Source organism: Clupea harengus, chromosome 12 (genome assembly GCF_900700415.2).
Source record: "Clupea harengus chromosome 12, Ch_v2.0.2, whole genome shotgun sequence".
NCBI classification, from domain to species: Eukaryota; Metazoa; Chordata; class Actinopteri; order Clupeiformes; family Clupeidae; genus Clupea; species Clupea harengus.
In genome coordinates, this window is record NC_045163.1 from 1,476,728 (window position 1) to 1,620,906 (window position 144,179).

Sequence of the window (144,179 nt, forward strand, 5' to 3'; positions counted from 1 at the left end):
GGAGATGAACATGTGCCTGGGGGGATGAATCAGATAAATTGTTCTGACAAGAGCTACAAAATGGACATGCTCATGTGATTCTCAAACCAACAGTGAAGTGAACAAAGGCATTTGAGGATTGAACTGACACGTAATTAAGCGTAGGCCTACACACTCCTGCCTTACACTTACACACACATTTCTGTGTGTGTGTGTGTGCGCGCGCTTACAGGTCAGTGTTACCAATCCTCATCATTTAGCTGAGTGCATAGGAGTGAGTAAGCTTGTGGACGAATACCGATTGGCGTGGCATCCATTAAAGGAAAATTCGACGTTAATTCCATCTCAAAATAATACACACAGCTGTTACGCCCCTCTACACCCCTACTGGCTTTGCAGTGGCAGTGCAATAGCCTATAGGTGGTGAATGGGCATAATTAGCCTGATTGTCCACACCTGGGGAGGTGTGGATAAAAGCCATGCGGTTTGTCTTCAGAAGGAGGCCTTGCATTCACCCCATGCTTTGGAGGCTGGTGAACACCATGCGTTTGGTGCTGGTGCTTGGCACTCACTATTGTACCCTGTGTTTTGTGTTATATAGGAATAAATAGTATTTTTGTACAACTCTGTGGTCTGGCTCTTCATTTGTTGCGTCGTAACAACAGCACACAACAACCCTGTGTTTAAAGACAAGCATAATGCTAGAAGAAACTCTAAAATTGTTACTGTTACAAGAGCGCTCTCGTTCGGACAGAATTAGACCTGCATGTCACGTGGCGTCAGTAGATAATCACATGATGACCAGAATGAGAGAAAAACAGGAAGTATTTTCACAAGCTTTGTTGATAAAGGAAAGTTAGCGAATTTCCTCTTAATTCTACATAAACTCAAGGTAAGAAAGAAAAGCGTGGCTAGTTCCGAATGTACATACATGCTGAAAATGTCAATGACCGTTAATACAGCATTTTCTTTACGTCGCAAAATATACAAGCCTGCCTTGGTTGGATAGATTCTCATGTCAGCTAGGTAGAGCAATGAATGACTGACTAGTAGCCTACTTTGCTAGGCCCACTTTGCTGACTTCGATTAAGTTGAACTAAGCAACGGGTTCCTTGATTTGCTGATCTTCAGAAATGTTATGAATGTTTATCTAATGGTATAAATACATGTGTCAGTGACCGATGAGCTTTTGTCTGGACCCTTTTGCTTTCTGCACAGAGGCCAAAATGGCATCGGCCGTGGAGAGAACAGATGACCTGGTCAAGGAGTACCTAATATACCGGGGGTTTACTAGCACACTTAAATATTTCGATTCTGAAATAAAAACCGACAGAGAAAAAGGATTCCGTGTAGGTATAATTTTAAATGGTACACACACTTACAGATACATAAGTACATAATGTTCCTCAATGGATGTTGTGTCTCTGTGATACACATAACCGACTCTGGTAGTACACATGCTATTCCCACCCACCTAGGTCGACAAGATCATCGAACAGCTGCAGCTCTTCATCCAGAACTACGACCTGACAGGACTGAAGGATTACTGGGGCTACCTTGATCGACGTCTCTTTTGTCGTCTAGAAGATGTCTATAGGCCCACTGTCAGCAAACTCAGAACCAGCCTCTTCCGATATTACCTTGTCTACACTGTTCAGGTTATGGTCTATACATGCCACCATCATAAAAAAAGGAATTTAAAAGTTTCAAAAGTGTTTTTCTCTTGCATGATGTATTTGCCCCATTACTGTTGTAATTCGTCAGAGGCATCACTTTGGTTTTGGTTGCCATGAACAAACATAAACGATCATATGTTTGTATAGATTTTGTCATTGACATTAACTAAAGCACAGAATGAGAAAAATGTCTAGCAGTGTTTTCACACGTGTTCTCTTGTTGCCTCCAGATGAAGAACCTTGAGAAAACTCAGGAGTTCTTCCAGAAGCAAGCTGTGGAGCTTCAGGGCCAGGCAGAATGGCGCGAGTGGTTCATCTTGCCCTTCATCCCCTCCCCTGAACAGAATCCAGTCTTCGCACCTTACTTTTCCCGCCAGTGGGCTGACACATTTCTCGTCTCACTTCACAACTTCCTCAGTGTGCTCTTCCAGTGCATGCATATCCTTGGGAATCAGTTGTCAAGGAGTTTCATGCAAACACACAAACTTTGAATATATGTTCTATGTTTTTGTGTTTCTGAGATTCGAGTAGTACTACATGTAGTGTAGCACATGGTGTGCAGCCATCTCTTCTGATGCTTGTTCGTTACACACATGAGGTAAACCCTACGGTGGCGTGATTAAGGGTTTCCTATTTTTGCCATGGCTCTGTAGAAATTGGAAGATTAGATTATTGAGTATTTTTCCATAAGGCATATTATGAAAATATCAATGTTAATGTCAATTAACTATTCAGACAGATAGCTGTTTATGGGAGTAGCCAAGTGTCAACTGCTTTAAAATAAATATATCTGTGATAGTGGGCATACCAAATGGGTCTGAAATATGAGGAGGAGTGAATGAGTGAATAATGCTCTTCCTTAACAGTACTACCCCTTCCAGTGCTTCTAAACTTTGATGCAGAGATGCAAAGGACAACCAGTTTCCAAGAAGAGTACGAACAACTCCGACAAACTGTGAGACACATACCAGATATTTAAGGCACATTCTAAAATATTCACATCACAATTTCTGTCTCACAGTCTTCACCTATGGGTCAAAGACTTTCCTTGTTGGAAATTTGTAGCAAATTCCTATCGTTTCAGATTAATTATATAAGTGTACCTGCTTGAGGAATGTCTTGTTTATAATATTTTTCATCCGACTCCCAGTTATTTATACTACAAGGAGAATCTCGTCAGAAGAAGGATGAAGAGACGGTTCATCACAGGCTTCCGCCTTACGTTCAACACATGGATCGACTCGGAGACACTGAGCTGTGAGGACTGACTTTGGAATGGGATTAGTATTGGAGCAGGGGTGCTTTTAATATTGTAATATATGGAGAAGTTAGGATTCTTGGTTGCTGTTACATTCAGAAGCGGAACAGAGGTAACATATTTATCATACAGTCAAGATTTTGTTGGCAGTGTTTTGTTGGCAGTACAAGGCCATGAAGGACTAATAAACAATTCACCTGAATTGTTGAGTCCATTGATTACTTCCATGTCTGATGTGTGAGAGTGCTTATTTTTGAAGATGTTAGGAGCAGTTTCAGGATTTGTAAGCCATGCTTAATGAGCAGCTATGGGAGCATTACAGTGATGTTTCTTTCTGAAGTGTCCTAAGCATAACGAGTGGGCCTCCTGGATAAGTGAAGGTGTTGAATCAGCAATTATTAGCGCACAACTTCACTAAAAGCTTTGCAGGAGCTATTCAAAGTTTCACCCGAATCTACACACTGAAGCAGTCCATATCTGGTGAGAGGAAAGGCTTACGTTAGAGTGTGGTATATTATCTTTGAGAACATTCGCAAACACATATTCACAAGAGAGAAAGATTTCCACTCATGAGGGCCACTATACCGAAACTCTTCCTCTCCCAGAACGGAGTGTGTTTTCAGTCTACTCTCTTCAATGGCCCAGTGTCTTGGGGGGAGGGTGGGGGGAATTTAATTTACTAGGAGTGATCTCAGATGAGGGAGTAGTTTGTGTGTGTGTGTGTGTGTCGAGAGAGATAGAAATAATCTGAGTTGGTGTGTGTTCTGTCTACACACAGAGACCTGGTGTCCAGCCAGCGTCCAGTCAACCTTTCCACCCCCCCGCGCAATTTCTTCTCAACATTCCTCCCCCAAGGAAAACGGGCACCTGCCAAGGCGCCTCAAGCAGCTGGGTCCTCGCCAACACAGTCCTCCATGGGGAGAAAGGACACAGTAGCCAATCATGTGAGCCCATATGTTTTCCCGGATACATAAAAGCTCCTGTTGTCGGAGACAGCAGCTTGAGGCACTGAACTTAAGTGTTCCCTGAGGATAACTGAAGTCTGGAAGACTTTTTGTTTTTGTTTGGAAAGAGCCACTTGGCAGACCTTGCATCACGTGTTCGAGTGACCAGAATTAGGTGTCATTAAAAATGTCCCAATTTCTACTTCATTAACCTAATTAACAGGAAAAAAAACCTCAGAAAGGCTTCATGCATGTTTAATATCTGATGTGGTGTTGTGTCTGTTGGCTTGTCTCCTCGTCCCCAGGTGGTGAAATCTAAAGACTCCGCTCCAGCACGGGAGCCTAAGATGGTGCCTGTGACGGGGATGACGCCCGAGTCCTCAGCAGGCACATCCAGACAAAAGAGGCAGCAGGATCACGAGAAACAAAGGAAAGAGCTCTTCTACAAGCCCATCCAGCAGGTCCATATGGCGCCGTGGCAGCATGCATTACCAGCCTACCTAACAATACTGACAATTTCACATTTTTCACACTATTTTCATGTCTGCTTTAACATGAAGTGATTCCCCAGGTCAAGTTGTCATTCTTTCATAAAGCCCCCATTAATGTTTTAATTTGATGGCGGGAATACTAATTAAGCCTTTTGGACAGCAGTGGTATAGTTTGAACTGGTACCATTGTTCTCTGTGGGAGACATGACACTAGAGATATGACTCATGTCTCTAATAGTTTTTTGTTGCGGCCTGCCTGTCACCTCAGACATGGCTCCGAATTCAATATTTTGACCTTGTTCTCCACGAGTGGGTTAATACGCGTCTCAGAACTTGGGTGTGTGTGTGGATATATTTCCTCAGAATGTGGAAAGAAAGGGAGAGAGCTCTGACTCAGAGCCCAATACAGAGGTGATGAGTAATCCCACAGATTCGCCCACAAATCAGGCGCAAGCGAGCGCTGACATCGGCGCATGCATGGAGCAGCCATTCATTAAGCTCAGTCAGGACGAGTACGGCGAGCATCACTCCTCAATCATGCACTGCAGGTGGGTTGCACTCCCACACTGCCATTCCTTTGGCAGGATCTAACATCTCATTTATTTGATCTAACAAATAACAAAGAATAAAAATGTATGATTGATTTGTTCCTCTGTCCGTGTGCAGGGTGGACAGCTCGGGGAGAAGAGTGGCGAGTTTGGACGTGGACGGCGTCATTAAAGTCTGGTCCTTCAATCCCATAATGCAGACCAAAGCCACCATCATGTCCAAGTCGCCCCTTCTGTCATTGGAATGGGCTACCAAGCCAGACAGACTGGTATTTATCTTTAAGAGCTTCAGTCTGTTCTACACTGAACTGGCATCTTGCTGTGTTCATCTTAACTACACAACCGTACGGTGTTGCCAATTCTGAGTTTTCTCTCCACCATTAGTTGCTGTTGGGAAGTGGCGTGGGTACGGTACGCCTGTATGACACAGACGCTAAGAAGAACCTGTATGAGATGGCCATCGATGAAGCTCACCCGCGGTAAGAGCAGCACTCAAGAGGAAAGAAGAATAGTTATTCATCAGTTACTCACTATTTTATTGGTCTCTTGTGTCTGACCCGTGTGTGTGTGTGTGTGTGTGTGTGTGTGTGTGTGTGTGTGTGTGTGTGTGTGTGTGTGTGTGTGTGTGTGTGTGTGTGTGTGTGTGTGTGTGTGTGTGTGTGTGTGTGTGTGTGTGTGTTTTCATGTAGGATCTTATCACTTGCCTATAGCCCGAGTGGCACGTCGTTTGTGTGTTCAGCAGCAGCTCATGCCGCTCGCACCAGCAGTGGGTCCGAGGCGGTTTCCCATAACGCACTCCCTGCCTCTGGGAAGCTCCTCCTCTGGGACACCAAGACCATTAAACAGCAGGTAGATGAGTGGTGGTGTCTCTGTGGTCCTGCCTGTGGACACCAAGACCATTAAACAGCAGATAGATGAGGGGTGGTGTCTCTGTGGTTCTGCCTGTGGACACCAAGACCATTAAACAGCAGGTATATGAGTGGTGGTGTCTCTGTGGTTCTGCCTGTGGACACCAAGACCATTAAACAGCAGGTAGATGAGGGATGGTGTCTCTGTGGTCCTGCCTGTGGACACCCATCACTAGTGCTCTCTGGAAGGCTATCTTCTTGTGCTCACTCAGGCCAGGGAAAACACTCTGAAGTGTAGGGCCTAAACACCAGTGAGGAAAGGTACTCTTACTGGGGATTTGACAGGCTATGAGATCAGGCAGGGTATGATGTATTCATTTTAGCATACTGATAATATATTTGTAATAATTGCATAATCCCTGATTTTCTTGTCTTTAATAACAGAATTTTCTTTCTCCATATTCTCAGCTTCAGTTTTCTCTGGAACCTGGACCAGTAGCCATTAACTGCACAGCCTTCAACCACAACGGAAACCTGCTGGTCACAGGAGCTGCTGATGGAGTCATTCGGCTTTTTGGTGAGATGATTACCTCAGCCTTCCCAAGCATGGACTCTTCCTCATTGCCTGTGTTGGTCCCTCTGACTGTCTCTTCCTCTTCCTCTTGTCGTTCCACAGACATGCAGCGGTATGAGAGTGCCATGAGTTGGAAGGCCCATGACGGAGAGGTGTACAGTGTGGAGTTCAGCTACGATGAAAACACGGTGTTTAGCATCGGCGAAGATGGCAAGGTGGAGACTCATTGATAGTCCTTTCACTTTGCTAGCCCGTGTGATGTTGTTGGAGAAACAAATTATCAGAGTATTAGCCCACTGGCTTTTCCTGATGTAGTGATTGTTGTTTGATCTTGTGGTGTCTTGTTTTGTTTGCGTGTGTTTCTTTGTATATGTGTGTGACCATGGCAACTCCAGTTTATCCAGTGGAACATCCACCGCAGTGGAGTGAAGCAATCCGAGTACTCCCTATCTCAGGACGCCACGGGGCCTTTCGTAATGTCGGGGTACAGCGGGTACAAGCAGGTGCAGGTGCCCCGCGGCCGGCTCTTCGCCTTCGACTCAGAGGGGCAGCATGTGCTCACCTGTTCCAGCACTGGAGGTCTCATTTACAGGGTAAGTCCCTGCCTCACCATCATTCATGTGTGGGACGTTTTGTTCTCGCTGTTGGATCCTCACTCCTACAAGTGCTGCTTTATTCAACCTTTTCAAGCAGCCCCATTTCTAGTTCTGTTCTTTCCACTTCATGGTGTGTGTGTGTGTGTGTGTGTGTGTGTGTGTGTGTGTGTGTGTGTGTGTGTGTGTGTGTGTGTGTGTGTGTGTGATGACAGCAGTACATACACTGCATCACTGCCTGTATCCATCTCTCATCACAGTTACCCAGTTAAAGTGTACAAATATGTACATTTTATTTTCCTTTCGTGCTGTATATGTCAGACTCTGTCTATCTATCTGGGTGTGTACGTGATTCTGATTCTTTTCCTCCTGTAGTTAAATAAGGGGGAGACTGGTCTGGAGAGTGTCCTGGCCCTGGGAGGGCACAAGGCCCCTGTGGTGACGGTGGACTGGTGCTCTGCGGTGGACTGTGGCACCTGCCTCACCGCCTCCATGGATGGAAAGATTAAGCTGAGCACACTTCTGGCCCAAAAGTCCTGATTGGTTGACTTGTGGCTGATTCCAATCCCTGACTCTGGTGATGTAGTGCTGTGCATCAGCCGCAGTTGATCACATTCACTGTTGTCTTATCACCTAACTCTCTTAGAGCAGTTTTATCAGCACTGGCTACACTGCTCTCACCAGTGCTATCAGCAATGGTTGTATTTAACACCAGGAGGTATTAAATTAGGACTAAATGGACCCATCTGAGTTATTTAATTTTGTGTTAGTCTTTTCTCTCGGACATAGATGTGTAACTGCATATAGCACAACTGATTACATGTGCAGTGTGTAGGTTTTGTTGTTAAAAAACAAAATGCCTCCAGGCTTACTATGATCCAATCCTGAAGGCATGGGGACAGGGCACTGGGTCTATACATACCTCTGAAAGGACTGTCATTTTTGCCGACAGCTTCTCTAGTAGTTGTCTTCTGAGCCACTCTGCTGAGTTTTTCCATACAAGATCTGTGTGGTATCGAAACACTAGCAGCACAAACTTGGACACGGTCAGCTTATGCTCTCTGACATATTGCATTAATTAGGTTCCATTCCTATTCTTTGCATGGAGTCAAATTACAGATGCGATATGGGAAATCCTCCAAAATAGCAAAGTGTCCTCTAGTGTCCTCTGTTTAAGGGTACTTTTAGTTCCTGAGAACTTCAGAGTTATCACTGACGCACACACACCGTGAAGTCTTAGCTGAGACGGAGGACGCCTGAGATGGACCGGCATCTTGACTGCAGTTGAGTAATGACTGAGTCACTGTTTCACCACCTTTCTCTCTCTCTCTCTCTCACTTCTCTTTCATCCCTCTTTTTCTCACTCACTGCACTGCCTGTGGTTCTTCTCACCCCCTCTCCCTAATTAGCGTCAGGCTAGAGCTCAAGTTCAATGCAAAGTTTAATTTGATTCCTCAGTGGAAAGAGCTGAGTCTGATCATACTGCAGAACAAGTTACGGTAAAATAAAAGTATAGTATAATATAGTATAAAATATTTTATCCAGATGCACATAATGGCATCCTTTAATTAGTGAAGCTGTATTCCATGGAATTGATCTTGCACTGAGATACATTTCACTGTGTTTCAACTGTGTAGCAACTTGGAATAGAAGAAATGATCAGCAAGGACATAAAACACTTCCAGAACTCATTTTTGCAGGACCTAAAATAACACATTTACTCAGCCTGCCAAACACTGTACACTGTAGTATGTCAAAATTCCTTCAGGATTTATTACCAAAGAATACAGACATTCTGTTGATGTTGTCTTCAAAATTTTGGTGTATCTGTATTTCTATACATTTTGAAAACTGGCTTTTCATATCAGTAAATAACACAGCAGGGGAATGGTCCTAATGTGGATTCAGCCAACAGTGCAACATAAAGGTGATTATAGTGCATCAGATGTAGCGTGTGCTTATAGGCCATCAGGTGTAGCGTGTGCTTATAGGCCATCAGGTGTAGCGTGGGCTTATAGGCTTCCTGGATGCCACTTCCTTGTGGCCCTGTCACGTAACATGGTGGTTTCTCCCTGCCTGCGGTTCTCTCTCCTTCTTCTCCTTGATGTCATCAACCAGGTTTTTCAGTCGTCCCAGGTGATGCAGTGCCCTGTGGCATAAACCAAACCCCAATCACAAAACAGACACTGCAGTGCCCTGTGGCATAAACCAAACCCCAATCACAAAACAGACACTGCAGAGCCCTGTGACATTAACCAAACCCCAATCACAAAACAGACACCGCCAGTTCTCATCGCAAGATCCTTGAAAGGCTGCATTTAAAAAAAAAAAAAAACATTAAAAAAGTAGTTGTGTTCAGATTTAGAAAAACTGAAAGCGTACCTTTGTAGAGACTCGCCACCAGGCACAGACTCGTAATCCTCCACCAGGTTAGGAACCTTGGATTAGCATAAAAAGGCATTAAAGGCTAGTTCATAAACATCCCTATTAAAGGACTGAAAGAAACATGGTTAAAGCCCTGACCTCTCCTGTTAGGGCTTGGTGCTCCTGTGAAAGTGGGGTCCTCTTATCAGCACCCAACGCATCCTCTGCAACAGGGTCGTTTTCCTGGGCAACCTTATGCTCCACTGCTTGTAGGCTGAACAGCATCTGTTTCAGGGCCTCCACCGGACCAGGATGTTTCCTGCTGCTGTATCCTGATGAGTTTGAGCCAAAGGTCTGGGAAGCACAGGCAATGAGTGGACAGATAAGACAATCACCCTGCAGGGTCTTTATGAATAAAAAGAATGAATAAGACTTTAAAAAGGGAGCCACTACTCATGCAAAACTCAAACCTCTTCTCTGATGTTAATCTGGCCCTCCTCAGACTTCTGAGGAGTGCCACTGACCCCTACTGGCACAGGAGATTTACTGCAGGGTAAACAGAAAAATCCACCTCACATTATTCTGAAATAGGGGTAGCTTTTTCACTTTTCTCTGTCTGTTCAAAGAACCAAAGGATAATACAATATTTGTATTTGCATATATGTACTACATATATTTCACCCTTCAAACTCTCTTTATTCAGCTGTCAAAGATTGCACGTAGAAAGAAGTTCTTCACTAACAATGTCACAGGCGGATTATCCCAAGAGCGATCTGCCCCCAAGTCTTCTTCTGTGCCTCCTGGACTGCTTTGCTTGTCTGATTGGTTGTTGATCCCCAATGAGGGGGAGTTCAGAGCCTGCTCTGCCCTCTGGATCAAAGACTCGATCTTATCATCTACAAACAGAAGGAGAACCATCTAGTTACCATCAAAGACACTACCGCAACAGTGCTCCAGGTAGAACCATTTCACAGCCCATTAGTGTACTTGTTGTGAAATCTGTTTTGGAGTGGTACAGAAAAAATAAAACCAGCTTAAATTGAAGGCTGTAAACTATAGCATATAAGATGGTACTCTTCGCCTTTTCCTGTGTAAATACTTATTCAATCAATCAAAACATCACAAAACAAAAACACAAAGATGTTTTTTGAGAGACTTTACCAATCCTAAAAAAAATTTTTTAACTGCTACTGGGAGAGTTCATGTGACAGATTGATCCATGGATCTAGCCATCTGTTCTTATGGTAGTTGTGTGTATCCCTGTACAACAAACAAATCTGTGTGGGAATGATTACATAGCATGAATTAATAGCATTTCAAATGGCTAGTCCAACCCAAACACATCCTGTGGTAGCTATTGCTCCTAGAAGCTACCAGGCACTGAGATTGCTCACAACATTCCATGACTGACCTTGCTTAAGCAAATAACTTTTGAACTTTCTGACCTCTAAAAGGGTGGCTGTTGTCAGCCTCTCTCTGGTTCTCCTCTTCCAAAGCTAGCTGCTCCACAAACTGCATCCTGAGCTCCCTCAAAGATAAGTGATCGGCCTGCGTCTGCACGAGGGATGTTGTCTGGTTTCTGTGCACTGCCCCAGAACTGCACATCATCCTCTGATGACCGGGCAAGTCTTTATGTGTCCTCTTGTTGCTTCTTTCTTGATATGACTCGTCCAGTTCGCCCAGCCAGGATGGGACGGATGCACGACTGGGGTGTGTGATGTCGCTGGGCTCCACTGGAGGGTCACACTCCTGAAGCCATGCTGGATACTTCAGCTCAGGAACGCTGGTGATCCCAGAGAAATCCATCTCCGACCTCTGACTGGTCATCCAACGCGGATAATGGTGGGTCATAGCGGCGTCCTCTGGAACCTCCCTGCCAGTGGAAACTGAAGTTTCTAGTTGTCCTGGCCACATGTTTCCTGGCGGAGTGGCCTCTAGCCGCCCAGTTCGTTTTTTTGCCTCGATCCTGTGTGAGCTTTCCTCTGATTGCTTTGTAGCAGTCTTTGTAGCAGTCTTTGTAGTGCTGCTCAGCTTGGGTCTGAGTGAGGACCAGTGACGGTAGCTTTGTGTAACAGGGTGGCCTCTAAGCTTGGGTTGTGGATGGGACTTTTGGCCTACCGTGGTTCTGGGCTGGGCTCTCAGCTGAGGTTGAGAACAGGAGCTGTGCCCTGGTAGCTGCATACCAGACTGGGAGAGGAAAGCAGAGGTGCGGGTGACCGGCAGGGAGCCGTCACAGGGCAGCACTAGCAGGTCATCTGTGCTAAGGCTCAGGCACTCTGGATCTCGATGCTGAGCCCCAACCGGCAAACGGAGGAAATTCAACTCCCTGTCAGTCAGGCTATCCTTCAGCACTGGAACAGACACACATAAAGGATATAACCAATACCACCAGTTTACATCACAAGTAGTCAATATTACTAAGAAAATGATTGCAGGACATCACTGCCTTTGTTAAAATATGTAACTGCAGCTGACACGAGTTTGCTGACATATCAAACTTACCATCTTTGTTCCTCAATCCAGAACGGGGTAGACGAGAGGTGACTGGGGTCTTTGGAAGCTTCAGATGTCTTCTAGGTTGCCCTGAGGTCAACTGGGTCCACTTGAAGTCAGCAATGTATGCATCCAGAGCCTCTGAAGCAGACTCATATTTTGTATCTTTGTACCAAATGGATTGTGAGGATTCCGGATGTAAAGTGCTCACGAGGTGTCCAGAACTAGCCAATAACGATGTAACAGTGGACTCGGGGGACAGGAGACCGCCAGCAGTAGTCATTCTGTCCTTTATACACTTAAGGTTACGGTTTCCTGAAGAAGAAAAAAAACCGTACACGTTAGTACACGCCAGCTTGTTCACCGCACATTTTTGACAGTAGTCAATGTAAATTTAAGAGGAACAGTGAGTGTTCTTAAGCACACAACTTTCTGCCCCTGAAAGTCTATAGGCTACCAAGGGAAACTTGTTTGTACACTGACGTAGGCTATTTCTACCGCAGCTGTCCTGGTTCTGGACACCTTATTAAATCGCATTTTAGGCTAGACTATTTGTTTGGTGGGAAGTTAAACCTATGACCCACTAATTCAGTGAATCATATGAAATCGACTGTGTGTTTCCTTTATGTTCTGCAAAAATAATAAACACATAGCCTATGCTACCATACGCGCAAGCCAGCCGTTTTCATCATGCGCCAAGCGCAAATAGAAGCTGAACTGTAGACATAGTTTTGTATCTTTACCATTATCCTAATTTAATTCTCAACAAAATAATTGTAGAAATTGACATTGAATTATAGCTAGACATTGTGTTAATGTTAATGTAGACATACAACTGATTGATGTATTCTTAGAAATAGGCTAACAGTTTGTATTTGATTTCACATTCGAAGTGACCGCGTTCTATAGACCTCCGAGACAACATTAACCGTCAAATTCGCCGTGCTCCATTTCATTCCTGCAAACGTATTGACCACCTTATCCAGATCAATGTTTGCAGCTCACTCTCTTGACAAAAAACACGCAAGTTGTGAGACGTTCGTCGCCCATGGCGGCACGCAAGTAGGCCTAAATTAAGTTTTTAGTTTGACTAAAGGAACATTATTTATGTGCGCAACTCACAGGAATTGTGATATATATATACATTTAGCAAAAGGTAGCCAGATTAATGTCATTGGTTAGAAGAAAGCCTAAAACCTGGCTAGTGGAGAGCTCATCCATCTCCAGATTGCTGCACATATTGCGAAAAGAGAACGTTGGGGAACTTGAGCTTTATTGGCATGTTTACAGGTCCAAGAGCTTAGTGCAGTGGTTCTCTCGTTCTCTCCCTCTGTAGGCAGCCAAAATGGGTTGTGTGTTTAAGGACTATAAATTAATATATTTGATGAAAAACACCAGAAACTTTGTTTAAACGTGTTTTTGTGTTTGTTGAACTTTTAAAGTGATCATACAGAATCAATTTCAACAGAATACATTTTTGCTAGCCGTGAGCTTTGGTCGCCACCAACTGAAGCCCCGCTAGTGCTTAATGTTACGTGACTTTATGCTGCACAGTTCCGATAGCTAGCTAGCGTTGCTGTCTCTGACATTGTTTACATTAGATACGTAAATCTCAGCTGATAACTCTGTTAGCTAGCTCGCTAGCAAATTCAAAAGTAACGAGAATACACAAAATGAGTCGATAATTACTTGCATACACTCTGACTCTTATAACAAGTTTACTTCGGACACACTGCAACTGTAAAAGATATACGTTTGAACTCACCATGTGGAATTACTTTGTTACTTAAAACCTAGCATAGCTTGTCTAGCAGGAAACAGTCAACAGGTTGGTTTTGATAACCATGTAAAATCTTTGGAGTAAAAGTTCAGTCATTCAGCTAGATTTCAAGCTTCAGTTAACATTATGAATCTCTGTCTCAAACCTTTACCAATTTTCTGATCAGATTTGGGCAGCTGATTCCTACAAAGGCGGACATTTCACGAAAGCATACTGTGCTGTTAGGCTGAAAACTAACTTGCAAACCTGCCAGCCACTATCACAGTAGCTACTGCTGCTACTACCCGCCCCCTAAATAGAAAAGCCCGCTTCACTCTCTACTGTAGAGTCGGCGAATAACCAGAAGTGACGTTGCGCGATCACGTTGCAGGCAACTCGGTGAAAACAAACAGCTGTCAAAATCAGTGTTTGATATGTCCTTGTAGCTAGCAGTTCTGAGCAAAATTGTAAAATGAAAAAAACTTTTCAAAAACGAGTTTCACAGTAGGTTGCCAGCTTGTTTTCACAAGCCACTGCCGGATATAACGTCACATCGACCAGACGCCATTCAGTGGTATTTTATTTTAAAGGTGTGCACGCAACCTTATCAGAAATGGTTCGTTGCTAGCATAAGGCCACAATAAGGATAATAATAAGGCCTACAATAAGGACGTCCTTCTTAAAGTAACACTGTGCAACAATTTCACACTTTTTGAGGTACGGTTTTATAGGCAGATAGTTTTGGTACCATCCTCAAATTCATTTTGATAGCATATGTCATGTTGTCATATGTCATGATAGGTCATGTGAAGGACAGATAAACACCTGTTTCTTTCCCATTAGACATCCAGGATATGCACTATGTAATTTTAACATGACATTGCCAGCTATACTGCCAAAAGACACCAGTTAGTGTGTTGGCAAGCTTCTATCAGTGTCAACTGGGCTGTTGGTGGTGCTTGCACGGTTTTGCATGCCTTTTAGGTAAGCTTGCTAGTTTTGGAACAGAACTTCTTGTTGCTGCTTTAAGGAGACCTATATTATTTATTCGCTTCAAGTGGTTAGATGCAATTATTTTTCGTTTTCAGGACATAGAATAAGAAACAAATGCCTAGGACCAGAAAGGGAAGAGGTGAGAGAAGGCACACCTAGACAATTTCTAAATAATTTGGCAGATCGATATCAGTCAATTTCAGTCGACAGGCATTAGGCTAAAAAGCCCTTTTGAAATTCCTTTTTAAACACAAATCTTTAAGGGCAAAGAAAACACCGGATCGGTCACAATACATCTAAATATGTGTATGTTAATGAAATTACAGGTTGTTGTGTGTTTTTTTTTTTTACAATAGTTCTTGACTTGACTGTACCTCGACTCGGCTCCTTTAACAGTGGGCGGTGCTTCATCATTCTTGACAGTGCGGGGAAAAGTAGCGCCAAAATTCTAAAACCTTCCTATGAACAGTGTATCGAGTCGGACTATACGTGCGGGTTGCCTTTCACGGTCTTTTGATATATTTCAAATATTTTCAAATACACTCAAAAAATAATTATGTCGCGAACACCGAAAAGAGCATGTCCCAGCCCCGATGATGGCAAGAAAAGAATTAAGCAGATTTCCATTGAGGGCAATATTGGTGAGTATGGAGGCAACAGCTAATGTTCGTTGTATTGTTTGATAACATAGTGGATCCGACTATGGATAAGTGAACGCATATCATCTCATTTTAATTGGATAAAAGGACCTGACACTTTGTACACCTAGGTAGCTTGTGTTATGTTGGACACAGGTGCGAATCACGCAGCTGTTTTGGAAGTAGCCTGCGTGTTAATTAAGGCGCCAAATGTGCCACAAAATATAGTTTTCCTTAAGTTTGTTACATCAATTTTGATCATAGACGCACATACACTGATTATATTATTTCCGTTTTAAACAAGCAAGCTTTAATCAAGTTTAAACATTTTTTAAACAAGCAATGAAACTTGAACAAGCAATGAAAATCATTGCTATAGACAGATCAATACTCTGTACATTATGTTGTGTCTCTGATACTGGTAACCCACAACAATGCCTACGTTCGGTTTATTTAAGCCGCCGGGAAGTCGACCTTCGTGCGCCTTTTGGAGAAGCGAAACAGGGACTGGGAAGTCGTGCCAGAGCCGATCGCAAGGTGGTGCAACGTACAAACCAACCAAAACGAGTTTGAGGTAAGCTAGGTAAATCTTGTATTGGTCTAATTTTCCTGGTTAGAGGACAATATTGAACAATCTGCAAGAGGCGTTATCATCTTTTAAATGTCAAATACAGTCAAAGAAATTGGCAGTTTGTTTGTTGGGGCCGTGTTAAATAGCAGCTGCCTGCTCGTACGTTACTAGATATCCCTGCGGATTATGCTTCATGGTACTGTAGTCAACAGCTGAATGCTTAGAGGAGAGTCACACCAGCCTAGCCTAACGTACCCCACCCAAACTACACTGCTATAAATTGCTTCACTCAAAGACAAATAGAAATTAACTTGACTGCCAAACTGACAAAGTGGCTCAGACCAAACCATACACTATTCCAGCCAATCAACCAAGTTGCTTCAGGAGCGTAGAAGGGAGGGGTGTCATGGAGCTCAAATCTCAACAACCTTTTGCTAGGATCAAGGGCTGCGCCTTTAATCTTAAATCCTGTCCAATATACCCTTATTAACATAACATAAACATTGTTACCATAAATTCATCCCAGATCAGAGATAAGAATAGACAGTCAAGAAATGTCAAAGTGTGTTGAGTGCAACAACTGCTCCAGATGCTGACACAGGGTCAGCTACTATTTATACATACCGTGTTGTAGAAGCAACAGTGTCTGTTTAATACTTTCATTCGTTATTGAGGGAAAGGGACTTTGTTTGAATATACTCTCTACTTCTATGAGTTGTAGCTATAATCATATGACTATCAAGATGTACCCTACATGCATTGTCACACATTATGACACCAAAACCAATAATAGTATCTGAAAATAACCTCTGCCTCTCCGGGTTTGATAATGGCGCATAGAGCATGGCTTCTTGCACTGAACTTTGATGTTTTTTTTTTCAGTTGGTTTATTGTTATTTATGTTCATAACTGGTATCTCTTAAGTAATGAAATAATCTCTTATCAGGTGTATTAAAATAATCTCTCAATAGGACTATTCAGATCTTACTGACTCCATCATGAGTCACCAACTCCTCATGTAGTCTGCTCACCAGAGGGCATCGTACCCTCACAAGCCCAAGGTGCTTTACTGTGTGAGAAGTAAGGACACGATCACTGTTACTCGTCTACTGTCAGGCTGCATTGCATTCATTGCTGGTCTATTCGCATACTGAGGGAGAGTTTGTCACTGTTACAAGACAAAAGTGTGAAAGTAAAGATGTATTTGACTGATCTGCAGTTCTACTCAGAACCACTCACCCCAGTGTTTAAAACCTGGCTTCCTGTTCTCTCAGGAGCTGACCACGTCTCAGAAGAGCGGAGGAAATGTTCTCCAAATGATGTATGAGAAGCCGGAGCGTTGGGCCTACACCTTCCAGAGCTATGCCTGCATGAGCCGCATCAGGGCCCAGATCAAATCCACCAACGGGAAGCTGCGAGAGGCGGAAAACCCAGTGCAGTTCTTTGAGCGTTCTGTTTACAGTGACCGGTAAGAGCCATCATGCTTCTTGTTTTGAAGTCATGTTCTTTTCTTTCTTTCATTTGCCTGTGCAGCAAGAGAGCAAGAACATGTACTTGCCTTTTGCTTTGTTTGATTTGATGTTCCCTGCTTTAATGACTAATCCTTTTCTTGTTCGTCTGTTCTCAGGTACATCTTTGCCGCTAACCTGTATGAAAGTGAGTGTGTAAATGAGACGGAGTGGGCCATATACCAGGACTGGCATAGCTGGCTGCACCATCAGTTTGGCAAACAAATTAAACTGGATGGCATCATCTACCTGCGTGCCAAGCCTGAGGTCTGAAACTGGCATTTACTCACAGTCAGCAAAGGCATACTGCAGTTTCATCTGTTAGACCAAACTAGATATTTACCTATATATATATATATTACATTGTGTTAACCTATGAGAAACGCTCAGTTACAAGACTAGTGTGTATTTTTATTTTTTTCAAATAAAATTATACAAAGCTTCTTTTTTTCATTGAATTGCTGAACATTACAACCTATACAAACGTGTGCGAACAGAAAATGACTGTTTTGTCTTGTTTCCCTTCTGTCAGCGGTGTATGGAGCGTCTGCGTGTACGGGGGCGAGAGGAGGAGCAGGGTATTCCACTGGAGTACATGGAGAAGCTACACTTCAAACATGAGAGCTGGCTCCAGCAGCGGAACCTCAGGTGAGACCTGCTTCATGATCACACAGTGAGAACCATACACGGGCCTACTGAGAATGCTTACTGGCATTTTCTGCTTTGCTAAACAAATGATATAAATAAAGAAACATAATGTTTGAACTAGATGTACTGCTTTTTCAGTAAGCATATATTAGCATACTTCATCGAGGCCATTCATTACCTTACTAAACAGTGTGCGACAAACATCTGCACTATTTGCATAAAGATACATAAAATCACAATACTAATCCATCCAACTTCATCATTGTCTCTTAGTATGGAGTTTGAGTATCTGAGTGAAATTCCTATACTTACTCTGGACGTGAATGAAGATTTTAAAGGAGACATGGAAAAATGCTCCAATATGATTGAAAAGGTTTGACTACTATTTTTTTTGTTGATTCATTAAAAGCAAGTGGTTTCGCCTGTGAGTTTTATCTGTATTTGTATCTGTAACCTAACTGTAGATTCATTAGGTTTGCATTTGCATTAGGTTTGCTTGTACAGTCCAGTTCATGTTGTAATCAGTTTTAGAGTGGGTATAGTACTTGTTGGTAGGTTCCAAACTAATGCTGGCTGCACTAATGAGGCCTGCTATTTATTTTTGTATCTTATGGTGGTGCAATAAAAGGAAGTCAGTGCTCAATGCTTACACAACATTGTCTAATGTAACACATTAGATTGAAATGTTTTGCTTTGTATACATGTGCCTAAATGTTTACACTACTTATGTGTAATGTCTTCTATTCATCATTGTTTTTCCCAGGTTGAAGAATTCCTGAGCACTTTGTGAAGTGTGTGTGTGTGTGTGTGTGTGTGTGTGTGTGTGTGTGTGTGAGAGCTTGTGTTTTTGTGTGTGAAAGTCTCTGGGGATCCTCCTGAGGCTGTAAGAAGATATACCATGACGACTCCAGCCAGTATGGACTTAAAAATATAATGCAATTATTGACTTTCAAAGAAATTCCATACTGCATGGACCAATCTGTTTATCCTTACACACCTTTCTGTTCATTGGCTTTTTGTCATTTATGTGTGCTTTTCACCTTTTTTATTTATGCTTAATTATCACCTTAGTGATGGTGATGGTTTTTATATTTCATATGTATTTGGATGTTTTTAAAATGAACTCACATCTAATAAATGTTTGAGAAATCAAACAAAATCTGAGACCGATGCTTGTGTGGTTTTGTAGCAGATCTCTAATAGGCGTGATTATATCTGAGTGTAGTACAGTTTATGAGAGTTTAGAAGGTGATTACTGAACGTGTAGGTCCTTAAGTAAATTTAAACTTACATCGATATTGGTGCATAAACACTGAGAACTTGTCGGTCAATCGTTCCCAAACTGAAGGTGTTTAGTTTCCCCTTATATGCCTTTCCCTTGACCATCCGAGACACTGATACTGTGTACTGTGATTTCTAACTCGTCTCAGTGAAGGATCTCCAGAATTTTGCAAAGTCTGTGCAGTAACTGTCAAGAGCTGCCTCGGTTCTCAAATGCCTCGTAATGTCTAATATCACAGCTGCGTGTGCTGTGAGCGGTCATTTACCGGCACTGGGAAACGATGCAAACGGTACACCTGCAAGTTACTTTCAGAATTACCCTACGTCATGAATTAAAAAAATCCCCTGGCACAGTTGCGTTCAGCGTGTCCTTGTAGGAATGTTTACCAAGCTAGGAGTTATTTCCAAGCGTGTCGTTCAGGGTAGGCTATTATCAGTAACTGTAGGCTACTTAGTTTGTAATTCGTAAATAGTAATAACTTGTTATTTGTTCGACATTGCGTGACTTTTGTCCAGATCGGCGATCCACAGTTAGCCTACTTGCTCTTTGAGTTACACCTGATATAGTCTTTAGCCTACATCAGTGTCATCTCTGTTTTGTCAAGTTATATTAGTAAACCTCGGCCACCGTTCACACTAGGGTGAAGAAGGTGATATAGAAATAGGTAATCATCACTTTGAGCCATTTCTTCATGTTTAGGCTACCTGTCAGTACCGATGTCGGAGAAATGAACTCTGACGATAGACAGACTAACCTGAAAGGAGCCTTGATCAATTGCAGGATAGCAAAACGTGACGCTCAAGGCGGGGCAAAACCTGTTAAGCTATGTCAATCCATTTTAACAACCACTGCAGCGCAGGATAGCCGCTCTAACTAACTCTCTGACCCCCCGTCTTCACCTCCCACTTGTAGAGTGACGTTGAAAGAGGGATGGTACGTTCTTTAAATATGGAAAAGACAGGCTGAACATAGACAGTTCGTGCGCTCCAAGAGTGGCACAGTACTTTAATAAGAACGCAACGTGGAAGACTTTTTCATAATCGTTGTTAGAGATCTGCCGCGTTATGAGAGCCAGAGAAGTTCATTTTGGTGTAGTTAATAGTGTCTTTGAAATAACTCTGATACCAGATAGATAGCCCCTTATTGTGGCAGACCCTCATTTGCGTGTTAGAGAAATTCCAGCGTATATTTTCAGTAGGCCTAATTAATGTATTGCATTGGTTGGAAGTTAAGAGAATTGCTGCTCCAAACCTTAAACGTGTCGCTGAGCAAACAGATCGGACAACCTTGAAGACTTGCTACTCGAGAGAAAGGAAGAAGACTTTTTAAAACGTGGACAAAATGAGCAGTGACAAGACCAAGTAAGTGACTTGCAGGCTGGTTTCTGTTTGCTGTTGTAATAGTGACACACGTGAAAAGCCTTTCAATCTGTTGAAAACCTCTGGGTAGCTAACTCTAAACATCTCAGTCTAACTGCATTTTATGGTGGCATGAGAGGCACTTTTTAGAGTAAAGTTCTTGCCTTACACTTTTTGTTACTCGTGAATCCTTTCTCTTTCGCTCAACTCTCTTGAGCCGTATTCCATCAGCAGACTTGCTCTCAAGACAAACTTATCTGTCAGCCTTCAAAGTTGTATACAGACATGAAGCCTGTCCATGACAATACAGCTCGATATCGTCAGATATTACAAGATTAGCCTAAATATTTTCTTATAACAGTATTAACTTGCACGGTTAGCGACGTGTTTGTAGTCCCATCAGTATCTTTCAAAGGTTTGTTGTGATTGTTGTCAAAAGTGACTGAATTTGCTGCGGGAATTCTTAAAAGTTGCATTGATTTTTTTTTACAGTAAAAGTCCCTGAATTTGAGCAACTGGGTAGACAACGACACATCTATTTCCGAGAAGCTGTCGTAATCAATTAGATCCCTCGCCTGCATATGTGTTGCAGATTTTCATTTTAGAATCGTCTCATCAAGGGACATTTAATACAACATTTCTCTAATTTCTTTATTCTGTGAACACATTTCGAAAAGAAGCGCCAGCGAAAATAGTGAGCGTCTTGATGTTCTTCAGGTGGCACACGAGGCGCCTAACCAGCGAGGCATAGCATGTGGAGTCTCCATACTAGCTGTCTGAACTGATTTACACATTCATATCTTGCCCGTGAATGGCGTTATGAGTGGAGATCCCGAACTAGCCGAGATTATTTGCGAGTTGGTCTACCTATGGGGACAATTAAAGACGTCTCCAAATGTACCATTTCGCAGAGTGGGTATCTAAACAGAGTGATTTTCCATTGTCAAAATCATTATGCAGTCTGTTTAGGAGGAGTTGTCCATAGAAGTGGAAAGTGTGGCAATCGTACAAGGAAGAGTATGTAGACTGTTGTTACAGTTGTTTGTGAATGGCCGCCTACGTATGAATTCTTCATTCCTGTCTCATTGACAGCTGGAGTGTGAAACTAGTCCGTAGACGTCATGTCTGTTCTGTTTGGACTGTTGGTGACTACATGAGCGACGTGCGACTCTCAGTGGGCCTGACCTCTTCCATACGTTTTCTTTAATGCATTTTCCACCCATTAACTTATTCAATCTGAATGACATGCGTTCTGCTGCCTATGTGTTCTCACCACTGCCCAGTTGAGCCCCCTTCAAACATCGACGTGACCCGTGGCATAGGTCCCTCCCCTTGCGCTGGAGGACTTCAGGACAAAGAGGACTGGTTTAATTAGTGCTACTGAGATCTTGATTAGGTAGGATTAGAGCTGAAGTAGGATGAGGTTGCACACGGCCAGGCATGGTTGGTAACGCTAAGTTCATTCACCTCGAGTTGTTTTTATTTCGATTTTTTCATTGTAATTGTATCATACTCAAATTGATCTTAGCCATCATTGATGACTGTATTAGACGAATGCCTTAAGTAGATTTGGGCTGCATTGCTGTCATAAAGCTTAGCCTGCTCTAAGCTTGTAAAAAAAATCCCAATTAAACGAACTAGGTCTTGTTTGCAACTGACTTAAGAGGGAATGCCGATGACGTGCAACTAGTGTGCTACTGGGAAAGGAAACACTTCAGGGAGCTTGGGTTCATGGAGGTCTAATAGTCACCCTAGCCACGATGTTCATCTAAGATCTCAAACACTGACCCCACCTTGGTCAGTGAATGGCTAATCTTGTGCTCAAGGGTAGAGATGAGACCAGGATGTGACCGTAGCCTGTCAAACTAAAGCATATAAATGTTGATTTGTGTATGTAATGTATGTATTGCTTGTAATTGTTATCAGACATGTCAGATTAAGTCAGTAGAAGTGTAGCCTGAACAAGCATTACTATGCTCACGATACATCTCCTATTTTGGGCAAACCCACCTCACATGGAGACAATTCTACAGACACCTTCGTATTAATGTTGGATTACCCTCAAGTGTGAAACTGATTGCCTTACAGGTGCATGGTGTTGCCATTCTTGCTGATTTTAAGAAAATACTGACAGATTGTGTCAATCAGAGAATTCTAAATTGGTACGTTATTCAGGGCCAATGCAAGCTTACTAGAGGGGGCAGGTATTATTTTTCCCTTGAAAGTGGAGCATTATATGTGATGCGGTTATGATAAAAAAGGAAGGCTGCGAAATGTCCTTTGATAAGAAATTCACTAGGTTGGCAGAGGTTGACAACCCTGCTATTATTTTGAGAGTCCCAGGTAGTATTTTGCATATGTGGTATATGATTTCAAATATTCACCCTTCCACATCCTGCCTAGCTGGAAGTAAGTGATTTTAAAACTACACACATGTTAAATGTTAATAATGTGAATAAAAATGTATGTGAGTAAGTGAATTATCTCTAAATAATGAATTGGTCTGGAGATGGTTGATTAGATCAGATATCAGGCCCAGCATATTTGGCTCACCATTTCCAAGAATCAGTGTCACCTACAGTTTGGTCTGTCATTACTGGAGAGGCGTGCTTGAAATCTTGCACAGGCACTAAACCTTATAGCCATATCCACATCCATAATTATTGACCCCTCCTGTAAATATATCTGGACTTTCACCTGTCTTGTCTCTTTCGGCTTCATCCTGTCAGACCTCTCTCTTAGTATGTGATTGACAATTCTCTGGAGCCTTAGACTGTGAGGAATCCCCCGAATTTGGCCTGTAACATGACCTGGCATGCTGGATGCCAGGGAACTAGCTAGCATGTTGCTAAAAGCTACCATAGGGTGAGGCCTGCAGTTATACTCTAAGTGATATAGTGTCATAACTAGATAATTATATATGATGTTTAAGGCAGAAGTTTGTGGTTGATTGTATCGGTTTATATTCCACAAGGCATGCCACGCACATTGTGTTTAACACACTTGTTCTGGAAAGGACAATAGATAAGAGGTTTCTTACTCATAACACGTTAAAACGATTGGTGAAACATGAACTGTGTGTTCTGGCCGGTGATGTAATGTTGTCACTAAATGGCACACTAAAAGCTATAAGAGTAGTGTGCACTTCTAGACTGATCATGTTTCCTGGTATCTGCGTTCTCATCTCTGGCCATGGGTGTGTCCAATACATTACCATCTTCAGCCGTTCCCAGGGTTTTATTTTCTAATGGGAATTCATTTAAGATTAATTGTAATTCTCAACGCTGTGTCATTTTAAGGTAATTCAAATCTATTTTATTTAAATTAATATTATACATGCATATATAATTACCATGTACTTCAGAGTACAACACATTTATCTAGTCACCAAGAGTTGATTGTATAAGAAAACATCACCAATTTCAACCGGAAGATCAGGTCATCAGAGGTTCCTCCACCGATCCAAATGTAATCATTTCTATAGGATAGTATGGATGAGATCAGTGTATATCCCTTAGATCACAGATACTAATCTTTCTTTGAACCTCTTGTCTTCCATATGACATCAGTGTATATCCCTTAGATCACAGATACTAATCTTTCTTTGAACCTCTTGTCTTCCATATGACATCAGTGTATATCCCTTAGATCACAGATACTAATCTTTCTTTGAACCTCTTTTCTTCCATGATGCGAAGAGGCCCAGGTTCAGAGGAAAATTGACCTTTCACCTCTCACAGGAACTGCAGCTGTTCTCCACTTTCTTTTTTTTAAACGCTGCAGTAAATAGTACCTCCTTCTCTAAATACTACTAAATACTTGCACTAAATCATCATTAGATCCTGATGGCTGTAGCTGAAATATATGCTCTAAGATAATAACAAAATATTTAGATATTCGGCAGCTAAAATATTCCAGTTTAGTCCCTTGGTCCTTGAATCCTTGTCTGCCATCTGTTTTTGCTCAGTACATTGGAGGGATGAAATGGATGGTGTCTAAGATAACAAGACTTCTAGCATTCCTTAAAGCAGTTTAAAAATGCAAATGTCAGTTATGACTTGCTAGGTCAGTTCACTACAGTGGAGAGAGTCGTGTGTGCTACGATTCGAACCTATAGAATCTCTCTCATCTCTTCAGTCATATTCTACTCGATTTCTCCCTCTTCAGTTCACATCAGCTTTGGTCCCACAGCCCCAGATCTCTCTCTCTCTCTCTCTCTCTCTCTCTCTCTCTCTCTCTCTCTCTCTCTGGGGCATTGAAGATAGTGTGCTGCTCGTTCAGGGACTGGGACTGGGACTGGGGTTTATCCTTCCTGTCTTTGTTTACGACATGATTTGTTTCTCTCCTCCCTCCTCCTCACACTTTGCCCAGTAGTACTTACTTTCACTGAGGGAAACCTCAGACGGTGGTTGCAAGCCCAAAACTGTTTCACAATAACAAACCAACCATACTGGCTGATGGCACAGATACATACTACCTTATCAACATCTCTGAAAGTAGTATGCTGACTTTTATATTTGTCTTGGAAGACTACCAACATTATTTTCTGTGTATGTGATATTCATACGTACTCTGTATATAACAGGGTCTTTTATTGTGAGCTGGAAAGGTTGCCAGATTTTGTAAAGAATTTTCTATATGACTGTATCAAAGACAACTTTAAGTAAAGGTTTGGCAGAGGCAGGCTCTGATCAATGCAATGCCAAATCCAGCCCTGCTGTTGATGGCTCCAAGTATGCAAGAGCATCTTTCATTGACAGGCTTCTCCCGATATTTTCAGCAATTGCTTATGCCCTGTAAAAGCAGGCATGGAAGGGGAGAGGAAAAAAAGAAAAAATTCAGAAGAGCAGATAAAAAGTGCAGCTTCAGTCATATGCACAGGAGAGCAGTAACTACTGATAATCACTACTGAGCTAACCTTGAAAGGCTAATTAAAAAGGAAAGATATCCAGCCTAGCCTCTTCCTTTCCCTAAGCAGTTCACCTCCTTTTCCTGCCTTTGCGGTCTCACAGTCTGATGCATCCTCTTTCTCCTGTTCTGTCCTCATCCTCCTGACAGTTAGGATTAAATCACAAAACAATGCTGACAAGATGTAAGGTTATGCATATAACCACTGTTCCCTGAAGGAGAGGAATGAGATGAGAACACAGAGTATGGGATGTCACGCCCTCACCTGGTGACGTAGGGAGGCCACACCTACTTACATAAGCCAGGTCACCACCGTTTACTCACCGCTCAGCCCAGCATTCTTCACCAAGCACCAGCTGCTGTGCGGGGCAAACTAGTTTTCTACCTCGTTTCTTCTCCTTATAAGCATAACCTTACGTTCCCTTTCAGTCGATTCACTCGGTACAACACAGACCGTATGGAACCTGCAATCACGCCCGACCCAGGTGAGGCTGAATAGAATATTAGCACCCAACCAGTCCAGTAGAGAAGATGGAGGATGGGGCCACCACATCCAAGCAGTAGAGCAGTGGCTCTCAAACTTTTTCTGTCATTCCCCACTTTGAACAAGGGGGCCTTTTCAAGCCCCACCGGTCCCTCATCGCTCCAATAAAATGGTAGGCCAGGCTTAAAAATGTCAAATTTATTGAAATAACGATAAGCTCTAAATCTTAATCAATAACAAATAACATCAGTTCAAAAATAGAGAAAATCAATAACAACTAATCAGTTCAGAAATAGAGAAAATAAAAGTGCAATGGTGTCAATACTTGCCTCAAATGAGCTGAGTTCCAAAAATAAAGAAAAAGGAGCTACTATGCAATCGTGTTATCAACGGTAGGCCAAGCTTAAAATCTCCCTTGTATGTCTCTTTGGATAAAAGCGTCTGCTAAATGACGAAATGTAATGTAAAATTGTCAAATTTATTGAAATTTTCAATTTCTTTTAGGTTGATTTTTTGGTGGATCAGCTGTCTTTTTCGCCACTGGTACTGAATCGCCAACCTTTGCATTTCGTGTCACAAATGTATCCATAACGTCAATATTAGCCTATCGCCCACTACACTTTCATGCTCATGCATTCAGGTTTGAGGTCACATTTTCTGTAATGTATAATGTATAATGGAGCAACACGTAGGCTACAGGGTGGGTGTGGTAGAGCGAGAGAGGGAGAGAGCGACCGAGCGAGAGAGAGAGAGAGAGTACAGTGATGCACACGGATAGATCAGATGTAGCGACCAGAGCAAAGTTATGTTGCTGTAATGTTGAACTCTGTGCAACCAGTGTGGAGAATAAATCTTCGGGCCAAATCAAGTTGCCATTCTTTTGCTCATCAACCGCAGACTGAAGGGAAAGGGAGATAACCCCGGAGTTTAGAATCTAGAACACTTCGGCCCTGGAGCAGTAAACAAAAGGCTCCCCTGTAATCTCCGACTACGACTAGCAGGAAAAGTTAACAGACTAATTAATACAATCCAATACTTAATAGGCTAATTAATACAATACACTTTGTTTGAGTGTGGTTGTTTTGTGCGATGGGGGTGTATGATCGTTATGAATCTCCCGTTCATCGTGTCTATTTGCGCCCCACCTGTTCCTGCTCCACCTCCACACCCTGCTCCTGCTCCTGCTCCTGCTCCTGCTCCTGCTCCTGCTCCTGCTCCTGCTCCTGCTCCTGCTCCTGCTCCTGCTCCACCTCCACACCCTGCTCCTGCTCCTGCTCCCGCTCCTGCTCCTGCTCCTGCTCCTGCTCCTGCTCCTGCTCCTGCTCCACACCCTGCTCCTGCTCCTGCTCCTGCTCCTGCTCCTGCTCCTGCTCCTGCTCCTGCTCCTGCTCCTGCTCCTGCTCCACCTCCACACCCTGCTCCTGCTCCTGCTCCTGCTCCACCTCCACACCCTGCTCCTGCTCCTGCTCCACCACACCCTGCTCCTGCTCCACCTCCACCTCCACACCCTGCTCCTGCTCCTGCTCCTGCTCCTGCTCCTGCTCCTGCTCCTGCTCCTGCTCCTGCTCCTGCTCCACCTCCACACCCTGCTCCTGCTCCTGCTCCACCTCCACACCCTGCTCCTGCTCCACCTCCACACCCTGCTCCTGCTCCTGCTCCTGCTCCTGCTCCTGCTCCTGCTCCTGCTCCTGCTCCTGCTCCTGCTCCTGCTCCACCTCCACACCCTGCTCCTGCTCCTGCTCCACCACACCCTGCTCCTGCTCCTGCTCCTGCTCCTGCTCCACCTCCACACCCTGCTCCTGCTCCACCTCCACACCCTGCTCCTAATCCTGCTCCTGCTCCACCTGGCCCTCAGAGTCAGTCAGTGTCACTCTGTCATACCACCAGGGATTTCGCTCCAAGGATTCAACTATTCCTTTCTATTGAAGGAAACACCAAGTTTAATAGTTGCTACTGTGCCATGTACTGTGTAACTTTTCAAAGTTTTAGACGTGAAAAGCTTCTCACCACACCAGTAAATGTCACACCCATTGTTCCAATGAAGCACATCAGCTTATAAAGCTGTTGTCATTACCTTGTCAAGTTTACCATGTTTAAAACATGCAATGAGGTCACAAAGCTTTTCTTTGCAGCTGTGGAGGTCCCTGTTTGAGTACAGAACATGTCAATCAAATAAATGGCCATATCCGTTCACTAAACAGTTGAAGGCCTCAGCTGGAAAGTTCAATTCAATTCAATTCAATTAAATTAAATTCAACTGTATTTCGCCATGTATACAGATACTAGGAATTTGTTTTGGTATTCTCCATGTAGGCTATAGTATACAAACTATCTCCTGCACGAGATCTCCACGGCCGCTACACAAGCGCCATCGGATATTTGCCATGTCTTGAAATTGAGCAGTTCAAGGAAATGCATCCATGTTAGCAAAGCGCTCAGTGATTTTGGTTGATGAGGTTGTTCAAGACAGCCATGTGCACACCCCTGTAGTGCTGTTTGGGCTCTTGAGCAGCTAAACCTAAGCATTGTCTTTTCCTTGGATTATGTGCTGGATCACTGGTCATGCTGACAGCCTTTTCATAGTGATGTCTTCTCCGTGGCAAAGGACAAGAGAGAGTTGATCTGCTTTTCTGCATCTCTCCGTTGCCAACAACATCTGTTTCTGCCATGTGCAACTGTGCTGACAACTATCGATGAGAAGTTCCAATGAGTGGGGGCATTTCTAGGAATCACATTCCTCCAAAAACATAATTCTCTTAGTTGACTTGCTGAAAAATGCTGAAAATCCAGAAAAAGTGTCAAAGAAGGTTCTTGCTTTTTGGATGCACTTTGCTCCTTGACTCAGCTCTTGACTGAGCCAGTGTTCATAATAGTGAACAAACTGTGCTTCAGAGGTGGGACCTGTTTAACTGTTTAACTGCAGAGGGGAGACGATCCGCAGATCTGTGATATCAAATTACATTTAAGGGAATGGACAAACAATATCTTTGGTAGTGAATGAGTGAAGTTCATCTTGTCACCTAGGGTGAGGGTGGCACTGTTTCACAGATTGTAATTGTAGAAAGTAGTAGTAGAAATAGTTGTCAGGAAACCGACCTCATGTCTGTGGCAGGATAACGATCACATTTCTATGTTCGTCATTTTTCCGCACGGTTTCACCTGAGAATAGAGCCTCCTCTGGCTGCCACAACCTCTCAATAACTAGAAAGGCGGTGCATCAAGCACAGTTTACATGAGTGGAATTCCATACATTTAATCTGTCATGCTGCATTGGAATGACCTTTATACTTTTCATTGTATTTTAACAGAAGGGTATGTTGAACGATTGACTCGTTCGAGGTGCCTTTTTATACATGTATCATAAAGTAGTCTCCATCTATATCTTACTCAAGGTGAAAATGATGAACTTGCCAGTAGTAGGCTAATAATATTGCAAACATTCCTTTACATTTTGACTTACAATTCCATATTGAACGTAAGACCTTTGGGGAAAATGCATAAAGCCAGTGTTCCCTTGGGCATCCTGAGAAGTCGTACGCATTTGGTCTGTCCCACTGGGAGTGTGTTGCATCCTCAAGCCCCTCCTGAGGGTTGTGTCCTTTTAAGTGGTAGGCCAGTTGTTTACACGAAGGGAAATGACCTCATGATTGGCATGTCTCCAGGGGTTGGACGTGTGTCTTTGGTCAATGTTTGTGGTGAGCTGCACACGTTTTAGATCCATTATGTGCACTGGAGAACAGGAAGAAAGGAATATGTATGGCCCATTATGTACCCATTCACACACTCACACACACAACCCATGCACAGAGGGGGTAAGAGGACAAGAGACAGATATTCTCTCTGTCCTTCCTGAAACAGGTGTGTGAACAGGAAGAGGTAGTATGAAAAGCAGCCAGCACGGTGTTTAATTACCTACCAGCACTTTGCAAGCACATTCCTGCTCTCCTTTCATTTGAGTTCTATGTAGACATTAATAAAAAATACTCAAGTTCTTGATACTGCACCATTACTGTTTGCTGTCGGCATTGTGATTCCTTCTTTCTTTACTCTCTTTCTTTTTGGTCTGTCTGTCTATTTCTACCTGGCCACTACGTGCTGGTGGTAAGCTCCACTCCTTAAGAAGTTGTGATAATCCCAGCAGGACAGATCATTGTAATAGTCCACGTGACGCACAGCCTGTACATGAGGCTGCGCTGATTGGCCTGTGCTGTGTCAGGGTACAGGCCTCTCATTGGACAGATGGATAAGGAGCTGTGTGGACTCAGGATGCCCTCATCTCCAGGAAGCGCTCATGAAGGCCTAATAGCCCTAGTAGTTAGAAAGTCTGCATAATGGGATACAGTTTAACACAACAAACGGAGAGCACTTTCTCTGATGTACTTTTGATCTTGTTATTGCCTCAGTTATAGCATTCTGCTTCATGCCCTTCATTGGAGTTTGAATGGACAGCCACTTCTTTATTTATTTATTTATTTATTTATTTATTATTATTATTATTATTATTATTATTTTTTTTTTTATATACTCAATTTAGATTCTTGTAATTTACCGGGGCCAAGACACTCTGCCATTTTGTGTTCGAAGAGATTGTTGTGTGTTTGCAGTTCCTGATGAGTTTGACTCTTTTCTGTCTGGCAGGGTGGAGGATGAGGCGGTGGTGGACAGAGGAGCTTCCTATGTGAAACATGTTTGTGATGAAGAGGAGGTGGAAGGTAGGGGTGACACACCAATCACATTCTTTTCTCTCTCTAAAGTTTATTCCTCCTCTTTTACACCCCCCCCCCCCCCCCCCTATGAAGTCACCACTTTACAAATTCCTAGGATTTGTGCAAAATTGGCCTCTATCTTACATCATTGTCCAGGCCCTATTTTTTCTTGCCAGATGTGCTTAGTTTCCGTAGGCCAGCTGACTTGTTACGTAGGGATTGTTACAGACTCACACTGAAGATGTTTAATCTACTGTTCCAGTGTGACACACACACACACACACACACACACACTTGCACACTCACACAGACATAGACAGTCTCTATAGATAAATAATCCCACTACATGTCAAGTTTTCTTACATATTCAAAACACACTGCACATAGTGTGTGTATGACCTTGTGTGAATCTCTCATTGCCAGGACTCTCACCCCTCTGTCAGATTCCTGGCAGTTTTAGGATTGAACATGTGTACTGTGTATTTGGAAGCCTATCTGCAGTTTTAGGATTAAACATGGCCTGTGTATTTGTAAGCTTATCTGCAGATACACAAATGCCCCATTCCCAGAAACCTGCCAGCCATCTTACTCACATTACCTGTAGTATGCACTAAGAGAAGGTGCCAGTAAGGAGTCACTCCTCTTAACTAAAACAGTTATATGAAGGTTGCTCAGGTTTTCATTTACTTTACTCGCTCTTCAGCTTAGTGCTACACCTTCATTGCCATTGTGAAGGCCAAACCCATATTTTAGCTCAGTGTTGAGGATATCAGATATCAGATATCAGTCATAACTTCTGGCACACACACACACACACACACACAATCATGCACGCAGAAACCTTTGGGAATTTTTACATGACCGTGGTCACCTTTTGTTCTTGCCCTTTTTCTCAGCAACTACTTCCTGGAGACATTCAGCAGTTTCCTGAATGGTCTGTTTTACAGGAAGTAGTTGATTTTTATTTACATGTTTGCAGACAAAAAACCAGTTGCATAACTCTAATGGCGCCCAGCTCCCATCTCAAACCCATCACCATAGTAAATCTAGTGTTGAGCAGGGGAATAATATGCTTCTCCAAGCTCATAAATAAATGGGCGTGTTTCTGTGTGTTTATTGCCTGACTGACCTACATCATCCTGACGGAGCATGGCATTGTTTGTCTTGAGTGCACGTGTCATTTCCTCCTGAGCCAGTTATCCTTTCTGCAGTTGGTGGATTATTAGAGCGGCAGGATTAATGTCATTTCCTTTATGCAGCAGTGTAATCTTACCTTACTCTGTGTGTGTGTGTGTGTGTGTGTCTATGTGTGTGTGTGTGTGTGATGTCAATAGGTCACCACACTGTGTATATTGGTGTTCATGTGCCCAAGAGTTACCGCCGGCGACGACGTCACAGGAGACGGTCCAGTCACAAGGAGAAGCGCGACAGAGTGACGGAAAGCGTGAGTGACAAATCAGATGCAGAGAACACGGACGAGACGGCTCCCATCCTCAAACCTCTCAGTAAGTCCTCAACATATTGTCACCTTTGGAGAATAGCTGTGACAAGAACTGAACTGAACTCCTTGTTAAGATGTTGAGCAGAGTTCTTAATGCATAGAACCAGAAGAACATATCATTTTAACGGATCCTGACCCAGCCATCTGTTAGCTCTAAGACTGAAAAAACATGAAAAATACTTATGGCCAATAAAACAATTCTCCATACACTGAATTTAAAACCTTTTATTCTGCTCTCTAGAAGTCTTAAATCTCACTTGTGACAGGCACATGCACACGTTTTTTGTAAGTACTCGATTTGCCTGCTCTGTCTGACTAAGAATCAGAGTTGCTCGATTCCCCCATTTCCCTAGAAGAGTTAGGGATGGCTCTTGTTAACATGAAGAAAGGCAAGTCCTCCGGGTGGGACAGAATTCCACCGCAGCTATATCTTTCTTTTTTTGGGGATGAACTGGGAACACCACTGCTGGATGTGATTAACACAGCTAATGACAAGGGTGCTGCATTTGACGTAAGTGCTAACACAGCCATAATTATATTACTTCGCAAACCAAATAAAGATTTGACTCAATGCGGTAATAATACTTCTGAATGGGGATGTTAAAGTATAAGCTGAAGGGCTTGCAACCCGATTAGAGACACACCTGATGAAATTGATATATAGTGATTAAACCGGCTTCATTAAGACCAGTCTAGCATCTGATAATGTGCATCGCCTGCTGCACATCACCCATGTTGCGGGCAGGATTGACCCTGTCGCTATATGCTGAGAAAGCATTTGATACCTTGGAGTGGCATTATCTCTGGACTGCTTTGGGCAAATTTGGGCTAGGTACGCAAATCATTAGCCTGATCAAAGTCTTAAACACAAATCCCTTGGCAATGATCTGCACAGGTATCTCAAACTTTCCTGGCCTCCCTAATATGAGTAGTTAAGAGCCTCAGGTAATTCTGCGTGTATATCTTTTCTTCTACGCCTTTCACTGCAATACGAAATGTTCAGTTTCTACCGCCATATAGGACCTTGAACACTGGTCCGACTGTCCAAATTCACCCCAAGCCCGTATATGGGTAGTCAACATGAATATACTCCCCTGCGCTCATTCTGACTCTTCTATGATTCCTTCTTGCCCCCCCAGGGGCTACTGTGAAAAATGTCACTCGTAATCTCCAAACTCACAAATCTCCAGTAAGAAAAGACGGAGAGGACTGCTCCTGCGAAATGTTAAGGATTGTACTTTTGTCCTGATCAGTCACAAGTAGGCAACAGAGTTTGTTGGTGTGTCATTTTAACACTGTGACCTTCTCACTTCAGCTCCTCTGTTGTAATGCCCTTGCCTTGCCTTGCCTGGTTTCACTAATGGCTGTGTGGAATTTTCCTCATTTTTACCTTGAGCTGCAACACAGGGTTTGTCAATGGGCATATTGTGTTCTCAGTGTTGAGGTGATTCCATGTTATCACAGTTTCAGTTTGTGTACTTAATTACCTTGATGTTGCTCTAGCTGCTGACGTATAAAGGTTTGTGTGTGTTTGCCAGTGATGTCCCTGGTCATGATTGATTATTTGGGTCAGGGACGGTGAAGTCCTTCTCACCTTTCTTTGGCACTGTGTTGCCAGAGTCTGAGGCCAGTGTGACTTCTAGCGGTTGATTCACAGTGAGGATGTACAAGGGCTGCGGTCTGGGAGAGCTCTGGGATATCATAGCTTGGTTTGCCCAGCTAGCTCTGATTGATGGAGTGTTTTGGCAAGCTCCTCTGCCGGCCTGCACGACCAGACTGACCTCAAGCACTGATGTTCACATGTGACTTCACATAATGCCAATTATTATGTACACGTGAGAATGTATCATCCCGCTCCATACTAACTGACTTGTTGAAACTGGAACAACAAAAACAGTTCTGTGTAGTAGAACAATGCATGTTGATGGATGACTACGAAATATGGGTAATGTGTTAAAGTGGCATTATGTAGGAATTGTACTTCAGGGTTAGGGTTACGATAAGCAGTTTTACCTTAAAAGAACAGCTCCGTAGGCATATTACTGTGTTATGTAAGTTTGCCTGAAGCCGCCCGGTTACTACTGTCTGCCGAACTAGTAAGTAGCTTATTTGCCGTCTTGCTTTGTCTTGGGTTGCACTTGCTTGATGTTTGACTGTGTTAGGAAAGTTGTTGACTCACTAGTTTGTCATAGTGTCAAAGTAAGCAAATTTCAAGAGGTTTCGCTAGGCTAGCATCTCGTTAGCGATTAGCAATTCCTCCATTGTGCTGCTTTAATAGTGTATACATATATAGATAGATAGATGGATACTTTATTAATCCCAAGGGAAATTTAGGTCATCCAGTAGTACTTATACACTTATACACCTCACCGACAAACATACATAAATCACATATACATAGGGAGAACATATTCACACGGAGTGGGGGTGTTTACAGATACAAGAATAGGTCTGACCCTATGGTACAGAATGCAATGATTGTGACAGTGTAGATGTCCAGGAGGAAAGTGTTCTTGTGTGGATAGTGCAAAAAGATAGTGTTCTTGTGTGGATAGTGCAATGGATTACATCACGTAATTAACACTTTTAAGGAGCAGAATTGCATTACAACTCTCAAGTTTAAGCATTAAAATAGGTTCATTTTGTAGTGTCATCCCTGGTCAGCATCCTGCTTGTGGCTGGATGTGTGTCTGTATTTATAGAGTCCCAGCTTAGACTTGGGCCACTAATAGATCCTGGACTCCCACCCATGACTCCAGCAGTCTTAAGGCTGACTTACCTGTTAAGTTAGAAGCCAGCACAGGGGAGACGTTAGCTTTTAGCATGTCTCTCCTTACGCACAGACACTAGGTTAGTGTCTCTGCACTCACAGTCCAACAAAATGTACCATTTTCTATTAAAAGATTTGATTTCACAGAGATTTAATTCATTTTAAAATCAATTACAACATGGGGTATGTTCAAGGTGATAGAAAAATGAATTTCCACACCAAAATATCTCTGAATGGGTGCTGTGTTATTACCGATTCATGATAAAGATGGTAACCACAGGAAGCTGGCAACAACATACTGCTAAATTATGTTGGTATCTGTAATTACTGTCAGACCTTTACAGCAGGCTGAAGAGGCCCATAATAATCATTGTATCTGTCCCATATCTGTCCTGAGGTACAAATGGACTCTCCAGCCTTCTTTAGCAGAAGAAGATTGGTTTAAACTGACAGTTAGCACTGTAAACACATTGGCCTAGGACCAAGCTTTGTTCAGACGTGGCATCAGAGCCCATTATTCCAAAGCCAAGTCTGTTATCCTGTCCTGTCCTCTTGTGTTCCTTTGTTCCTTTCTGATAGGGCTGCTCTAATCCAAGGCAGCTGTCCTTTCTTTACCCTGTAGCATTTTTCCTTGTTTTTACAAAACACGGACACGCACATTTATACAAACAGATAAACATATGCACTGATGCGTTTCTGAACGCCACGGTGACTGAGTCAAAGCCCAGCAGAGATGAGTGAGTGAGAGACTGGTGGCTCCTCATGCTTATTTTGGCTTTGGTCTGTCTGCAGTCACCACTGCAGTGTCTGACTGCTCCTGTCCCCACCGCAGTGTCTCACTGCTCCTGTCCCTGACTCTGGTTCAGCGCTACAGAGCTGTGATGGCCACTGCGGAGTAGAAGTCAGGGTTTCATTCATAAACATATAATCTAAACATAGTACAATAGAAGAACATGATGTAATGTAGTCAGATATTGTGTATGTTCATGTGCTGGTAGGTGGATATTTCATTGTAGGTAGCAAGATGGAGTCATGTCTGAGGGCCACGGCTGGAAAAGAGAGAGAAGTGGATGAAAGCTTGAGGAGCAAAGATGATCTTCATTATGTTAAGTAGTGTTCTTGTCAGTGTAGTTTAGGTGTGAAATGTACGAGAGCATTATTAGCGCCAGACAGTTTGCCCTCTGAAAATGCCATCCCATAATACACATAAACATTTATCTCCTTAGTTTTGGTGTGAAATGTACGACAGCATGGTTAGCGCCAGACAGTTTGCCCTCTTAAAATGCCATCCCATAATACACATAAACATTTATCTCCTTGTTTTGCCCTCTGGCTTTATTCTCTTAATACTGTTTATTTTGTCAGACGGTGTGAAGTCCTCCACTTAAATGTGTGTGTAACAGAAACAGAGATAGAGTTGTTATTGATAACATACCACTCTAAACCTTGGGATGAACCTGACGTGTAGTAGTGGGGAAACACGTCATACACTCAGTATTGCTCTGCCATTGCACAGGGCCTACTCCACTGAAATAACATTGGACTTCATGTAACCAATTTATCAGGGGGGGGGGGGGGTTCTGGAAATCAGACATCTTGATTTTGAGCTGAGTGTTTCCGAAATCAGTTGTCTGGTATGTGGCTCTGGTCCCAGAAACATCTCCAGCTGGAGAATGCATTGCATGACTTCAGTGCTTCTTCTCACGTCGGGCTTTGTCTAATACTTCTTGGATTAAATACATGCAGTCCAACAGCTTTATCGGGACCGATTACAAGACCAGGAATGAAGGGAATGATCAAGTCTTCAAACCGATGTGTATTGTTGAAGGGGCTGGCATTTGATCAGTTCATACTTCTGGCTTATTTATGTTAAGACCCACCTTACTCGTCTGAGTAAAAGATCTGTGGCGTTGAGAACCGTGCACACTCGTGTAGATTAGCACGACCGCCCTACGTCTAATCACTGCTTGTCTGTCTACATCACGTCTGCAAAGGACAATCTGGTGCTCAATCTGGTGTCATCTTCTTCCTCATCAATCACAAAAGTTTGGAAAGGAATTCCATTTTGTTGTGTGGTGATCATTGTGTGGTGATCAGGGTCCAGCTGCTCTGAGATTGACAGGCCACATGCCTGGCATGGAGACAGCCACGGAGCTCATGAGAACCTGACAGGACAGGACAGGCCCTGAGGCATGATTGGCAGCCTCAGCAGTCAGAATGAGGAAGAGACACACACATACACACAATTACCAGAAAGACTGTTCAGACTCTTCCTTTTGGCAATCCCATGGTGTTGCGTAATGAGAGAACTCCATCACCGTGTGAAATGAAGACTAAGTCAGAGAAATGGCCGTGACTTGTGATGTTAAATTGGTTTCTGATTTCTTAAACTCCATTGCTTCCATGGCATGGCATTCTATTGTCTTTTAAAGGTTTCCATAGTTATTTGAAATGATTATGATTGGTTCCTGAGCTTTAATGTGCTGGTGTGTGGAGAGGACTGGTGTTGAGGATTTATTGGTTGTGATTTGGGTCTTCAGTTTCGACAGCAGAGCGGATCCGCTTCATCCTGGGGGAGGAGGACGGTGGCCCCCCACCTCCTCAGCTCTTTACTGAGCTCGATGAGCTGCTCGCTGTGGATGGACAGGAAATGGAGTGGAAGGAGACCGCTAGGTGAGAAACACACACACACACACACACACACACACACACACACACACACCATAACACACAAACAGAACATAATGGTATTTATTTATTTGCTGCCTCCAACACTGGTTGGTCAGACATTTTCTTCTGAACAGGAGTCCATGCCATATGGGAATACACAAAACCCTGTTATGTTAAAAGTCATTTTATTGAAAAGGTTTTGTCATACTGGTGCTGTGTTATCAGAATCAGCCCTCCACTTTCCCACCTGCCACGCCTGCACCCCAGAGAAAGCTCCACAACCCCAGCAGGATACTCCAAACCTCCAGTTGCACAGAAGAAACCCCAGTGTCACTTCAGAGACTGCAATTCTGAATGCTCTCTTTGTTATTCTTGATAAGATGTAACATTACGCCCCTGGTCTCTTGCAGTAAAATGATCACTTCACCAGCTTATTCCAAGTTTTTGAAAGAATACCTTGACACAATCCTAAACAAAGATGTTCTCTGAGATCCCGTCCAGCATGTCATGCACCAGCAAACAGCATATAAAAAATACTAAACTAGGGTTCTTCATCAGTGGCATGGGTCCTATACAGCTAGAAAGAAGTGGTAATGCCAGTCCTTCTTGACTGAAACAGCAAGAAGCTTGAAGCCTCTGCCAGTTAATCAGATATAGAGAGTAAAGGTATGTAATGCTGGTAGATTGGATAACTGTGAGAAAGGAAACTCCTTTCATGTAAAACAATCATCAGATTCTTACTAGCTAAGCTTCTTAGGCTGGCATATTAAGCCGTAAGCAGTAAAACACACACACACACACACAAACACATAGACACAGACACAGACACACACACACACACACACAGCCACACACACACACACACACACACACACACACACACACACACACACACACACACACACACACACACTGAGATACATGCTTCTTGTGCCAGGTGATGGAAAAGCAAGCTAGGCTAGTTAGGTGTCTGTGGAGCCTAATGAATAGTGAGAAAGGGAAATGGCATGTGTCCAGATGGACACTCAATCCACACGTGACATCCAATCCTCCCAGGTCACGGAACACACCATTATTACAGAGAGAGAGAGAGAGAGAGGAGTCTCTCATTCCCTCCCATCTATCCCTCTCCTTTACACTGTCACTCCATTAGTGTCTCTCTCTCTCTCTCTCTCTCTCTCTCTCTCTCTCTCTCTTGTTTGTTTCTCATTCCACATCTTTCTGTCTGTTTTATTATGTAGTTTTCATCATCTCTTCTCAATGCGTCTCTTTGTTTTGATTCTTTCTCCCTGCCCCACCGCCCCCTGGCACGGGTCATTAGTACACGTGTAAACCACAGCCCACATCTCCATGTGACACACACACACTCACACAGCCCACATCTCCATGGCAGACCAGTGTGACACACACACACACACACACAGCCCACATCTCCATGGCAGACCAGTGTGAGGCATATTTGTGGTAAAGAGAAAAGAACTCTGTTTGTCTCCCTCTGTCGCTCACCCATATTTACAAATGAGGAATTATGAAAGGCCTTGTTTCTCTGTTTATGTTTTTCTTTCTTTGGCTTTGACCTTTCTAATGAAACCAGACTGGATGAATGAAGTGAACACATATACACACACACTCACACATATGTACACACACACACACACACACTGAGTTCATACTGTGTGTGTTTGTGTCTCTTGGTGGTTGCTACTGACTTCCCCAGGTGGATCAAGTTTGAGGAGAAGGTTGAGGCAGGCGGTGAGCGCTGGAGCAAGCCTCATGTGGCCACTCTGTCGCTGCACAGTCTGTTTGAGCTCAAGACCTGCATAGAGAAAGGCACCATCATCCTGGATATGGAGGCTGGCTCACTGCAGCAGGTGGTTGGTACGTTGGCCTTGACAACATTTTCCACAAGCCAACCAGTGGTGAAAAATAATAAACAAACCATCCCTATTCGGCACTCATTCCTCACCCACGAATGTCTCTTATTTTGTTCTGTATTGGGAAATAATTCTTTGTCACTCATCCCCCCCGCCCCCCCCCCCACTTCACTTGCAGAGATGATAACCGACAGTCAGATAGAGGGTGGTCTCCTTAAAGCCGAGCTCAAGGAGAAGGTCATGTACACGTTGCTGCGAAAGCACCGGCACCAGACCAAGAAGTCCAACCTGCGGTCGCTAGCGGACATCGGCAAAACTGTGTCCAGTGCAAGTAGGCTGTTTTCCCACCAGGAGAACGGTAATGCAGATGCCAGTTTGGTGCAGTCTTCTTGATCTCCTTAGTCTCCTCCTTCCATGGGTCTGTCTGCCCTTTTGGTTACGTCCCTCTTCACTTCCTGCCTCCGCTGGTTTGGTTCTGTCTCCTTTCAAGTCTGCCAGATGTGCACTTAGTCTGTTTTGGCATCCTTTTTTCACGCTTCAGTTTTGCTGAGATCCACATTTCCAGTCCTCCTCAGTCTTCTGTGCGGCTGCTCTCCCAGTCAGTGTCCCTCCCCCAGAACACTCCACCAGACATGTAGAATAGTGTTTAGTTCATGAACACCACATCCAGACCTGTAGAATAGTCTTTAGTTCATAAACAACACATCCAGACCTGTAAAATAGTGTTTAGTTCATGAAACATTCGTAGACAGTGTTTAGATATGAATGATTCATATGACTAACCACTCACTGGATGGCACACACAATCAGTTTAGCTGTATGTGCTTAGTTGTGCTAAATATTGTTTGCCCAGAACTGAACTTAACCTTTTAAGCCTTTTAACAACCTTTAAATAAATTAATTTATTAACTGCTACCAGAGTTTTTAGTTGTTACAATCTTTTTGTGTGTCCATACAAGTGTTCCGAGAGGTTTATTCTTTGTCACTTGTATGTAACCTTGGCAGCATGTTGCAATGAAGCATTTCAGGACTCTTTTGCATCCCAACTCTATTTTGACAATGGATCTGCATGATTCACGATTAACAATTATGTTCTCTTCTGTAACTTTGAACTGAACATTTCCTTCACTGAAAAGCTAGACTGATTTAATCTGTTCATGAGAAGAACACTTCCTTTCTATAGTCTTGAGCATGCTTTGCAACACTGTCACAAATCTGTTCTTTATCTCTCTCTCTCTCTCTTTCTCTCCCCCCTCCCTTTCTTCTCTTCCACTCTGGATGTTCTGCTCTGCATTCTGGACTGACGTTTGCATGGTGTGCGTGCGTGCGTACGTGCGTGTCTGTGTGTTGGTGCACTTCTCACCAAAGTACGTAGTCCCCTTGAACAACCAGTGCCTTACTTAACCACGTTGGAGCCAGAAGAGCACATGCAGATGCTGAGAAGCAACAGTATGGGGCTGCTCTGTAAGTTGAGCATCTAAGTTCTGTAGGTCTGTGACCAAAGAGAAACATGACAACTCAGCCTGACTACTACTAGAAGTGCAGATTAGACACATGTACACATGTAAAGTAGTTTATTTCACTCCCACACTGATGACTGTAAAACAGTGAATACTGTGGCTGCACCAAACTGTCATTTGGTTTAGTGTTCCTCACACCCCAAGAAACAGACTGGAAGAGGAAAACAATTTTTTTTTTTCTGATACTGATATTAATTGGTATTTTGAATTAGTTATTTCTCCCTGTAACATTATTGGACTAAATGCATTCCTTAGAGATTAGGCGGTTGTTATAAATGAGGGAAGTCAGTTATTCCCTCTGGTGAGATGACCTTCAAGTTCAAGACATAGCGTTCTTGGAAATGATTCAGTCGGTCAACATACTTTGGACCTCTTCATTTAATCTTTTCCACACTGATTCTGCTCCATCACCTGCTTCATTGGGTCTTTCCTTTAAAGCAGTCCTTTAACGACCTCTATTCTGTTCTTCCAAATTCAACTTGTCTCCTTGGATAGCTTCAAATTTATAATCTTTTATTTATAATTTATAATTTGAAATTTATAATGTCCCTTTTTTTCTTCTTCTCTGTTTCTGATGGGGTTTGGGACTTTTCTATTTTCCATATTTGATTGATTTCTGCTGTATTGTCAATGACGACCTTTGACCCTAGGCCTGTGCATTGACAGGTAGCCCAGCCACTGCACACCGTAACCTCACCTCAAGCAGCCTAAACGACCTGTCCGACAAGCCAGAGAAAGAGCAAGTAAGCCTGATATGTGTGTGATGTTCGTAATGTAAGCCTCTCAATGTGACCATGGCTTTGCCCCTGTTGCTGTGTTCTCGTAGGGTTCTTATCTTCATAAATCTGCTTAACCTCTCTGAGGTGGCCATGTGAATCCTCCATGTTGCAAACCTGAAGGGAGGAATATGCTGCGATGCGACAGGGCTGGGCTGGGCTGGCCTGGGCTGGCCTGGGCTGGGCTGGGCTGCAGTGTAGAGTGCTGTGTGCTACTGGGTTAGTGGTTCTGTGGTTGACCAGCTGGCAGGGGGACAGAGAGGGAGGGAGGGAGGGAGAGAAGTGCCTGCTCCCTGTGGACAGTAACTCTATCTGGGTTCAGTGGCAGGGCAGAGGCCTGAGAGAGTGGACTGGACTGGGAGTGATGTGCTCAGGAGTCTCTTTTTATCAGTACTACTTCAACTTAAACTTATGAGTCGACATAGAGAGGACATAGAGAGAATGTGTCGTGTTGTCTTGTTATGATTGCTGCTGTGTCACACCCCTGGTGCTAGCGCCCCTGAGACGGGGGAGGGTCAAATACTGTTCTGCCAAACATTCTCAATTTGTGATGGCAAGCTCTCCTCTAATAAACGCATTGCCCTAGCTCATGAAGATTAATTTGGAAATGCATTAATTCATTGACCTAGTGATTAGGCAAGGCAAGGCAAGGCAATTTTATTTATATAGCGCATTTCATGCACATGTGCAACTCAATGTGCTTTTAATTAATGGTCAATGCAAAACTTCTAGCATTTCATTAGCCTATATCTTGTGACGTAAAGGTTCAAACTTCATGACATTTCACACCTTGCATCACTACCACATTCTTTGGACGCTGAATTTCATGACATTTTGTCAATAAGGGGCAGATTTCAATATCTCAAGAACTGCATAATCCAAAATTTAGAATTTGGTATGCTTATACTTGGCTACATTTGCGCATATCTCCTAAAATTCCATTTGGCTTTCTCAACAAAATGGCCACCAAGTATTGCTCTCAAGTATTGTATTCAAACATATTCTTGCCTTCAACTAATAATGCCACATTTTGTGTACGTATTTTTCCAAACTTTGTAAATGCTAAATAAATGCCAAATTCAGTTATACAATGAAACTCTTGGACATGTACATGTAAATTTCACAAAATGCTCAAATTCAGCAAGAATAAAGTCCCACTTATCCTCATATTCACTAGACAGGTCTTAAAACCGCAGAACGTAACTGACAGGTAGTGCTTCACACCCTGTCAGTGTAGTGACACCACATCCACAAACTATAGTTCCTTAAATATAGATATACAACAAACTTCGTAACTGTCGTTGCCCGAAACATAATCACACGATAACGATGACACAATTTTCTTGGAACGGAAAATATCTTGTTATGTCACTTAATTGTTGCTCATTCTATAACGCACCACAATACAGTACGTTTAGTTATTATACATTGATAGTGGTGCTGCAAAATGGGAAGTTTGAACAGGTTTGCCGAAAGGCAAGTAAACATTCCACTTGCCACAGAGGAGTTGATCAATTAATTTTCAAATATCAGCACTACAGAAAAGATGAGTTGGAACAGTGATGTGGTCCTGGGCTCAGGTTGTTGGGTAGTGTGGGTGGGGAAGTTGTTAAGACGTTGGTGTTGGAAATGACTAATGCAGTGAACTTAAGACAGCTTAGGTTCTAGGAAGTGATACTTGATGGTTGCCACCTTATCTCTAAAGAAAGTGTTAGAGCCTGTGCTGTTGAAAGTGAAAAGATAAGATTCTGATAAGAGATTTCTGAAAATTACCCAGTGATAAAGGTTCGTCTGTGTGGAAATATAGTCATGGTAGAGTGTACTTCGTTGTAGCTTGACCTCTGAATGTCAAGGTAGACCTTGACACTTCAGGCATCTTAGCACTGTGAAGTGTGTGTGTGTGTGTGTGTGTGTGTGTGTGTGTGTGTGTGTGTGTGTGTGTGTGTGTGTGTGTGTGTGTGTGTGTGTGATGTTGAATTGCCTCTGCACTAAATTGAGGTAATTAGCACTAGTATAGTGTCATAAATGTCTGCTATCTGAAGTCACACCTTTGTTTGTCATAAACACTCACTGAAGTCTTGGTAGCTTCTGTCATAGATAGGCATGATGCCTTTTCCTTATATTCAACACAGTAGTGCCTACTCAAGGGCTTCATAGCTGCTGCAGATACAGAACTACAGAAAATACTCTTTCTACTCTCATAGAATGTGAAATGACTCTATTTCTGTCCCTTTCTTTTAAATTGTCTGTCCTGCAGCTGCAGAACAAGTTCATGAAGAAGCTTCCCCGTGATGCAGAGGCGTCTAATGTCCTGGTGGGAGAGGTGGACTTCTTGGATGCTCCGTTCGTAGCGTTTGTGCGTCTGCAGCATGCAGTCATGCTGGGAGGTCTGACCGAAGTTCCTGTTCCTACCCGGTATGCAATGCATCTCTCTCTCTCTCACACACACAGACAGACAGAGATAGACAGACACACACACACACACACAGCTATATATATATACAGAGAGAGGGAGAGAAAGCACCTGATCTCACAAATTCACTTAGTCTGCATTGTTACTCAAATAAACATGGATTACTGTACACTCAATTGTCAACGCAGGATTTTAACAATATAAAGCCATGCCTAACATCTGTGTCACTTACAACAATCACATCTAATATTGCTAAAAAACTGTTTCTTGTGTGTTCAATTTACTGAAAGATGCCTGGCCGTGCAGGAGTAAACCTGTGCCTAATTTTCCCCATAGCTTCCTGTTTATTCTCCTTGGACCAAAGGGCAAAGCCAAATCCTACCATGAGATTGGGAGAGCTATTGCCACTCTTATGTCTGATGAGGTGTGTATGTATGTATGCATGTATGTATGCATGTATGTATGCATGTATGTATGTATGTATGTATGTATGTATGTATGTATGTATGTATGTATGTATGTATGTATGTATGTATGTATGTATGTATGTATGTGCTCTATGTATGCTTGTATGTATGCATGTGCTCTATGTGGGGTGTCTTTCTGTAGGATGTGTGTGCACACATGCAGTCACATCCCCATGCACATGGATATTAAACACACGTCCATGCAAGCAAAAGTAGACTACACCAGACTACCAGCAGCTGGCCTACTGAGCTTGACAAGGGCACAGCGGGTGACGATAAATTCCAAGAAAGCTGGGTGTTGTCTTTGGTGGGGCAAGGTGACCTGTGTGACTTGAGTGCCACCGCGGCGGTGCGGTGGGGCTAACTTTAAGGGATTAACACTTCCACTAAGGGGGTTAAAGGGGACTTGCCTTACACTACTGTTGGTTGTGCAACAAAGATCATCAGGGAGTCATTCAGTTATGAAGCTGATGTGTTCGTAGGCATTGGATTTATTTATAATGCTAAGGTGTATAATATAAAATGTTTTGGTAAATGTCTGGAAGAGTTTGTGCACTTTGGGGCTTCCCTGCCTCCATTACACCACTCTAAATGTTTGCTGAATCTGAATCAGTCAGAGTTGTGGACAAAAACACACTCGCTATTCACTTTACTCCCACACACAGTCTCTCCCACGCTAACACATGGATGCATACCTGTTCACACTAACATCCCGTCCCATTGTGTGTGTGTGTTTGACATGCAGGTACAGTATGGAGACAAACAAGACTTCTGTCTCGTCACACTGGTTTAGGGACATTATGCTGTTGGGTAATTGTGCATTGTTAGGCAATGTTACCTAGAGAAACCAGTTGTATTGATCATAATTGTGGTTTTCAGCATGTCACTTGTCAGTTAGAGAGCATAGAGAGTGGTGTAACAATTAAACCATGTAGTGATTTATATAAAGCTGTCACTTATTGAGCAAGTTGTGGGGATATCCAGATAACGGGATGTTAAGCGTCATTTTTATAAGCTGTGCCTCTCGTTAGCCGTCTGACGCAGACATAAAAGGCCACACTGCTTCACGGTCTTTCCTCTCCGTACAGGTCTTCCACGATGTGGCCTACAAGGCCAAGGACCGGCAGGATCTGCTGGCAGGCATTGAAGAGTTCCTGGATGAGGTCATTGTCCTGCCACCTGGCGAGTGGGATCCTGATATCAGGATAGAGCCGCCCAAATCAGTGCCCTCTGCTGACAAACGGTAACCATGGTGATGCCCAGCCAGCAACCAAGACCTGGTTGATTTTAGTTGACCGTATTGTTTTTATTTCTGTTTGATTCTGTTCATTGTCATCCATTGGTTTGGCTGCAGGAAGAACATCCTGACTGGAGGAGAGGGGCTCCAGATGAACGGAGATACGCCCCACGACGGAGGGGCCGGTGGTGGGGGAGGGCATCACATCGGAGATGAGCTCCTGCGCACAGGAAAGTAAGACCCCCTTCCCCTTCATCTTACACAAGGTTCAAATGACCGTAGTTCAAGCATTCTAATGCCAGGAAATGGACGTCGGTGCACTGCAGAAGAAGAGTGGTTGCAGACTAAAAGGCTAAACCTGTACCCAATCTATGCTCCTTTGGTTACCCTGTGCAGGTTTTGCGGCGGCCTCGTCCTAGATGTCAAGAGAAAGTTGCCATTTTTTGCCAGCGATTTTTATGATGCGCTCCACATCCAATCCTTGTCTACCATCTTGTTCATCTACCTGGGCACAGTGACCAATGCCATCACGTTTGGGGGACTGCTAGGAGATGCTACGGAAAACATGCAGGTGAGTGAGGTGCTCTGTTTCTGATGTCTGTGTTGTGTGTTCAGAAGAGGCCTGTGTTTGTAGGGCATTGAACAGTAGAGATTTAGGTACAGGCCACCTCATTTGTTTGCATACTGCATGCCCAAAGGGCTGTCATGCTTTGCAAATATGTAAAATTGCTGTTGCCCTAGCGATTCACGTGCAAGTGTTTGTTTTTGTCCTGATTTAGATTATAGTCTTGCCAGTGTGAAAGGCCTAAAGAACAGACAATAATATGTCACACAGTTGTACGGGGATGTCAGCTAGAAATGATGAGTTTATTGATTGTGGCATATTTGGCATTACGTTCGTCTCTTTTCCAGGAAATAATGGGGCAACAGGTATTGAGTAGAAGTTGTCACCTACTGTACAATGTCCATGTCTTAAAATGCCATAGTTAGAACATTTTCAACACAAGGTGAAACGATTCAAGGAAGAGCACGTCGCCAGGGTGACATGTGTAAACATCCTGATGGCTTGATTCCTTCTCAGCGCATCTGAGTGGTACTGGTCCCCGTGTGGTAGTGGACCACAGAGACCACATCTGAGTGGTACTGGTCCCCGTGTGGTAGTAGACCACAGAGACCACATCTGAGTGGTACTGGTCCCTGTGTGGTAGTGGACCACAGAGACCACATCTGAGTGGTACTGGTCCCCGTGTGGTAGTGGACCACAGAGACCACATCTGAGTGGTACTGGTCCCCGTGTGGTAGTGGACCACAGACACCACACCTGTCATTAATGCTTAACACTAGTGTACGTACAGAGCACTGAGCTAGGAACATTGGACAGGGTGTGTTTGGGAATAGTAGTGGTATATAGATAGATTTGTTTAACAGCAGTTCCACATACATTCAGTCAATAACTTTGTCTCTCTGTGCTTCTAAGCCCAATTCTGAACAAACAGATGACTGCATGCAAGGGTGCTGTGTTGTACAGAAACCTCTACTAAAAATATGGAATTTGAAGGCTATGTAGATGTAGTATATGTAGTGTTTATGAGGAACAGCAACAGCATGATCAATAATGGAACTCTGACCCCAAGACCCCTAGTGTATATAACCATGATTAGTTGCTGGATATATATGGCTAGTTTATCCTGTGTAGAGATGCTAAGTATACCTGTGTATGCGTTGAGCAGGCCTGATGCAGTATATGGATTATTAAGCTGAACTCTTTAAGTGTGTATGTATAGAGGTATGTATATATATAGCCATGTTCACTGTGGTTGGTTTGAAGGAGGGGATTTGGCTGTGCCATTAATAGCCCAGGAGTCTCAGAGCCAGATTAGCGATTAGCTGGGCGTTACTCAGCCAAACTGTCTTGTTCCTGTGGGCAGGCAGATAAATCCCTCCTGGGGAATCCCTCCACTGATCTCCAACCTTTCCTAGAATCTTCAATTTAAAGAAACCCAGAGAGATCCACAACTCCATGTAATGACAGATATATTCCAGTTCCACTATACACAATAAAACACTGCGTTTGTATACACAAAGGATGCACAGATTGCTGACATTGTTTCCAGGCACTAACTGTTTCTGGTCATTGTGCCATCCATGGTATCTCTCTTCTTTCATCTACTCAAAGTGCAGACAGAGGAGCCCTTCCCCAGAGACTACCTAGAGCAGTAAACACACATGCACACAACACACACACTCATCATTTGAGGGACGCCTTGATTGTGATGGCAACAGCAGGGTTGCTGATGAGGCAGATTCCAGGCGGTGTGAAAAAGGCAGTTGCTGTTGCTGGGCAGGTGAGAGCAGGTGAAGACCCACCCGCAGCCATGCCTCTGCCACTGTGTATTGTAAGCAGACAGTAGCATTCTAACAAGCCCTCTGTTGCTCCTGTCAGGAGGGCAGGATGAATGGCATCGGCAGCCACTGTCTCATGTACTCCACAGCTGGTACTGAGTTCTACGCTGCAGCCACTGTCTCATGTACTCCACAGCTGGTACTGAGTTCTACGCTGCAGCCACTGTCTCATGTACTCCACAGCTGGTACTGAGTTCTACGCTGCAGCGTTGGCACATTCTCAATAGACAGAAGACCACTGACTTTGGTGGAATTCATCTTTAGAGAGATAGTTCATGTGGAAATGAGGACAGACTCATGCTGATATTTTCAGTCTGAGAGGGTGAGAGAGAATGAGAGAGAGAGAGAAAGAGAGAGAGAGAGTGAGAGAGAGAGAGAGAGAGAAAGAGAGAGTGAGAGAGAGAGTGAGAGAGAGAGAGAGAGAGAGAGAGAGAGAGAGTGTGTGTGTGAGAGGGAGAAAGAGAGAGTGTAAGAGTACTCCCAGAAGAATGATTCTGTTGCTCTGTTCTAGAGTGCATGAGGAATTGTATCAGGTGGGATTCTGCAGTAGATGGAATATTTAAGGTGTTAAGATATGGGCCCTGGGCTTTGGTCAGGGACTGTAGCCTGCCTCTGTAGCTCATATCTGTGGGAAATTGCAAGGTCCTCAATTATGTCTAATTTCTCTTGTCTCGTTTATTTACGATCCTGATGGCTGTTATAACAAGACGCTTTGCTTGTCCTACAGGGAGTGTTGGAGAGTTTTGTTGGCACGGCGCTGTCAGGTGCGGTGTTCTGCCTGCTGGCCGGCCAGCCTCTCACCATCCTGAGCAGCACCGGCCCGGTCCTCGTCTTTGAGCGTCTGCTGTTCAACTTTAGCAAGTAGGTGCCAAGACATCATTATCAGTGAAGCTCCCATGTCTCCTTTACAACAGCTCATCATATTTTATCATCAATCATAGCTCACTGCCGATGTGAATAAAATACAAATGTGAACAAATTCACTGTCATTCAGAGCAACCCCACTTGAACCGACACCAACTACGACCAAAACATTACAATTCACCACAATGCATCTATATTGCATGAAGGTAAATGACCCTCTAAGACCTTTCAGGGGTTTGTGTTACACGAAGGGAAAACAGAGTCTCCTTCGGTGTCTCTAAAAACACCACAAACTAGACCGTGGCTTGGGCTGCGGATTTGAAAACCTACCAAGGAATTTTGTTAGAGTTAGTTTTTGTCAACACAACATAATACAAGCAACCTTTCCCAAAATGCCATTGTATCGTTGAGATGTTCTCAAGGACAAGTTGTTCTCGGCAGAGTTGACTGAAGACAGCGTGCCAGGGCTGATTGTCCACTCATTTCCACTTGGTCCCATTGTGTGCTTCCTGTCTGAGACGGCTCAGCATTCTCTTTCTCAGCTTTTCTATCCCTTTGCACCATAGAGGTAGCCTGGCTCCGCCTGCCTACTGATCCCAGTTCAGTGTCCAGGTTACCATAGAGGATGATTTATTCATTATATTATAACTATAACCTGTGATCAGAAAACAAGACAGATTATTTTATAACTATAACCTGTGAGATTATATATTATATTTATGACCAAGCCAGATTATATTCTGATGTGGACCTGATGCCGATTTTAAGTACTGCCTTTTATGGCAGGTTCATATGAAGTTATGACAATTTTTCACTGTTAATTTGTAACCAACTTCTGTTCCTTTTGACATAATTGCTCCTGTTCTACACACCCTGTGTTCCTCTCTCTGTCCCTTCTGCTCCTCTTGTCTCTCTTGTCTTTCTCTTTTTCCTTGTGTAAGGCCAGACTCTTCTAAAGTTACTCCATGTCTGTTATGTTCCATTATGAATAATTGAATCTGATTTCATTTCGATGTCTGAATGAGGCTGAGCCAGAGGCCCCCTTCTTCTCTGGTTTCCATTCTGCCCTCTAAGCCAATGAACAGATGCCTACAGCTTTTTTCACAGGCTTACATCTAAAACAGATCATTCACTAATGTTAAGTCAATCATTCAGGTGCATCGATTCTTGGACTCCATCTTGTAGACATTTAGATTGAAGTGTTATCTGTACTCTTCTATCATAGGAGACGGTCATGGCCCATATAAGTGTTTCTTTAATGGTGGAATTAGTTAAATGAATTCAGTTCACTTTTGGAATATCTGGTATATTCTCTTCATAGTTGCCTGCAAGCATCTGTGTAAGGAACACCATAGGAAGGATGCACAGTTTTTCAGCTGTCAATATGTGTCAAATCACTATCTTTATATTTAAGTCATATTAATGTGAAGAATGATGTTCATTATTTAGGAGACAAGAATAACTTGTTTTTTTTCCACTTCTTCTCCAGAGACAACAGCTTTGACTATCTGGAATTCCGACTGTGGATCGGCCTGTGGTCTGCCTTTCTGACCCTGGTTCTCGTTGCCACGGACGCCAGCTTCCTGGTCCAGTATTTCACCCGCTTCACTGAGGAAGGCTTCTCTGCCCTCATCAGCTTCATCTTCATCTATGACGCCTTCAAGAAGATGCTGAAGCTCGCCCACCACCATCCCATCGACGCTGACTACGACATGGAATTGATCACCAGCTACTCCTGCCACTGTATACCCCCTGATGGTGAGGAGGGAGTATACATGTGTAAATAAATACATATTTATAACACATTTATTTATTATATCTATATATATATAAATGTAATAAATAAATGTGTCACTGGGGCATGATGTGCTTTAATGTTACTCAGCTGGTTCAGCAACAGAAAGATATTGGGAACATGGGTTAAATAGGCCATTTCTGGATATCTGACACCCGCATATTCACTGGAATAGATGCAGTTCCATAAATGAAATAGAATGTGAATGGATGATTCCATTACGACACTGTTGCAGTCCGAGGGGGAGTTATCAAGATGGCAGTGCTTTTGTGACCAGCCTTTCCCATAAATACCGCTTGGAATATCCAGGTCCAGTAAATAGCCCACCTGTAATAATGTGTAGTGTTTATTCAGAGATTGTACTGTTGACGCACTAGGTGATGGTATCGCTATTTGGTGAGTTGCATGTCAGACCCATAGCAACAGATAAGCAATCAGCTTTCACTTCAATGGGCCGTTTGGTTTCCATCTACAGGCACTCTCTGTAGACAGTGATAGTAGACACATTTTACGATGTTTTTATGAAACATTTGGATTGTTTTCCCTGTAATGTTCTTTCCCCACCTTTTGACGTTAAACAAACCAAAGCCCTGGCAGTATACCTTGCATTGATATGATTACTGGTCCATTTCCTATGTTTTGCATCTTTTCCGATAACAATCAGTAAGATTTTTCTTTTTATATTCACAGGGAACAGTACAGGATGGAACAGTACAGGATTACAGCATGAAGTCTTGGACCCATGGTTGGTGAACAGCACTGACCAGGTGTGTGTGTGTGTGTGTGTGTGTGCGTGCGTGCGTGCGTGCGTGCGTGCGTGTGTGTGTGTGTGTGTGTGTCCTGTGCCATCACGCGTTCTGTGATCGGCAACTCATTACTGATGCATCTGCTCTTTGTCAGTCAGTGTTTTTTATTTAAAGAGAGGGGGTAATGTTCTCCTTCCTCTATGGCTGAGTTTGGAGAGAAGGTCACTCACAATAGTCTCATTCATATCTCACCCGCAAATGGGAGGCAGTGAATCGCAGAGGCGGCTGAAATATGATGCTTCCAACCAAGGCTATGACACAGCGGCTCTGAGGGAGGGAGAAATGTGGCTTTTGTTTCATACCCGTCTCTGCGGCGAGCTGTTGGCTTACTCTCCACAAGGAACTTCTCTTTTCTTCTAGCTTTTAATCAGTCATTAATCTCTCACTGTTCAGTCATTAATCAGTAAATCCTTTAATCATTAGGATTGGAAAAACTCACACTTGCAGCATCCCAAGCTCTTTCCCCCTGTAATCACCATCTGTTTACAGGGAGATATATCAATTGTGTTTTAATATTATATGTTCATATAACGTATAGTATATTATTATATATTGCCTGTGCTATGTGCATTACAAATAACATATTTATAATCCCAGATATGCAACAGTTCAGTGTTTGTTGTTTTCGTCGTGTCTTGTGTTTGCTGACGTTGTCCCATCTACCTGCCTCTGCAGCGGCATCTGAATGCCACCTGGGAGTCTCTGACCAAGACGGATTGTAAGCTTTATGGGGGGCAGCTGGTAGGGTCGGCCTGTGGGTTCGTCCCCGACATCACACTCATGTCCTTCATCCTGTTCCTGGGCACCTACGCCACCTCCATGGGTCTGAAGAAGTTCAAAACCAGCAGGTTCTTCCCCACCATGGTAAGACCATCATGATCAGGGCGTGATGAAGTGAGGTCTCCGCTCTATCTGTCTGTACGCTCACTCACGTAGGCACTTACAGTATGTCTGAAGCCATGGACATGTACCCACGCACGGCACGCGCAAGTAGAACACTCTAGAAATGTCAAGAGTTCTCTCCAGGGTCATTTTACTTCCCAGCTTCTACTGCCAACGGTACATCTTGCAATAACCACACACACACACACACGCACACACACACACACACACACACACACACACACACACACACACACACACACACACACACACACACACACACACACACACACAGTGTTCAGTTTCACCCATTCAATGAATCATGGGTGGTCTAACCTGAAGAGTGACAGAGTCATGCTACTGGAACTTCAGCTGCTGAGTTAGCATCTCTCCAGCTGCAGGCTTGTGTGTATAGAGTGAGTTAGCATCTCTCCAGCTGCAGGCTTGTGTATAGAGAGAGTTAGCATTTCTCCAGCTGCAGGCTTGTGTATAGAGAGAGTTAGCATTTCTCCAGCTGCAGGCTTGTGTATAGAGAGAGTTAGCATTTCTCCAGCTGCAGGCTTGTGTATAGAGAGAGTTAGCATTTCTCCAGCTGCAGGCTTGTGTATAGAGAGAGTTAGCATTTCTCCAGCTGCAGGCTTGTGTATAGAGAGAGCTCACAAAGGGTTTTATCTGCTGTGAGAATAACTGCCCATTTATATGGCATAGCGGTTCCACTTAGCTGAGTCCCTGCATAGGAGACAGGTGGCCACTTTCTATGGGGCATATTTATAACCAAGGAAGTGAAGTTGAATATAATAGTTTTAGTTCTGTCAATCCTGTACTGTTTTCTCATTGTTCAAATGTGTGTGGTGCCTTTGTCATGCAGGTGCGTAAACTGATTAGTGACTTCGCCATCATTCTGGCCATTCTCATCTTCTGTGGAGTCGATGCCCTGGTCGGAGTGGACACGCCCAAACTCCTCGTGCCAAGTGAATTTAAGGTGAGGGCGTGGGTTTGAGTCTGGGGCTTAACTGAGAATTATCTGAAGGACAAACATGCTTTTTGGTTTCATCTCCATTTAATAAATACCGTTGGACATTTTGAGATCTGTCAGACCGGCCACATGAGTTTGTGTTCTTCGCTCTTCTATTCTTTCTCATCTTGGTCCACCAGCGTGACTGCTGTAATAATGAGCTCATCACGCATCACCTGAAACCATAACACCCAGCCCTCTCTCATCCTGTCCTCAATTGTTCTCTTGTATCAAGATATACATGTGCTTGTGCTCTTCTCTTAGCCCACGAACCCCAATCGTGGCTGGTTCGTGCCCCCTTTTGGAGGGAACCCCTGGTGGGTATACCTAGCTGCCAGTCTTCCTGCACTGCTTGTCACCATCCTGCTGTTCATGGACCAACAGATCACAGCGGTCATCGTCAACAGGAAGGAGCACAAACTTAAGGTCAGAATGAAGTCTTCCTCACTGCTCTGCCATGATGTTACAGATAATGATGGCGGCTGAACGATAGAATAGCATTTCACCAGCAAATGATTGATATCAATGATTGTTAAATTGTTGTCATGGCTAAGCTCAGTTGTGTGTGTGTGTGTGTGTGTGTGTGTGTGTGTGTGTGTGTGTGTGTGTCCCTACTGTATCTACAGAAAGGTGCAGGCTATCACCTGGACTTGTTCTGGGTGGCTGTTCTTATGATTATTTGCTCCTTCATGGGGTTGCCGTGGTACGTGGCAGCCACGGTCATCTCCATCGCCCATATCGACTCACTCAAGATGGAGACGGAGACCTCTGCCCCAGGAGAGGCACCCAAATTCCTGGGCGTCAGGTCAGTTGTGGTGGTGGTGGTGGGGGGGGATTGAAAGAGCGTGAGACAGGAGCAACCTTACTAGAAAGTGGAGAGCACTCCATAGTACATCTATGAAAAGTTTGAGTATTGACTCTTAGTGTCTTTCTACAGGGAACAGAGAGTGACTGGCGTCGTTGTCTTCATTCTGACTGGACTGTCTGTGTTCATGGCCCCAATCTTAAAGGTATTCACTTCAATACAGAATGTGTGAATCATTTTCTTCAAGAGAAAATTAGTTAATTCTTAAGAAGTAAAAAATAAAAAAGTAAGTATACATAATGTCCACTACCTGCAGTGTGTATGTGGCAAAGGTGGTAATTCCAGTTGCAGAGGAGCCTTAGGGCAGGAGGGCAGGGATAATACCACTTAAAAGCCGCCATTTGCATGCAAATGACCTGTCCGCAAAGATCTACCCCCTCTCTGGCTTGCTGATGGTATTCCGTCCTCCTAGTGCCCAGGTCTAGAACTCCATCTATATTGGATCTGTGTGGTGGACATGCGTAGCTCTCTGCAGTGTTAAGCCTGCGCAGGTCTAGAGTCACGCAGAAGTAGACATGACGACACACACACACACACACTCACACACAAACATTAAGCTTACAAGTCAAAGCATTAAATAGCTGTTGTAAGTGGATTATGTTTCATGTCTTGAGGATAGGTTTAAGACGCGTGAGTGAGTGTGAGCGTGTGTGTTGATGGTAATGAACCATGGCCTACTCAAACAGACTCTTGCCAGGTTGGCCTCTCACATTCTAGCAGATTCTAGAGAAATGTAACGGAGTTCTGTCACATACTGTGATGATATGAGTATGTCTGATTGCTCGACTGTAGTCAGATTGATTATGGCATCAGTCTGTCTCAGTCCGTTTTGGTTCACTTCATCCATTTCTCCTCCTTCACCTTTTATCTCTCATCAGTTCATCCCGATGCCTGTGCTCTATGGTGTTTTTCTCTACATGGGAGTTGCATCGCTTAATGGTGTTCAGGTAGGGACTTTATGGTATTTGGTGTTTGACTTTAAGTACACAAACACACACACACACACACATACAGAGCTCTTGTTCTAATGTATGTTTCGTACATGTCCTCTCTTCTGTGTTTCTAGTTTATGGACCGTCTGCAGCTGCTTCTCATGCCAGCAAAGCACCAACCGGACCTAATCTACCTGCGCCACGTCCCCCTGAGGCGCGTCCACCTGTTCACCTTCATTCAAGTGCTCTGCCTGGCCCTGCTGTGGGTGCTCAAGTCTACCGTGGCGGCCATTGTATTCCCCGTCATGGTAAGGAGAAGGGACACATGAAGGACAGACTGACCCCGACACAGTTGGAGGCTGACCGCTCTTACATGGTCTCCTGGTTTCCCCCACCTCTAGATCTTGGCTCTGGTGGCAGTGAGGAAGGCCATGGACTATCTCATCTCCCAGCATGACCTCAGCTACCTAGATGATGTCATGCCTGAAAAAGACAAGAAGAAGAAGGAGGACGAGAAGAAAAAGAAGAAAAAGAAGGGAAGCATTGACAGCCAGATGAATGATGTAAGTTTGATTTTCGCTGATTCATCAAATGCTTTTAATATCGTTTCAATGTAATGGTCAGTCTGCCACACAGTGCATTTTGATTGTTTTTTTCTATTGTAGTTGTACCTATGTAACAGGCAAGCAGGCAGAGTTGATCTTTGCTATAGGTTTAGAGAGGTCAAAGGTTAAGACTTAGTTGGCACTGCAGACCAGATCATCACAAAGAGCATTTCCTACATCCACAGTCTGACTTCCATCACCATGACACCAACATCCCGAGTATTAAAATCTCCATGGATTTGATGGAGCAGGAGGCCATGTTGGGTGACGAGGCCTCAGACAGTGAGTAACCGCTATCAGGGTTCTCAAATCCCACCGACCCACCTCTCAGCCCCTGCTGCTCCTGAGATGACTGCAGGAGATCCTTCCATGATTCACATATATCTGATAATCCACCTCTGTTTCCCTCCACTCTCTCTTGCTCCTGTTCTGCTGGCTCTGAAACTAACTACCACTCTAACTCCTGCCCAGGTCATCAGCCTACAGAGATGTGCTGCTTTTACCCTCTCTATGCCCAGTTTCACTAACACTCTGTGCCTTCTGATTAGGTTTTTAGGCCTCTTTTGTGAAGCAGTCATTAAACTCGTTAACCTTTTTTATTATTATTATTTAATCCGTTTATTTACATGGTGTCTGTTTCCCACAGGAAATAAATCCGCCTCTCTCCTCTCTCCCTATTGATGGAATGCACTTTTTCCAGCCCAAGCCCACGTTCAGGTAAGTGTTTATTATGAAGTGATGAAAGGGTTAAAGATGTGCTTGGGATCAGGAAGTTCTTGACGGAGAAATGAAGTCCCTGTTCCCCATCAGCTGTGTATTAATCAGATAATGAAGATGTGTAGTGGCAATGTATGGTTGCCAAGACTACTGCGTATGAAAGATTGTGCGTGACACTGAGGGAGTAAACATAATAGTTTGGTTGTGACGCTTCTTGTCTGTCTGCTCCAGTCAGCTTGGAAACCCCTTCAAGAAATCTGTGCCTCAGATTAGGATAGACCTGGAGCCAGAAGAGGAGTGCTATTTCTGGAAAGCTCCATCCTCTGAAACGTCTCTCTGAACCCACAGGCTGTCCTTCCAGACTTATCTTACACAACCCTTCTGAAGCACTCTTTAAAGCAATGCTCTTACATAGTCTTGTTAGTACTGAATGAGTTAGTGGAATGCTCTATAGCACTTGTAATAGAGGGAAGATGTAATCATTTGAAGCTTTATTTCTGAAAGCAGTACTTCACCTTTATACTATGCAGAACAAATGGGAAGGTATCAATGTGTGTAGCTCTTGAAAAATCACTGTAGCAAGGTATTTGTGTAACATTACAAATGCTAATGTACACATAGTACTGTATGACTTTTAGTTTTTGAAAATAATTTTTGATCGCTTGACCAAACCAACTAATCAGAGTTATGTGAAGGAGATCAAATCTGCGTTGAGGTCAGTATTGGTCATAAAGAACCAAAAACTAAGATGTGAATGTGAGGTTAATTCAGCTGACTTTACTCAAACTTTATCATATTTATTTCATTCTTTACTATGCAAACTATTCCTTTTGTGGAGCCAAAATGGTGTGTGAGAAACAGTTCTACTGTTTGTATAAATTGTATTGGAACCTTTCCTGTGTTTTGTAGCACTACCTCTAATAATCTTGACTTTTAGGTGCCAGCCATTCAAAGTCTGAAGACAAACATGTATTTAAGCAACCATGTATGCATCTTCAGTTGATATGATCTGGGTTTTTCTTGATTGTTTTTAAAACATGGGCTCAGTACTGGATGTTTCCTGTTTTTTAAGATTCTCTCTAAGTCACCACGGATGCAATAAACTATTTAAGAGATTATTTGTAGAGAGAAAACTCTGTGACCCTGAGGTATCATATATTGTTGAGACATCAAGACCTGATTTTTTTTTTTTTGTCTACCGACTTTGGAGTTTTTAATGACAATCATTTTATTATTGTCTGTGGGGAATATTTTTAATATACTATTTTTTAAGAAGTGATTTAGATACAGTATTGTCTTTTTTACTTGCATAACTCATTGGTTATTGACTGCAAGGTTGTGAAGCACAGTGGAGGTTGTCGATATGTTATTTGCTGCAAGTATTGATGTGGTGTAGGTTATGGGATGCACTCCCCAGCCAAGGGTGGCGATCACTGATCAGCATACATTAACTACCATGTTGGTCCTCGGGCAGGTTGTTTTAGTCACAATCAGAAAGTCACTCAAATCTACTTGTTCATTGTGATCCACATTTGTACAAGTTGATGTCAACCATACAGGATCCAGCGTGCCTTTTAGGGCACATCCCTAGTCCACTCAACTAAACTAGGCCTGTCATCCAAATGAATATATTTGTTTGGCATTTATGAGGTGTGAATATTCACAAGATTAGAATTGACTTTTGATTCATGTTCCGGAACTTTGCTCAACATTATTCTGCAATATTTTTTTCACTGAAATCTACCCTTCCATTTTTCATCTGTTAGTAGCTGTATTTTTGTGCAATTTATCTCTGTCTGCCTACTGTATTTTTACCTTATCACCACTTCATGACAATGACTGTATTCTAATTAAAATGAATGAATCAAAAAGCCCATTGCTGAGTTCAAGAATCAAGTGCAGTAATTCACAACAGCATTGTGCACAAAACGTAATCAAACCAGATGAACACAATAATCAAGATGTGATGTCTCAATCAGTTTTGTAGCATCTTTGAAGGAATATACATCTCTGATCAAAGGGTTTTTATTGCCATTCATATATTACCTTGAGATGTATGTGAGAAATAAAGTGACTGATGAAATGAAAGATTGGGTTCATATTTTGTGTTACTGAATGACTAGCATAGGCCTTCACACAACTGAATATTTGAATAAGTTGATCTATATTTCTATATCCTTTGACTCGGAAAACCACCAGACAACTGAACAACACAAATGGTCTCTGAAACCATCGATGGCCCAAAATAAAGTCTAAACTACGCTTCATAGAAGTTTGAGAACATGAATTATTCTCTATGATGTAGAAGGGTTTTGTAGAGTGCTATGAAGTGCTGTTGAGACTAGGCCTGTCTACTGTTGGTGTACCTCACACCCAAATGGTTTTCAGAGCTATATAATTATTTAGGATATACATGAGTCTTTAAAGCTGTTGAAGGAAGAGCACAGGGGACTCATCAGTTGGCTTCTAAGCAAGTAGGCGAACTTGTTTGCCCTCATTACGCCACTTTTGTTTTGCTCTTGTGTGTTTTCCTGGGATTAACTGTCCGGTAGGGCACGATAATGAGCAGGTATGTCCAAATTTCCCACTGTAATCTCTCCGGGCTGTTGAGGATGATAAAGCCAATGATGGTTGTCTAATTTTCCACCGCAACACTAAACGGATCACGTCACGCGAAGGGTCTTTTTGACCCATAACAGGCCTAAAATACATCATTAACGAGTACCAGACAAAGCGGTCGATGCCAAGTTGACAAAATGAATCGTTCAATTTTAGTCGTTGCTTTGATCTGTGAGATTTTCCCATGTGCTATGACCTGAAATGAAGAGCATGGATGTCTACTTATAAAGAACAAGAATAATCTTGCTGAAATTGATAGGAACAACAGCAAGTGAGAACGAGGAGGTTGAAGGATAACTGGAAGCCTATGTGTAGTGGATTAGCTTGCTTATATGCGCTGTAGAAATGTAGAAATCCTTGAAGGATTGACATTTAAACTTAAATTTTGTGTACAGTTTCGTTAAGACCATTAACTAGATCTGCATTAACAGTTAGTATTAAAGTATATATTATTACCTGTTTGACGATAGTTGATACTTAACAAAGGAAATAACAGTAGTGTTTTAGGTTAGTTAATATACAATAATTACTGTAATAATGCATAGGATACAATAACTACCTCAGACAAACAAACCACAAACACGTGCAGATTTTGGGGAGAGTGCCTTCTTTGTAACCGCAGTCAATCTCTTCTGTTGTACAGAAAAGAAACATGATTTGTTTTCGCCCCCTACTGGCCATATGGGGTTCTTTTTTCATAATTTGCTCCATTTGATCCATGTGTTTTTACTCTTTACGTAATTTTATATTTAGATATAGATATAAAGATATTTACCGTGATGGGAGGAGATACCCCGTCATCAACCGTTGGCATGTAACATTTTTTTAAAGAGTACAATATATTGATGTATTATTTGATCAAGCTACTATCATCTTTCCTGACAGCTTGAAATGCTGTCTGTTGTTTCATTCATATCCACAGACATCTCCTGCACTCTCCTTAATTAATCTCACAGTAGGTGTCAGGCTTTCCCTGGTGTGAAATGGCATATTTAATATCTCCTCTCAGTGTGCGCTTGCACTACAAAATACTAAGATGATGAGTGATGTAAGCTGACTCGACTGATGGCCTGAAAACAAGTGTTGTTTGGATTGCTGTGGTAACCGAGGACTGTACAATTTCTGGCAGCACTTCGATGAAGCAATGCACTGAAACAAAGACCCAGAAGGGTCAAAGTTAATAGTTCAACAGGGAATTTGAATTGATTTGTTAATTTGAAGGGAATACCCATTTTCAGAAGGGATGTGTGTGGGTGTGAGATAGATATTTCAAGTTGTCATAGGAACAGGCATCTCACTAGTCCAAGATAAATTAACGCTAAATAAATATTATTAATATATAATTTCTTTCATTATAAATGTTCATAATTGACCAATGGCAATGGTAAACAAAGCAAACTACTTTTGCTCTGGACCAGCTCTCAGTTCACCATTTTAGTGAACCTGTTTATACAAATCTTTTGGACATTTTGTCCACTGTAAAGACAGCTCCATCCCCACTCATCAGTGGCGTGTCATGTCTGTTTTCACCAGTTTGATACAGACAGTCTTCTGCTATCTGCATTGTACTGAGCCCAGCTCAATGGCCTCTTGCCACTTCCCAACAATGATGGAGGAGGCTCCCAGTCTGTCCCTAAATAATCACTCAAAAAATCAGCCACAGACTGATCCCTCCTTGGCATACCACAAAGCGCCTTGGCCAGTCCTTTGTGCCAGTAGCCATCAGACTCCACAACCAACACAACCGAACATAGGTTTTATGTAATGTACGCCAGCGGAGTTGTGCTATGTTGTCTATTTATTTAATCTATTTATTTTATTCTTATTCAAATTTGTATTAATTTATTTTTGATGTTATGTATATAGATACTTGATTCCTATTCCTACTACCTTGCTGCTATGACAACTGGATTTCCCTCACGGGATTAATACAAGTTTATCTTATCTTATCTTATCTTATCTTATCCTAAGGGCCTGACAGAAGCAGTCCCAGTCACATGCTGCATCTAGTGAACACAATATTAATTCAGAAGCCTACTAGCATAATGTAGAAGCAATGTATAACCATCAAATGGGTAGATTTTACAAACATAACTTAGATATACCTACACACAGAATTATTTTATGTACTTTCATAATTATGATTTTCTAGCTCTGTTTCTTTACGATTCAGTGTCAGTAACAACACAATGAGCATCAACTGGAAAGCAATTCACCTAAATGTGCTTTATCATACTTCACCCTATGTTTTATAGGGTGCCAGTCTTGGTATTTTCAGGGTTACTTAACTTACTTAACTTCAGGGTTAAGTAAACAAAAGGAAGAGTTCTCATGTTTTAATTATTCTTGTTCGGACTAAACTGTAATTGCAACGAGACACTCCCACTGTTATTCTGAGATAAGGTCCCAGGCGGCTTGTCCTCAGTCCAACCAAACCATAGGTGGACTTGTCGGTGTTCTGCAAGTCAGTGCATAATATATCATTGAGATGGTAACATTAAATTATGAACCTCTGTATGTGTCATATTCCATCTTATTCCACTGTGCTGAGGCCACTCACCACTGTCTGTGACATTGTCCATGAGATCAATGTCAAATGGATATTTGACTAGTTACAATGACAATCACGGTGGCTGTACTGTGCATCCAACTCACACACATAAACACACATATTTGACACTATAATTCACTCCAAATGCATGGTTGAGAGAAAGGGGTTGAGAAGTAAACTGAGCACCATGGTTTGACGTGCGTACACAAGTATCATAATTAAGAAGGGTCCCTTTAAACTCCTCAACATGGTTTGACGTGCACACACAAGTATCATAGTTAAGAAGGGTCCCTTTGGATGCCTTTTCAGATAGATGCCCAGCTTCAGCAAAGGGTCTGTTCAGAAATCATAGTTAATATGTGTAGGTAGGGAATTGGTGATTTTGTTTTGGTTTAAGATTACCACTTTTCAATAATGTGCAGGGTTTAAGAAAGAGCTAGTAATAGGTCTAAGTAAGAATTAGTTTGGGCTTTTCACACAGATTAAGTGTTTTTATTTACATGTTGTCAAAATGCTGACTAGTGGGATGGATCCCATGGACCTATAGTGTATGTCGCTCTGGAAAATGTCAGTTGTGGCATGGTGGCTCAAGCTCAGGTGCTTGCACTGCCGCCTCACAGCAAGAAGGTCCTGGGTTCGATTCCTGCATGGGGCGCTGTTGGTACTGGGGGCAGGTTCTCCCCGGGCCTTTCTGTGTGGAGTTTGCATGTTCTCCCCATGTTCACAAGGGGTTTCCTCCACTAAGAACCCCAACAGAAAAAGATGCAGAAGAACAGAACACTCTCCTGTCCGTCCCTGACCAAGATGGACGGATCACTTGACTTGGTCCCCGGGGGCCATAAAAGCTGCCCGGGGTCCTGGAGGAAGGACAGTCCAGGATGGGAAAAATTCACTGTGACCTCGGCGTGTGTGTGTGTGCGTGTGCGTGTGTGTGTGTGTGTCGTTTGTGTGTGTGTGTGTGTCGTTTGTGCCAATAAAACTGACTTTGACAGTTAAAAAGGCTTGGTCACTAAAATATCATAGGTTTCTCTTCGTACCTGTGTGTGTTCTTCTCATACATGCAATAGGGCAATGATCACTAACTCCTAGTTCAAAAACAGGGCCGGCAATAATGTTGTCAGTTCTATTGGGGAAGGTTAGGGTAGACTGAGAGCAATCTTTCAAATTGGGTCGAGTGTGTTCAGTTATCAGCTGGGATGAATGAGGCCGAGTGGGTTCAGTTATCAGATGGGATTAATGAGGCAGAGTGGGTTCAGTTATCAGATGGGATTAATGAGGCCACCACTACCTAAGATAATCGGATGCGTGTATATATATGCGCATATTTAATTACATAAAAAAGCACATGGATCACATAGCCAATGAAGAAATCTCGATGCAGTTTTCCATTTTCAGTTGAAGATAGAGAATGAGCATGACCATTCACATAATTAGTTTGTCATCAGTTTTATTTAGTGAGAGTGCTGTAACTTCAAAAATCAAGAAGTTATTTTTAAGTTAGATAACTTAGTTAGATAAAGCTGATAGAGCAGCCCTCTATATATGGATCTTTTGTGTCTTGCCTAAGAGTAGAATACAATTTCTCTCTTTCAGTGGCATGCTCGTTTCTCTAAACTAGAAACTGAACAAATACATTGTATTCACAGTAACAGATGAAACAGCTCAGAATACATAGCAGGAAGTGCATTACAAAAATATGAAGACACATCTCACTGTCAGAGAGGCTCCCAAGCCAAGCCCATGGTTTGTCAAACATCTGTGCAAACAGTCCATCACTCCATGGCAGCTTGGGGCTCCTTGAGTTATTTAGGGAAACATTCATCAGAGTCACAGCAAGCACAGTCACAAGAGATCACTAATGAGACTAAAAATAGAATAATTACCTACTACACTTCGGTTTTTATTTCTGGCGAGTATGCATAAATTCAATGGATGATATCTGAGTTTTCAAGTCCATGTACTGATAGCATTTATTTTATGAAATGTGGTACCTACCATCAGAACTCAATAACAGTATAATGGTTTCTTTCTTGGTATAGCAATTAAGGTTTGAACAAAACAAGGGAATATGCCATTCCAGAATTGAAATATCTTATTATGTCACACGTGTTTCTTAAAATAAAAATGTAATTTGAATATCTTACAATTGACATGGAATTAAAATTCTGCAGATGTTGCATTTTGATGGTTCAAATAATGACTCACAACAATAGAGATGTTCCCATGTGAGACGGTGTGAGTTGGCAGCGTGTCTGCATGATCCTATGGACATTGAGGTTATTTCACTCCAATCAGAATGCATTACAAGATCAGGATCCTCGCCAGATACACTAAATGGACAGGTTGAGGGAATGTGATGTCTTATAGTCAAAACCACCTCTGTATTATTATAACAATTATGAATAGATGCGCCTTTATGACCTTGCATTTGACATTGCCTCAGGTGTCATAATATGATGGAAACCTTCTGTGCATGAACATGTGCAGTATGTATGCTGGTTCCTGCTGATTGTTGGCTATTATAGCGGAACTGAGTTATTTACATAGGTGTGTGTATATTTGTATATACATATGTGGAGGATGGGTGTGCCAAAAGGCTCCAGAACTCAACGTCATTTTGAGTTCCCAACTAACTCCAAGGCTGTGTACATGCATTTTAGGGAGGTTTTTAGTCACACACACACAGACACAGAACTCTTTGGACCTCAAACTCCTATATTTAAGGAGCAGTCATTGAGAGTTGCAACTCAAAAGAGATTTTCTCAATTTTTTTCAATTTTATTTGTTATTCTAAAGAGCACTATTTTGTTTTACTTTTTTACTTTTTTCTTTAATACAAGGTTCAGCACTGTGTATACTACATTGCTGTTGTAAGGCAATAAAGTGCCATCTGTTCAACTCAACATCAACTTGCAGCATACAGCACTCATGTGCTGAAATCATAGCCATCTACTGGATGGGGAACTGGACAAATATGAATGGATTTTCCCATAAGGTCACTTGTTATTACAATATTAGGATATGACATTACCAGTAACATTTTCTGCAACTGAATTCCACCCTTCAAATACCACATCAACAAATCTCTAATGGTTTGTTATAAAAGCGCAGAATGATTAAATCTCTTGAGAATGCATGACATTTTTACCTTTGGAAGTTCCATCCAAATGGCACTCTCTGTGGTATTTTTACACTTCGTATTTTACATCCATCAAAACCTTTGTTTTCATGAGCCCACAGATGGAGCTGACCTCCAAACTGATCCCAAACACCGGAAGAAAGCAAAACATGCTGTGCGTTATTGAGTGCTGGCAGAGTTGACTCTATCATGATTGAAGAGCATAGTGGTGTGACTTTAAGAGTGCAGCAGTGCACAGAAACTGTGTGACGTCTGCAATAACAACATAACAACAACAACAACCATTGACAGAAAGCACTCACTGACTAAGGATATTCAAGGAAATGCTATAGGAACAAAACTGAGATTATTTATGTTAAGAAAAGCACAGTTCCACACCAGACTTGAACCCACAGCTCTACTGCACGGTTCTGTACCTGCTGGCCACCATCACCAGCTGGCTGGATGATTATGGAGAGAAAAATGTCTCAAAATCATTTGTAAATGCATGTATCATGATCCGAAAAAATATGCAACAACATACAAATGTGTTTTTCTATCCAAAAATCATAACCACTTACTGTTATACCTGCACTGGGAATGTAACAAATACATCTTACAGGATGTCTTTTACTGCCATTACTAAATTGCCTTTTTTGCACTACCATAACCTCACTTTAAAGAAAAACATATGCTGCTGCTGCTGTACGTGTATCTGTATGTTTTATCTATATGTATCTAAATGTCTTGTCTTATCTGTTGTTGTGCCTGTGCACTTTATATGTTTCACCGTGGGAGAGAGGGAAACGTTTTAATCGATTCCTTGTATGTCTGATATGCAGGAAATTGACAATAAAGCTACTTTGACTTTGACTTTGACTTTGAATGCTTTTATTCAGTTGAAGAATAGAAAAAAATGCATGTGAAAAAAAGACCAGTCCAGGCTGGTGTCCTTTGAGGTAAATAACCTACCTCAAAAAGTTTGACTGCAAGAGAAGTATGCAGCCTCGTTTCACCCTCTGTGAGACGCATGCTGACTCGAGCACTACCACAGCACTGGGTCACACAGAGACTGTTTCTAATAGCTCAGAGACGGTCCGAACGTCCCCAGCACCCTTCACTCCAGTCCCAGTGCAGGGTGGATAGGGCTCTGTGGCACAGCAGATTCAACTCAAGCTTCTCTCTCTGGAGACCTGGGTTCAGTTCCCCGTCTCCTCCATGACAAGAGTATCACAAAACTTAACCCACTGTCAAGGGCTCTGCTTACCACTATTCTAAGATGCCTTTTGGACATGTATTAGTGCCATGCACTATTTCCAGGCGCGTGGATGCCATGCTAGAACCACTTAATCACCAGGGAATCAGAACCCTCTGTTACCTTGACGACTGGATTGTTTTAGCCCCATCCTCACTACTGGCCATGTCTCACCCAGCCTAGGTGCTGAACCATGTTTTACATTTGGGGTTTGCAGTCAACTGGGAGAAGAGTGCCCCTCTCCCATGCTTGACTACAATGTATCTGAGCATTCAGCTGAGCTGTCCTCTCATGACAGCCTGCCTGAACACGCCGCAGAGAGAGGCTATCCGCACACTGATTCGTCGCATACAACAGACTAGGAGGGTGTCAGCTCTGAACATCATATCACTGGGCATGTTGGCAGTGCCAGGGCTTATTGTCACTGCCCTTGTCCCAGATGCAGGGCACCGAGCCTGCTGTTATCTATAACACACACACCTCGTGGGACTACATGTCTGCGTTGGAGCACTGACCGTGGGACTACATGTCTGCGTTGGACCACTGACCGTGGGACTACATGTCTGCGTTGGAGCACTGACCGTGGGACTACATGTCTGCGTTGGAGCACTGAGCGTGGGTCATGCAAGTAAGGTGCACACGCCTCCCTGTGTTCCTTCATGTTTGTGATTCTCATAAGCACCAGTTTTACCACAACGCTGTGTGGTTTCGGGAGATGGTAGTGCTATTGGACCTGCCCCTGTGGCCCGTGCCTCTCCACGACAGAGCCCTGTCTCAGACTGGGGGCACAGTATTCTCACCACGCATGAAAGGACTGCGTCTCAAAGCCTTGCAACTGAACAGAACAGGCTAGAGAATCACAGTCTGTCTGTGGCAGTCACAGACTATTCAGGGTGCTAGAGCTGCGTCCTCCATCAGGTGGTAGATTTTTTTTGTTGCTGGTCAAGGAGCCAGATTAGACCCTGTGTGCGCACGCCTCCCTGTGTTCATTTCATGTCATTCACTTCCCTGCGCTTCGTGGTCTGCTAATGCTTACTGACTGGTCGGGGTTCACATGTCTAGCTGATCGGTGGCTGGCCTGTGCACAAGGGGCAGCTGGGGTTGACTCCTCAGGCTCTGCCCTTTTTGGCACTTTAGAGGGTGGGTACTGGGCGTGTAACTCCAGTCCACTTTAGAGGGTGGGTACTGGGCGTGTAACTCCAGTCCACTTTAGAGGGTGGGTACTGGGCGTGTAACTCCAGTCCACTTTAGAGGGTGGGTACTGGGCGTGTAACTCCAGTCCACTTTAGAGGGTGGGTACTAGGCATGTAACTCCAGTTCTACAAAGGCATGTGAGCCCTCTAACCTTTATATCACCTGGCCCAGCAGGGTTCTGAATAAGTAGCCCTTTTAGACCAACTTTGGTGCCACCTAGCGAACTAGCTCGCACCAGTTTGAACAGTCAGTGAACCATTGTACTCAATTCAATTCAAGTTCAAGTTCAAGTTCAAGTTCAAGTTCAAGTTCAAGTTTATTATCATATAGTCATAAACAGCATTTATCAGTAATGAAATTCTTTGTGCTCAATGTCCGTTCAACTTAGAGAATAAATAAATGAAATACTGGAGAATGGAGAAAAAGGGTAGAAAAAAGAGAAAAAAATTGTAGTGCAAAAGATATTTCAAGGATCCTGATGGCATGTGGGTAAAAACTATCCCTGTATCTGCTGGTACGGGACCTTATGCTCTTGTATCGCTTTCCAGAAGGCAGGAGGGAGAAAAGACTGTGGCAGGGATGACTAGGGTCAGAAATGATCCGCTTGGCCTTTCTCCTGCAGCGCTGGCTGTAAAGGTCCTGAATGGATGGTAATCCAGTCCTTGTAATACGCTGTGCAGATTTGACCACTCTTTGTAGTGTCGTCCTGTCCTGGGCAGTGCTGTTGCCAAACCATGATGTAATGCCACCAGTCAGTATGCTCTCAATGGTGCAGCGGTAAAAATTGGTCAGTATAGTGCAGTCCATGCCAAATTTCTGCAGTCGCCGCAGAAAAAAGAGCCTCTGTTTCGCTGTCCTTGTAACCACACCAATATGGTGTGTCCAGCTCAGATCCTCGCTGATGTTGATACCAAGAAATCTGAAACTTTTGACTCTCCACAGCTGTGCCCCCGATGTGAATGGGTGCATGTTCTCCCTGCAGCCGCCTGTTATTCAATTCAATTCAATTCCATTTTATTTATATAGTGCCAAAACAATAAAATAGTTTCAAGGCACTTTACAGAGCCCAGGGCCTGAACCCCCCTGGAGCAAGCACAAAGGCGACAGGGGCAAGGAAATACTCTGCTTGGTGCTGGCCAGGTAGAGATAGAAAAGGGAGGGGTGGCAGAACGGAATTAAGTTGTAAGTAAGACTTTATTTATATAGCACATTTCGTGAGATGCTGGATCACATTGATTACCAACTTTATTTTGGTTCCAGCTGCAAACCAACTTTTTTTGGTTGAATTGCTCTGATCTGATGTGATGCACGAACCAGAACAGAACCAGTTTCCTGTTGGGGGAAAAGGGGTATGTGGGAGCTAATTGTGGGGTGAGCTGTCCTTATATAGGGCAGGTGCTATCCCGTTGCTGAGTTTGCATATCCTGCCCCCTTCAGAGTGGGGATACCCATACTTAAGGCCACTCCCCCCACAATCAGTTCCCTCATAATCTTCAGCTTTTGAAGAAGCCATTATGGAGATAGAGTGATGAAGCCGGGCGTTCCGGGCGTTCCATGCCCACCACCCCAGTGTTCCTGGCAAGAAGATGTGGCACTTGCCATGGATGGATTCTGGAGGACCTGCACAGGCAATGCTTCATCTGCTTGGGGGCTAGGCACACCCATGAGCCAGAATGTGGGTCGTGTGCTACTCTCCCTCTCCTAGTCAGGAGTGAGAGATGTGGGCCGTGTGCTACTCTCCCTCTCCTAGTCAGGAGTGAGAGGGCGGCCCATTTTGATGAAAAGCCATGCACTGAAGTCAGAGACCCCTGAGTCTGCACCATCTTAGTGGGAAATGCCAGAATTGAGGAACAACTTCCCAGCTGTCCTGAAGCTGTCCAAGGTGAAGCTGCCTGAGTCTACCCTACTGCCAATGAGAGACCCAGGCAAGCCACTGTAATCCCCCCCCCGCTCTGGATGGGGCAGGATATGCCAATTATTCACTGGGCTGCAGTGCAGCAAGGGATTCGGAAGTAGACTGGAGTTACATGACCAGTAAAGCTCAATTTATACTTAGTCTGGCGACACTTGTGAAACCGTCGGCGACAGAAATTACGACTTGGTCGACACTTTTAACCTGTGCCTGGAAGTGTCTGCTACCTACCTTAAATCCTACTGTCGCTGACTCCAACTACAAATCCTTGTTTTGGTTATTAGCGGGAGCTCAACCGCTGTTTTTTAAATGGAAGGGATAGAGGAAAGATTAGCAGAGCCAGTGAGGAAATATCCCCACCTGTTTAATGCCTCCCTGCCCTATTATAAAGATTCCCAAATGATTTTCCCTGATGAATCTGCAACAAAATGTAATGGCAGAAGTATGGATAGCTACCGTTGCCGTCGTCCGCTTACGTCAGTACGTCGAGTGTCACGTGACCGTTGAGCGGAGGCGACTGTTCACTGAAGCATAAATGCAGCTGCATGAGCGACTCTTTTTTGTCAGCGACCATATGCTGAGCGACACTTTCCAATAAGTATAAATCAAGCTTAACTAACATTTATTTCTCTATACTGTCTGCCTTGTTGATTTTTTAAATGACAACAAAAGTCTAAATAACTTATCCATGAGCTATTATTTGTTAAAATGTCATGTTTAGGAAAAAGATCCACCGTTGTAAGAATAGTCAATGTAGCATCCCCTAATGTAGGTTCATATCTTGGCAGTAGGCATGTACAACATCCCTTTGCTCACCTTCTTTATTTGCCTGTGGCTCCACTCATGACATCTTTCCAAATGTTAGTTTAGTTTGTTTCAGCCCGTCACTCATTTTTTTCTCTGTGTGAATGAAGACATCAATACATCAAACAGAAATAGTGTCAGATGACTTGTTTATTTTGGGACAATAGGTTTTGGGTATTGGAGTTGTTGTGAGCTGTGAGAACCCAAGGGTGCATTCGTAAAAGACTTAAGCAGTTCCAGTGGCAGCGCCAGACATTTTTTTCTGCAGGTGCTATGGGGGAGCTCGGCGTTTTAGCGAGGGTGCTATGAAATGAGGGTGATAGCCTATGTGTCACATGGTTCTCTACTACAAAAACTAATCTTGGAATAGCAGATAGAATTAACTAAAACAGTCAAAGAGTCAGAAATGCTTCAAAAAGGTATATATTATTTCAGTTCACAATCATCAATAATGACATAGAACCTTATGTATACTTAGCACACAGACAGACTGCTTGTCCTAGGCTAAAGTGTCCAGGACTGTTTTGACACCACTGACTGGCTGATGTTTCGGGAAGCAGCAGATGGGGACATTAATGAGTATACAGACACTGTTTCCAGTTACATCCAGTATTGCGTTGAGGAAGTCGTCCCGAACAAGGCTGTGCGGTCTTTCCCTAATCAGAAGCCCTGGGTTGATGCCACGGTCCGGACCCACCTTAGAGCCCGGTCTGCTGCCTTTAACTCCGGGGATCCTGATCAGTACAGGAAGACCAGATACGACCTTTTGAGGGCCATCAAAGCTGCAAAGAGGACATACAGAAGCAAGGTGGACTCCAGCTACCATGGCTCTGACCCCAGGCGCATGTGGAGTGGATTAGGAGCCATCACAGACTACAAAGGGAGGGGCTGCAGTGAGACCCAGTCCTCTGTCCTTCTTCCAGACGAGCTGAATGCTTTTTACGCTCGTTTTGAGAGGGACAGTGACCCCCCTGCAGCGGAGCTACCTGAAAGCCCAACCAGTGGTTTGCCTACTATAACTGTAGCGCTGCTTCAAAAAGATCAACCCTCGCAAGGCACCTGGCCCGGATGGCATATCAGGTAGGGCCCTCAGGGGTTGCGCTGACCAGCTAGCGGGCGTCTTCAGCGACATCTTCAACCTCTCCCTCAGCCTGTCTGTACTCCCCACATGCTTCAAACGGACCACCATCGTCCCTGTGCCCAAGAACACCAAGGTCACCTGCTTGAATGACTACCTGTGGAAAGAAGAGTGGAAGAAGGAAAGAAGAAAGGAAAGAAGAGTGGAAGAAGGAAAGAAGAAAGGAAAGAAGAGTGAAAGAAGGAAATAAGAAAGGAAAGAAAAGTGAAATAAGGAAAGAAGAGTGGAAGAAGGAAAGAAGAAAGGAAAGAAGAGCAAAAGAAGGAAAGAAGAGTGGAAGAAGGAAAGAAGAGTGGAAGAAGGAAAGAAGAAAGGAGAGAAGATTGAACAAGAGTGGCTATGGATAAAGACAGTAAAGAGAGAGTGAAGAGGGAAAATACTGAAAGAAGGAGAGAAAATGGAGTGAAGTAGAGAGACGGTGAGAAAAAGTAGTCAGAGGGATAGAGAGAAAGATGGAGAGAGAAAAAAGTAGAGTATGGAAGGTGTCTCTTAATAAGGTTGAATGGAGAGGGACAGAGAGAAGAGGAGCCTTGGAACCTTGGTGCAGGTGTCAGTGAAGCACAGGTGCAAGCCAGTTTAATGATCCTATTATGATGTCATAATAGCCCAATGTAAGTCAATGGGAACATTTTTATTCGTTTTTCTTTAATATCCTAAAAAGTATTAAGTTTAGAAAAGTGAAAAATACATAGCATAAGTGTCCTTTACAAGACCTACGCGCCAAAGTTTGAACGGAGTTTCTAAGTTAAGCGGTTCGAGCTGAATTAAGTGCCGAAGTCGGTACAAAGAAGAAGAAGTATAAGAAACGAAGGAATAACAATACAGGGCATTTCATGCACTGTAATAAGATGAAGAATAAGAAGCCTAGGAATAACAATACAGGGCATTTCATGCACTGTAATAAACTATTATTTTCTTGAGGGTGCTATGGGGGTGCTATAGCTAATCCAGGCGAGCTAGAGCACCCCCTAGCCCCCCCCCCCCTCCCCTGAGCAGTTCGGTTATTCATTGATCAATAATACACCGTAAATTTGAACTACTGTGCTCTCGTTTTGAGGCAGAGCGTCAGATTGTATCAACGCACCTCATTGTTGGTTACCTGCGTGTATCTACATGATTGAAATCCACCTTACGTGAAACTGCGTTAATGCACGGATCTTAAGAGGATCTTTAGTCGCCGTCAGCTCTTCTCTCATTTAACAAAATATCTAAAACCTTCAGAAAAAGACTGAGGACATGATCACGGTGTCCTCTTTAAATACGGGAACGATAGGCTGTCTGAAATAATCCAGAGCCTCAATATTTACACTCCGTTTCCATTGGGCCGTCTAGGGTTTCTATCCAACTTTTTAATGGCCATTCGAATAAGAAATTGTGAGTGGAAACGTTTGAAATTCGCGTGCAATCTTCTAAGTCGAATAAGAAATCGATTTGTTAGAGGAGGGTGCGTTAACTCCCGATTCGCATTCGCAGGGTAAAATGCGACCTAATGGAATGGTCAATGGCTAATGGTTAATGGGAACGGCTTTATTCGAAAAATCTGTTGCACTGTTATTAGGTTTTTCTGTTAAAGTTGCCTTGACAACCTTACATTTTGATCCCACAACTGTTCACAACTACTCTCTTGATGAGGAGTTTCATTTTAATTCGCATAACACACCAGATGGAAACGCGCAAAGATTTTATTTAGCCGATTTGTCATGGATGCGCTTACAATATGCGAATGAGTTGGATGGAAATCCAGCTACTGGGTTCGTGGGTTAGGCTACTGTTTGTCACCAGCTCACCCGTCCCACTGTACGGACGGGGCGGGAACAGTCCGTACTCAATTATATCTGGAGTTAGAGCGCGCGCAGCAATGAGTCTTGATTCGTGAGGGGAAGCCACAAGGCATGCATGTGCTACAGTACTAGAGAGCCTGATACCTGTGTTGAATTAACGCCATATAGACAAGAAATAAAACGGTAAGAAAATGATTCTACAGTTAAACGCACAATTTGCTCTTATTTGTTTTACCTTTAATAATTGTTATGTTGGCAATAATTAGCCTACTGGATTAGCCTTGTCACCTCTTAAACTATAAACGGAATGATTAGTTCAGATGAGAAAATCTCTCTCTCTTTTTCTCTCTCACTCTCTCTTAAGATATACTCAGTATTGTAATTCTATCAAAGCATAGTCTACGTTTGTGCTGTGACATTTATGTTGTGTTTTCACAACGTTTTGTGTGAATGGTCATGCAAGTTGGAAAATGTATGAATATATATATATATATTAATGTTGCCACTTTGTTGAATGTTGTGATGCTTAGCTCTATGCTGCTGTCTCACTGGATGGCCAAACTATTTGAAATATAGTTTTAAAACAAAAATAATGAAGAAAAAATACACATATGTATATTTGAAAAGAAAATGTTTGTGTTTGTATTGAATTGCAATTGTTATTAGTGGAATCTGTCTGCAAGTAACCGGTAGCGATGCATCAATTCTGAAACTGAAAAACATTTGAATTTGGTGGCTGGCGGGAGACATTTCGTCCGTTTATTTTCTTATTCTTCTAACGTCAATAATAGACTAAAACTTGAAGCCCATCTTAACCAACCAACTGCACGTCTGTCATTTGCTTAAAAGTTCGTGAAACCGAAAGTGGAAAAGAGGCGTATGAGGCATGACCTTCTCTTGTCGGTAAAGATTTCGACGGAACACGACTGATATCCAAGCAAATTCGCCTGTTTACGACTAGGCGTAAATTCTCCGACTCTGGGCACAGCCACATTTGTGAAAACAACTACAAACCCTTTTGCCAACACAACTAGTGTCAGATATAGGAATATGAGCTTGGTGAGCTGTTTATTTTGCATACTCGTGCCATAGACTGACTAGAGCGTTGAAACAGCTGGCAACCATGTGGCAGAAGTTTTTTATTTCAAAATGTATTAGCCTATTACGTGTAATTACGAAATAATACATCCACACAATCATTTGCCTAAGGATCAACATACGTATTTTTGAACCTAGTTGGATAATTCACATTCTGAATTCTGAATTATGTAATGCAAGACATTTGTGGAATATAAGTTTGTACTAATATTTCTGAAGTAAACACGACTGTCCATATTGATAAATCTGTTTCATGTCCGGTTCTCAGTTTTATATACTATGATAAGTGATCACTGATCATCTATAGTGCTCTACACATTCTCACATGGTAACCGGTTTACTGGGTATTACAATTGCTTCAAATGACCCCACCTTATTTGTGAAAGCCCACATCAGATGTTATACATATAAACTCACCAGCTCAATACAGATCAATACAGATTCGTGAAAACCTTCACAAATTATTTCTTACAGAGAATGAGTAGCTGACAGCCACTTCCTTCTTTCATTACATTCAAGGGGAGAGAAAATCTAATTTTAATTGACAGACACATCAGTGTGATCAGCCAATCAAATTGATCTATTTCTGTGAGGTGGCTGTGATATATAAGGTCATCTACCACAAAACCCTGAATTATCAGAGTGAAGTCAGAAATAATAACATATTTTTTATGTACTATTAATGAATTGACTGATTCATCATCATCCAACATATTTGTGCACATGACAGCATACAAGATCAATGTAGCTGTCGAAGGCAATTGAGGCAGATCATAAAGGCTTTTTCACTGGAATTGGTAGGTGTGTTCAAGCTGTAGAGGTGCTGTGGTAATGAGGAGTGATGACACACAGTTGTGTCATCCATCTAACAGCCCTTCCCATATTGTGTGTACGATATGTATAAGGTTATTTCATAGTGCATTTTTTGCACATACCATGTTGCCCGGTAATGCCCAGGGGCAAGATATAAAGAACAGTGTCAGATATGTATCCTCAAGCAGATGGGTCCCCTCTTATGTGCCGTGTTTCTGCTTAAGTTTCCTTCCTGATTAACAGGGAGTTTTTCCTTGCCCCTGTTGCCATTGTGCTTGCTCTGTAAAGCGCCTTGAGACAATGTTATTGTTTCGGCCCTATATAAATAAAATTGAATTGAATGCATTTTAGCATTTAGCAACTAATGTCAGACTTCTATTTGGCAATCAGGAAGTATTTTTGGCAATTGACTTCAGACAAACATCTACTACCTTTTCAGAGTATGTATTTAATAGTAGTGATGCTGATAACAAGTCAGTATCAGATTCTAAGTGGGTACCAGCAAACAAAAGCAGGCATTTTTCCTCATTGTTACTTTGTGACAGCTGGGGTAAGCCATTTCACTGGTGCTAGAGAATGCCATTTCACCGGTGCTGGAGAATGCCATTTCACCGGTGCTGGAGAATCCTTGACTTAGACTTTAAAAACAGTTTAGTTACAATATGAACTGGGGGGCCTCATTGGTTGGAATATATTTTGGAGAGGCAGTTTAGAACATGTATTATTTATTTAGTTGTTTGTACCCCAGTGTACTGAGGACACGGAGGAGGCAGAACACATTTACTTGGCAATTTTGCCTCTTTTTGCAGTTTATGCAATATTGAACACATACACACAACTGAGAAATGACTACTTCATAAATCCATGTAATTTGCTCAGAGAAATCTAGTGGCTGTTGCAGTAACTGGGAGCCGTTTTATATGTTTTATTAATTTGAAATGTAATGTGACCACACCAAAGGTCCAGTTACTGGTATTGGCAGATGAACCAAAAATTACAGTTATTAGTCAGCAACTTCATGTCTGCTCACTGTTTGTCCTTTTTATGCTAGTTGAGTGCATTTTCAGTTGGGTTTGCTGTTCACCATTATCAGGTTGAGGAATAAAGAAAAATGTAATACGACAGTGAAGACAATTGAAAATAAATTATGTTTACATTTTTCATAAAAGGTAACATGTAGCAATATTGTTAAACAATCAGTATGGGCTAACAGTTTTCAGACTGATGATAAATGAGTGAGAATGACAGAGAATGATAAATATGGAGTGCCTTAGACGCCTTAGGTCCATTACCATCTATCAGCCTCTTACTCCTCTCATCACTTGCAATTCCAGTCAACTGATTCCACTTGAGTTGCCACAGAAGAGCTACAAAAAAAACAGTGAAGGAAAGCCTACAGTGCACACCAGACTTCACAAATGTTTTGTGCGTTGGTTGCCTGCTTCACTTATTTTAATTGAATATAATGTACAACTCTATCTACAGTCAGATAGAGTTGTCAGTCAGTGGACCACCTTAATGGCTGATTTAGCATTTACTATATCCAATTCATTGTATTTATATAGCGCCAATAATAATTGAAATTGTCTCTAGGAGCTTTACAGAGCCCAGAGGCTGAACCCCCTAGAGCAACCAACTAAGGCGACGGTGGCAAGGAAACACTCCCTTTAAACAGGAGGAAACCTTGAGCAGAACCCTGCTCATAAGGGAGGACCCAATGGGATTAGGTATCTAATAGATTGTCTTATATATGCAAATGTAAATGTAGTTACAATGGTAGAGGGTCACGGCCATCAGCACTAGAGGCAAAGGTTAGTGCATCATTTATAACCGACATGCTGCAGGAGCAGGACATCAGGGAGAGGGCGGAGGAAGGAGAGGTTGTATGGCAAGACACATGAGAGGTCCCAGGCAGCATAACTAAGTCATAGTGCACACTGCTCCAACACCACCACGAGACCAGTCTGGAGCTGACTATACTAACTACCACTGGCAGTCTGGTCTGGCCTGGTGGCTCCATAGCAAAAGGCTCTGCCTCCTACTGTTATTCTTGATACTCTTGGGATTACGAGAAGACCTCCATTTTCAGATCGATGCGTTCTTGATGGGCAGTTTGGGACCAGTAAATCCCTAAGGTAGTCTGGAGCTAGGCCATTCAGGGCTGTGTATGTTAGAAGGAGTATTTTGAGGTATCCAAAGATACATGTAAAACATTTGCTCTGGGTTTTCCTGAGAGACATACCATACAGAATGATAAGCTGTCAGGTTTCATTCTGACTCTAACCGCCATCATCTCTCAAGCTCTGCATCTTTCCAGCAGCAGCTTTACCCCTTTGGGTAAAAGTCTTGTTCAGGATTCCACCCTGACATTGAAATATTTTACAGACTCATATCTCCAGTCACAGTGTAGAGAGAGATCACATCTAAGAAGGTCAGAAAAAGGTTGCACTAGATATTTCTTGCGACGTACATCTCATGGCACATACTGTAGATTCAGTAATAAAGTGTTCAAATACACTGATTTTATATAAAAGATATCATCAGAGATATTGTTTTCTCTGTCAGGTTTTGCTCATAAGCTCACTCATGGGCTCATCTCAAGTCACCCAAACACCTGCACTATCTGCTTCTCATATTTGATATGACTGGATAGAAAAAGATGAAATATTTAGCAAGAAGGTCACCGTTCAAGAACTGCCTATACATTATATTGTCATTAATGAGGCATTGCAAGTAACCAATACATTTGTGCTTAAAAAAACCACCCTAGCCTTCAACCACTCGATGAAATGTGCTATGGTTAAATAATATCAGATCACTTGTCTTTTTCAGGCAACCAGTCAAAATAAACACTGTAACCATTCATTTCTGTCAACTCAATGAGCACCAGGGCTTGTTATGGAGATAAGAAGGCACAATACAGTACATATTTTAATATAAATTATAATATGAAAACTCCTTCATCTGTAGAAGAGAGCGCACACCAAAGGACAACACAGCTTGTTGGTCTTGCACAACTTCCAGAGGATTTATAGTACCTTTCATTTTACACATTGATAGCTACACATTCTGTGTTTATGATTCAGAGATTCCTCTTTGGAAATTCTGCTACCAATTCAAATCCTGTACTCTTAGATGTCTTATTCTGTCATTACACATGATGCTGAAGGAATATTTTACAATTTGACACAAACAAATATGTTTTGTGAAAATCTACAGAAAATCTACATCCTTTCACAATGAATAATGTTGTATGTCTCAGGCAGTTTCACAAAATGAGAGGTATGAACAGCTAAATACCTTATGAAACAACAAAAGAAATTACACAACAATACAAAATCATAAAAAACCATAACTATGACCCTAACCCTATTCCTGTTATTTAAAGCAGTTAAAGTGGGTTTGATTAGTTTTATCAAATGTAAAATCATAACTAAGGAACATAACAGCTCAAAGGTTTGGATTCAAATTTAAATTATATTTTCTTCTGCGTACCTGTCCTGGTTTTGCAGAATGCTTCCAGAATAGTGCACAGGCTGTTGGCAGATCCCTGTGCCTCTGAGCAGGTTCAATTGTACTGGCTCCTATTAATGTTGACTTATATTGACATTTGTGCAGTAGGTGAAATGTAATAGGATTATTAATATCGGTTCAATCTGTTCAAAACAATCATCATTCTCTCCTTTTTTTATAACCCAGCTACAATCATAGGCCTGTATCTTGTAAATAGCATTAAATCCAGTTATGGTATCATTACATTACCATTATTCTTAGCTTCATAGTCCTTTCAGGGTTTCTTGGTGACCTTTGTAATGATACATTGATCCTATGCATCGACCGGTGAAGACTGTATTGATATATAACCTGCATAATCTATTATGAGCTTGGCTCATTTATTACCAGAGAAACATTGGTTGAATAGATGTATCATAGAACCTATGAGTTTCCATATCACTTTGGTGCCCTTGACAGCAATGTTTTACAAGATGTGTGGGATGAGGAGTGTGCTTCACATTGTAATAAAAAAAATCACATTCATGTTATTATTATTGAACTAAAGGAGCACAAAATGCTTTAGAAACTGGACTAGATGATTCGATGATTACGTAGATGTAATGAGTTTATGTTATGCTTGCCTCTAGCTTAGGGCATTCTGTGACTGGGCGATGTTTAATCTTTTTCACTGATTCAAATGTGTTTTGCAGGAAGCTAACTAACGCTAATTAATTAAGGTAGGTTGATTGAGTTATTAAGTTTGCTAAAAATGAATGTTGAATTTACTTTTAAACATATTTTTTGTTTTCATTCCTCAAGGAGTGATTTGTTTAGTGTTTGTAAGGATTGTCATGGTCCCCTGGGTTGTGGCGGGCGTACCTGGTCAGAATGGAATTGAGGGAACTCTTGATTTTGGAGGGATTGACTACAGGGTGCTGACTTGCTCCTCCGTGTCTGCGGTTAAATAAAGCGAATGAAACCTACTCCTGTCACCCGGAGTTAAATTGGGCCAGAGCCCACCAAGTTCCAACCATGTAAATCGAGTGTTTTTGCATAATCCTGTTTACAGACAGACAGACAGACAGACAGACAGACAGACAGACAGACAGACAGACAGACAGACAAACCACACGGTCATTATTTACATCTTCTGATGTGTCATTGTGATCTTCCATAGCCGTATTAACCTGAGTGATTATTTACATCTTCTGATGTGTCATTGTGATCTTCCATAGCCGTATTAACCCGAGTGATTATTTACATCTTCTGATGTGTCATTGTGATCTTCCATAGCCGTATTAACCTGAGTGATTATTTACATCTTCTGATGTGTCATTGTGATCTTCTATAGCCGTATGTACCTCAGTGATGTTCTGTACAGCAAACAACTGACCTTCTGCACAGAGTCCCTGTTTCAACAGTGAAATCATTGGGAACAAAGCAGTCATGCTCAGTATGAATTAGCAACATCAGAGCTAGCCATCCATTTTTATTTTCAGCAAAAGTCCAAATAAAGTTTCCTCTGGAGAATCAGAATATTCTTTCTGGCATATCAAGTGGATGTATACAGTGAGTTTTCAGTTTCGCTGCTTTGATGCAATAATATTTGCAACAGTGGTATTACTGCTAACATAGAACTGAAAAATAAAGCCTAACAATGACAACACAGTTTTTTATACTTACAACGTACTGTAGATACTTTAGTCGGGTCAGTGCTTTAGTTGGGTGATCTACTGAAGAAATAGTTCCTGTCTGTAGTCTGGTCTGTGAGGCCGACCTCACTGGACAAGGGCTCCCCCTCATCACTGATCCCAGTTTGACCCCTGCCTGTAACCGGTTTTCTTCTACCTTACCCCAGTGGATAGCAGGCACTGCGGCTCAAGTGTCTGCTGTTGGTGAGATTGGGCCCAACCAACAAACAGAACTGGTAACACTTAACAGCCCTACGCTATTTGTTTTTGCTGTCAATGAGAACACTGCCACTGAAGTCTTGTTACACACCGGTTCAGAAATTCAGGTTCTGTTGAGAAAGCCTATGCCGAAATCCAACACTAAATCTAACTACATCTGTGACTGGTGAATACCTATGCTTTCAATTTCTATCAGATTAGGTGAGGAGGTTTTCAATCACAGTGTCCATGTAGTCAGGAATTCATCTGTCATTGGACTGGGGTGTGATTTTCTACAAACACCATAATCGATGCCGTAATCAACCTGAGAGAGAATCACTTATGCCTGTGGGACTGGACTGGACCACTATTATGCACAGCACAAAAGACCCCACTGAAATGCAGTGCTGTAACACTAGCCCCCTTCACTGCACCGGCCATGTCAGAGATGAATGTGCTCAAATACAGCCCACTATTGGGGAGCCACTGCTCTTGTGCAGCAACACCAGGGTTCTAGAACCCCACACCCACACAGGCCCAGTTACTTGTGTAATGAATCCAATCCCAGATGACTGCTATGTACCATGTAGCACCCGATTGGGGCACTTTCATTCCTTAGTTCAGCAAAATGGTAGATCAGGTGCAGACTCAGACAGAACCACATACATCCCCATTACCTGTCAACCTCAACCATGCGGCACTGGAGAAGCTATGGCGACGGGGAACAGATAGAGCAGTTTAGAGGGTTTACCCAGACAGTACTCTGATGTGTTAAGAGCAGGGGTTTTCAACTGGTTTTGTCCCAGGGACCACCATTCTGACTAGAAAGTAATTTGCGGCCCACTGATGTGCCTGCACGCGCGTGCGTGTTTGTAACCGCCGCCGCCACCACGCCCCCTCCCCCTGCACAGATATTCTGCCTATAACACTTAAATATGTGAAATTATCAGGGTACATCGCTAGCCGCCACCACGCCCCCTCCCCCTGCACAGATATTATATGTGAAATGATCAGGGTACATCGCTAGCCACCGCCACGCCCCCTCCCCCTGCACAGATATTATATGTGAAATGATCAGGGTACATCACTAGCCGTCACCACGTCCCCTCCCCCCGCGCACATATTCCGCGTAATCTGGAAATGTGTTGAAATATCAAAGAAAATTTATAAAAATTAAAAAATTCAATGGTGAACTGATCAACATGCAATGCTCCTGACAATGCAATGCCGTCGCGGACCCCCAGTTGAAAACCCCTGGTTTAGAGGGTTTACTCAGACAGTACTCTGAGGTGTTTAGTTCTCATGATCATGCCTTTTGGCGCAATGCCCCACCCATAAGTCGAAGAGCTTACCGAACCTCTGTCCACTAGAGAACTGAAATATACCGGCAGGTTCAACAGCTCCTCTCACAACATGTTATTGAAGGGAGTTGTTGCCCTTGGGCTTTGCCGGCTGTGTTAGTGAAAAAGAAAGATGGCACTTACTGTTTTTGCATAGACTGCATAGACTTATATTTTGTCTGGGGCATGTTGGTTCAGCAGTGTAGATTTAGTGAGTGGATACTGCCAAGTGGCGTTAGATGAACATAACAAGGAGAAAACTGCATTTAACACCGGCAGTGTATTGTGTCAGTTTAAAGTCATGCCCATGGGTCTGAATAAAGCTCCACTAATCTTCCAGAGACTCATGGAGTTGGTTCTCTGGGGATTGCAGTGGGTTTGCATGGTCCCCTGGGTAAACAGAGGAGTTATGGCAGACGTATGCAATTAAAAAAAGTGAATTAAACCTACTCCTGTAACCCATTTTCTTCTAACACGGCCCAGCGAGACAGGAATCCACAACAGTCAACCCTCTTTCAGGCTCACACTAGCTAGCTTTTGAACACATAGAAAGCACACTGGATGAAGTTTTGGCTGTCTTTGTCAATTTAGCTTCGGCTAGCAACACAGACACATCTTTTACAGTGGAGCTACTGTTACCTCCTTCCTGGAAGGACCCCAGTTGAAAGTAGTAAAGCTCTCAAATGTAGAAATTACAACACCCAAAAGGAAACATAGAGGTCTGTGCCCCTATAAAATACCAACCTCCTGAAAAATCTGAGGTGATTTTTAGTGATTTGAAAAAAATAGATTTAGAATTGTTATTACATAAATGCCTCCTTATATACATGTCTAACAGGCTTTTTTCCCCCAGGGTCTACGATGGCACTGCAATTTCAGCTGAACTCCACAGTGCTGCCCACCTCATATCTCCCAACGTGGTCGTCACAGAATGACTCTGCGAACTCGGATTCTGACAGCACGCCTCGCATGTACACCGTTCCAAATGTCACCTATGTGGACTTCTACCTTCACAAGCCCTCAGTGGCGGCCATCTTCATCGCTTCCTACCTCCTCATCTTCCTCATGTGCATGGTGGGAAATGGAATGGTGTGCTTTATCATTTTGAGGAGCAAAAACATGCGGACCGTCACCAACCTTTTCATCCTCAACCTGGCCATCAGTGACCTGCTCGTGGGCATCTTCTGCATGCCGACCACACTCGTTGACAACATCATCACAGGTCAGTGGCTCAGCTCTGATTGCAAATGGATCTCTATATTAGTCATCCAAATGCACAGGAAAAAACTGTAATATGTTCACTGTCACTGTAACTTACATCGTTGATGCATTCATGTCACAGAGTGACGTGATTATTACATTCCTTTTTAAGTTCTTTTCTGAGCAGTGATACCATCTGCCAGATCCACTGTCACAAGGAATAGGGGTTATACAAAATCTGAGTAGAACGGCTCCATGCTCTCTCTCTTGGTACAGCAGCTTAAGAGCCCCTTTAAGCTCTTCAGTTTAAATACACCATGTCGGTCCATGTAAAATGAACAAGACTGGTGGCCACTTTGATGTCATCAGAGACCTGCTGTTGTGTAAAGACCAGGACTACACCCCAGTGTCACTCTTTCAGCACTCGTAAATCAATTCATCCGAGGAGAACCTTTTGAAGCTGACATTTGATGACAAATACTCGCGGTGCATACACTTAACTATAACAGCTAATTATGCCATGCTTCAAACAGAGTTACGACACGAGCTCAGCATGTGTCTGCCTCTGTCGCAGGTTGGCCGTTTGGTAGTCTGGTGTGTAAGCTGAGTGGGATGGTCCAGGGCATATCAGTATCTGCATCCGTCTTCACTCTAGTGGCCATAGCTGTGGATAGGTAAGCCAACCTCATTTAAATCAACACAATTTATATCTGAACACAAATTTACACGATTTATATGCGTTTAGGTGCACTAAGTACGTGAGCACAGCAATTTACAATTCCCCTAAACTTCTTTCTCTCTTTCTCTCAGGTTTCGCTGCATTGTCTATCCCTTCAGGCAGAAGATAACTATCTCCACCTCTTCTTTGATCATTGTGATTATTTGGGTGCTGGCCATCTCCATCATGTGTCCATCGGGGGTCATGCTCCAGGTGACCAGGGAGTACAGAGTCTCCATTCTTCTTGGCAATGGCAATGAAACACGGACATTTTACTGGTGTCGTGAAAACTGGCCCAACCAGGAGATGCGTAAAATCTACACTACTGTCCTCTTCGCCAACATCTACCTGGCACCTCTCACCCTCATTGTCATAATGTATGCCCGCATTGGCGTCACATTGTGCAAGACATCGGTGCCAGCTTCACGGGGGCACTCGAGCTCGGGGGGCGGCGGTAGGCATGAGAGCAGGCAGATGGTGTCGAGGAAAAAGAAGAGGGTGGTGAAGATGCTGGTGATTGTGGCCCTCCTCTTCATCCTCTCCTGGCTTCCACTGTGGGCGCTGATGATGCTGAGTGACTATGCCAGTCTGACGGAGTGGCAGCACCGCATCATAAACATCTATGTGTATCCCCTGGCGCACTGGCTGGCCTTCTTCAACAGTAGCATTAACCCCATCATCTATGGCTTCTTCAATGAAAACTTCCGCCGGGGGTTCCAGGCTGCTTTCAAATTCCAGCTGTGCTCTGAGGGCATGGAGCGAGGGAACACCTACTCACACAGGGTCCAGGGGAACGCTGTGCTTCCAGAAAACCCACAGGTTCCCAAAGGGCTGGTGCCGGGGTCAGGGCGGAGGCGGGCCAATGGGAAGAGCCTGGGGCAGAACAGCAGTCAGTCATCAGGGAGGGGCCAGGAGCAGGACCTCATCATGGAGGACCTCGAAAAGGTACGTAAAGATCAGATTCATGGGTGAGTGGATCTACTTAGGCGACAGTGGTACAGGAGGTAGAGAAGTCGGTTAGTAATCAGAAGGTTGCTAGTTCAATTCCCTGTCGAAGCGTCCTTGAGCAAGACACTGAACCCCTAATTGCTCCTGATGTGCAGTGTGCCATCAGTGTTAATGTAAAATGTGTATACATCCTTGTAAGTCGCTTTGGATAAAAGCGTCTGCTAAATGACTAAATGTAAATGTACTTAGATGCGGGTGATACAACTGAATGATGGAGTAAAGCATGGGATAATGCACAGGCTTATATGATCAATACCATTTTAGCCTAGCCCCTTTTTCCGCACTGAAAACCTGCCTCTATGACATGTGGACTCTGAGATAAGACCAGATGTCAGACCTGATGAATTATAGATCCTGAAGAAGCACGTGTATTGACCTGAGGCGCGATGCACAGTGCAGAATGGAAATACAGCAGAGTGTGTCATTTGCATACTTAGGCCGAGTCATGAAGTGATTTGTTTAGTAGATAATGTGTCATTTGTATTTTAGCATAAATTGGTCTGTGCAAAATGACAAATAGAAAATGAAAGTCCCTAACCTCTGAGGCAGACATAAATATCTGAATGCAGAACACTTGAGAATCTCACAGCAGTTTCATTTGGAGCGGTTAAATGATCATTTACTGGACCTTATTTGCCCTTACACCATACTTATTTTATTGTATTTTATTGTACTTGTCCATCAGAACTAAAACTACATTAATGTATCTGGTGTTTCTGCTTTTCACACAGGTAATGTATGACATATGAGCTGGCACCAAAGAACGTCACACCAGTCAAAAAAAGCACCCTTATGCAAGCTTGCGCCCATCTGATCAACTGGCTAATGCGTGACCATACCTAGCTTGAGGGTGATACTGGTACTTCATTGATTTAATACAGGAATTGCATTAAGCTCAGTGAATGGCACAAAAGAAGTTATGCAACCCTTCCTTGAATATTCTACCTCTAGAGACTCGGGTGAAACTGATATATCTTCTGAAATGACTTCTCAGTGAAAATCAAGGCAAAAACTACACTCATGCGCTGCGTCTGGACAGTGACATCAACGTATGTAATTAGTCTGGACGCAAGAGGAATGTTCCAAAGGTGCAAAAGGGTCTTATTATGGGGTTGAATACAGTTGAACTTTTTGGAGTTGTCCAGAATGTGCCTACTGAACCACCGTAATCGCCAGTCGGACAAGGACAGAATATGGCTGACATCTCTCTCGGAGGACACTGCACAAGGTGAATGTAAAGAAAACAAAGCCAGGAAACTACATGTGCGATGGGACTGCAGAGCAAGAAGCCCCCTTCATAACAGGAGCATCCCTGTTTATGTCAGACATCTCCGTATTCTTCTTAGGGCGAGACAGTGTCAATGTGAGACAATGACAAAGTCATGACCCAAGGAGCATTAGAAAAAAAACATCTGTCAAAGGCAAGGGTATTATACTCACCCAAAAAGAGAATGACTCATGGAACCAGTCTGGGGGGGGGGTAGAACTGTCTACCCCTATATCAGTCATTCCCCTCTGACAGAAATGTTCTGCATGTCTGGGTCTAGTTTGTCTCACTCTTCCCCGAGACATGCAACTGGGAATCTGGGAGATCTCCAGCATCACTTAAAAAGAAGTCATTCCTGCTAAAGTGTTATTTCATTCCTAATTCTTGTATGTTGTACAGCTTGTTGTACAGCACATTTATTCTGCTGAATTTGAAATGAGAACAGTGTTCTTGAAAGATGTGAAACTCTCACCTGTCTTTTGTAGATGTGTGTTTTTGGACTGGTGCCGTTGTTTCTTTTTTCCCCCTCCATGTTGTATGTGTTCTAGTCTTGAATCACATGCAGGATGACAGATTGTGGTAATTGTGCATTCTCAGGGCACACCAGCGTGTTCTGTGTGCACCAGCCTCAGATATGAGACTACTGGTGTAATCTCAGCCTCCTGTTCAGATGGAGCCTCTTTGGTACCCTGAACATGTCCCGTCCCTACTGCCCTCTATGGTACCCTGACAAAACCAGACTAGCTTTGGGCTGTACCATTGGGCCCCCACAGAGAGAGAGAGAGAGAGAGAGAAGTTACCTTCCCCCAGGATCCAACCTGAAGAACATGACAAAAAAGATTATTTTCTGAGGGAAGGGAAAAATAAGAGATCAAACATCTATGTGTGAGTCAGTAATTACAACAAATCGTTAGCCCGAAGATCAAGGATACTCTACCAATGCATACTTCGTTTCATTTGAGGTATGGAGGTATTTTCTATGTTTATTTATTGCACGAAAACAAGAAGGTACAAGCCAGCATGCTCTCTTCTCCTGCTCACTCTGTTCTTCTGTAGTTAAGGCTGGTGATCTTGGGTTGCACAACGAGCATTCTAACCCTTATTTTATGATGCTGAGGCTGAGAGGTTATAGAGATGGCACCAGGGAGGATGTTCGTTCCACTCTCTCCTTCCTCTGTCCTCGCACCTCATTCGTGTTTGGTGTGCTTAGACTTCTTTAATAGAATTTTAATGTGAACTCAAGTTGCCGTTAACATTTGAATAATGCATGTGATGTTTCTATATGGGGAATAGGGCTTTCCACTCTGCTGTGTATGTGAGTGTTCTTTGATTTTTAGATATACAGCAAGGCCTTTACATAAAATATACCATTTAGTCTGTTAATCTGTGAACTTTTGACTATTGGTTTAACCAGTTTTTTTTTTTTTTGTCAAGTGGACACGCAAGGTGCTCCTTGTCCCATTGATCTCTGATGAAATAGTCATATTAAACATGGTGACGTCAAAAAAGGGTATAGCATAAAAACAGAAGCAGAAAACTGGTAGCATACCTATGATCATTATGGGACATGCAAGACAATTATAATGGGTTTAATGTGTCATTTATTTTTATCTTATACATACTGTATTAAGGTGTACATGTTTACATGTGAAAACAAAATAAAATATAATAAAACTATTGAATAAGTGCTATATTCATATGTACATCCCAGACAACATTTCATTGCATTACAATTATAAGGTTGTCATGACCATATCAGAATGGTATCATGTCATAGAAAGGTGAAAGGACATTGTCTCTCATAGCATCCGTGGAGCAAAGTATATATGTGTGATTTTGTGAGGCTTCAAAGCATGAAATTAGACCGAGAGAAGCACTTCCAGAGCATTTCTGCTGCTGTACTCTACAGATGTCCTTATATGATGCACACAATCAGTGTGGCTACCTAGGTAACTCGGTGAAGAAATCCTTATAGTGAGAGGTACAGAATAAGCTGAAATCTTGTCCGGGTTAAACTGGAGCCTCTGTGTCTCTTTCTATGCAAAGATTTACTGATAATATAACTTACAACTTATCACCTGCAAATATTAAATCATAATATTACAAATCACAGCAGTCTTGCATACAGTCGCTATATAGAGCAAAAAAAGATGACTTTCTCCTGCAAATGGTGAGCATATGAGAGTACTGCTCGAGTCGTGTCCAACCCATTTTCACACTCCCCCATGGTGGATGTAAGGCAAAACATTTCCAAGTAATTGACGTGATCTCTCTTGGGTCTCTGCATTTGGACCTACAGGGGCAGACAAGTACATCTTTAGTGTTAAGCTCGTGTGGCAAGAGATTTAACAGGATGAGGTTTCCATTAGATGATTAAAAAAGATTAACGTCGAACAGAGACTATAAGAGAGTTGTTAGTGCCGAGAGGTGGGTGATCAGAGGGAGTTCAGAGCAACATGCATCACATCTAAGTGTCTGAGGAAAATGCAGCTTGTTTCCACTTCCAGACATTCATTCAAACCGGCATTCTCTCTGCATCTTTTCCTTCTCATGTATCCTTTCTACTTCAGAAAACAATATTTCAGCAGGAAATTAATCATGGACATATATTCATATACATGCAGTATGTATTTACATATATTACCCACCAACCCATATAAATATTAAAAACATGCTCTGGAGAGATTCAATGTAAAACCTGACATTTAATCATTTCTGAACATATCGACCATCTAAGAACTTCTGATCATCTGATAACTGACCATAATGATTTCAGCTTATTGAACCGTCCCAGGCACATATACTTTCACACACACTCCAGGTCCTGCACTACAGTGCAACAACACCTTTCTTTAGCATCTTTCCTTGGGTGCAGCTGTGAAACAAGCTTCTTAGTGAAGAGATAAACGTGTGGGGGCTGGGCAGCAGGCAGGTGTGAAAATGACTCCAGAACAAGTAGCCTCTTTTCTCTGTGAGGAAGCAGACCGTGTTCCTCTTCTACACCGCCACCCTTACGTCTACCCACTCATCCACCCACTGCTCTGTGGACCTGGGGGTGAGTTTCAGTTCACACATCAGGTTACGCTTTGTGCTCTGTGTGCCTGTGCTAAACATCTTCACCACTGCTCAATGGAGCATGAAGAGAGGAGAGACAGAGAGAGTCATCTGGCATAAAGACCCTGGATCCTCCCTGAGAGTTTACAGCAAACAGCACTAGTCCCCAAACAGTCCCCCATCCTGCTGTCCTCCTCAGTGTTGACCTACCCTGACCCTGAACTCCAGTCAAGCGGAGCCTGTCCAGCTGATCTGGATGGGTACACACACCCCAGGGTGCCATAGCTACTGTAGTGTTCCTTAGCTTAGTGAACAGCGAACAATAGCTGCACGTTAAATCTGATTCATATGGATGGTGGAGTTGTGATGCACATCTCATAAAGATCTGAATCATTCTAATCTGGTCTGCATAACACTTACAATCAGTATAATTTTCCAATGAAAAATTGAATTCCGTTTTTTAAAATTGTACTTTTTGTTTGTTGGATAAATAGATTTGTAGTCGTTGGTCTAATTTTCTATTTGTATCCCATTTGTTGGATAGAACAGTGGAAAACTGAAAAATAGAAAATAGTAAAGTTGTTCTGTCAGATTGAAATAAAATACATCTCATAGTACAATGTGTACATTTAAAAAAATCCAATGGGGATAATGCCTTCAGATTCCAGTTGGAAAAAGAAACTTTTGAGTATTTTACTTTACATTCCAATTCATTTGTGTGGACTTCCCACAATGTCATTACACACCATTTTCAGTTTCTTCACTCTCACTAGAAGCAAAGCAGGCAGAAGACTTTATGTGGAGGACAAGAACATATAATAGCACACCTTATTTATATGATGCATATTTGGCAAGTTATTAATAAATGTGTTAATGGCCTGCATGCATAATTACTTGTTATGAGTCAGTCATGACAGCAAAGGGCAGGCAATTTAGGCCGTTCACGTTAATAAAGTTGGGAAATCAGATGACAAGTGAGCCAATCAAGTGAGCCTACTTACTTACTTAAATAGCACCTCTTTCATTCATTCAGCAGCTGTCTTCTAATTGCATGGCTGCAGGCTGCTTTGAACAGTGAACACCCACCTCCATCTCCAGACACACCTTTTCTATGTTAGCTCTGACTTTTCTTTCTGTAATTCATCAGTCTTTTTTGTTGTAATTTGCAAAACAGCTGTTTTGAAGTAATACCATCATGTGAACTTTTATTAATAATATTTTCCAGCTTTCTTAAATGTAATACATTATATTATACCACAGCTTGGTTAAATGTCCTATTGTGAGGTGTTCTTTAGAACGTCAGTTAACTTAACTATGTGGACTAAACATTCTGCATTAACAACTGCATGAACATTATTCATATGTTGGTACCTGTTACCATAATAAATGATGGAAAACTACTTAAATTCTGGATCTCTTTATTACAACATAATATTGATTAGTGCAATGCTGAAGTAAATATGTGTAAAGTTGACAGTGTAGCGCAAATACAATAGGTAAAATAAGTACAAGTTTATGTTCTGTAGCACCTGTTTTCTTGGCCTTCTTATATGAGATGGCGGTAACTTGGTTACAAGCATTGTGGAGGCTGCCCCAAGTTTGGGTAGAGAAACCTTGAGGAGAAACTCCTGTGGCTGGCAGAGGTATCATCCGGTGGCTTTGTCAGAGGTATGGTCCAGAAGTCCACATCTGGTAAGATCCAAACCACAACAGTCTTTCTGCATCCACACTACATCCAAAGTCACAAAACTCTGACCCAGTCACAGAGATCTGTGTCTGAACTTGGCTGTGGTGCTTGTGTGTCCGCTTCTAGTTTAACTTCCCATCAGTTAGCTATTGCTGTCATCTGCACATACCTGCTAGATGGAGTTGTTGCCGTACTTAATTGCATTTGATTTCCAAGACAGCCTTTCTAACACTGCATCTATGTGCAGTGAATGAACCCGTCAGGTGATGCCCCAACGTCTGGCACCAGGCATGGGATTGATGTTGCTGTTTCGTCTGAGCTTCCACCCCAGCCACCCGTGTCTCTGTTACCGCTAACACGTGTGTGAGGCCCTCGCAGTGCTAGTGCAGGTCTGACAGTTCGCATCTATCCTTCCCAGGGTCACAAAGGTGCAGTAGGGACTTTGGCACTACAGCTTAACAGGGTCTGCATAATAATGGTAGTAGAAAGACACACAACATTGCTGTGAGTATGCCAAATCTGAAATAGGGGTGACAGGTCCCTCCACTGGTGCACTTGTTGAGCTCCTTCCTCTCTGGTGCATCAGAGGAGAAGTTGATCTCGTAGCCCATCTCTTGTCCAAACTAGTGGGCGTCATCCAGTAGGCTGGAGCGTCAGTGACTGAGAGCCCCAGCATGTGTGCCAGACTCTGCCCTGCCAGTCATGCATGTGCAGTGTGCCACTGGAACTGAGGGGCATCCATGGCTTGAGCGGAGGTTCATTCAGGCGTTGAGAGTGCAAAACCTAAAACATAAATAACATTGAAATAAGTATAAAATGAATAATAATAAAAAACAATCAAAAAAGGCTTCACATTTACACTTCTCACCAGTACAGAAATGAGTCTAAAACAGAACAGGTAAAACAGCAGTGTTTGGGCAGTGTTTTTACTAACATTGCGACCGCAGCTTAATCTGCGCCTTTGCCAACCCGTATATAGCGCACTGTATTTTGCATCGTATTTATCAAACAAGAACCTCATCTGAATGTGTCGACGCCTTACTAAGCGTAATCAGCGCCTAACCCCGCCCATTAGTGTTATTTAGCGCGCAGCTAAAATAGGGAAGAAAGAGCCTGCGTGTTCCTTCCACCATGGATGATGAGTTAACATTAGAATTAGAGCTTTTGGTATACGAGGTTACAGCAAACTAACCCAGGTAAATATAGAAACTCATAAATATGTCTCCATTTAGCCCTTCCGTCCACACTAAAAGTTGTTATCATTTTGAATTCAAGACTGTCTTTTATTGGTGAGCTGATTTTGGGAAATTAAACTTTTCAGCGAACATTGAGTATCTAGGTTACTATTGTTACCCCTCAGGGTGCCTGTGCAGCTTCATATTAACGAGTTTATGTTCACGAGTTCATATTCACACATATTAACATGAGTTAATCACACACAAGCAACTGCAAACTGTTAAAATGGTTCCCTAAGCTAGAGATAGCTAGGATAGTTAATAACCAGGTTAACTGCTCCATAGCATCCCGTTAAATAGTCTGGTAAGAATACACGACACCCCTTACTTTTGAACGGCGTATTTGTTGTATTCTCTGCCACTAGGTGTCAGTCTATTATGATTACGTATTAATGTATGCAGATGAAGTGAAGAAGTGAAGTTGAATATACATGTGTTGCTGTACGGGTTAAGTACGAGTTCCAGTAAAGTACTATTGAAATAGTATTACAAGCCTCTTCATTACTACAATACTAAACAGTATTCCAACACTGAAAACCATGCTTTTCAAAAACGCTTGAGAGGCTATAACGTCAAAATAAACATGGAAGGTGAAATGAATATGCTGCTCTGTCTCTACAATTTACTTACCGGTAGTTTAGTTAGTGTACTTCGAGTACAAGTACTTTTCCTGAATAGATACGCGTTACTCCTACGCAGAAGGTGTGCACTGTACTCGGTGTGCTTGAACTATGAGTGAAAATAACGTTTAACTTTAAACCATACAATGAACGGCTATTCTGGGTAAGACGTGGCCAAACTTTTCCCGAACAGCTAGCTGGTGGGACAGTTTGTAATTATATTCGTTTGTATGCCTATTAAATGATATATCAAATATAAACATTAAAAAAAAAAATAACATTTCTGATTCGTATTTTTCAAATGTCTCGCAGGCACATAGTTTTCATTTAGCAGCTGATATGTCATGCTAAAACACCTCTTGTTTCGTTACTAATACACAATTAGGCGCACTTTATGCATCTCCTCCCATCTCTTTGCGACAAACACCCACTTTCCCACACCCACTTCCCAGCAGCGGTAATCTGCGCTTTTACTCTGGTGCGCCTCCTTTGGAAATACGGTTTTATGTCTGATGGAGATAATTTGCAAACACTGTTAATTACTTAAGAATGTATGAATCATGTGCTTATGAAATGGCTTTTTTGTGTGTGTGTAATGTTTAGACCAGAAGTGATAAGAAGGGTCGAGCTGTGCTTCTTCCGACCTTGCAAAACTTCCATCCTTGCCTCGGACGTTCCCTGCTGAAAACTCAACTTCTGTCTATATAAACCTTGTGCGATGTGTTTATCATTGCTTCACTTTCAGCCTTGTGCTGGGAGTGAGCCCGATTGCAATTGTTGTTTGTCTAATAAATATACTTATATGCAGCTCCGGAGTCCTGAGGTAACTAGGGTGAATTTCACCTATCAATGTCTTTACCCGCTATTTTACGCCTGAAATGGGCGCAATCCTGTTAGTAAATGAGGCCCTTAGTGTGCAACTTACAGTAATGGATCAAGCCCATTAATTTCCTTTATTTTCTCTAAGTTGGCTCCTTTGCTTCCGTGTTCAGCTTCTCTCTGTAAGGAATTCGGCACATGATCTTTGCATGGTCCATTTTTATTTTTTTTTAATGTTTTTTCTTGTGTTTGAAGTCCTAAAATATGGTGTCAACTACCCATAATGCAATGCACCATGGCGCTTTTGCCCATTCCCTATAGTTTACTAGTCAACCGGACTTTTGTAGCCATTTTTACACTTCCCAATGGAAAAAGGACTGCCGACCTGTCACTGGTTAGTGAAAGCTCCCTCAGTGGCGAAATGCAGGGGGTTGGACTGACACAAACAAATCAAATACTGTTTCGTTCCTGATCCACCAATCAAAACGGAGTCGTATCATTTGAATGCAAGTTGCACCTACGCTTCCAGGTATAAAATTAACCGCAGGCATGGTAAGCGCTCACCCTCACTGTGATGACACTCTGTAGAGTTTGTTCGATTTCTCTTGTTTCCTCTATCATTCAGATATTCATTGCTTTATAAACAGTCTTTTAAAGACTCACTCTTTCCTTAGTAGGCTAATACCTTACTGCACTTGCAGTAGGCCTATTCTAAGGAGTAATTTGCTCCACAGTCTTTTTAAAAAAGCTCGTAGCCCCAAGAGCTAGCCTTCTAGCTAGCTAACTTCTTCCAACTGCAGCTAGCCCCTTTCACCTTAACACCTACCTTTACATTTTTTGATCATCCACCGTGTTGCAACAAATAAAACACCAGCACTTGAATATTATTTTGTGCTGTCCCTGTCTACATTGTGTACAGTTCGTTTTAGTGTGTTTTGTATGCCGAGGTGCTGGCAAATGACAGCATGAAGCCATGCAAATTAAAAAAGCACCTCGACACCAAACACCCTGACTTGAAAGAGAAGCCTGTTGACTTCTTTAAACGTAAACGTGATGGCCTCCAGCAACAACAAACCACCATCTCCAAGCATAGCACTGTCTCAAAGCAGTGTCTGGAGGCATAGTATGTAGTTGCTCATAGAATTGCTAAGCTTGGCAAACCCCATACAATTGCCGAAACACTGATTTTTCCGGCCGCGCAAGACGTGTAGAATAATGATAGGAGAGAGTGCAGTTGCTAAACGCAATACCTATGTCAAATTACACTGTATTACGCCGAATATCAGAAATCAGTTTGGGTCCTATTTCAAAGAGGACTACCTTTCATTCGCCTGGGTTCGGGATCCATTTCTCTGCTCAGCAGACGAGCTGTCAATAGACATGCAAGAGGAACTTATTGAGCTGAAGAGTGACAGTAGACTAGCATCTGTTTACCACCTCCCCTCTTTCGTCATTCTGGGCAGTAATGATGCCGGAATACCCTTAGCTTTGTGACATAGCCTTAAAAATGCTCCTCCTTTTGGCGTTGACATATTTGTGCGAGGCAGGCTTTTACAAGACTGACTGCGGTCAAAACTAAATACCGCAAACGATCGAGGATGACCTGAGGATATGTTTGTCAAACAAAGCAAAGCAGGCTCATGTCTCACATTGAGAGACCTGTAAGATTTTTTTGGTAAAGATCACAAGAGGCCCATAATAATAACAGTATCCTAATGATAGCAATAATAACACTTATTATTATTATGATAATAATAATAATATAATAATAATAATAATTGGTTGATAATCATTAATTATAATAATCTAATGATGGTGATAATAATGATGATTATTATAATAAGAAAGCATGCAGGCTCACATAGCTGCTAATATTAATAGCCTACTAATAGGCCTACTACTACTGATAATAATAATAATAATAATAATAATAATAATAATAATAATAATAATGATAAATAGTAATAATAATTGTCTGTATGGGCCTAACAATAACAATAGCCTAACCTTGACATGTCAGGCCTATCAATAACAATATGCTATCTATCTATCTACGGGTGGCGGGTGGCCCCAACTACCCCTAACCAGCTTTGGGGGGGCCCAGCTTGCAAAAGTTTGAGAACCCCTGCCTTAGGTAATCGATGTGTTTACTTAAGTTAACTGTGTGGTTGTGAGGACACTTGTGGGGGGTGTCTGGGGGCTGGTTCTAGCAGGGTGACCATACGTCCTCTTTTTCACAGGCATGTTCTATTTTTGGGACCTAAAAAGGGAGTTGGATCCACCAAATTGAATGGGTTCTTCTTTGGCCCATGCTCCACCTCTCACCAAGTTTCATGAAAATTGTCCCAGGAGTTTTACGTAATCCTGATTAGAGACAACCAAACAGTACTGAAAACATAACCTCTTTGGTGGAGGTCACGAACAGCAGAAATCACCCTTTCAGATTATGGTTGTTGCTAATCTGTACAACGAAGTATGGTGGGGGTGACCCGGTTTTGAAACAAGTGCATAATATATACTATTATATATACGCTACTGTTCAAAAGTTTGGGGTCACTTAGAAATATCCTTGTTTTCCATGAGAACATACATGAAATGAGTTTGAATAGTAAAATTAGAGTATATCATCGACAAGGTTTGAAATAATGATTTTTAATTGAAACTTGCTATCGTCAAACCATCCTGTTGTTATGTTTTCATGGAAAACAAGGACATTTCTCTGTGACCATTGTATCTTTATGTTGCAAATGTAATGTCATGCTTTCTGCTGAGCTGTTCTTTTTTACCTGGGGGTGAAAGGGTTTCTGCCTGCCTTTCTGAACAAGCCCTTATTTCTGACAGTGGTCGTGATGATGGTTTCATGGACCAGTGCTATGTTTAGAGATTAGGAGTAAATATCCACTTGCACCAGTCAGTTATATATGGGTGAGTATTGATCCAGTCAATTAGGGATGGATGAGTATTGATCTGAAGGGGCTGTGGAGACATTAGAGATATAAGGTAAGAAGACCCACAATGAGAGTTATGAGGAAACAGGATAATCCATGTAATCATAAGAATTTACACACAGATGGAAACACCTTACACACAGATGATGAAACACCTTACATGCGGATCGAAACAATACTTTACACAACAGGTTTAGATTTTAGAAAGGTACCGTAATCATTGAAAGGTCATAGCGTAGTATGTAGCATGCAAAGCATTGTGTTTTTGTTTTTTCATTAGGAAATGTTTTGATTTGGTTTTGTGTCAGGAAAATAAACTATTTTTCATCAGAAAAAAAGAAAAGTGATAAGCGGCTCTTTCATTTTGTGTGGCAAATGGCTATGTGCTCTGAGAAATGATCTATTTGCTTGTTTTTTTTACATCCTCTGATCTTATTAAAGATGCCCTTTGGGACCTTTAATGGTCCTTTCATCCCATGAACACACAGCCACACACAACAACATAAAAAGCACCTACAGCTTGCTCAAGTGACTGAACGGTCGGATGTTTCACTCTAAGATGTGCCCTAGAGGCAAGCATCTGTTCTTTACCATTCCATCAAGTGTGGATTAAGTGAGACTTCTGTTGACGGAGATGATAACCTTGCTGACTAACTCTGGTTTACAAAGTGAATGAAATGAATAGCCACAAAACAAATTAAATACAAAAGCGTTTTATAGATGCATAGATGCAAAAATGTAATTAAATACAATAAATGTTTTAAAGTAAACATGACAGAATATGGGGTGTTACAAGGATGTGTGAAAGTCTAGTTAGGGAGGAGTGATACCCATGACAGGACAGAAGTGTTCATTGATAGCCAACATGGAGTGTGAATGGTGCAATATTCTCCAAAATTCAATCATTTCATTTGAAACCTTCCTAAAAACATTGTGTATTCTGTACTTGAGAGATTTAGTAATGATGCACCATTTTATTAACAGTAATAATAGTAATTCATATAATGCCACATAATCATGATTATCGTTAACTTCAAATTTAGTTTCTGCCACCTAGTTGTCTGGTGTCATTATGGCAATGCAACAACCAGGGATTTACTCTTAATCTCTATAATGGGAGGTCAAACATGAAATCATCATCACGACCACTGTCAGAAATAAGGGTTTGTTCAGAAAGGCAGGCAGAAACCCCTTACACACACACCTTACACACAGAAGGGAACACCTTACACACAGATGAAACACCTTACACACACACCTTACACACACACCTTACACACACCTGAAACACCTTACACACAAATGGAAACACCTTACACACAGATGGAAAACACCTTACACACAGACTAACTCTGGTTTACAAAGTGAATGAAATGAATAGCCACAAAACAAATTATGTTTTATAGATGCATAGATGCAAAAATGTAATTAAATACAATAAATGTTTTAAAGTAAACATGACAGAAAATGGGGTGTTACAAGGATGTGTGAAAGTCTAATTAGGGAGGACCCACCCTGGCATTTGGCACCTTGCATGAAACTCAGAACTGACTTTTCCTTGTCCTTGCAATCAAATGTAGCGTATAGTGACCGACCAGAAGTGGACACAGTACACATTTCCATGATGTAACCCAGGTAGTGTTCACGGCCATGTGACCCACATCAGTCACGCCAGCCACTCCCACGCCATCCTGCATCACCTGAGTTCTAACACCTGCAGACTGTTGGCTAATTAGTCAAAGGCTCTTTAAAGAAGGTGTGCTCTGCCTCATCGTGAGGTATTATTTTCGGTGTGAACTCTACTGAACCTTGTTGAATGTGTTCGTGTTGGATTCCTGGATGTTTGATCTAGCTTTATTTCTGAGAATTTTCTTGGATTCATGTTTACTGGTGACTACCCTGTTTGGATTGGATTCATGTTTACTGGTGACTACCCTGTTTGGACACGCACGCACGCACGTAAAAGTCATACTTTTCCAAACAAATGAATAAAGTACAGATACTTTATGAAGTTATTAGTGTTGTGTATTGTAAGTGACACCTAAGAAATGAGGGCCTTGAGACTTTCATTTTTACAGTGCATGAAATGCCCTGTATTGTTATTCCTTCGTTTCTTATACTTCTTATTCTTTGTTCATTTTTCTGAACTTTATACTTTTTAAGATATTAAAGAAAAACTAATAACAAATTTCCGATTAACTTACATTGGGCCATTATGACATCATAATAGGGTCATTAAACTGGCTTGCACCTGTGCTTCACTGACACCTGCGCCAAGGTTCCAAGGCTCCTCTTCTCTCTGTCCCTCTCCATTCATCTGTATAACTAGGGATATTAAGAGACACCTTCCATACTCTAATTTGTTTTCTCTTTCCTTTCTTCTTTCCTTCTTCCACTCTTCTTTCCTTCTTCCAATCTTTTTTCCTTCTTTCACTCTTCTTCCTTTCTTCTTTCCTTCTTTCACTCTTCTTTCTTTTCTTCTTTCCTTCTTCTACTCTTCTTTCCTTTCTTCACTCTTCTTCCTTTTCTTCTTCCACTCTTCTTTCCTTCTTCCACTCTTCTTTCCTTTCTTTCACTCTTCCTTCTTTTCTTCTTTCCGTCTTCCACTCTTCCTTCCTTCTTCCACTCTTATTTCCTTTCTTCCACTCTTCTTTCCTTCTTGTACTCTTCTTTCCTTTCTTCTTTGCTTCTTCACTCTTCTTTCTTTTCTTATTCCTTTCTTAACTTTTGCATTTCATGCACTGGTATTTCCTTCAGGAAATGCATTTTCTAGTTTTTTTTGTTCTTGTGAAACAGGATAATATATGACAATATATGTCTGTGTCTGGCAAGGTTTGCCTTAAGTGTTGAAATCATGTCATGTCATGGGAAAGCTTTAAATATACCGTTTTAATGGACCATGTGTGCTGCAGGCATCTAAGGACTGGTGCAGTACCACTCAAGAACCAATATGGTATTGATGGCACTGTTGATCAATATATATTAAAATAATGCCCTCTGTTGCCCTCAGTGGGGGTATTGCTACTGTTCTCTTAATGTTACATGTCCCTGCCAAGCCTGTAAAACTACTCTGTAATACAACAAAGTATTAAAGTGAAAAGGCGTTTCATGCTGTTTATAGCACGCTTCCCTGGCGTTTCATGCTGTATATAACACGCTTCCCTGGCGTTTCATGTTGTATATAGCACGCTTCCCTGTGATTTACCTTTTCCTCTTTCATCTCTTCTTAACTCTTTTACATTGTTACTTCCCCTCCAAAAAAAAGAAATGTTGCACGAGAAGAGAGCCTCGTCTTTGAACAGCGTACATTTGGTGAGATGTGTGAGCAGTGAAACAAGCTTTTTTTGATCAGAAAAGCTAAGAGGGGAGAAAACAATCCCGTTCATCTGGAGTAGACTGAGAGCTACAGTTTACAGAGCTACAGACCATTCAAAGCAACACCAGGGCATTCAGAGGCTATGACCGAGCAGCTGTGTGCAATACATTACACAGGGAGGCATGCTGGGGAGAATAAAGGAATTTAAACTTCAACAAAATCTCAGATCGGTCATTAAATTTGAGCTATGCCATTGAAATGCATTTTGCATTGAAGTAGAAGCCCTGCTGAATCCCTCCTTGTGTGTAGAGCTACTTGTGTAAACACCAGCTAATCTTCCTGTGTGGGTCCACCGAGCTGCGAAGGCTGTCTTTCAGTCTACATCCTTATCTCCTTGCAGCACGTCTCCCCCCATGTCCTATCCTACTAGAGTTATGTGCTCTCCATCCCAGTCATATACTGCCACGCAAGAAGGTGCCCTCATGTAAAGCAAAGTCATCTGAATAATTTAGCGTCTTTACAGCACTCCTCTGCATCAGGCACCTGCTTTTCTGTAGGGTTGTAGAACTGCCAGTCTGCAGTTAATAGGTCTGATGAAATATTCCTGCTTTTGGAAGTGAGTTAATGATTCAGTTACTTGCCCTTACTGAAACATAGATAAGGCCAGAAAACACCACCATGCCTGCGGCACTGTCCACTAATTTTGCCTTCTCCAATACAGGATACAGGACAGGATTTCTTATCTACAGTGACTGGACCTACACATACAGTACTTCCTGCCTCTACACAAGTACAACTCATTTGAATACCATACCATCAAGTCTTTCTGGTTATCATTTATAATCCACCAGGTCAACTGGATCCATTTTGTGGAGCTGTACACTCCACACTGGTGATGCACAAAACAAGCACCTCAGACCAAAATAGCTACAGAGCCATTCTCCAACGTCTTCCGTGAGCAGTTATAATTATAATTAAGACCTTTGTCAGGTTTTTAATGGCACACACACGTGCATATATGGAGGCGACACAGGAAACACACGCAGGTAGGCCTGAGGTCGCGGTGAATTTATTTTTCTGCTTTTTCCCATCCTGGACCAGTCCTTCCTCAAGGACCCCCCAGGAGCAGTGGGCAGCTTTGCAGCGCCCGGGGACCAAGTGAAGTGAACTGTCCATCTTTGGTCAGGGATGGACATGAGTTCTGTTATTTTGCATGTTTTTACTGTTGGGGTTCTTAGTGGAGGAAACCCCTTGTGAACACGGGGAGAACATGCAAACTCCACACAGAAAGGCCCGGGAGATAGCCCACCTGAGCACTGTGCACTCTGGGGAGGACCTGCCCCCCAGAGCCAACAGCGCCCCATGCGGGAATCGAACCCATGACCTTCTTGCTGTGAGGCAGCAGTGCAAGCAACTGAGCCACCGTGTCAACATGTATAAAGCCATAAGCACTGAATAGGCCTACATTACTGTTTTCACAGTGAGGAAAGATGAATGGTGACTTCCCAGCTGAGTACGGAATGTTATTTTTGAGATTGATTGTCCTCTAGAGGCACATTTTGGATTATTCACCTGGTGTAAAAATGATACAAACTTTTGAATTCAGCTGTATGAGCTGGGCTGAGTTTAGGATGCATATAAACAGTTCATTTTGAATGTCCTGTTGGAAGGAATAAAAAGCGTGACAAAAAGCGTTGCATGTAAAGACAGTGGAGACACTCAAGGCGAAGTGTCAGTGACATGTGAAAGACGGTGGAAGGGCCAACACTTCAATGAAATCACATTTGATACAGATATAGTGTAGAAGATGGAAAAAAGTGTGAAATGCAGCAGTAATGATCAAAGGTCACAGCTGCTTATGTCAACCCCACATAATCATATAGACCTTAGGCAGGCAGGAGCTGCAATTAACAAGAGCACTGACCTCCCATGTGAAGACTGGGTGCATGGTATGCTAAAGCATACACATTTTGGTGAAATAAAAGAAAAGCTATAGGGAAGAGTGGGGTAAGTTGAGCCAGTGGGTAAATTGACCCACCATCTGTACCTGGGCAACCATATACAAAACGTGACTGAATTAGCAAAAGTGTAGCTCTGGGTTGCTAGATTACTGCAATTTCCTGATTATGACAGTAGCCTATTTTATTTATTTTAAAAAGCCAAACTGTATATTGGAAATACTCTGGAGAAAGTCAATGTAGTTACCAGGCTACAGAACTAAACAAGGGCTAGACATTAATTAGCTTGGGGAAAGCTGGTTTGTAAACTAGCTACAATGGCGTAGCTGATGACCAGTTTTGTGAACATTTTCTTGTTAGTCTAACATGAGGTACATACCTAGCTAATGAACATAAACAACTACATTTCTCTTGAAATTCGAATTTGTCAGCCATAGGTGGACTTTCTCATCTTACCCCACTCTCCCCTGCGCTATTTTATTCAAATCACATCACTTGCTTTACATTCACCGTGTTCCTGTGTAGCACTTAGATATTTGAAATGCGTTGCCAAGGCCTTCTGTTTACTGTTCAGTAAACGTCAGTTCTTAATTGACTGAATGTGCATTTAATCCGTCAGATAACCCTTTCACCCCTTTTCCCAGACCTCATCAACTTGGCAAATGGAAATTGTGCTGTTAAGCAGTCATGCCCCGTTACAACGGGGGAAAAAAGGAGTTGGGCAGGATGTACTCAAACCCTCTGTGCCCCCTGTCCGGTGTGAATATAAATATGTAAAATGCTCCCCAAACCCTATGTCCGGTGTGAATATAAATATGTAAAATGCTCCCCAAACCAAACCCTCTGTGCCCCCTGTCCGGTGTGAATATAAATATGTAAAATGCTCCCCAAACCAAAAACCGCAATTTATCAAATAGTTTCGGGGCCACACAAATGAACGTTCTAGGCCTCTTCCAGTGACGCAATTGCCATGTGTTCATAAGAGGGATCAATTCTACGAGGGAGGAGGTGGTCCCTACTATTTGCTTCCATGTTCTATATGTTTATCACTTACAGTAAAATATTGGTTGGTTTCACCACCACACTATTACTATTACACAATTTCTTGAACCACTTCTGCCCTCTTATTATAGAACATAATGGTGAATCACAACGAGTCACAGAGAGTGTGTGCTGGTGCCAAATGCAGTATGACAGTATGGCAGTCAGTGCGGCACATTACACAAGCCCTTTTCGAACATCATTACACACAGGTTTACAGCCAATACTTCCTCTGAAATTAGCATCAGAGAGTTCAACTGATTTACCCCAGAAATGCTAGCTATGTTAACCTTGGAATTTCAGTGAAATAACTAAGGAAGCAAAACTAAGGCACCAAAGAAGTCTTCACGGACCAAATCCGAGAGTGAGTCATCAGGGTCTACATGATTTTTGATCAAACTGTCTGCATTAACTACTCCCTTAGTTGTTGAACATGTGTGGGGCAGCTAACATGATAAATAGAACGTTTCACTTTTGAAAGTGAACTGTTAACCCCTGACACCCCTTATTTCCCTGATACATGGGTCAAACAGGCACAAGAGCCAATGGATGCTCCTTTGATTGACTAGCCTACTCGTCATACCCGTCTGCAGGGGCGGCCCTAGCACATTTGGCGCTCTAGGCGAGCTTCACTCCTGGCGCTATTTCAAACGCTATTTTGCCCTGTAAGACTGAATTTCTTTCACATAAACACAACAACGATCGCGACGATGAACAAACATTAATTCAAGAACAAATCACTGAGAAAATGTCACGCCTGTGCTGGACTACGCTCCGGCCACGCCCCCTGTTCAAATGTTTATGGACACACACACACACACCTCCACGTCATCTTCCCAATCGCCTGCAAATAATGTTGTCTTAGTCTTCTAAAAGTGAATCTAAAATTATATAACAAAAGTATGTATTTGTATTTGTTACATGTAGCTATTAAGCATTTTGGTATATTTGGACAGCCTGGCATTTTTTTATTCCAAGATGCATAGCTCTTGATTAGTTTAATCATGTCTAATTAAACTGGCTAGCTCGCTCCACCAAAACTAAAGCTGTCCAAATTTGATTACTCAAACTTTTATGACGCAAAATGACGCAAATTGCGGTACAGCTGAACTTGAACTGATGTTTCGACTGAATGGCAATAACAAGGAACGTCACAAGTCACTGGCTAGCTAGCGTTAGCTAACTAGCAAGATTACATACATCCATTCGCTAAAGTTGACAATACAACACTTGGATTTTTACCAGTATTCCTCACTGAAGTTGCCGTGTTTGGCTTCCTTAATGGGTGTGCTATGCAACGAGTAAGATATGTGTAGTGTTGTTGCATTGGCTATTGGCTTTATATGTGCGCCCCTATTTTAATCATGTCTTTTTTGTATAATGTAGAATAAATGGACATATCATTTTTTTATATACCGCCTCTGTAAAATCCTTAAAGAACTATGTGACAGGGAGTAGGAAAACTTTCAATGATAAGGTACATCTTTTCTTCTTAACTCCACTAAAGTGCCGGGGGCAATTCACGCATTCGTGAACGTTTTCTTATCTGGAATTCATTCTAGGCTAGAACAGGATTTAAGGATTTACCTTTCTCCTTGGCACGTTTCTCTTCTTCTTCCTTTCTTTTCTTCATAAATTGCGCCCCGGATGGCTTTTGCCTCTTCATTATTTTGTTCTTCAAAGTTTCTTGAACACACACACACTCTAACCAAATGCCTCACTGTGCTCGCATGTTCTGACAACACCAAGGACGTACGTACCTCTTCCGTTTTCGATTTTTGGCTCATTTTACCCTAATGTTAGATTATTTTTTTTATGTCAAAATTTTGGTTGGAGATATAGAAGGGGGCGCAAAAAAAACTCTGTCCAGCAAAAAAAAAACACAATTCTTTTTTTTTTTTTTTTTGCTGGGCGCAGTTTTTTGCGCCCCCCTCTGAGTGGCGCACTAGGCGACCGCCTATACCGCCTGTAGGAAAAACCGCCCCTGCCCGTCTGCCAGAGGCTTCACTGGGAGAGGAAACAAAGCCCTTGACATGATCTTGTCCACCCAGGTTCTAATCGTGTATGTAACTCATCTGGCAAATAATGAGAGCTATTTGCTACAATTGTCTTCCCCCTCCACAACAGGCAGGATCTTATTATGCACCTCACCTCCACAAGTCACTCTAAGTCCCTCATTAACCTCAGTCCTTTGATTTACAGTGTCAGTTTGACAATACAAGTTGAAAATTACAGTGTGAACCTGTGAGGGTGTATGTAAGTGTGTGTCAGTGTGTGTGTGTGTGTGGGGGGGGGGGGTTAGCAGACAAATAATTTATCTTTTGAAAAAGTAGACTTTCAGCTCATTGAAAGCAGAGATGGCAGAGCTGTTCTAATTTAATTGTAAGAAACATGTCCTTTTCAATGTTCTTGAGAATCGTTTTAAGTAGATCATGGAAGCAAAACTGGAAGCTTTATTGGCATATTATTATACATAATATAATATAATAATTTATAATAGATGTAATTGACTATTATGAGTAATAATCTCTATCCCCTTTGCCTTACCCTTCCATCACTGATGCTTCAATTATTGATTTACTGGAAATTCTGTCATTTGTCATCTTTTCTTATCTGTATCAAATATCTTCTAACACGGGAAGCTTATATAAACTGGTCACGTCATGAGGTATGTTGTGAATTTCAATCTAAATCTCAGTGTCTTGTTTAAAACGTGCACTTGCAAAATAAACATGTATTATACAGTGTAACATGGAAATTCGTAGCAATTATGTTAAAATACAATACAGATGCCATATCATGTCCTACTTGCATAGGTAATATATAAACACATGGATAGCTTCTCATGGACATGGGACTTAGAAACAGTGGACATGTTTTCATGTTAAGTGGTTGTTGTGTGGGGGATGTGTGTAGAAATGATTGTAAGATTGTGCCTGACAGCTAAGAGTCATTAAAACCATGCTCACTAATGAATTCTTTGCTTGCAAATGCTGATGGCTGTGATAACATAGTTCCTCATTAGCACTACATATGATGACATATACGCATATAAGGCCACCTATAGCTCTGTCCCCCCCTTTCTTCCCCTCCCACACTAGACCAGTGCTTCTCAACTGGTGGCTCATGACCCACTCTCAATGGGTCGCAGAGTATCTGTTCCTTCAGAATTTAAATTATGTTTGTAGAAAAATATATGAGCTGTAGCTTTTATTTTTAAATAGAAAAGAATCTTCTTGGTTCTCATGCCAAAGGTCACTGAAAATACATGTGTCATTTGTTCCATTAACCAGTATACATACATGTACATACATGCCTTGATCTATATGATATGAATATATTTTCACTAATGCATAGGTTATACATCGAAGGCAAGAAGACTATATGGTTAGGATGTGGAATTGAACCGCTGTGTATTAATGACTGCACATTCCATCTGCGATGTGAGGCTAATTGGCCTCTGTGCTCCATTCTCCATTCATAGCTTTGCCTGCCAGATTAAATGGATTTTAACAGGAGCTGCTCTCTAAACTAGGTCAATTGATCTCTCCCTGGATCCTTCAGCATTTGTTACGAACAGAAACGCTGATTCTATTATGACTCTGGTCAACTATCAGTGGCCGATCTAGGTATGGGAAATAGGGAGGGATGGAGGGCAGCATGGCTCTGGGGGAACGGGGAAATAATAGAGAAGATTCCCTTTCTTGATAGGACACTATTGGAAGGTATGTTTTTATGTTGGTTGGTTGGTTGTCCAACATTTGTTTGCTTGCACATGCTATTTTTACAGCAATGTAGGCTGTAGGATAATAGGGGAATAGTTGCTAAGACCATCCATTTTAATAGCCAGGTGATGGAGATGTATGTTGTCCCGCTCGCTTGAGTAGATTCTATTCCAGTCTGTCATCGGTCACTGACGCATCGCCTGGCCTGTGTTAGGCTTTAATCTTCATGCTGATGGACATCCAAGTGGCCCTTAGTCTTGTTGACCTAACACAATCCAAAGTGACTTTCAGAGTCAATATGGCACAATGTTAGTAGTTGAAACTCTTCTGTTTAGAGAGTACGATCCACACCTTTGCCAGTGTCATGCAGTCACATTCTCATCATCAGAAGCACTCTCTGGACTGCTCTGACACGCCCCTCCATCATTCTCAAGCTCCATCGGTGGGTCAGCATGTGTCCCTGGACTCAGGAAGATGGGGCCTCTCTGGTACGCCTCTCTGACATCCTTCAACTGCATCTGCAGTGTGTTTAGCTTCCAACTCAATATCCAGCGCTGACCTGAGGCAGGGGCCTTTGGGATGGCATTTAACACAACTCAACACAGCATGTCAGACAGGAATGTCAAAGTCAGGTCTTTATCATCTGAAGAGTATGCCATACTTTGTGCATATGTAGGATTTCAAAAGAACTTTTTCATTCTTTCATTTACATTTTTCCAGCAGGCTTGAGTACTGCTGACTACATTGGCTCCCTATCAGCCACATGATTCATTTTAAAGTATTAGTAGTATTAGTATTATTACCGCTTGTTTAGAAAGCTCTAAATAGAATAGAGCCTAAATAACTCAGAAATGAAATGATGCCCCGAGTTTGGGCTGAAGCAACCTCTGTACGTTCCCTACCTTCCTCCACAATGGCATCCTGCCAGGTTAGCTCCCTTCGCCTGAGAGACGTCCAATATGGCCTCATCTCTTTCAGGAGTAGTACTTCCTCCTCCTCAAGCCTTCTCACAGCCATCACCTTATCAAAGATGCCAACTGTGCCTGTAAATGAAATAATTAGAGGACACGTATTACTTGCTATATATATGACTTTTGCTACAATGTCTACTGACCCAACTCTGTCTGCTGCTTCCACAGTGGCATAATCAGTCAGCAATGCAGACAGTTTTGTTTCTGCTTTTCTAATTTGTTGCTGGAATTTGTTGCTTTCACTATTTGCTGGTGTCTTGGGGAAAAATGCATCCCACTCACCCCCAAACACACACACACGCACAAAAAAACAATAAAACCGAAATAATCCAACAGTATACCTATTTTCTTTTAAGGCTTGCTTGCTTGCAAGGTTTGCTGCTTGACACACAGATGAAGGTGGTTCTATCTTCATCTGCAAATCCAGCAGGGAGTCCTTACCCATTGATCCTTTTTAAAAATGTATACTTTGCCTGGTTTATTTAGGTAAGCACATTCAACACAAACTGTGTGCATCCAAAATGAGCGCTCTGAGCCCACTGGTTTGTGTGTCTCATCAAGTGACGGCTCTGACTGAAGGGTTTCCCTCTCCTCTGCCAGATTGGCACGTGTCTGAACATGTGAACATTATACAGATAACCACTACTGTAATATTTGCACCGTTTGTGAGTTGATGTGTAGAGACTACCTTTACCTTAGAATCTTTTACCAAGCACAATGCACGTGTTGTGTTCCTTTGTTTGTTCCATGCCATTCACTGTAATGTGAGCATGTCTGTGCATGCTAGGAGACAAAGGAAGATGCACATCATGTCCCTAAACAATGCACAAAACAATTAATTTACACCCAGCCCTGCTGTTATCAAATTTTAATTTAGCAACATGTACCTGTTGTTCATATATCACTTACTGCATTAGGACCAGTGTATGTTATTCATCTGAATCAACACATTAAATCTATCCATGGCTGAATTATGATGAACATGGTGATGATCACAGATATACAAACTAAAATGGAAACACATTAGCATGTGCCTTCTTTCATTATGGACAGGAATGGCTTTGAGTCTTGACAAAATGTCTTTGAGATTACATATTCCAGGTCACCTTATGCAAGTATGGCACACACTTGAATGTGTATTAATGGCCTTACCACAGCGACCTTTAACCTGCCGCCTGTACATGAATTGAGAATTAGTATCTGTGTTACTGTTAGTATTAACAAATAACACACTTACATGCTCTGTCTTTTCATGGATGTTTTCCAACAAAGGTGCATTGCAGATGAAAATACCCTAAAAGTATAAGAACATAAGCAAATATGCTCAGTTCAAATGACAACAGGGTGTTAAATATTTGTCAAGCACTGGTGCAATACTGGATATTGTCAAACTTGACCAGTGCTCTGTCACTGGTGGACTATAAATCAATCAAATCAAGGAATCAATTAATTTGAATATACTGTACATAAATATAAATATATATAGTGTCTGTCTCTCTGTCTGTCTCTCTGTCTCTGTCTCTGTCTTTCTGTCTAATCAAGAATGTCATGTTCTATGATGAATCAGACATGACAGGTCCCCAAACCCCATTCAGAGTGCTGTGAACAAACAGATGCAGTGCCATAGCTACACAGAAGGATCTGTATGTTCATCTTTAATGTATCTAACACCTTCAATGTACTCAGTATTTATTAATAAATTGCCTGACATCATGTTTTTACAAAAGAAATATTAGATCACAGCAAAAGTAATTTCATTCAAACATTGATAAGCCAAAGTAAATTGTCTATAACCAACTGCAGAAATAACTGTTGCATATAATTCCACGATTATGTTTGGTCAGTGTACATTATGGAAACCCATCCACCATTTTATGCATGGCATTTTGAATGTGTTGTGAAGTTGGTGTCTGCTGTGTTGTCTCCAGCTGGGCAGGCTGGATCAATGAGCTGGGGGAACTAATAAAGGATATAAAAGTTTCATTTTCCAAACTGAAATCAGAAAAGGTGGTTGGATTCCTTTCTGGCTACTGACTTCCCACATGTTACATAACTGCATCTGTTTGACCAATGTAAGCACCTGGATCAATGAGCCTCGGGCATTTCTGAAAAAGCAGTATTGCAGTACATTATGTGAACAAATTCTTTAACAGTTTCTCTCACACATCATTTTTTCTAAAGGATGCTGTTAAATTTGATGGCTATATTCAAAGTGACATAGAGTTGTCTTCCATGTGGTTTGATAAGAATGAGAAGCAATGACACAAGGTTAATTTAACACAGTATTCATGTCCTTGATTCTCCTCTAAAAAATAAATCATCCTTTTTTTCCCTTTTAACCTCGCGTAGAGAGCTCTAGGCATATGAAATAATGCCTAAAGCTAAAACTGCCTCTACTGAACTTCAAACAGGATTAGCCTGCTGAAGGCATCCTTCAAGTCTATTAGACATGCAGTCTAAAAGAAGATTCCAGAAAGAAAGAGACTGAGTTAACAGTTCTCTTTGACATATTGCAACGCGTTCTTGAGGTAATCTCTCAATGTCAAAACACAATCATATGGAGAGGAGAATTGGAAATTATTTTCAAATAAATCAGTATACGGGTATGAGTATACACTATATAAATGAGTATACACTTGTTCAGTGTATCATACTCAATCAAATCCCATCCTTCGTTGTCAAGCTTGAGATTTTGAGTGACTGTAGCATCCAGTATAGAGTCCATTCCCTAATGTCTCTACTTTGCTCAAGATCTTTTTCAGATATTTATCCGAAGGTACAGCTGTCATTGTTACGACGATGTGATTTGATCACAAAACATGTTTACATTTGCCTGTGATACTTAAGGCAACAGTATTCTAACAGTGTACTTGTTTCTAAATTCTGATTAGACTGGTCTGCATGCACTAAGGCATTTAATGCCATTGTTTACTTTCTGTTTACTGTTTGTTTTGTGATTGTCAGATGGCATGATTAAGAAAAGTTTATTTGACTCTTTCATGTAAACATTAAAACGTGCTGATGATGAATTCCAAATTAAATTGTTAATCTTTGTGGGGCACCAGAAAGCACCCTGGATAACTGACATAGGAAGAGAGACAGATCATCTCTATAGTTTGGGATTGGAGAAGGACTGGCAGTAGTGTTCATAAATCCATAACACTTACACATAACAAAACACATAAAACATTGGAACAATTAGCCATTATTTCTCACCCAGTTAGAAATTCTATCTTCAGCATTATTTTAAAGGAGGTTATAATATTGTAAATGCCCAACAAATCTTCCAGTCTGCCAGGAACTCTTTGTGTGCGTGTGTGTGCCTCTCGGGGTCCATGTGTGTAAATGTTTAGGAGTGAGCAAACGGCAAAAACACAGAACCAATACAAGAGACAAACACAGACAAAAGTCTGAATACATTTGTATTTCTGAGTGATAGAGGATAGATTGTAGTTGTGGTGTATGTTGTCTTGAAACCTATTTAATTTCATTGAGTCTACAAAGTCCTATGCAAACCAATTCAATATGAAAGAAACCCATTGTCAGCGAGTTTGTATGCCTGCAGGGGTTGTACCCAGGTCTGTAGAGATTGACAATAAAGCTTTGATGTCTGATCTTTGAGCTGTGCTGTATATATAAGTCAGACCTAATTGCATCACAACACTGGCAGCACGTTTGGTTGTAGATTTTGAACTCAGAAAGATGTGGCTCACCTCACACCTTCAGTTAGGTGCTTGGGTGCTCCGTGAGAGGTCAGACACCCTCAACTTACTGGTTTGTAAACCTTGTGTTATCAGCTTGAGTGGTAGTCAGCCCCCTCCATAGAACTATGCTGGAGTAGGAATCACAGACCTTATGAGTATTTGTTGTGAAAAATGAGTGTTTGTTATTCTATTGCATACACGTGTGCATAATAAAAATGTACAATAAAAAAAATCTTCATACAGTTTGAAAATAACAGTAATATAAATCTTATGTGTCCACTTAGGACATTGGTGATTACCAGATTAGGCATACGGTGAGGAATTCATGAGGAATGCTCCATGAGCTGGAACACACACACACCTACGCCTGTCAGAGAGAGCACTAGTGTATCAGAGGATGCACACACATTAAGCAGCATTAGAATTTCACACACACATCCACATGCACATACAGTAGGTCAAGGGATCTGCATCATACTGCAGCAGTCATGTGCACACTCACTCAGACTGCAAAAAAAGAAATCCTAATTGTTCCTGCCACTAGCACATAACCCACGTGCACACATGAAATCCAAGTGTATTGGCACACAAATATCAAATTCACCTTTGATAACAAATTATGTTGAAATTCATGTTATGTTACTGGAAGTTGGTCAGCCATGTTTTTTTTTATAGAACATGGAGAACTTCTGTGGACAACAGGCGAAAACACTTTTCAACCAACAGAATGCTTGCCCAAAGAACCACAAAGCAATTATTTAAAGTATACTGCTGAATGGTGTCAACGTTATTGTTCTTCGGATGGAGCCAGTTAAATCCAAGTGTGCACATTGTTGATCAATGTAAGTGTGGAGGAAATTATGGCAGACAAATGCATGCCATTAAGCGGAGGAAACTTTTAAAAACTTCAAAAAACAACATGGCTGAAGACCATAACGGAGAAGTCAAAGTTGGAAGTGTCGGGGGAACATCTAAGCAGAGTAATGAGGGTTGTTCAATTTCAAAATAGGCCCATACAAGTTATTTCTGTAGGTCTTTGAAAATCTGATGAGAAACTTGGGAGAAATTTAGTTGGTGATTAGTTTCAGTGTAGGCGATTTTTATGTCATATTTGGTGTGTCAGTTTATTCTGAATATGCACCATATCGTAATCTGTTGAAAACTTTATATTAATAATGCATCATTAAATGATTTTTCTAACTTGTAGGCTATTCCATCATAATAGCAACAATAATAAATGGTCACCTCATCTTAAGAATGGCCACTTTATGGACCACATCTGTATACTCTAGTCTAGTTGCATCCAGAGGCATATGATGTGCTGTTGGGGTCCATAAATGAAGGTGGTCTTTAAACTATAGTGGTCTAACTTCATTGTGAAGTATTAAATCATAATGGTATCTTGGTAAATGAACTACTCTTATGAATGGAGGATTAAGATTGAAAGTCCTGTGGCGCCTGCTAAAAGTTACTGCAGATATTGTGTATGTCAAGATCATCATAGAAATGGTTTCAGCTTCATGCATTTGGCTTTTCACAGATATTACTCTTATGTTACCTTTGGAATGTGAGGGTGAAGTTTCTTCCTCAGTGATGAACTTGGTTGTGCAAACAGTGAGTTTGTGTTGAATATTGTATTTTCTGCCCATATTGCTTTAGCTCCAGTATTTGCAAATGACAACCAGCCATACCAGACCTGCCTACCCCAGTAGCACACCCTACTTATTGTGTGTGTTTAGTATGTACATGTCCTGCTCATTTTCTGTTGCATATATATGGCATATTTTGGCGTTTGGTTTTATCTGACAGTTCACCCAGCATTTTCAGTCTTGCAATTTGTACTGGTAGTCAAGCCTTTATTCAAACCAAATGGACCCGTTTAATATTCGTACTTGGATAAGTCAGGCTGGGATAAGCCTAAACTGTGTGTCCTTCAGGCTGTTCCATGGCTGCACAGTGAGTTCCTCAGTATCTGCTTGCCTTCAGTGCTGGATGGTAGGGCGGGGAATGAGCCACAAATGATAAGAAATATGTTATTATTCATGCCATACAGTATTGAACTCAAAACAGAGTTAGTGGGGAGGGGAGAGATAAGAGGGTGTACCCATGGAAGATCCACCACACTGTGCTCTATATGTTTCTATATGATGGGGTTAGATGGATGTGGGGTTATTGTCAACTGTTTTGTGAAATAACTGTGTTAATCCTTTTTAAGGATTGATTTGATCCTCAGTAGGCTGTCGTCTTTCCATGGTCTTCACATGGTCTTCACATGGTCATTACGTGTTAATTACGTCTTCACATGGTCTTCACATGGTCTTCACGTGGGGTCATGTTTTGCAGGACTATATTTGTCTTTGTGTTATTAGAGGAATATATTTGTCTTTGTGTAATTACAGGAACATATTTGTCTTTGTGTCATTACAGGAACATATTTGTCTTTGTGTATTTACAGGAACATATTTGTCTTTGTGTCATTACAGGAACATATTTGTCTTTGTGTTATTACAGGAACATATTTGTCTTTGTGTTATTACAGGACTATATTTTGGTAACACTTTACCTGAATCCTGCTTCATAAGGTTGACACACCTGTCATAAACATGTAATGACTGCTGCCATGTACTGTGATTAGGTGACATGAAGGTTTTTGTTAAATGACATAGCAGCATCTTATTGCCATTTGTGGTTACTGTTATGGCACTTGTCATAACATTGACCATGATGACTGCCCATGTCATGTGCTCATTTTAGTAAGCAGATACTTTATGAGCAATTTCATAGTATGCCTGCCTTATGCAGCAGAGTTCAAGCTAAGTGTTATATTTGTTTTTGTGAGTGTAAAGTTTATCTCTTCAAACGTCTGGAGTCAAATTATTAAATATGTAAACATACTCAATTTAATTGAGTCTTTTATTCTTTTACACTTTAAACTATAGCTGAGTGTCCCAGTTGCTGCTATTGACTAATTAATCAACAACAACTCAACAACCATAATCAATCATTTACTCTCCTCTTTTGTGCAGATACTTATATTACTATCTCTAAATGGCTACTCTTGTAATTCTTTTGATCACTGTCACTGTTTTAAAATGTTAGAATCTCCTCATGTTTGTGTCTGTCGTCACGCTGCTGCTGCCACTAGAGTGAGTCATAGCAGACCAAACTTCAGTGATTGCTAGTGAGTGCACTAGTTCTTATACTTACTCTTGATTTGGCAATTCAATCAGCCACATGCTGCAAATAATAAAGCTCTGCTCAAACACTCTAATGAACACCAAAAGATAAGGATGTCTGAGTCAGTGAAATATCCAGGAAACACTTATATCATATAAAGGAAATCTGGGTTTAAAAGAATATATTGTACAAGGTACAGTCATCATCACACTTAAAAACTCCTGGAGCAAATGAAGCTTACTTGCACCATCTGCTGGACACTGAGTCAAATGGTTGTATTTGCTCAGTCGGGCGTCTGTTATGATGATTTGCATACTATCTATGAGTCCTATGCTATGTCTGCCACAGAAACTGTATGTATAGTCTGTGTTTGGCAAACAATTTGGTTGCTTTGTATATGATATTATACAAACGTATTACATTGAGAGTTGAGTTGACAGACTCCCCAACCTTTGGCCTATAAGACAAGCTCCAGAAGTGAGAGGATGTTGGAGGAAGCATGACATGTCATGTTGTCTCAACGGCTTGTCAGTTTTGCCCAGACATCCTTTTGATGCCCTGTTTTCTATCAACATGTCCCACTACAGACTAAACCCCCTTTACTGCCTGGTAAAGTGAGCCACACAGCCCTGCCCAAAATCCACTAAGGAAGCACATATGTAGAAAGACCTCTTGTGTTTTACAGCTTTATTCCAACCGTTTCATACAAACCTTTATAAACGTCAGACTGTACACCCACCCTAGTTCCCCAACAAGATCTGAGTAGACTACATACTGTAAAAGATGTCATCAAAAGGCGCCTCTTTGAGGGCATATTCTGTGGTAGCTGAGTTACATCATCTTCATGCTCCAAGACAACACCGGGCTTTTTCCCACTCACATATAGTCAAGGATTTTACAACAGTTAAAAAAGATGGATGGCGCAGCGGCTGATCAGTACAAACATCTCAAGTCATGCAGCTTCACGTCTCACCCAGACGCAGGGCTGAAAACTAATGTAGAGGCCAGATGAGAGCAGGAGAGAAGGGAGGGAGGGGAGGAGGAGCAGGAGGAGGAGGAGAAGGAGGAGGAGGAGGAGGGAGTCATAGGGTAAGACAGAGGGAGGGGACTGAACTCTTGTGGACACAAAAAAGGCAGTTTAAGGCTGGGCACATCTCGTGGAAGAAAAGCAACCCTTTCCTCTGTTTTCAGTGCAGTCCTTTGAGATCATCTTTTCCACAAGGAAAGAATGCATGAGAGTATGAATCCAAATGTCTGCAATGTCCAAGCAAAATAGCTGAATAGCAAAGATGGAAATGAATGTCTGGAACCAAACGATTTGGTATCAATGCACGGGAGATGGACCCTATAGTCAACAGCTCACAGTCTGCTCCTTATCATCGGCCAAATGTATTCTTTTTAATGATTTAATAGGATGAAAGTTCATGTAATAATATATTTCATCAGATGAAGAGGAATAAGAGAGGACTTGATTATGAATTGAATGCATATAACTCAGACCAATGTGTGAACTGCCATCTATATACTGCACCCAGTTAGAGGTATGAAGATTGTCAGATCAGTCTTCTTCCTGTCCAGCATTGTCCTCGTGTTCCTCTCCACTGTCCTCATAGCTGTAGCCGCTCACCGCTTTAGCATTTGATATAGCACTAGCATTATTACTTTTGTCAACGTTTTTGTGTTGCTGGATTGGCTCTGCTTTTGCTGACAAAAATCATAAGGAGAAACAGAAAAACCTTTAGTAAGACTGAATGTACATTTAAGATGAATTCAATTTACATTTACATTTACATTTATTCATTTAGCAGACGCTTTTGTCCAACGCGACGTACAAGGGAGAGAACAGTCAAGCTAAGAGCAATAAAAAACATGGTGTAACAATAAATACTACTTTAGATGAGAATTAGAAAAAAAAACGACCTAGAAAGGAAAAAGAAGTGCAGGTTAAGCGCTAGTCAGGTGCATGACATTGATAGAGCATTCAGTTTAGCATTGATATTGATTTAATACATTATAATATTTTTTAACGCTGAAGATAGTTTGTTGATGTCGTGGTTTATTAGTGTTAGCAACTACATTAACTATTGTTAATGTGGGATACTTAACATAAAGCATAACCACTTTTTCTTGACAAAATGTGTTAAATCCATATAAAAACTGTGGTTAATGGTCGATCACTCTCACCTTCATCTCTTGCTAAGGCAGCTTTCTCTTCGTCACTCTTGTCATTAGTGGCGATTCTCTGCCGAGCACTTTCAAAGACTGACTGCAGTACAATAGAGTCCTGGTAGATCTTAAACAAAAGGCCGACAGACAAAACAGTCAGGTATTGCCTAATCCACTTGAAAATCATCAAAAGTGTTACATAAAAGTAACCCCGGCTGATAGGGGACACATCATTGGCGTGTGGCTAAGTAGTGTTGACACAACAAACAAACAAACCCATAGAGTGAACGTGGCATGAGATGATTCATTTAGACACAGAACTAGAATTAACTAGTACAGTGCCCACCCGAATTATTGGCACCCTTATTTAATACGAGTAAAAAAGGCTGAGGAAAATAATCCTTAATGTTTATCAAATGTAGTCTTTACTCAGCAAATAAAGAAAATAGATCAATTCCATTGGAGCCTATTACCACAAGAAACACGTCACAGGTGATCACCAACTACATTTTATTCTGATTAACATGTGTGTAATTATTTGCATCCCCTCATTTAGTATTTTGTGCAACCCCCTTTTGCCAACAGAACAGCACTGAGTCTTCTCTTGTAATGTCTTATAAGACTTGAGAACGCAGAAGAGGGGATTTTCAACCATTCCTCAACGCAGAATCTCTCCAGATCTTGCAGTTCTGGGTCTTCTCTTGAGCGCAGCCCACAGGTTTTCAAAAGGATTTAGGTCAGGAGACTGAGATGGCCATGGCAAAAGCTTGATTTTGTGTTAATTTAACCACTTTCTAGTGGATTTTGCTGTGTCCAGCTGAAAGATCTAACCATGACCAAGTTATATGGGCATTTTCAGTCAAGCAGCTATTTTCTTGTATCCATTCCCTGATTTGTGCTAGTCAACACACTTTTGACTTACTGCGTTCCCATGGTGATGGATGACTTAGGAATTTGGGCGCTGTGTCACCTTATTTTTATACCCTAGTGAAACAGGAAACACTTAGGCCAACTTCAAATTAGTTAAAATATGCATGGGATCATACTTCATTCAAATTCCTTGGGGTGCCAATAATTGACATATGTGATTTTGTTTTAAACTAATTGTTGTTTAACTAAACTTACCAGACAAATAAAGGTAAGATTAATCTTTCTATTTTCAATATAGTATTACGATTAATAACTGATAAAGTAATTTTTATAAGCCTTTGCAATCATCTTTAGCAAGGGTGCCAATAATTCCGGAGGGCACTGTATATTAATTTAGCAACATTTTTTAGCAGGGGACACTGAGAGCACTGGGGATGCTGCAGCTTCCACAAGTAAGAACTGTTTTGTGGACATGTTTAATTAGGACATAAAGGAAGTTCAAAGTAAGGGAATATACTGAAGATGGTGAAGGGGCTGGTGAACACAGTGAAGGGGATGGTGAACACAGTGAACACAGTGAAGGGGATGGTGAACACAGTGAACACAGTGAAGGGGGTGGTGAACACAGTGAAGGGGATGGTGAACACAGTGAAGGGGATGGTGAACACAGTGAACACAGTGAACACAGTGAACACAGTGAAGGGGGTGGTGAACACAGTGCTTGAGGCTCACCTGTGAACCCTCCAGGTTGAAGGTCTGAGCATTATGGCACATCAGCACAATGTCCTTTTCCAGATCAGCAACACTTCTGTACTTGTGATTGCGCACACGTTCCTGCATGAAGGTAGAGCTGCTATGACATAAGGTGTATGAAGAGTATTCATAAGATAAGCATAAGGTGTATGAAGAGTATTCATAAGATAAGCATAAGGTGTATGAAGAGTATTCATAAGATAAGCATAAGGTGTATGAAGAGTATTCATAAGATAAGCATAAGGTGTATGAAGAGTATTCATAAGATAAGCATAAGGTGTATGAAGAGTATTCATAAGATAAGCATAAGGTGTATGAAGAGTATTCATAAGATAAGCATAAGGTGTATGAAGAGTATTCATAAGATAAGCATAAGGTGTATGAAGAGTATTCATAAGATAAGCATAAGGTGTATGAAGAGCATTTATAAGATAAGCATAAGGTGTATGAAGAGCATTCGTAAGATAAGCATAAGGTGTATGAAGAGTATTCATAAGATAAGCATGGTGGATTAGGGGAAGGAAATGGCTTCACATCAAACGAAAAACAAAAGTACAACCAGAAAACTTCAAAGCTCTTGAATGAGAGATTTTGAGATTACAAAACTACATTAGAAGTAGTCTACACAAAATGTAGCACAGTGACCTCAAGTTCATAAAACTGAGTTTACTGTGAGTGGACAGAGAACAACTCCAAAAGTCATGGCGGTGCTTATTTTTGAATATATTTACAGTATATATATGTTTCGGTTGTGAAGGTTACTTTTGAAATGTAATAGGTTACAGATTACTAGTTGCCAAACTAGTGTGCCAAAACATCTTTTTGTGTGTGCAATTACTGGAATGGAACCTTCCTCAATCCCATTTACCATCAGTCACCATAAACAGAAGTTTGTTTAATGCCACACTTATAGAAACATTAGATTACTTGAGCAACCCCATTTCATTATATTAACATACCTTATTTCAAGCAGGGTGGTTTGATAAGGCACCTTACTGAGTTCTATGTCAAGCATCAATTCCAGTGTCTCACTATAGGATATCCTCACTCTTATATTGACAGAGGACTGGAGAAGTTCTAACATACCTTGATGCCCACTCCCGTATTGGGATTATGTATCAATGATCGGTTTTGTCAAATATAACATGAAAGTTAACCTTTTTAAAATTCACCACTTTTTTTCAGAAGGCAGACATTACAACTCCATACGCTGCTGCCCTATTTAAGGAGACGCTGCAGGTAAGTCTGTGCTCTACAGTGTGGACTGAAATATGGAGGTCAGTAATAGGAGACGCTGCAGGTAAGTCTGTGCTCTACAGTGTGGACTGAAATATGGAGGTCAGTAATAGGAGACGCTGCAGGTAAGTCTGTGCTCTACAGTGTGGACTGAAATATGGAGGTCAGTAATAGGAGACGCTGCAGGTAAGTCTGTGCTCTACAGTGTGGACTGAAATATGGAGGTCAGTAATAGGAGACGCTGCAGGTAAGTCGGTGCTCTACAGTGTGGACTGAAATATGGAGGTCAGTAATAGGGGGCCACTCACCTGCATGTCCTCGTCTCCTCACTGGAATGTCCAGTGCTCACACAACACATCACATCAGTTCCACATCATTTGAGGTGATGATTGTATTGAGGTAAAGATTTGTAGTGTACTTCTAGTGACTGCCCTCACCCCATCAATGGACCTTTTGCCAGTAAATCTAGCTTGGGAGAATGTATGTCGTGGAGGGTATCTGATGTAATCCATTCTGAGTGGCCCAATAATGTGTCACCTTATTATGAAAGGATGGTGGGATTTGCTAGTAGACACAAGCATAATGACTGCTAGCCAGTTTAATGTGTATACTGGGCAGTGCATCCCATAGTGAGACACCAAAATACATACTTGAAAGAGAAGCTATTCATGCATATCAAGTGAATATACAATCACGTGTGTTAAACTGAGACCAGCTAATGACTGTGCAGCTGCTAGACAGCTAGTGTTGCCAACAAAGAGAGCAATATGCATCAGATGGTTAGTTGGACTGCCAATGAGTCACCTGAGGATTAGACTAGGAAAATGATTTCTCTGGTCTCCAATTGTTATCTCATACCGCAGTGTAGGCCTCATTCATGTCCTTCAACAACAGTGCTCAAATATGTGGTGGCGGTTAATGTCTGTTTTCTAGTGAAGTTGCACACATTCAACTGTTCAGGTATTCTCTAAAATGATCTCAGATGATTCTCTAAAGGTCACATTTTTACATGCCATCGCAGAAATTGGATCTGAATTGCCTGTAATTAAACATGTGAATGGAAGTCATTGGAGACTGATTAATGTATGGCCGAGCCAGAGTGCCAATGTGAATGGTAGTCATTGGAGACTGATTAATGTATGGCCGAGCCAGAGTGCCCATGACTGCATTTGGGGCACAGATGGTTGAGAATCACAATAACTAAATCACATAACTCACTCATATAGCAACTATGTTGATGAAAGGACACATACAGAGATTTGTCAGGAGATTTTGATTCAGGAGAATCCACAATACTTCATTTTTTCAGAAAGTTTCCTAAACCCAAAAGCTTCATCATTTCACTGAGAAAACAATGAGGCAAGCCTAAATGTGCGAGAGCCAAATAAGGCAGAGAAGCCTGACATGAGAGAAGTACAGAAGTGCGCCTGCCAACAAGTCTGACTCTTTCCTTGGTAGAGGCGGGGGAAGACTCGCAGCACTAGTGTTACTGGGCAATACTGTAGGGCAGGGATTGCCCCAAATGACAACATGATTGGTGTGTTTTAACAAATTGTAATGCAAGTTTTTATATTATATTATTATGTATTTTTTTTTATATTTAGCATTACGACCCAGTGACATTTTAATTTCTATAGTACTCTATACTTATATAAAATGTTGCCTTCAACACCATTCATTTCTTTCTATACACAGGAACAGCTAAACTACCCTAAGGCTGTGCAATAAATATAGTTAAAGAAGTGTTTCTTTTATATGTTACAGTGGTTGACCTGCAGCAATTGAAAGCACTTACAGGTATAGTGATGGTTCGGAATACATTTTGCAACATTTGGTGAACAACTTCTCCTATTCCACTAACAATTATTCCAGTATTTGGTTTGAGAAGAAAAAACTAGACATTGTGGGCAGTCCAGGCTCTGCAAATTGGATACACTAAATGACTAAGACCTGTACCTCTCAACCACTCCTAATACCTGAGGGAGGCACCCAACCAGTGAGGGTGTTTCCCGAAAGCATCGTAAGCCTAAATAGTAAAATCCCTCTTACAAATGATCTTAGAGTTTCAAGTACAACTTGACACAACTAACAATACATTTGTCAATGTTATTGCAACAATATGCTCCTGCCCAGTCATCAGCTTTTAAGGTTTATTTTTTTTTAATTAATCTATTTTAAGCTCATAGAAATATGATTAAACTATAGATACATAATTGGCAAAGTTCTGAAATGAGACATTGACAGTCATCACTGATTACATTTGTCTAAGTTGACCTCTTTTTACACTGTTTTTGAAGGGGCAGGGTGCATATTGTAGCCTAGATTCATTAGGGCAGGGGTTCTCAAACTTTTGCAAGCTGTGTATTTGATTTGTTTGTGTCAGTCCAGCCCTTTGCATTTCACCATGGAGGGAGCTTTCACTAAACAGTCATAGGTCCCCGACGTTTTTGTTTTCTCCGTCTGTGACATCGCGCCCCCCTACTTAGTTGGTGCAGAAAGTGGAAGATATTGGGGAACAACGTTCCACCAGAGAGAATAAACCACAATAATGAATTAGATTTAAGAAATATTGAATAAAAAATGGCGAGAGTGTAGTAACAAATGTACAGTGATTTCCCGTCAATAAACATTGATTTTGTAGAATTTCTGCACCCCTACCATTGGTAGCATAGTCGGGTGCGGTCTATACATGGGAATACATGTTCTCCGCCTGAAAGTTAGTAACGTGCATAGTAACTCTGTCAGGTAGAATGGATCTCTCTCCCTCTTTTACATACGAATCCCATTCATGTATCAGGTAAAAACAACATCAGGTAGAACACATTTTCATTCATCCTCAGTCTTCCATAACGATAAAGAAACAGGTGTGTGTATTCCCACCCAAGTGTAGCCTATTTAACGGAACATTACGGAGTTCGGACCTCTGCAAGAGGTATGTAAAACATGCCAGGTCTCACATAACTATGAATTATCCTTGTCATCTCTAGCCTAGGGAACCATCTAAACAGTTGCTAGTTGCAAGCGTGTGTAATATGAATTTGTGTTAATATGAAGCTGCACAGGCACCCAGAGGGTTTCTACCTATCGTAGCTTTTTTAACTATTCTAGCTATCTTTAGCTTAGGGAACCATCTTCACTGTTAGCAGCCGATAGTGTGTGTTAATATGAACTCATGTTAATATGTGTGAATATATATAATTTCGTGTTAAAAGCTAATCAGGCACCCTGTTTTTTTTTGTTTTTTTTTACCTTTTCCTATTATAATTTTGAAGAGACTGTAACATCAGCTAGATAAGTAGCTATCATGTCATGCAAATGGAACTCTGCCATTTAAAAGTTTCCTTTAGCTAGCTAGATAGCTAGTACAGCAACTAGGCAACAATAGCAACCAAGAAACGCCGTTTGCTGCATAACCTGAAGCAAAGTTTAATTTTTCAAAATCAGCTCACCAATAAAAGGCAGTCTTGGGTTCAGAGTGATCACAACCACTTGTGAATGATGTTAAATGGCTTCACACAGACATTAAACAATCCTGAGAGAAATAATGGGACATCAATGGAGCTTAACATCCATTCCCACACTACCATAACCATAACACTAATTAAAAGCTCAAAAAATGCATGATTTTCACTATGAGTGAGAATGTGCCTTTGTGTGTGCACATGTGAGGAGAGTATAGCATTTTGGTTTGAAATGCCCATCCTATACAACTTTTAAATGGCTAGTAGCACTGCACCACAACTACACAGCATTTAGTTTCAGGATGATGTAACGGAGAATAAACTGCGGTTAATACACGGGTGTGGTCAATGCACAGGTTTGTTTTATAAAATTGCATAAAATACTGTAATGCGGTTTATAGCCGTGCAAATACCGAATAGCCTATAAGACTAGTACTTCTTCCTCATCCTCAAATATCCTTCAAGGATACCCAAAAGTGTACTGTAGGACTCTTGCAAGTGACTAAGAGCAGGATGATGTTGGATGTCTTGAGTTGGCCAGATATGTTAGCACATTGTACAACAAACAGATCTGAATACTGTGTAATATTATAATTTTTTAATCATTAGCATTGTTTGTGTGTGTGTCATAGGCCTAATTGGTGATGGTTTATTCGCAGATGCTAAAGTTCAAAAGGCAGCAGTGACATCACCTGATACCACCAAATTAGGGTATATTTTAGAACTGTTTACATGGACACCGCCGTTAAGTACATGGACATTCATGCTACATGCTTTTTCGGAAAACACGTGTAAAAACGTTTCGAACATTCGTGAAATCACTCGTAGAGAACTTAACAGCTAACATTCACTTATATTGGTAAACGGGGTCCCAGGATTGCGTTTAGGCCAAGACTGGAAGCTTGTAATGGGAGGCACTGTAAAGAACACTGCATGGAGAGGGGTATATTCCAAATGTATCCACAAATAGTATAATTTCCATTACAAACTTCCCTTTGTGTGTCGGGCTAAATGTTAGTTCTGCCACAAAGTGAATGGTTCATTTCCAAAAAGTGCCTAGAGATCTGCTGGATGTGTACCAAATGGAGGCCAGAGCGGACCCTGAGTCAGCTCATCTCTAGGTTATATTTGCTGAGGGTGATGATTTGATTTTATTCTAGTACAGTTATGTTTGAGTAGACAGTATACAAGTTATAGTAGGATACAATAGAGAAGAAGACAATAAAGTGTGACATTTTAACTCAACCAGTGGCATGTTTGTGGCGTCTTACCCTTATCCTCCTGAAGTCCACAGGTTTGCGGATGAGTTCGTAGTATTCAGGCACCTCTTTTCTGGAGGGCAGCTGCACAAAACCCTTGCTGATCTGTCTTCCTAACCTGGAAGAAGCCATTTAAGAAGCTGTTGGAGTATGATGATGCCAGTGTACTACCACCCAGATTTAATAAACTTATTGAGAGGATCTGCCGACCATATCATATCATCTGATTCATGTGAACAAGTGGTGACAACATCAACTTGCAGACATTTACCCACTCATCTTGGTAGCTTCCAATTAATAATAATAATAATAATAATAATAATTAAAATAATACATCACATTTATATAGCGCTTTTCAAAGTTCTCAAAGACGCTTAAAATAAAGACACAGATAGATAAAAAAGAAAAGAAAAGAACAAAAAAAACATGGTGTGTGTGTGGGTGGGGAAGGCATGGCTGAAGAGGTGGGTTTTGAGGGCCTTTTTAAATGATGACAGTTGACAGCATTTTTCATGTGATGTGGTAATGAGTTCCACAGGGAGGGGGCGGCGACCGGAAACGCCCTATCACCCCAGGTTCGGCACTTGGTCCCCGGTATTTGCCGGAGGTTGGTATCAGCAGACCTGAGGCATCGGGAGTTGGCATGTTGGTGGAGGGCATCGGAGAGGTAGGGGGGGGCCAGGTTGTTGAGGGCCTTTTAGGTTGGCCATGCCTTGAAAATCTGTGTGTTTGTAAACCGCCCCCCCCCCCCCCCCTTTTCTTTCCTACAGTGAGGCGCATTGTGTTACCTCCGTGTATGAAATGCGCCGTACAAATAAAGTTTGATTTGATTTGATTTGATTTGATTTGATTTAGGTGGTGGGGAGAGTCTTTAAATGTATCCTGTGTTTAACCGGGAGCCAGTGAAGGTCATCGAGGACTGGGGTGATGTGGTCACTTAAGCTGGTAGTAGTAAGTAGGCGGGCGGCAGAGTTCTGTACGTACTGCAGTTTTTTTAAGGACTTTGTTTGTGGTACCATAGAGCATACTGTTGCAGTAGTCAATCCTGGATGTTATAAATGCATGAATGAGTGTTTCTGCAGCAGTGGGTGACAGTAAGGGTCGGAGGCGGGCAATGTTACAGAGGTGGAAAAAGGCTTTTTTGGTGATGTGGTTGACATGGAGTGAGGAATGAGAGGGTGGGGTCAAAGGTGACTCCCAGGTTACGGATTTGGGTGAAGGAGGTGACAATGGCCATCAATATTGAGTGCGAAATCCTGAGTGGCGTGGGTAAGGGAGTCTGGGCCAATGATTACAATTTCAGATTTATCGCAGTTGAGTTTCAGAACGTTTCTTTGCATCCATGTTTTAATGTAAATTAGGAAAGTGGTGAGAGTAGAGTGGTTGGCACCAGTAATGGTCTTGGAGGAGAGGTCGAGCTGAGTATCATTGGCATAACAGTGAACTGGAGGCCATGGCGGCGGAGGATCTGTCCAAGTGGGAGCATGTAGTAGAGGATAAAGAGAAAGGGACCAAGCACCGAACCCTGGGGGACGCCATGGGTGACAGGAACTACGGTTGATTGCAGTTGTTGATTGAAATGAAATGAATTGATGTTAGAGATTGACTGATGTTAAAGAACACCTAGTTGTTATTATACCATTCAAATCAAATCAAATCAAATCAAATCAAACTTTATTTGTACGGCGCATTTCATACAAGGAGTAACACAATGCGCCTCACAGTAGGAAAGAAGGGGGGGGTTACAAACACTTGTAAAAAACACACAGATTTTTCAGAGATAAATAAACAGGCAATGACGTACTAACCATACTGGCACCGTAAAGGACTGCTCAGCATGGTTATCGTCAAAACCATTATAACAATTTAGTTAGTATGTTGTATTGGTTTTATTAGGTCCAAATAAAGGAGGATTCCTGTATATACTTTACAGTTAGTAACAGTTAGTAACAGATCAACAGTCAACAGTCAAATATTATCTAAATATTTCTCTGGGAAATCTGATGTAACACCTATCTCACCTGCACGACCAAAGGAAAACAAAAATATGGTCAATAGGTTCTAATGTGATCTGCATTGTTGGATGGATTTTTGATCACAATGAAAATATTTTACTTACGTGTCCTTGTAGTTGATGACCATGTCCACGATGGTGTTCATCTGTTTGGTAAGATCTGGAGGATTTGGGGGGAGTTTCTCCGCTGGCGGTCGTCCCCTGCGTTTTTTCACTTTTTCGGCCCCTTCCGGTCCAGGCTCAGAGTCTTTGTTGCCTTGGTGGTCACCTTTGCGCTTCTTCAGGCTGGTTTCCTCCTCCATGTCCTCAGAAACCCCGTTCTCCACAGCCTGAGATGTAGACATACAATATAAATGATGTGGACTAAAAAAAGAACATCTGTTCCCAATTCAATGGATTTATTTTCTAGTCTGATGGAATGTTGGTATGGGGAATACCAGATAGTTTGGGATTTGTTGATTATTATTATAATTTATTAATATTTTGGATTTGTGATGATTATTACATATGCACTGATTTGAGGACAGTTTTTAGATGGCTGAAAAACAGTTTAAAGCCGTGAGAGCTTAAGTGGACCTACGTATACGATTCAGTTTACACAGACGCCAACTCAGCATATGGTTTTGCTGTCTTGTGAAATAAGATGGATGGTGTGAAGACAACAGAAAATGAGTAAAATCATCACAAAATATTCAGGATCTCAGGATGCACTCTTGGTCTCAGGCTCCTGCATATGGTGTGTTATTAGAAAGAAAAATGTATTCTTAATGTGAGCTATAAAATGTCCTTATCTGTTCATTTGATTATTGATGCTTCACCTTTAATCTGTTTTGTCCAATTAGTTCACAAAAGGAACCAAACTGTCTTCAGTACTATTGTCTCAAACTGATACTGATGAAAATCCATAACTGCTTATTTTTTCAGATAATCAGATAATTCAGATAATCAGATAATTAATGTTATCAGATAATTCAAGGGGCCAAATGCAAATAGTCTTGTGCACTTCACATTGATGTGCCAATTTGAGAAAATCCCATATTATTTTACCACAGTAACGTTATAAATTGTGTGGTATGCCTGAAAAGATGTATATGGAGATAATGGCCAGCCCAGCACAACTTTTCATGGCATTCAGTACTGCTGTGTTGGATCTAATTACTTCATGACTACTGGTGATGATGAGGTATGGTTGATATTTTGATTTGCCCGAAAGCCTGACATCATCCTGCACACTTAGTGAGGAGGTTATGATGATGAAGTCATTAACTTTAATTGAAACAATTGACAGCACTTGCGTTGAGAGGGAGAAGGTTGTAGCTTGGAGAGGTTTGACACAGCGATGGCGCTTAAATCACTGAACCATCTCTCTCTCTCAAACTCAATCTTAAGATCACTTACTTTCAGATTAATACAAGACCACGCCATCCACCCACATATCAGTCCAAACACTATCTGCTTCTTTTCTTTCCCTTCTGGCTCGCTGTGCGTGAGTCTGAGTCTGAGTGTGAGTGTGTCTGCTGCTGCTGCAGTGACTACTGTGTCTATCACACAAAGGCAATTAAAGCCAAGTGATATGCTCTCAATAGCTCCGCTTTTGGCAGCTCCGCGATACAGGAAGCAGAAAATTATGAATTCACCATCAAGTCACCGCTTGTAGGGGAGAGTATCTCTGTCTGAATCTGGCGCATATGACGAGAGACAATGGTACGTGTGTCCTAATTGTGTTTTGCAAGAAAACCCTTATGAATTGCGCTCTTATAAATGCATATTGTCACAGCCCTGCAGAAGTACAAAGAGGTCCAACACGAACAGACGGGAAAAGCCAAATGAAATACACAAGCGCATGCACACACGTAGAGACACATCCCCAGATGATCATGTACAAGAAGGCCAAGTAGTCAGAGGGGAAAACATTAATGCCATTTCATTTCAACTCAGAGCTACACATATAAACACATATACAGAGAACGGGAGAGAGGGAGAGGGAGAGGGAGAGGGAGAGAGAGAGAAAAAATAAACCAGTGGCTGTGTGATCAGAATTCACTGTAAAGGAAAGCAGCGGATCTTGCATGTTAGTGGTCAGCATAAAGGAAGGCTTTAAAAACACAGAGCTGGCACTGCTTCGGCAAGAAAACAGAGGACACGCCATAATCCTAAAAGACAGGAAAACGGCTAGACATGGGTGAGTGAGTGAGAATGTGTGCATGTGGGTGTACATGTCTTCTAGCCTTGCTAGCCCCCTCCACCACAACCGAGTAGTCTGAGAAGCGATTCCCCTCGTCTCCTTGAGTTCACATCTACACAGGCTCACACTCATGCTCTCACACACACGCTCCCACACAGTCATATTGTCTCCCTCTCTCGCTCTCTCTCTCTCTGACACACACACACACTCACACACTCCCTCTCTCTCTGTCTCTCGCTGTCTGTGCCTGTGTGATGTAGCCTGACTTAATCGCCTACACCAGAATAGAAAAAGGAAGAGTGTTATTTACCTGACTGTGGTGTGCAGGCTGGATATCAGCTGGAGGGGAAAGAATTAGCAAGCCAGCATAGCAGCGTGCAGCAAGCCTCTTCATCAGCTGATCACTCAAAACGCACCACCGGAGAGGGGGGCGAAAAAGCGCCGGCTTTTCATACACAAATCAATTGGCGTTGGGGAAGATGAGAGAGAGAGAGAGAGAGGGAGAGAGAGAGAGGGAGAGAGAATGGAATGGCGGGCTGCGGTACTGGGGCTTTTTCTCATTCTTGCTGCTGGAAAGGGCCTTAAACTTTTGCTATAATATCGAATGTCGCAATCACATATTTTTTTTTTTTTTAAAGCCTGCATTTTCCCCTCCCTAGTCCCCTGTTAAAGATACCCAATCATGGTATTGTCTCGGGCGGTTGGAGACTACTGTGTTCTTCCCCCACTTATGGAGACTGCTCTGTTTATTACATGACAGCATGTGTGTTCCTGTCATGTGTGTGTGCATGTGCGTGTGTATTATTATAGTTATTAAAACAATCTGTCCGTTGCTGATTGATCATTGATTATTAACAGCTGACCTCTTTCAGTGACATGTTTTTGCACATTTGTCTCACATTTTCCAGTGCTCTTAAGGAATGACAACCAAACACACTTCTCGCCAATAAACACTGTTTCATCACCAGTGAAGACTAGCTTTAGTTTCCAAAGAGTATTTATAAATGTGAGCACTCTGCTCTGTCTACCTGATATGAATGAGAAAGACGCCTTGCGTGACTGTTCTACTTACTCCCATTTCTGTTTGTGCTGTGTGGAAGGAAACAGAAAACTCAGGGAAACATTTTTCACGGGACTTATTTGTTCCCTCAGAATTATAACTATCCATCAAAGATATATTCAGCCACAACATGTGACATCCCATAAAGCTATGTTAATGCTGCATTAATAATAAGGTCCAGAATATTATCAACTTCATTCCTGGTTCCCCCAACTTATGCTCTTGACAAATAAATGGGAGTGAATAAGTTTTCTTAATTGCTCAAATATAACCAGTACATCAGCAATACTGTAAAATAATATAACCAGTACATCAGCAATACTGTCAAATAATACTTGGAAACTCGGCTGATGGTGGCACAATCAAATATTTGCCATGGCAACCATACTAATATTTCATATCAATTATTCAGGTGAATGGACAATTGGTAATTCACTCAATTCTAAAGAACTGACTGCTCTGCAAATGATTATTGATTTTGATGAAGGAGAATACATTGCTATGAGTGTGTGTGTGTGTGTGTGTGTTCTTAAGTGGACTTCAGATGAAATTGCATATCAGATTCAAATCCAAGTCTGTAGCACTCTGCCATTTCTGTAAAACACCACTTACTGCTAAGGCATGTTACCATGGCAACAACACGTTTTGCCCACTGCAGTCCTCACAGAGTGATATTGCTTCAGCATTCCTTTACTACATGCACACACACAGAGACAGACACAGAGCGACACACACACACACACACACACACACACACACACACACACACACACACACTCCAAGGAGTGTGCATTATAATCATATGAAGAGGCAATGCACTCTTTAGTTTTTTTCACAGCAGTTCTGGTCCCTAATAGGGCTATTTTGAGTCCAGAGCTGTAAAATAGGTCTTTTGATTTTTGCATGTATTTCCACGCTATTGGGAAATGTCTGCCAATGAGTCATGTATTATTAGGTTGACATGCAGCTTTCTGTCCTCTATGAAATGAAGATGTCGTCGATCCCACTATTAGTGCTTGTGTGTCATTTGATATTGCTGACTGTGGGGTGCCAGGAGTGACATGATCAATCAGTGTCCTTTTTAGGCCCACAACCAGGGTGACTGAAGGACAGCGCATGGGCATTCGCCTGAGAAATGACAACATGTACAGAACAGAGAGAAATGCATCAGAAAGCCCTTGGAAGCCTTACACAGTCATTTATTCAATGAGTTTCAGACTGTTTATCAGATACATTGGAATACAAAAATAAAACTGTCACTCTGCCAAGAGCTCCCCATGTATGGTCAAGGGCATTCTGTGTCCATTTACTCAAAGGGAAATCAACATCTCCCTGTTTTTACAATACTTTCTTGCGTCCTGTTGTGTCAGAGACCACTTGAATCCGCCAGGAACATTCTTGGCATGGCATTTGTTGAATGTAATATATACATGACTGCACAACTTTGCTTGTTTTGTGTATCTTTACCTCAGTAACTGGTTGGCTCTAAACAGCAATTCTTTGGATCATTGCCTAGCATGGTTTGCAGTCATCTGCCCATGTCCTGGTCACTATGGCACTTGGACAGTATCTCTGTTCTCTGTTTCTGGGTGGAGAGGGTGTTTAGCAATACAGATCATTTGGAGTTGTACTGTGCTAATACAGTTCAGAGCTCCTAATGCCTTGAATTCTGTCCACATTCCAGCCTGTGTATTGTGGTTAGGGTTAAACATAAAAGACTGCCTGGTGGAGTGCCATTCAACATAGTTTCCATGTAGGACTGTTCGTTGTAGGATCATGATATCTCAGCAACTCAGAGATGCAGAACACTTAAAGGGAAACCTCAGGAAACATCTTTTTGGGTCCAAATGCTTAATAGGGACAAAACTATCAAAATTGGCCCAGTATTGAGTTAGAATGCTATAACTGGCAACTGCAAAATGGCTATACAATATAATCCCATGGGACAGGCATCTGCCTCAAAGTAAACCGCTTTTTTCCCTCCACTGACAAGATCATAATGTAATCATCAGTGTCTGACTACATGGAAAGGATACCTACAGAGACAGACCTGTCTGTTTACCTCAATAACTGTAAATAAAGTGTTAGAAAGGACTGTAGAACAGGTCATTTTCTACAGAAACTTAAACCACAGAAAGTGTAAAGTCATTTATTTTCCAGTTTCTTTAAAGTTACAGGTTTGTCCTCTGTAGGGATATTTTCCATGTTGTCAGACACTTAAAAAAAACTGACATGGATGCTTGCCCCATGGGATTCCATTGTATAGCCATTTCGCGTTTGCCAGTGATAGCATCCAACTCAATACCAGACTGATTTCTATCGTTAAAGGTTTGGACCCAAAAAGATCTAAAAATAGGGCCAAGGTTGAAGAATCGCAAAGTTTCCCTTTAAAAGGACTGTTGTCACATATATATGTCACATTCTTTCCTTGTATATTTATATGTAATTTATGATTGTATGTATTTATATGTCATTTATTGATTGTATGTATTGTGCATCTACTATGTGGGCCTTGAGCCTGTAATAAAGTCTATATATATATATAAAGTTTCAGACAACCATGCCAAGTTGAAGTACCAAGCTGGACTGACAATGAGTGCCTTGATCCGTCAGTGTCAATCTTCCACCCACAGTCAGAGTTGAGATGAGAGCAAAACGTTCACAGTTGATTTACTGCCAAAACAGACACAGACTGCTTGGAACATCACTGAAAGTCGGAGCAGTAAAGGATGGAGAAAGGATTAGTAGCACAGAGCACATCATTAGGAGTGATGCAGCCATTCACTGGAACCATGGGAATGGGACATCTATAGACAAAGTTTAGTTCTTTATGTCAAATGAGTTTTTAAAGCTTTGAAGCACATGATAGAAAGAAAGAGCGCATGAAACGGTGATTGTGAGAACACCACATAGGGAGTTTCTGATGGCTTTTCCTTAAAAGTCAAAAGACGAACAATAATGATGTTTCTTCCTACTGTGAACACCCTCAAAACTACTCCTGAAAGATACTTCATCATCACTATTAATGCTGCATATTTTACTGACATCAATAAATGTAATACATTTGAATAGTTTTGATATTTGAATAGATGTTTGATGTTTCTTATACACAACACAATACATGGCTACAGCAGCCTCATGAACATACAAAAAAAATGCTTGTGTTATTGTGTAAGTTAGGAAACAGTTTTTGCAGTCTAAATCTACTTACTCAAAATAATAAAGTAATGCTTTGAATGGTACAAAAAAATGACCATTAGCTGGCTCAAACACTTCACACGCAGAAAGTGTGCAATTTCCTTATGACCAGAGGGTGGCGCTGCCTCTACACTACAGCACACCACACCACTCCAAGAGATCACAATGACAAAAGTACAGTGAAATAATCTTTATTATTTGGTAAGAATAAGACACTTTACAGGAAATAACTCACTAAATATAATCTTAAAATAGTTGGCTGTACTAGAGAGGAAATTATACTATACAAAGTACAAGTTATAAATGCATATACTTTAATAATTGCTGAATTATTTACTGCATCCAATATCTGCACATTAAAAATATAAAATAGTACGAAAAGGGTAAATACATACAGAAAAACATTAAAACGTTACTATTGCTTTTACTTGTTCTCCTGAGGAGGTCAGTCCGTCATTCCTGACATGGCCTGATACAGGCAGAGAAGGGACACAGATACTGCATGGACTCAATCCCAATCTCCCTCTGTGGCCTCAGACATACAAAGAGTTGCATAATAGGCAGAGCGGTATATTTGTCCAGCAACTATGACTTCTACCAGGTGGCTAAAAATGATGAAAGGATATGACTCAGTGCCAAGACAAACATCCTTCAGTCATCTATTGCTAGCATGCGACTGCACACTGGGCAGTTTTTTATCTTCACAAATTGGAGTAGACGTGGTCCATATCAAATTCTCATATGACAGATGTGTAATTATGCACTGCTCATTACACATTGTGCATTCTTCATGTAATTCTAAGCACATTATGGGAATTGCTAGGTTCAGCAATGGATCATTTTGAGTGTAGTTCAGTTTACGTGTAGTCCAAGATCAATGGATCATTTTGAGTGCAGTTCAGCTGTAGTCCAAGATTACTGGCCCTAACAACGTTTGCAATCAAATGGATCTTGCACTCAGTGAGAGTATATTTAGCAGCAAATATGTGGAAGAATTCCTGGCATCCAATTAGGCCAAACATCTTCTCCCTACTGAATATGAGGAAGTCTGTTTCCAAGTCGTGGAGTACCCTGTAAACAGAGGATCACACACATGCACAAGGGTCCTGCTTTATACTGATGTTCTAATTCACAGTCAACAGTATTGACAGGTGTGCCTGATGATGAATGTGCATAATACCCTACCGGAGTTTGACCCTTGGAGAAGTTAACATGGGCGTACAGCAGCATGGCAATGTCTTTATGTCCGGCCTCCAGAGCTATGGATAGGGCGGTGCTTTCGTCCTAAATTTAGGCCAATCATTCAAAATCCCACAGTCATGCATCCAATGCTTACACACACACACACACACACACACACACAAATCATTCAAAATCCCACAGACATGCATCCATGAGCACACACACACACACAAATCATTCAAAATCCCACAGACATGCATCCATGCACACACACACACACACACACACAAATATCATTCAAAATCCCACAGACATGCATCCATGCACACACACACACACACACACACACACACACACACACACACACACACACACACACACACACACACACACACACACACACACACACACACACACACACACACACACACACACACACACACACACACACACAAATATCATTCAAAATCCCACAGACATGCATCCATGCACACACACACACACACACACACACACACATTAGTTATTTACAAACAAAGAGAGAACTAGTACTGACTGGATGACTGGTCACTTACATTGTCACTCAAAGTGGCATCACAGCCAGGCTGAGCCAGCAACAACTTCACAATATCAGCATGGCCGTGTTCGCTAGAACACATCAGTGCCGTCGACCCCTCGTCATCCTGAATGTTGACCTCGGACCCTGAGGTCAGCAGGGCTCTGACCATATCCATGCGGCCATGACTGACTGCCAGCATCAAAGCCGTCTGACCCGCCTGATGCATACACAAACAAGTGAGAAATGAATGGCTTTGCATTAGTGGCAGTTGCATTCACAGATATTAGCACCTGTGAGGTAACACTATCTATGCAGGCTTTGTAGGAGTACTGGCTCCATAAGAGTTTGTATGAGAATAATCAAGTAGCATCTGGTGTTGAGAGTCCAGCTGTTCCGTCTCCGTCTCACCTGGCTGGCCTTGGCATTGACGTCTCCCTTGCAGAAGAGCACCTCTACTACGCCCATGTCCTCCTTTGTCTCCACGGCAGCCAGGGCAGCTAGCATGATGGGTGTATAACCAGCTTTGTTCTGCTGGTCCACATTGCACACGTCTAGCAGGAGAGATGAGACCAAGTCAATGCCATCAATGGCCAAAATCTACCTCAGAGTGGAACACAAAACTCTCGCCACTGACAGCTTCAACTTCAGGGACAAACACTAAAACACTAGAACACAAACACTAAAACTACTGACTCCTTTTTTTTTTTAAACACTCAATATCTCTCTCCCTCTTCCTCCCCAAAGCAGTATTTCCGAGCAGCATACCAGCATCCAGCAGTTTCTTGACCACATTAAAGTTGGAGTGCGAGACACTGTAATGCAGGGCCGTGTTGCCGTTTCCGTCGGCCATATTTGCCACGTGACTCAGCACCATTGGGGACACGCGGTGCGCAGCACACAGGAAGTCCCCCACAGTTCCTGCCTGCGCTGCCTTCTGACTGGACACACGGAACCACTCCTGCTGCAGACTGTTCAAGCAGGAGCGCTATAAAGGAAACACACCAACACAGTTGGCTATTTGAAGTCTATCATTTCCAAACAAAACCAACCAGCATGCAATAGTGCATTCAGAGGCCATACGTAGACACACCCCATCATTTCACACTGGCAGAAAAGGTTTCACATATTCAGTATTTACATATCCATTTTTACCCATGAAACATCAACACCAAGAAAGGGTACAAATTAATCTGCATCCTTTAACCTCACAGACAGTCTGGACAGATTTTCTTATGCGAAAGAGAAGGAGCACAAAGGCAGGGTTGATGCTGAGACAAACATTCAACTGTGTAATTTCTCTATGAAAAAAAAAAACTAAGCAATTTGAACTTATAATAGAAGCCATTTCATAATTATAGGCTAGAACTAAACGCGGGTAAACATAGCACACAATGCAAGCTCTTTTTCACTGAGGCCCTATCTGAAATGCTGGGTTGCCTGGGTGGTTTGGAGATGTACAAAACCAGTTGCCACAAAAACATTTCACTCCCTCACTTTGCCTCCGTCTTAGTCTCCAAAAAGAACGAATGGCTTTAACCACTGCAACTGATAATGAGCTGGGAGCTCAGCATTGTATGTAGCCGTCTGCAAAATACTGCCCAATCAAAAACTTGCCAAATGAATGTATCTAGTTAAGCGTAGACGTCCTAGACATTTGTCAAACTGGAGGAGAAGCAGAGAGGGTATGTGTCAGAAATCCTCCCTGCTGGAATGTAAAAGCGCCTAGAAGAAAATTAGAGGCACATTCACATTCCAAGGAAGGGGAAGTATAAAAGGAGTCACCAAAAAGAAAAAAAGAATTCAGCCATTTCCTCCGAGTCAGACTAAGGTCTGGCACATGGACGCCATCCAAAACCATAATGGTTTCAGGAAGATCAAAATGAATTATAAATAAAAAAATATTCAAAGTTTTTTTTTTTTTTTTTTTTTTTTACACATGGCCACAGTAATCTGTTAGCCTGCAGTGATCAATCAAATTGAGTGAGTAGGGAAACAAACATCAGTAGAAGAGCTCTGCCTCTTAAATGGATGATCTCACTCAACACATTTTCTTAAACACTCACATTTACCATTTCATTTACAGGCTCATGAGTTTCTTGCTAACACATCATACATACTAAATGTCCCATATACATGTGTAATACAGCATACACATACACAGAAATAATGCATAATTCTAAATCAGATACATTCGCCCAAAGCCTGCCATCAAGCCTGCCTAGCATATGCCTCATCAGTCCCAAGCACAACCTGAGCTGAATAGAAACGAACAGATATAGCCGTAGAATGTCAAACAAATAGCAAAGTCCACTTAAACCTTACATGAAAAACACTACGTGAACACACATACTCTGCCCCACATTAGGGCTGAACAATTAATTGCATTTGCGATTTAATCGCGATATGACAAAACGCAATTCTAACCGCAACAATTTTTTTTTTCTTAAGATGATACATTTTGCACAGTGTTTAAAAAGTGCATGCCTTGTGTTTATTCTTACAATGACTTTGTTTAAATTACTTAAATGCACAGTGGCAAAGCCACCGATTTGTTGTTCTTGAGCAGTTAAATAAACTGAGCAGTTAAATAAAAATTTTAATTGTGGGAAATAATATTTTACACTAAATGTATCTAATATTGTGTTGGTCATATTGAAATCATTCATTACGATTTGTTGGGAAAAATAATTAGGATAAAATAAAAAAAAAATCGCATATTAAATCGCAATCACAATATTGGGGGGAAAAATCGCAATTACATTATTTCCCTAAATCGTTCAGCCCTACTCCACATACAGTGCCCTCCACAATTATTGGCACCCCTAGTGAATATGAGCAAAACAGGCTATAGAAAAATATGTCTTTGCTGTTTATCCTCTTGGTCTTTCACTCAAAATATTCACAAAAATCTTACCTTTTCATTGAAGTAAAATTATTGAACGAAAAAAAAACTGTTGACCTTAAATAAATATTTTTCCCCAAAACATGTGTGCCACAATTATTGGCACCCCTAGAAAAATCTTATAATTAAAATATAACTGAAGTATATTTCCAGTCATGTTTTACATTTTTAAGTTCACCTGTTTGATAAGGAACTCTTAAGAGGTCAACCATGACTTCCTGTTCCACTGGCGTACAAATATGAGGTGACACAGGCCAAATTCCATTAGTCATTCATCACTATGGGAAAGACCCAAGAACACAGTGACGATGTGCGACGGAAAGTTGTGGAGCTGCACAAATCAAGAAATGGACACAAGAAAATCTCTAAAGAGTTGAAAATACCCATTTCCACTATCATGGAAATAATTAAGAAGTTTAAAGCGACAGGAGATGTTAAGAATCAGCCTGGAAGAGGACGTGTGTGTACATTGACCCCACGCACCGTGAGGAGGATGGTTCGACTGGCAAAATAATCTCTAAGGATCACAGCTGGAGAATTGTAGAGGTGAGTTGAGTCTTGGGGTCAGAAAGTCTCCAAAACTACCATCAGACGCCACCTACATCACCACAAGTTGTTTTGGAGGGTTGCCAGAAAAAAGCCTCTGCTGTCAATCAACTACAAACTAAAGCGCCTACAGTTTGCCAAATGTAAGTCAGACTTTCAATGGGGCGAGTTATATGGTCAGATGAGACCAAAATAAAGCTTTTTGGCAACAAACATCAAAGGTGGGTTTGGCGTAGACAGAAAGATAGCCATACAGAAAAGACCCCCATACCCAATGTGAAGTATGGTGGCGGATCTTTGATGTTGTGGGGCTGTTTTTCTTCCAAAGGCCCTGGACATCTTGTTAGGATACATGGTATCATGGACTCCATCAAATACCAGCAGATATTAAATGAAAACCTAACAGCCCCCTCCAGTAAGCTTAAAATGGGCTGTGGTTGGACCTTCCAGCAGGTCAATGATCCGAAGCACACCTCAAAATCAACATAAAAATGGTTCACCGACCGCAGAATACAGGTTTTGCCATGGCCATCACAGTCCCCCTACCTAAATCCCATAGAAAATCTGTGGGATGAGCTGAAGCCGAGTCTACAAACGTTGACCTCAGAATCTGAAGGATCTGGAGAGATACTGTATGTAGGAATGGTCTCAGATCCCGTGCCATGTGTTCACCAACCTCATCACGCATTATAGGAAAAGACTCAGAGCTGTTATCTTGGCAAAGGGAGGCTGCACAAAACATTAAATTAAGGGGTGCCAATAATTGTGGCACACATGTTTTGGGGAAAAATATTTATTTAATGTCAACAGTTTTTTTTTCTTTCAATAGTTTTACTTCAATGAAAAGGTACGATTTTTGTGAATATTTTGAGTGAAAGACCAAGAGGATAAACAGCAAAGACATATTTTTTTATAGCCTGTTTTGCTCATATTCACTAGGGGTGCCAATAATTGTGGAGGGCACTGTACATATATACATGCACGCACTTAAATGCGCCCACACACGGAGATCTGTGATACTCACCAACTCCCTGCTGGATAAAGTTTTCCCATCACACAGATGTGCCTTTAGTGTGTGACATGCTGACACGGCCTTGTCACTCAACTCATACCTGTATATACACCAAATGTATTTAAATAGGTTGTATTTTGCATCAAATTGGAACAAAACAATATATAATACTGTGCTATTTCACAGATTGTATAAAACACACAGACGTGAATAGACATGAGCAACTGTGTACATGGTTGGAGCGAACAGACACCATATCGAAATCTTATCCATGTGGACAGTCTTTCAACATCACACTACTGGGCTTAAAATCAGCAGAGCGGTGACCTGCTTTATTCATGTCTTTAGCATTCCTGTCCGCCCATAAATAATGAATTAACTTCTAGCTGCAGTGCATTTCTATGAGGGGGATTAGAGCTGCTGACGCTAGAACTAATCCTTTCACCAGTTACAGCATCACATAAAATCAAGTCTCACCCTGAGCAGGTCAACGCCAGTAGTGCTGCGGATTGGAGTTGTTAACATTAAAGTATTTGTGCTGACAAAATGGCCACCTAAGGACATTGTCCTCCATAAACTGCTAATGTTTTTTTTCGATTAGTTTTGAATAAAAAATAATTTAGTACTTTAATATCAGTATGGAATTAACACTGGACATCAGGCAATGTTTATCAAACCATTTTGCTTTACGGAGAGGTTTGTGTCTGAGCTGTGGCCATTTGCAGTGCTGAGGGTTGTGTCTGAGCTGTGGCTATAGTGTGTCTGTGCTGGTTTGCCTACCGTTCCCTCCTCTCCAGCTTCCCTGGGTTCTTCTTTTCCTCGGCCACATATCGGCTCCCTCTCCACGCTGACATGGCAGGAGGTTCCACTGCTCCATCGGAGTCACTGCCCTCTGAGCAGGAGTCCTCACTCATGGCCATACTCTCCAGCCTGCTCCACACAACACAACTACATCACATTACAGGATGCCCTTTGGAGTGTACAAGAAACACAGTACAGGGGATCGAGTTGCACAGGAGAAACATCCCTGGCGCCCATAGTCTGTGGTAAATGTGTGAGCGGGTAGAAAAAGATATCAGAAAAGAATAAATCAAATGTTTACAGATTAAAGGATGTTTCTATATGACCCATCAATACATATGCATAATTGTATTTGGCAGATGTTTTGGTACAAATCCTTCATAGCATGAGCTTATTTCTCAACAAGATTTAACTATTTATAGCCTATATATTATTTATATGAATCTGATATAAGAGTGTGGGCCTGGTTCTTTGTTAAGCAAAGGAACGTCTCATCGGCATACTGGGGATCACATTTTGATCCCATGAGAAGAATAAATGGTCTGGGGCCGGATGAACAGCAAACTCACCCTGCGGGCTTCAGCTTCAACTTCTTCCTGCTATCCTGGCAACCCTGGGGGCCATCTTTCCTCTTAATGATAGGCTTCAGTGACAGAGCATCACTGGGTGGACCTGGGGGATGTATTGCCCAGAGTAGTTCTCATTAAGTCAGTTCTTTTGTCAGTCCCTCATTTACAAACTTCATAATCAGTGTTACTTATACCTCTTTCATGGAAAGAAAAATCAGAGCGTTATATGCATGCTTCCACAATGTGTCAAAAAGCTGTACAACACAAATCTAGTTCTGCTCCTTAGCTGTGAAACACAAATACCAATCTAGGATGTTCTGAGCCAACATAACACACCTGGTTGAGAATCTATGCACCGACTGAAAAGTGCTCAGTATAGTTTTCTAGTGCCGTTTTCCTTGTTGTTCTAAAGTCAGTGGGATGGGTCAGATTTCAGTCTGTGAGTGCCAGAAACCACAGCAACAGAGGAAAATCAAGCCATCCAAAACCAAACACCATCCCAAATATTCTAAGTGTAGGTCTCAGACAGCCAGCACTTAAACCAGAAGATGCTATTTCCACCCCTTTGCAGAGAAGAAACCAGAGGAGGTGCCTGCAGAAGTACACTTCCAATGACTGTTTTTGTTTGTCTTTCCTCATCTATAGAGGAGAAAAGTTGTTTCTGTCCTTTTTCTCCACCTCTCCTTGCTTTTAATAGGGAAAAATGTGTCTAGATGTCTGTCTGTCTTGCAATGTATGCGTGTATAAAAGAGACAAACAACCAACCAAGAAGGTCAGAGGACTTCTTTCCCCCCATAGAGTTCTTCTTCCGGCCCGGGGACTTCTCTGTGGTTTCAGAGGATGGGCAGGACCCAGAACCTGAGAAGTTGCAGAAGGAAATACTGAGAAGGACCACAAGCCTCATGTCTCCCATAGCTATGTAATCAGAAACTAAAGGTAAAAAAGGAAACTACATCAGACAGGGGCAGAAGACACTGCCTGGGACCTTCTTAAGATTGAACCACATAACCACCCATTTTTAGATATTTATTCATTTTTGAGTGTGCAGTATATTCAATATTTTGTACCTTTGTGCTGTGACTGAAGCTCCTCTGTGCCCACCTGCCGCACTACCGAGTCCAGGCAGGAGAGGGTGCTAGCTAGCTGGGTACTGATGGAGGTAAAGTGAGCCTGTGGCTGGGCTATCACCTCACCCAGCTCACTGTGGCTCTCCGTCAGCAGGCTCTGCTGCTCCTTCAGCAGTCTCTGCATGCGCTCGATGTAATGATCCAAGCCTGGCTCCAACACTGCTGATGGCTGCGGCTGCGGGGGGGTGCGTGTCACCTGCACAAACGTCTGCCAGTGTCCCGATGCATCCCGGAGCCTTCCCTCTCCCACCCCAATGCTCCTGGTCTTAGCGGGGTCTGGGAGGTGAGACGGACCACATGCAATATTCCTGGTTCTTAAGCCCACCAAAAAGTTCTCGTGGACATTAGCAAGCCCCACCCCTGCGTCCCGAGTTGTTATTTTCGCAGCAGAGGAACTATGAGGAAGATTACCCATGTCCCTTGGTACTGACGTTCCCACACCGATAGAGCGCATTTTCACCGCTGCCTCCATGTCTTTAACCTTACCCTCACCTATGGCAACCGTTCTGGTGAGGTTGGTCATGGTGTTGGTGTGTTTTTCCTTAGTCATGTTCAGGGAGGTGTTGGTGCTGGACTCTATAACAAAGGCCATTGCGGTGCTAGTGAAACGAGACACCGTGTCAACTGCGGTGTTGGTGCGCTGGGATGCCGTGCACGGAGTCACCATAATGCCCAGATCTACACCTTTGGCTGCTTCAGTGAGTGTCCCGCGAGACACCAGGGTCTTCAGCGCCGTCACGGTCACGTCCACTGTGCAGTCGCCACACCCAACGGTCCGCTGCTCAACTTTCCTGATCCGCTGGCTAAGGGTTTCCATCGTCTCCTCCGTAAGGACTCCAGCCTCGCGGACACTCATCTCTGAACTCACGCTCTGACTGCACATGGAAACCCGATCCCCAACACACTTCTCACACGTCTCCACCTTCTCCAATACTACCCAGTGATCCATAGGTGTGTCGTGACCTGTGGCCACACACCGTGTCTCTGGTCTGCATGACACACCCACAGTGATGCCCCAGCCCTCTTTCTGCACTTGCTCTCCTGTGGAGGCGTCCCGCATGTTAGGGTGGTTTCCCACCCCCAGACTGCGTGTTTGAGCTCTGGTCTGAGACCCAGCATTGTGGGTCAAGGGTTGGGCCGTGGAGCTCTTGTCGAAGCGATTCCTGGCTCCCGCATTTCGAAGCTCATTCCTTAGACGGCCCATCTCCTTCTGCAAAGCCATGTCTTTCAGCTCGGCCTCCAAGCGCTGCACTTTATCTCTCAGGACGTGGATAGTGTGCTGTTGGGATTCCAGTTCTGCCTCTGCTGATGACGCTCCAAGCATGGACTCAGACACTCCCACTGCGGTGGACCTGGTCTCAAGCTTCACCTCTGTGGCCACGTCTTTGGTGACCTTCTTAGAGCTCCGATGGAGGATGACAATTTCGTCTACTGGCAAGTCATCGCCAACAGCCACAGACCTGTGCCCTCTGGCGTGGGATGCTTTTGTGGCCGACCGATGTTGTGTTTCTACACGAGCGTCTTTGATTTTTTTCTCCAGAGCTTGCATTTCCGCTGTGAGTTGGCTGAACTCCTTCAGACCACTGGTGGCGAGGGTTTTCAAAATCTCTTCATTGTCTCCGGTGGTCTCTGCCTTCCGTTCTCTCCTCAGATGGGAGCGCTGCTGTTCTGCAGAGCCTGTGCTGTGTGCTCGTCTCCGAAACACCGCCTCCATCTCCGTGTCCTCACCTTTCAGATTCTTCACCTGAGCGGTCAGCTGCCTCTTCTCCTCCTGGAGGACGGACATCTTGACCTGCAGAACAGGAATGGCCTTCACTTGCTCCTCCAGTTCCTTCAATCTCTTAAGGGCCACCATCATCTGATCACGCACCATTTGCAGATGGAGGGGGCTCACACCAGTCACTGGGGTGGCCCTGCCAGAGCTCAGTGGACTGTGCCTCAGGGACCCTCCTGTTGTGCTCCCCAGAGAAGACATCCCCTGCCCAGCTTGGTCAGCAACGCTCAGCCTAGCACTACCAGCTTGCAGGCTCTGATTCAGAGCTTTCCAGCTGGTGTACGGGGAGAGGGAGCCGCTGGAACCAAGGCCCCCGAAGCTGGAAAGCCTGCGCCTAGGATGAGGCTCAGGAGCAGCCGCTGAGAGGGAGGCCTTCTCCTGCTCCAGGCGCCTTCGGGTCTCCAGCAAGGTGCGTTCCACGTGGGGGTTAGACCTGGGGAGAGCAGGGGAGCGTGCCGCAGTAGGGGGCTTACCCTCCAGAGCTCTGTGAGAAGCAACGGGCGGCTGAGAGGCTTCATTGCCCCCGGCTGGGATGAGGGAAGGGGAGGAGTGGGAAGGAGGGAGTGGGGGCCTTCGACGACTCATAAAAGATGAGGATGAGGATGAGGAGGAGAAAGAAGCTCGGCGAGCTTCATCGCTGCTCACAGATGACAGAGACTCAGACGAGGTCCACTGGGCGGGGCCCAGTCTGTCTTGAGGTTCTGAAATGGGATTGGCCGCCCTGAGGCGCCTTTGAAGGCTGAGCCGATGAATACTGTTAGCCCTTTCAATACTGTCCACGTACTGAAAAAAGTCCAAATCAACCTGGTAACCATATGGTGTCTCCACACAATACGGACCACTACTGTGCTTAGTGCTGACTGCAGACTCTGTGTTATCTGAGTGGAAACACACAAAAAAATGAATTTCAGTAATGTTTTTTTCATGTTAAACTGCTGACATAAGCTGAGTGATCATGGCATGTCACACATTAAGTGTTCATAAAAGCTGTTAATTCAACAGCTAAAGTCAGATACAGTGTAATGATTTCCTTGAGCAAACTGCATGCAGTCTATGAGAATCCCAAGCACCCCACATAGACGTCTCAGATCAAAACAAGATTTGAAGGGAGGCAATAAAAATGGCATGTTTCAAGGAGGAAAGAGGGGATTTGGGGGTTTTAAGATTTTTGAGTCAAGATTGAAATGCCCCTGTGATTCTCAGAAATACAAAAGATAATTATCAATATTCCAAATACAGATAACATTCAGACTAATATATAATTTTCGCCTGAAATAATTAAGCTATGTTACGGAATACAAAAATTGCATTCCAC

General features: G+C 42.2%; 7 protein-coding genes across 13 annotated transcripts in view; 4 read left to right on the forward strand and 3 right to left on the reverse strand.

Annotated features, from left to right (window-relative positions):
* Positions 1-741: 741 nt before the first annotated feature.
* wdr91 (WD repeat domain 91) lies at positions 742-7,652 on the forward strand. The gene is made up of 16 exons (XM_012840303.3): positions 742-871; positions 1,198-1,328; positions 1,458-1,637; positions 1,886-2,093; positions 2,528-2,610; positions 2,806-2,912; positions 3,692-3,857; positions 4,163-4,318; positions 4,712-4,896; positions 5,015-5,165; positions 5,281-5,375; positions 5,586-5,745; positions 6,213-6,321; positions 6,421-6,533; positions 6,714-6,911; positions 7,287-7,652. Exons 2-16 carry the CDS (start codon positions 1,206-1,208, stop codon positions 7,449-7,451), a joined length of 2,199 nt encoding a protein of 732 aa, XP_012695757.1. The 5' UTR covers positions 742-871; positions 1,198-1,205; the 3' UTR covers positions 7,452-7,652.
* An 882-nt stretch (positions 7,653-8,534) lies between these two features.
* c12h18orf54 (chromosome 12 C18orf54 homolog) lies at positions 8,535-13,620 on the reverse strand. The gene is made up of 8 exons (XM_012840304.2): positions 13,534-13,620; positions 11,778-12,083; positions 10,721-11,626; positions 10,018-10,171; positions 9,746-9,821; positions 9,435-9,629; positions 9,294-9,349; positions 8,535-9,060 (listed from the first exon to the last, which is right to left on the reverse strand). Exons 2-8 carry the CDS (start codon positions 12,049-12,051, stop codon positions 8,961-8,963), a joined length of 1,761 nt encoding a protein of 586 aa, XP_012695758.2. The 5' UTR covers positions 12,052-12,083; positions 13,534-13,620; the 3' UTR covers positions 8,535-8,960.
* A 1,263-nt stretch (positions 13,621-14,883) lies between these two features.
* On the forward strand, positions 14,884-19,378 carry dck (deoxycytidine kinase). Its single transcript, XM_031577643.2, has 7 exons — positions 14,884-15,161; positions 15,617-15,732; positions 17,004-17,197; positions 17,357-17,504; positions 17,770-17,885; positions 18,159-18,258; positions 18,649-19,378. Exons 1-7 carry the CDS (start codon positions 15,077-15,079, stop codon positions 18,673-18,675), a joined length of 786 nt encoding a protein of 261 aa, XP_031433503.1. The 5' UTR covers positions 14,884-15,076; the 3' UTR covers positions 18,676-19,378.
* Positions 19,379-19,987: 609 nt separating this feature from the next.
* Positions 19,988-58,823, forward strand: slc4a4b (solute carrier family 4 member 4b). Of its 4 annotated transcripts, XM_031577127.2 has the most exons (27): positions 19,989-20,528; positions 30,556-30,629; positions 31,958-32,128; positions 37,435-37,567; positions 39,282-39,442; positions 39,617-39,796; positions 40,807-40,902; positions 41,625-41,701; positions 43,992-44,149; positions 44,484-44,571; positions 45,703-45,857; positions 45,969-46,085; positions 46,248-46,422; positions 48,982-49,115; positions 50,608-50,876; positions 51,604-51,680; positions 52,395-52,583; positions 53,470-53,583; positions 53,881-54,042; positions 54,243-54,421; positions 54,554-54,626; positions 55,360-55,428; positions 55,548-55,721; positions 55,815-55,976; positions 56,204-56,300; positions 56,665-56,735; positions 56,967-58,823. In XM_031577127.2, exons 1-26 carry the CDS (start codon positions 20,509-20,511, stop codon positions 56,697-56,699), a joined length of 3,339 nt encoding a protein of 1,112 aa, XP_031432987.1. In that variant the 5' UTR covers positions 19,989-20,508; the 3' UTR covers positions 56,700-56,735; positions 56,967-58,823. The 4 variants fall into 4 exon arrangements, with proteins under 4 accessions (XP_031432988.1, XP_012695753.1, XP_031432987.1 ...); XM_031577128.2 differs by lacking the exon at positions 40,807-40,902 and having other exon boundaries at positions 19,988-20,528; XM_031577126.2 differs by lacking the exon at positions 56,204-56,300.
* A 23,777-nt stretch (positions 58,824-82,600) lies between these two features.
* On the forward strand, positions 82,601-84,653 carry LOC105911483 (neuropeptide FF receptor 2). The gene is given in 3 exon segments (XM_042709428.1): positions 82,601-82,964; positions 83,517-83,616; positions 83,711-84,653. Coding segments are annotated over 3 exon segments (1,383 nt in total). The 5' UTR covers positions 82,601-82,603; the 3' UTR covers positions 84,633-84,653.
* A 30,209-nt stretch (positions 84,654-114,862) lies between these two features.
* On the reverse strand, positions 114,863-129,159 carry LOC105911482 (probable global transcription activator SNF2L2). Its single transcript, XM_012840280.3, has 6 exons — positions 128,445-129,159; positions 126,055-126,278; positions 123,948-124,053; positions 117,959-118,060; positions 116,375-116,483; positions 114,863-115,894 (listed from the first exon to the last, which is right to left on the reverse strand). The coding sequence occupies exons 1-6, from the start codon at positions 128,526-128,528 to the stop codon at positions 115,749-115,751; spliced, it is 771 nt and encodes a 256-aa protein (XP_012695734.1). The 5' UTR covers positions 128,529-129,159; the 3' UTR covers positions 114,863-115,748.
* A 3,408-nt stretch (positions 129,160-132,567) lies between these two features.
* kank1b (KN motif and ankyrin repeat domains 1b) overlaps positions 132,568-144,179 on the reverse strand; it is a 15,300-nt gene continuing 3,688 nt past the window's right edge. For all 4 annotated transcript variants that reach the window (XM_031577854.2, XM_031577853.2, XM_031577855.2 and 1 more), the window contains 10 exons: positions 141,031-143,742; positions 140,729-140,821; positions 139,964-140,066; positions 139,374-139,523; positions 138,606-138,693; positions 134,899-135,118; positions 134,542-134,684; positions 134,150-134,350; positions 133,578-133,676; positions 132,568-133,463 (listed from right to left, as the gene is read on the reverse strand). In XM_031577854.2, the coding sequence (XP_031433714.1) occupies positions 133,422-133,463; positions 133,578-133,676; positions 134,150-134,350; positions 134,542-134,684; positions 134,899-135,118; positions 138,606-138,693; positions 139,374-139,523; positions 139,964-140,066; positions 140,729-140,821; positions 141,031-143,742 (3,851 nt within the window). In that variant the 3' untranslated portion in view covers positions 132,568-133,421. The remainder of the gene's footprint in view (positions 133,464-133,577; positions 133,677-134,149; positions 134,351-134,541; positions 134,685-134,898; positions 135,119-138,605; positions 138,694-139,373; positions 139,524-139,963; positions 140,067-140,728; positions 140,822-141,030; positions 143,743-144,179) is intronic.

Bases quoted from the DNA above. Each gene is read 5' to 3' on its own strand.
- slc4a4b (XM_031577126.2), top strand. From the start codon at position 20,509: ATGAGCAGTGACAAGACCAA. The intron at 39,797-40,806 runs GTAATGCAGATG...TTCTCACCAAAG, and splicing joins GTTTTCCCACCAGGAGAACG to TACGTAGTCCCCTTGAACAA. The intron at 54,422-54,553 runs GTCAGTTGTGGT...GTCTTTCTACAG, and splicing joins CCCAAATTCCTGGGCGTCAG to GGAACAGAGAGTGACTGGCG.
- c12h18orf54 (XM_012840304.2), bottom strand. From the start codon at position 12,051: ATGACTACTGCTGGCGGTCTCCTGTCCCCCGAGTCCACTGTTACATCG. The intron at 10,172-10,720 runs GTCAGAAAGTTC...TTCTGTTTGTAG, and splicing joins CAACAGCCACCCTTTTAGAG to ATGATAAGATCGAGTCTTTG. The intron at 9,822-10,017 runs GTTAGTGAAGAA...TTTACCCTGCAG, and splicing joins GATAATCCGCCTGTGACATT to TAAATCTCCTGTGCCAGTAG.
- LOC105911482 (XM_012840280.3), bottom strand. From the start codon at position 128,528: ATGAAGAGGCTTGCTGCACGCTGCTATGCTGGCTTGCTAATTCTTTCC. The intron at 126,279-128,444 runs GTAAATAACACT...TCTACATCTCAG, and splicing joins AGCCTGCACACCACAGTCAG to GCTGTGGAGAACGGGGTTTC. The intron at 116,484-117,958 runs GTGAGCCTCAAG...CTTTTGTTTAAG, and splicing joins TCAACCTGGAGGGTTCACAG to ATCTACCAGGACTCTATTGT.
- dck (XM_031577643.2), top strand. From the start codon at position 15,077: ATGTCGCGAACACCGAAAAGAGCATGTCCCAGCCCCGATGATGGCAAG. The intron at 17,198-17,356 runs GTAAGAGCCATC...GTCTGTTCTCAG, and splicing joins CGTTCTGTTTACAGTGACCG to GTACATCTTTGCCGCTAACC. The intron at 18,259-18,648 runs GTTTGACTACTA...TGTTTTTCCCAG, and splicing joins GCTCCAATATGATTGAAAAG to GTTGAAGAATTCCTGAGCAC.
- wdr91 (XM_012840303.3), top strand. From the start codon at position 1,206: ATGGCATCGGCCGTGGAGAGAACAGATGACCTGGTCAAGGAGTACCTA. The intron at 3,858-4,162 runs GTGAGCCCATAT...CCTCGTCCCCAG, and splicing joins AGGACACAGTAGCCAATCAT to GTGGTGAAATCTAAAGACTC. The intron at 6,534-6,713 runs GTGGAGACTCAT...TGGCAACTCCAG, and splicing joins GCATCGGCGAAGATGGCAAG to TTTATCCAGTGGAACATCCA.